General features: G+C 41.6%; 3 protein-coding genes and 1 long non-coding RNA gene across 7 annotated transcripts; 1 reads left to right on the top strand and 3 right to left on the bottom strand.

Annotated features, from left to right (window-relative positions):
• Positions 1-4,410: 4,410 nt before the first annotated feature.
• Positions 4,411-93,054, top strand: LOC123768643 (tubulin beta-1 chain). The gene is made up of 13 exons (XM_045759279.2): positions 4,411-6,281; positions 25,264-25,372; positions 25,569-25,679; positions 25,891-26,006; positions 26,931-27,059; positions 30,122-30,321; positions 32,152-32,355; positions 33,075-33,226; positions 33,890-34,001; positions 34,504-35,429; positions 86,230-86,396; positions 90,251-90,358; positions 93,024-93,054. The coding sequence occupies exons 1-10, from the start codon at positions 6,225-6,227 to the stop codon at positions 34,724-34,726; spliced, it is 1,413 nt and encodes a 470-aa protein (XP_045615235.1). The 5' UTR covers positions 4,411-6,224; the 3' UTR covers positions 34,727-35,429; positions 86,230-86,396; positions 90,251-90,358; positions 93,024-93,054.
• Positions 40,231-54,446, bottom strand: LOC123768644 (uncharacterized). Its single transcript, XM_045759280.2, has 9 exons — positions 54,143-54,446; positions 51,736-51,879; positions 51,389-51,442; positions 45,258-45,356; positions 44,371-44,532; positions 43,397-43,530; positions 42,677-42,815; positions 42,395-42,524; positions 40,231-40,878 (listed from the first exon to the last, which is right to left on the bottom strand). Exons 1-9 carry the CDS (start codon positions 54,437-54,439, stop codon positions 40,787-40,789), a joined length of 1,251 nt encoding a protein of 416 aa, XP_045615236.1. The 5' UTR covers positions 54,440-54,446; the 3' UTR covers positions 40,231-40,786.
• On the bottom strand, positions 58,680-72,920 carry Usp14 (ubiquitin specific protease 14). Its single transcript, XM_045759282.2, has 12 exons — positions 72,762-72,920; positions 70,384-70,562; positions 69,884-69,991; positions 69,093-69,210; positions 67,388-67,559; positions 65,976-66,104; positions 65,101-65,269; positions 62,490-62,593; positions 62,056-62,191; positions 61,339-61,447; positions 60,444-60,626; positions 58,680-59,263 (listed from the first exon to the last, which is right to left on the bottom strand). The coding sequence occupies exons 1-12, from the start codon at positions 72,775-72,777 to the stop codon at positions 59,115-59,117; spliced, it is 1,572 nt and encodes a 523-aa protein (XP_045615238.1). The 5' UTR covers positions 72,778-72,920; the 3' UTR covers positions 58,680-59,114.
• Positions 90,098-100,621, bottom strand: LOC123768647 (uncharacterized). 4 transcript variants are annotated; one of them, XR_011225386.1, is made up of 3 exons: positions 100,087-100,621; positions 93,018-93,143; positions 90,098-92,716 (listed from the first exon to the last, which is right to left on the bottom strand). It is a non-coding gene; the product is annotated as an uncharacterized lncRNA (long non-coding RNA). The 4 variants fall into 4 exon arrangements; XR_011225385.1 differs by lacking the exon at positions 100,087-100,621 and adding an exon at positions 99,719-100,068; XR_011225384.1 differs by lacking the exon at positions 100,087-100,621 and adding an exon at positions 97,225-97,243.
• Between the last annotated feature and the right edge of the window lie 11,937 nt (positions 100,622-112,558).

The raw sequence follows: 112,558 nt of genomic DNA, 5'->3' as shown, positions 1-112,558 counted from the left end.
CAAGATAACCTCAAGATAGCATTTGGTGGGACGGCTGTCGCGCCGCACCTATTTATTTTTTATTATCTCTCTGGAAAGTATATGCTACGAGGCCAGAGCTGTTTAATGACTTTCTCCTCGCTCCCAAACGTGATAAAGATTTGGAAACCTGATGCAGGTATAAGGGGTCGGGGTAGTCTGTTTGATCTGCAATAAGTTGACACAAATATTGACGAAATTAAAAGCATGTCGGAGATCAAAGTAAAAGTTGAATCTAGGCTTGATAATCGGTGTAGGACGGACCGAAACGTCGTCGTCTCTTCATCTTCTGGTGTGTGGTCTGGTCATCATATCTTCAGCCACGTTATTGTGACTCGTTGTCTGCAATTTGAATCTACTTAAAATATGCAGAAAACACGAGTTTAATATAATCCTAGCAAATTCTTCTGTACCTTTGTGAACAAACTGACTGTTAAAGAATATTTCAATCTACATTTTACTCAGTTCGAGTTGTATTAAATCTAGTAGAATATACAATACTCTTTTTGTTTACCAGCAGAGTGCCGGCAAGGCAGGGAGGATGCCTTTCTCATCTCTTTCTCATGAAGTGACTAAAGGTGTAATTTAAAGTGCTTCTGTCTAACATAAGCGTGCGAACCTAGACCGAAGCACTTAACTTGGTGAGTCTGATGCTCATTCGTCCGAGTTATATCGAGGGTACAAACTGATTGTAGTTGGGAAAGGTCGCGTCACAGACGTAGGTATCCCATAGTGACTAGAGGTGGTGCAATGATTAATGATCAGTGATGCTCCTCATCCAATTATTATCTCTCCATCTTGTCTTCTTTGATCCTCTTCCCCCCCCCCCATGCCATTAGCTGCACTTGACCGATACGGTATTTTACGCAGACATTGAAGTCTTGACCTAACGCAACACGTAATATGCTCAACTAATCTGGTTGTTAAACAACATGTCTTGCCTAAGCCATGCCGGGATGATCCTCAAATCGCTCAGTACATGGGTCTTGCCAAATATATGAGTGGTAATCATAAAATGTCGCAACACAACTGAATAAAATCGGGGCGTATTCAACATTGGGCAACTTTTAACCACAGTGATGTTGACCCGAGCTGGGATGCTAGCGACAGTGTCAATCTTTACCTCACTGCCTTCGCCCACCCAACCAAACCTCCCTACCCATAACCACCCGACCAAACCTCCCTACCCATAACCACCCGACCAAACCTCCCTACCCATAACCACCCGACCAAACCTCCCTACCCATAACCACCCGACCAAACCTCCCTACCCATAACCACCCGACCAAACCTCCCTACCCATAACCACCCGACCAAACCTCCCTACCCATAACCACCCGACCAAACCTCCCTACCCATAACCACCCGACCAAACCTCCCTACCCATAACCACCCGACCAAACCTCCCTACCCATAACCACCCGACCAAACCTCCCTACCCATAACCACCCGACCAAACCTCCCTACCCATAACCACCCGACCAAACCTCCCTACCCTTAACCACCCGACCAAACCTCCCTACCCTTAACCACCCGACCAAACCTCCCTACCCTTAACCACCCGACCAAACCTCCCTACCCTTAACCACCCGACCAAACCTCCCTACCCTTAACCACCCGACCAAACCTCCCTACCCTTAACCACCCGACCAAACCTCCCTACCCTTAACCACCCGACCAAACCTCCCTACCCATAACCACCCGACCAAACCTCCCTACCCTTAACCACCCGACCAAACCACCCTACCCTTAACTACCCGACCAAACCTCCCTACCCTTAACCACCCGACCAAACCTCCCTACCCTTAACCACCCGACCAAACCTCCCTACCCTTAACCACCCGACCAAACCTCCCTACCCTTAACCACCCGACCAAACCTCCCTACCATCAAACAGAATTCAGCTGCTGGACAACACGGAGAAGTAATACTTACATTTCAGCTATCAGACAGGGAGGAGAAACAATGATAACCTCACAGCTACCAAATGAGAAAAAAATGGGGCTCATGTTGTCAAAGATCATATAGTGAAATTTTGAGGAGTTTTATGGGTTAAACTTCAGGAGAGAAACCATGAATTTTTTTTTTAGGTCGGGGGGGGCGGAAGTAAAGAGAAGTGCACATAGAAATAAAAAATAAGTCAAACCTGGAGTGCCAGACCTCTTCTCCAGTCTTCAGAAGAGCGTGAGGTTATATGACTGCACGTGACTGCCTCAAGGAGGGGGAAGATGACAGTCTCCCATGTTGTGAAAGGTCCAGGCGCACGGTGTGAGCTGCCTCGCACGGTGTGAGCTGCCTCGCACGGTGTGAGCTGCCTCGCACGGTGTGAGCTGCCTCGCACGGTGTGAGCTGCCTCGCACGGTGTGTGAGAGGCAGTGCAGTTCATTTCAGCCAAATAGCATTGGAAATAATAATTTAATAATTGTCAATCCAGTTTCTAAGTATTAATCTGCTGTGGAGCAATAATGGTATAAGCTCATTATTATATTGAGATCAACCTCGCGAAAAAAGTCACTTGCTATTCTTTACTCTGTTCTTTATTGCCGTATTTCTTTAGTTTCTACATTTATTTATAAATTAATCAGCAGAAATAAAATATTCAAACATAACTTTTAAGATTGTGTTGCTATTTTGTAATAAAACGGTATACGAGTAATTAGTGTTAGTAAATTTTGTTAACAGCTCTGAGACTCGTAAACAACACCAAGATACACCCAGTATTCACCTATTTGTACTCGCCTATTTGTGCTTGCGGGGGTTGAGCTTTGGCTCATTGGTCCCGCCTCTCAACTGTCAATCAACTGGTGTACAGATTCCTGAGCCTACTGGGCTCTTATCATTGTATGGTCGGCCAGTATGGTCATTGTATGGTCGCGTGTCGTCATTCCGACTAATGAACCTGAAATTCGAAATAATGTTAACAAAACAGAACCAGCTATCGAGTAAATTTTGTTAATACTTTTATATTTTTCAATTGTATACTTTTTTGTCGTTCGATTAAAGAAGGAAAGTAGGAAAAAATTATTTAACAAAAACAGATTTGTTTAGTATACAGAAAGCTTCAACAACATCAGATTCCTTGGAAAAATAAAAGTTAAAGAGATACTTCTGTCCACTTTGAATAACCGGTATAGAAATTGCCTCACTTCTTACAGGACCCACGTTCGATTCCCGATTGTCCAAGTGTTTTTTTTTCCTTACTCAAGTTGGCTACCATTCCTTCACTTCATCCTCATATTCCAGCACCTTGTCCTCAATCAAATCCCTTTCCAGGAGCTATATGGTAATACCCGGATTTAATGTTATTTTCTTATGATTGTTTTGATGGTAATCATGTCTGGAGTCGAGAATAGCCTTGAATTATGTTATGCTGTGTAGATTTGGAGTGCGCATGCTACAGAATGGATATATATCTTAAGGACAGCATGCAGAGAATGATAACATTAATCTCCAGCATTAAAAAATAAATTGATCGCATTTAAAATATACTTCTGAAAATCACAGACTGCGGTGATGATGTTTTAAGCGAACAAGATATGATCATTACCACACGGGGGTTTATATCCCACTTTGATATGGGTTTTGAGCAAATTAAAATCAGAACTTGCAACAACTGATTCATATTGAACAAATTTAGATTTAGAAAGGCAATAAGAAAGAATAGGTCTCGAAATTGAGTTGTGGATGGATGGAATAATATGCCAAGTAGCTTCATCGAAGCGAACACTTTGGAAAGTTTTAAGAACAGGTTTGACAGATGCGCGAGTGACAATGATTGGATGAAGGGGAGTACCTGCCTCTCAGGGGCCAGTAGGCGTACTATAGTGTTGGTGTGTACATGGTGGTGATGGTTCAGTTGATCGGGTGTATATTGTTATGGTGGTTCAGTGGTAGGGAAAGTGGCACAAAAATTCTGGTGTATATCGTGGTGGAAGGGCTGGATCTGTAGTCCATGTGTTAATAGTGGTGGTAATATCGTTCCAATATATCAGGTGTAGGGTGTTTATGGTTCATTAGCTCACATGTATATGGTAGTGTCATGATGGTGGTTGTGCATACTTGTGGTAGCACTAGTGAAGGTAATTATAGGTGCAGCGGTGGTGGGATAACTGAAGCGATGGTACTTAACAGTATCTGTAGTCAGCAACCTTGACTTGGTGAAGGAGTTAGGAACGTAGTAATGGAATCGGGCCGCTCCAGTCCACCTTTGCTGTGTCACGGTCTCTAAAACTAGGCATCAACAATATCACTGAATGATTCCACAACCTGAGACCGAGTTATAAATAATATCTCTGACACGGTAACATTCACCCTCAAATGTCAGGCGAGCAATAAATGGTCTGGCTGTAGACGGCCAGACCTGAAGCCTATTTGTCTCTGGCGGCTCAACCAAGCGTAAACAAATATGTGGAAGTTTTGGGACTGGTAAACCGTAGGCCATTATAGGACCTGCTTCTGATCCTGTCCATTCCATGTACGGTGGTGGACGAATGTCGACGAGAAACATTCGCAGTTGTAGAGTCTGACAGGTTATCTTGAGATGATTTCGGGGTTTTCAGTGTCCCTGCGGCCCGGTCCTCGACCAGGCCTCCACCCCCAGGAAGCAGCCCGTGACAGCTGACTAACACCCAGGTACCTATTTTACTGCTAGGTAACAGGGGCATAGGGTGAAAGAAACTCTGCCCATTGTTTCTCGCCGGCGCCTGGGATCGAACCCAGGACCACAGGATCAAAAGTCCAGCGTGCTGTCCGCTCGGCCGACCGGCTCCCGACAGGTCGCTACAACTGCACAAGAAACACAAATAAAAGAAGACAGAGCTTTTGATTCGCGACTATTTATGTACTTGAAGTTCTTTCTGAATATCAATATTCAGGATATTGATATTTTGAATATCAATATCCATGTGTACAATCAATATTGTACACGTGGCTCGGAAAAGAATACAAACTAGACAAAGCTATCGCGTTTAGGTGAGCGTGGCAAGATGCCACGAAACAAAATAATATTGTCATCAGACTGTTACAGAATATAGCTATTGAATCAAAACAGTCATCGAAAAAGGCAGGAGCCAAGAGCTATCCATCATAAAAACAAAGGTCCGGTGGGTTCGTGCACATACATGACCAGCGAGGGAGTCAACCTCTCTGTATCATTACTTAATAAGAGCCGGTGTCACTCCCTTTTAGCGGACTACAGCTCAACACTCGTTATTGACTGGTTTTCCATAAGTCACTGGTCATTTACTTCTGCGGTCATGCAGTTTTCTAATGGAAATGTGTACTGGGAGAGACAATGTATATTTATCTGCTTATTTATCGATGACCAGTCACTTTGGCTGCAAATTATATTCTCATGTATTAGACCGGCACGTGGTTCCCAAAGCCAACAGTTGCTACATAGGATATATGAAGAATTTCGGTGTTCTGCTGACAGCTTTTTTTCCTGTACTTAAGCGTATCGAAACACATACATTTCATTAAATAACCGAATTTTTATATGAAGTGTTCAATTTCAGCCATTTTCTGGAACTTGATTGGTTAAGGGTGCAAAATAACAGGTGGCACCTGAATTGCGCGGAGAGTGGTGGAGAGAGTGCGCAGAGTACTGACATTCTTGTCCGGACCTTACACCGGCTCTGCTCCCCGCCACACCTCGCCTCGCCTCATCTACTGCCACAATTGTCCTCTTATCGTGGGTCGGTCTGTCAGGTGTGACCCCCACGACCACCTCAGACCCGGTGGAGCGACCTGACCAGAGGCGGTGTGGACAGGTGACTCGCTTAATCTATTACTGTCCTTGTATGTATATTTATATACTGTATATATCCCAAATGGTTTCCTTAGTAATTCTGGAAGAAGATAGTTGAAAATCTTTTGATTAGTGGAAATAAAACCCTTTCCCTCGTTATAGCTGAACGTGAGGTGAAGCATCAGTACACCTGATTTGTTACTCCGTCCTCCTGCGTGTAATGAGCACGATAATTCGCGCTTTTATCAGTGTCCTGTGGTAAACAACAGACGAGTGAACTAACCTCTGCAATTCAAAATATCAGTGCAGTGATAAGAGTAAATTGATCAATAATGATTCAAACGGCACTTGACGCACGGGTCGCCGGCCGTGGCTAGCAAGAGGGAAGGAACCTACCGAGTGCGTGTAGAGTTGAGGAGACACTTGTAGTGTGGTCAACGAGGCGCTGGTGGCCAGCATGCGGGAGATCATCCACGTCCAAGCTGGCCAGTGTGGCAACCAGGTCGGCACTAAGGTCAGCATCCTCACTGCTTCTTGTACGTTATACGTGTAAATATACACGGTGGTCAATAGTACTATTTTACAGTAGAACTATTTAATACACATGTACACTGTTGTATTTTAATTTAAAACTATTTAATACACACGTACACTGTTGTATTTTAATTATATACTAATTTAATTGTTTAAATTCATGTATTTTTTTTAAATTTTGTTGCTGTTTTTACGTATCTGGGTGTGTTTAGAAGCTTAAATAGTTCCCAAGCTACTTGGGTTAATGTGCTGGTTACCAACAGTATTTAAGCATTTGTTGACAATTAAATTAAGAAATTCGAATATATGCATTCTTAAATATCAATAAATTCTTATATCATATTATGTGGAACCAGGAGGGGTTAGAACCAGGAGGGATTAGAACCAGGAGGGATTAGAACCAGGAGGGATTAGAACCAGGAGGGATTAGAACCAGGAGGGATTAGAACCAGGAGGGATTAGAACCAGGAGGGATTAGAACCAGGAGGGGTTAAAACCGAAGGGTTATTATTATTAACACTAATATATCATCCACCGGAATTGTTCCTAACAAAAATTACATCAAAACTGATAGACTTATATTTATTAACACACACATTACTGAACATTTCAATTCACATGTTTATGCGACATCGATCTAACCAAAGACATGAAAACAGAAAACTTATTTATAAAATGGATTTGTTGCAAACTCGGGCATAGTTTATGGCGGGGTTTTCCAGGCCTTTTCCATTCCCTCTAATGCGTATATATTTGGTTTCCGCCAAGGCTAAGGGTCCCCTTCTTCCAGCATGAGGAGGTACTCCCATTATATTATATATAATATATATATATAATATATATATATAATATATATATGATATATATATAATATATATAATATATATAATATAATATATATATATATATATATATATATATATATATATAAATGGTAGTAGTTTTTCTTGTAAACATGACATTGATCTTGCCTTTTTTATAATTTTCAATGTTTCTAGTACGAATCTTCTCTATATTCAAAATATACAAATACATTAAAAAATACTAAAAAAACACCAAAACACTTAAAATAATCGAACACACTCATTTCAATGAAAATAATTAAAACAGTAAAAAATCCTATTTAACTCAAATACACGTAAAAGCACTAAAAATACACTCAAAAACCTTGAAAACAAACTAAAAAACATATGCAGGCACTCAAAAACACAAGAATACACACAAAATAAACTGAAAAACATAAAAACACTCAAAATACATGGAAAAACTAGAAAACAATCGAACACACTAATAGCTGAGTTTTGTGTTCTGTTCGTTTTTGTAATTTGTGTAATTGTTAATCTCTGATCTGCGTTTGTAATACTGTTAAATATAAGTTCTTTGTTTTTCTGGTTAAAATGCATTTTAGTAGAAGTAAAGATTTTAATTAAACAAGATGTTTGTCAGGTCAATCGTCGTCCTGTTTAGAATAACAGTTTAGAGTTTACAATTAGAGATGATAACTCAAGACATTAAATTTTTCAAAGAATAATGCAAAATTTAGTCAGAAAAAATATCTTAAGATGCCCAATTAAAACTAACACTCGCCAATGATTTTAAAATATAAAAAAGCTATTTAAACTCAATGAAATGAGTTACTTTCTTTGATACCCGTATGGAACAGCTTATTGAAAAGGGGTGCTTGAGAATAATACAGTTAGTGTTTAGAATAGATAGGCCACTTGCATCTCTGTAGACCCGAGCCTCACTTTGTTCCACCTCAAGCATTTCCCTACGAAACACACTTGTTTGGATCCAGTAGTTTGTTATTGTTAGACTTTCTAATCAATTGCCTACGACACCTAATTATCTGCCTCTTTACCTGTCACTTTCCTCTCAGCACCTATTACTAGCCCCCATTACCTGACCTCCGTCACCCACTATCTGCCCCCCCCCCCTCCCCTCCCCTCATTCATCACCTGCTCTCGTCATCAATCACCTCATAATGAGAACCCCCATCATCAGACAGCTATTGACCATAGAGAATAAAGGTGTCAACTATAGTGCGTCATTGTCATGAGGACAACAGGAGCAAACGATCAATAAATTATAGCTGCGAGCTCTTGTTTCCTACTAGCATATTCCCCACACTCGCTCACTGTTCTCGCTGAGTGGCTTAGCGAGACACGACCAAAGATCACATTCACTCCAAAATATCTACAACTTAAGGGCATAAATTGCCCGTGCTTCCTCTTAGGTGGCTTAATCTTCATCAATCAATCGGTTTAGCGAGACAGTCTTATCTGGTAGACGGGAAGTTAATCTGCGGAAAGTATAATTCTATGTCTAATCTCCCATTGGCCCATGGGACGGTTTCTATTTATACACAACCACTCTGCTCGCGTACTTATTCAAACTATGCTTCAAACTTTCCGGTTAGTTTTCTTCTGATATTACTTCCTGTTCTGTTCCACAGATCTGCAACTTTATTAACAAATTAATTTGTCATTTTCTTTTCAAAGTCTGTTTTTATTTATTTGAAACACATTGTTTCATATTTTAACTAGGGTTTATATTTTTAGAACTCTGTTTATATCCCTTCCTTGTTAAACTGTTAATCAGTGTCAACCATTTGTTAACTTCAGTCGTGTCTACACATATTAGATACAATAAATTGTTTAGATAGACACTGTAAAATATTAATACGAAAACAATAAATAATTAGTAGAATGCTAGATAAGTTATGGATGCAAGATATTTTTAGCTGTAAGAATATTTTATTATTACATTTTATGTAGTAACTTCCCACATTGGGAGGTGGATGAAGGTTATGTCCTCATAGTCTCAGGATTTCAGCTCTATATATCAGTTCTCAATACACGAGAAGACCAACTAGGCCTCGCTATTCCTTAATGAGACGACCAGGGTAGTGAAGAAGGACGTCTCCTCCTTCATTGTGCTAAGATGATGAGTCTTGAGCACATCTAAGCATTAGAACAGTGAAGTCATCAAGTTGGCTCGTCCAAAATAAAACTAGTTACGCTTGGTTGTTACTGTGATAGGTCCGGAGTTAAGAACATAGATCTTTATATAGACTACGGTGCAATAGCTTAATTAAACCTCTTAATATACCATTTATTTATAAACTGACAAATTATAAGACGAAGGAGTAACCTATAGCGTTCCTGAACACACAAAGTCATTACCATCGCATTCTTCATGGGCAGTGTGTACCATTTGCGTGAAGCAGCCAGCGTAACATTATTATATCATTACTAACCACAAATTGAAAGGGGTAAATGCATTAACCCTTCCATTAACTCCAAGCTATAAATCAAATGCTGCCATACACAGGTTTGTTACAACTCAGTATTTGATGAGTACAGGGGACAACAGACAGGATGAATCTTCCACACAGTATAATAATAAAACAATTATCATAAATTAACCTTACTTACAATTAATATGTGGGTTTGTGCATACTTTAGCTGGGGTAAAGTAAGATGTTTTGGTTACGATGATCTAGGGAGTGTTTACAGTACATTACTTCGAACATGACCAAATGGAGTTTGAACCCGACGGCCCTTTGTTTTATGATGGGCTGGAATGTATACATTTTCAGCCACATAAATTTGTCTTTCGCAAACCAGAAGCATAGGGAACAAGCACAATCATACGATGATTTCAGTATTAGATTAATTTACTACAAAGCCTTACACTAAGTGGTGACCGGTCCCCTTGCTAGTGCTCAAATGTCAGTGGGGATGAGTGTGTGTGTGTGTGTGTGCCAGTGGTGGTCGCTCCCCCTTGTGGCACTCAGAAGTTAGTGGCGGCGGATGTGTGTAAGTGGTAGTAGGTCACCCTTTCCACACCTCCCCCCCCCCCTCCCTCAAAACATCTGGATAGTTATCTAGAATCTAGATATTTGTGATGGTCTGAAAGCATATTACGGTTCCAGTAATAGTCTACATTTAAACTGAGAAATTAACCTTTATTCTAAACAGAGATTAGTCTCAAGTTATAGCTTTATTGTATTATAAATCGTTGATTAAAATATAAAAAAGTTCATGCTGAAAACTTTTTCTTTGAAAAATTTGATTTTCTATAAACGGAATTCTCGGGTATACTGAAATAGTTTTCGAATTCCATATTTCACTTTATCGTCAATAACTCACCATATTACCATAACTAAGCATAATGAAACAAACTTAATCAAACCTTAATGTAATGAAGTAACCTTAATATAACCTAAACTTAACCTGATAGAGTAGATAATAGCACTAATTATGTAGTCGATCTAAATCCATTCCCGTGAGCGTATTTCCTCCCTGCGGACAGGCTGGTGGCGGCACTCAAGAGTCAGTGGCGGCGGGCGGGTGTGTGCGAGTGGTGGCCGGTACCCCTGGCGACCAACTCCCGCACCACGGTCACTGTCCTGAGCAGTGTTCATATTTTATGTAGCCCTTATTGCCTCAGCTCGGCCAGTAATTAGGCGGAGGTGGCAACGATAAGGTATGCGGCAGTGGGGGATTTACCTGGAGTGTAGTGCGACAGTCACGACTCGTGTCTAATTAATACACGCATGACAAATGATAAACCCGTATTAGTATGACATTATACACAAGTACATATAAGGTTTCACCGATACTTTAATACTCGCTTAAATTATACATGAGCCTTTTACACACACACGCGCAGTAAATTCATTTATCATTTTATTCACACGAATATATACACGCACAGAAGCAAGCAGTTCATACACACTAGTGATAATCAATTACTGTACTGTGATTAATGCAGAAATTATCAATTTGTCTGACGACTGAGTCACTGGGAAGGTAAACACTTGAAAATCAAATAATAAAGTGAAACAGTGGACAAAGTACACTAGGCGTTCCCGACGTGGAGTCGCAACATAAGGAATGTCGCAGGAACAACAGTGGAAGCTCTCCAGAACTGGACGAGTTTCTAAAGTTACTGGATCAGCCTGGCTGCGATGGCCTTGGACTACGAAAACAAACAACCTCACAGATCAGGCAATCACTAGGGAGGGCTGGCCAGCAGAAGAACTCTTAATTTCAACAGATAAACAGGACGACGACTAAGTACAGGCATCACTCGCCCGTGGAACCTACACCGAAGGTAACCGGGACCCTTTACCTGATGTGTAACAACATCATATAGTAACGTTAACACATGGACCAGGAAAATTGCAAGGAATTTCCTCAAGGATAGAATGAACAGATGGAGGGAAGAACTAGGTACACAACAACACACATTCAACAGCAAATAATAGAATGCTATGGGTAATCAGAGGCAAAGACTCAAAGCTTATCTTAAAGATAAAATTATGATTATACACAGTATGTATATATAAATTTCTATGACTGGAAAGTTAAGTAAACAATATCAAGAGAACCAGATATGGAGGATGAAATCAGGAAGAGGATGAAACAAATTAATTTAATAAAAGTTTTATGTACAAAAATAGCATGCTTAACATTAAAGAAATGGAGAAGAAATTAGTGAACATAGCATTCAATATAGCTACTTGACGATGTGTAACACAAGACGCTCACAGGGAAGTGAAGAGGAAGCATACGGTGGTATTTCATGGCCTCCATCCCGTAAAGGTATTCCTTATTCCGACTTTTACCCAGTTATTCATTCCTCCATCCTTGCCTGTTGGCAGGATTGTTGGTCTTCTGGTCTTGGTAACAAACTGCGTGCTCTTAAGAGTAGTGTGTCCCCATGGTCTTCCCCTATCACCGTAACCGGCGGTGGGAAACGGCTTTGGCAAGGTTGCGTATTGGCCATACATGATTAACTCACGGACACTTAATGGAGCGCCGCCCTGCTCCTTATTGTCCACATTGCATTGTCCCTCTTATAGTCGTGCATATCCTTGTTGAATGTCCTGACTTCCTTGTGTGTCCTTTTTGTCGATACTCGGATACAAAAATATTATTGTATGCCAGTAGCCACTCCTTCCATGAGAAAAACGGTACACTCCCACCGTCAGATGGTACACTCACACCGTCAGATGGTACACTCACACCGTCAGATGGTACACTCACACCGTCAGATGGTACACACACACCGTCAGATGGTACACACACACCGTGAGATGGTACACTCCGTTATATGTAAATTTGGACGTAAATAACAAAATGTAATAAGCATGGTCGGGTCACCAACCCGAGGTCTAATGACCACTACGTGTCCTCAGGAATCTTGACTGTAACGGTTGATATTGATCTCTCGTGATGAGCAACACGCCACACTCCACTTAACGAACCACTTGCAGGGGAGATTCTTAACTGCCGCCTGCAGGTCCTCTCTCGGTAGCTCTTTTAGCAAATAACATTTTGGCCTATTATTTTGCCTTTTGTCTGAAATGTTACCAATAATATTTCTCTATTAAAGCGTTCTACCACTGAGGTGTCATTTCCTCTGGTGCTCGATATGTCAGACCTTGAGGCTGTATTGGTCTCTCGATGACCTGCTGAAAATACGCCTGTATTTGGTAAAGACAGGGGCGGCTAGAGGAAGGGCTGCACCAATAAGAGTTCCCAGAGCAGAATTAGAAACAGCGAAAAAAACAGTATGCAGCGCCTTCCCTTGAACGAACCCAAAATGCTTGTTCAATGTAAGAACGCACATCTTGAACCCATTGGTCACCCCAGATGCATTTTCAAATTTTTGAGGCAATGATTTTCACCATGGGACTATTCCAGTGAGTGTGTATGTGATTCCGAAGGGATGGTTTTCAGGGTGAAGGTATGACGTATCCCAAGGGCAGGGTTCTTTACTAAACTTCTGGTCGTCAGTCCCAATCGGATCTCGTGTGTTCAGGAAGGTGCGTCTGTCTCATTCACTGGTAGTAATGCACGCAAATAAAAGTTGTATTTCTTGAGCTGCCAGACCTATCGCTCAACGTCTGACCGGCTACGTTGATCAGTCCAACTCTCTTCTAAGTCAACGTTAACTACTTTCCTGAATATCGCCCTCAGATCTCGTCATATAGTTGCGGGCTTAAAAGGTGAAGGTGAATGCGCACCGTAGGGAGTACGAGAGCATGAATAAAGCTAAGCACCTTGAGGAAGGTACAAGGTATATATGCCTCCCAACCCAAGCTCTTACTAACCTAGGAAGGTACTGAATCTTCCAACCCTTCTCAAACCAGGAAGACGGCTTGAACCACGCGTCAGCCTGATTTATCAGTGGTAATAATTTCTAACTAGCAGGCAGTTTGTGTGTGTATTCACTTAGTTATGCTTGAGGGAGTTGAGTTCTGCTCTTTCGGCCCGTCTCTCAACTGTGTATGTATGTGTGTACTACTCACCTAGTTGTACTCACCTAGTTGAGCTTGCGGGGGTTGAGCCTTGTCTCTTTGGTCCCGCCTCTCAACCGTCAATCAACTGGTGTACAGATTCCTGACCCTACTGGGCTCTATCATATGTACATTTGAAACTGAGTATGGAGTCAGTCTCCACCACATCACTTCCTAGTGCATTCCAATTATTAACTACTCTGACACTGAAAAAATTCTTTTTAACGTCTCTGTGGCTCAGACTGTGTGTGTGTGTGTGTGTGTGTGTGTGTGTGTGTGTGTGTGTGCGTGTGTGTGTGTGTGTGTGTGTGTGTGTGTGTGTGTGCGTGTGCGTGTGCGTGTGCGTGTGCGTGTGCGTGTGCGTGTGCGTGTGCGTGTGCGTGTGCGTGTGCGTGTGCGTGTGCGTGTGTGTGTGTGTGTGGTAATAACACTGCAGGTTAGGTGGCGTGTCTCTCAACCACCAAGTTCTCGTAACTTGCTTCAAACACCCTTCCACCCCCCCCCCCCCCCCACCCCATGCTCCTGCCTACCACTTCGCCTTCCCTTGGGCCTATTATTAAAAGCGTCTGGGCTGTAGGGTCTTGACCTCGCTCCCTCCTGCCGAGTGTCATTAGCTCGCCAAGTTCAAGTGTATGTATGTGTGTGTTTTGTTTAACCAAATTATAAAGCTCTATTAGGTGCATTTCTGGTAAAAGTAACAATAGTAACGATAACCCCGCTTCATAAATAACATTTATCTATAGAGAAATTATTGAAAATAGTAATATAATATAACTACTCATCACCCAGTGGCGCATACCTTCCCTCACCACCCAGTGGCGCATACCTCCCCTCACCACCCAGTGGCGCATACCTCCCCTCACCACCCAGTGGCGCATACCTCCCCTCACCACCCAGTGGCGCATACCTCCCCTCACCACCCAGTGGCGCATACCTCCCCTCACCACCCAGTGGCGCATACCTCCCCTCACCACCCAGTGGCGCATACCTCCCCTCACCACCCAGTGGCGCATACCTCCCCTCACCACCCAGTGGCGCATACCTCCCCTCACCACCCAGTGGCGCATACCTCCCCTCACCACCCAGTGGCGCATACCTCCCCTCACCACCCAGTGGCGCATACCTCCCCTCACCACCCAGTGGCGCATACCTCCCCTCACCACCCAGTGGCGCATACCTCCCCTCACCACCCAGTGGCGCATACCTCCCCTCACCACCCAGTGGCGCATACCTCCCCTCACCACCCAGTGGCGCATACCTTCCCTCACCACCCAGTGGAGCATGCCTCCCCTCACCACCCAGTGGCGCATACCTCCCCTCACCACCCAGTGGAGCATACCTTCCCTCACCACCCAGTGGAGCATGCCTCCCCTCACCACCCAGTGGCGCATACCTCCCCTCACTACCCAGTGGCGCATACCTCCCCTCACCACCCAGTGGCGCATACCTCCCCTCACTACCCAGTGGCGCATACCTCCCCTCACCACCCAGTGGCGTATACCTCCCCTCTCCACCTAGTGGCGCATACCTCCCCTCACCACCCAGTGGCGCATACCTCCCCTCACCACCCAGTGGCGCATACCTCCCCTCACTACCCAGTGGCGCATACCTTCCCTCACCACCCAGTGGCGCATACCTCCATTCACCACCCAGTGGCGCATACCTCCCCTCACCACCCAGTGGCGCATACCTCCCCTCACCACCTAGTGGCGCATACCTCCCCTCACCACCCAGTGGCGCATACCTCCCCTCACCACCCAGTGGCGCATACCTCCCCTCACTACCCAGTGGCGCATACCTTCCCTCACCACCCAGTGGCGCATACCTCCCCTCACTACCCAGTGGTGCATACCTTCCCTCACCACCCAGTGGCGCATACCTCCCTTCACCACCCAGTGGCGCATACCTCCCCTCACCACCCAGTGGTGCATACCTCCCCTCACCACCCAGTGGCGCATACCTCCCCTCACCACCCAGTGGCGCATACCTCCCCTCACTACCCAGTGGCGCATACCTCCCCTCTCCACACTGTGGTGCTCGGGGACCGCCCCGCGACCCCTGCACGTTCCGCCTCAAAATTACAGGAAAACATTGCCACCATCAGTAGGGAGCACGTGGCAGGTCAGTAATTGTAGCGGGGTGTGGCGGACCTGTTGGTCGTATTGATCTGTAAGCTGGTCAGTTACTACTATGTGTATGTACCCAGTCGTTTTGGCAGGAACTGTATTCGAGCTCTTGGGTCTTAGTTTTTAATTGTCGGTTGCCTGGTGCAATGACTTTTACTTTGCTTTTCTTCCATTTGATGAGCGAGCCACCACTGCCTCCTCCTCCAGCATACTCCATTTCCTCACTACTCGTACTCAGAAGAAACATTTCCTTGTATCCTTAACACATACGTGTGTATACTCAGTTAAATATGCTTGCAAAGCCATATGTCCCCACACCACCACTCCTGAGCTCTTCCTTTCTAACATTGAGTTATGGAAAGTTAATTTTTCTTGTTCCTTTCTAAAAACAGTGTACAGACACGAATTAGTCTCCCTGTTGTCGTGCTGTACACGAATATCTCAGAAGTGTTCGATAACATTTTACGCTGTAAACCTCTAAGTGGTCGTAGCCGCTGAAGGCTACAGGGGGTAACTGGCGGGTTACAGAGGGTGACGGGACAGAGTGTAGTTACAGTAGAGGGCGTCACCGCCGCGCCATCTTTGCTGGTCTCTACCGACCCACTTATTCCACTCAATTGATTTTCTTTAGTTTTCGTCAATAACAAGCCCCAGTAACGCCAGCCGCTCCCGTCACGTGACCAGCCCCATCCCTGACAGAGAGAAGCTCAGACTCAATGTTGATCAGATGGAGAGTTGTCAAGGGACATCATTATCTTAAAAGAAAAAAACATTTGTAGGACTCCACGCGGACTCCAGACTCACGAGACTACATTCAAACGTTTGTCATTTTGTTCTGCTGAAAATCTAATTATACCTAGTGAGTATTATATATATTTCGACTTCATCGATTGAAATACAAAATCTTATGTGTTCCAGAGGAACATACTTATGCAGCAACTGCCAGAGCCACGAGGAAGGAAGGAGGAGGCATGAGAGAAACAGCTGCCGACTAGCAGTAAACAACAAACAACTTGCACACAAACAAATCCCACTGACGTGATACATCACTGAGAAAATCAGTTGGAACAATGAGGTGACTCAAACCAGCGGTCTGGGTACTCGCCGCCGCGCACCTTACCCTCTATACCACGACATGCTATAGGTTATACAACCTGGGATGCCACAGTCCCCAGGACGTCTGGAGGCCACTACTGAAGTTGTTATAGATTCAGCTACTCGGAACAAGTTCCAAGTAGCACGGGGACTATAGTGAGCCCGTAACTTACCTGGCACAGGAGCGGGGCAAGAAGCACGGGCTATGGTTAGCCTCCTATGCACACCTACTACTGAAGCCAGTTCAAGTTTTACATATAACGCCCCCCACCTCACCCCCGCCCACGCACTTTGGTATAGGTAAGGGAGCTCACCAATTTAAAGTGAGGATATGCCTCACTTCAAATACACAAAATAAATCCCACCAACGTGATATATGAATGTGGAAATCAATTGGATTGTGCGGTGGGCGAGGGTGGTTGATGGGGGTGGGCTTGAAAAATGGCGTGAGAACTGTATTATAAACTTTCCAAGAGTCTAAGAAGCTGCAGTTTATCCATTCTTCATCTTGGTGCATTGTGGCATTCTGGCGACTACGTTATGGAACTCGCTCATGTTTGTCGGGTGGAGATTTCCTTTCGGGAATCTGTGTTGTCCCACTGTTTCAAAATTCAGTGTCACGAGAAGTTCCATTACTTTTACAGATTATTTTTGTCCAGAAATTTGCATGTTAGCATAATGATGTAGAGACTAAGTGATCATAGTCCCCTTTGTCGTCAGGCACGGAACACTCTTCCGCCTCTTCCTCCTCCTCCTCCTCCTCCTCCTACTCCTCCTCCTCTTCCTCCTCCTCCTTCCCGTCTTCCATGTGTGCGTGTCTGGCCTATTACCTACACTACATTTTGGGTAAATGATGTTGCCGCTGAATGGAGGGTCAAGGTTCCTTAATACAGGCCCTGCTAGTAACACAGCCCCCCCTCTGGTAACACAGCCCCCTCCGGTAACACAGCCCCCTCTGGTAACACAGCCCCCTCCGGTAACGTTGCTCTGCATAGTAGATCAGAGGTGGGCGTGGTGTAGCAGTAGTGGGCATGGCATAGGAGTAGTGGGCGTGGCATAGCAGTGGTGGGTGTGGCATAGCACTCGTAGGCGTGGTAATGTCGTCACAGCATTCTTGGCGCCCTGGCCTCCCTGGGAGAGTCAATACACACAGTAAAGGTTACATGACTGGAATCCCGGTCACTCAGTTACTGGTAATCGACACAGTGCCAATAATCCGTCGTTATTCTCAACGATTCTAGAAAAGTGTAGATGATCTGCTCTTAATTTGTTTTTTTTTCTAGTATGATTACACGTTTAATGAGAGATGGAGAGCTGGCAGACATGGATAAGGAACAGTTTAAGAGGTGGAGAGTAAACCTCCCCGGCTATTTTAGCATCTCACTCTGCTTGGGTAATCTGTAATGAGTTTCTGTTTGAATATTAGTTTAGATTGTCGGTGGACTGCATCTCTTTTTTCGATTACCGGGTATCATTTGCGTACTGTGCTGAGTATTGAAGAGTATTCTCGTTGCCTGTCATCCACTTGTACTGGTTTGTCCAACTACAGCCTCGGTTCTTGCAGGGTCGGCGTTCGATTCCTAGTGGTACAAATGGTTGGGCACCGTTCCTTCCCTCCGTCCCAGCATCTTGTTCTCATATTCCTTCTAAATGTTATATGGTCATAATGACTGAACTTTTTCAAGATAATTACCTAAGCTTACAGACTAACACTAAATTAATTTACTTTACAAAATAGGTAAAATAATATAAGTTATGACTGTTGATCAAGGCGAATGTATTAACAAGATTATCTAAATAACACAAAAGATTTGGCGCATAAGTAAGTCTTGAAATACTCTCACAAAATGTCACTTTACTTCATGTTCTGAGTCGGTTATTAGCTTTCTTTACAGCCACCAAACCTGGATTTAAAAACATCTCTTCTCACCACACGTTATAACTATAAGCACATTACCTTTAGCAACATAGAAGTAAAGACCCAACATTATCATACAGATGTGTCATGGCCAGACGTTCATCCACACAGTTTTATTCTTAAGGTTTCAAAGTGCGTCAGAGTAGCCATGGTGTTACCATGAGGCGTGACGACACCATGTTACACTGAGCAGTTTATGACACATCATTCATATTTTATCTTCGGTAAAATGATGCATAAATTCCCTGTTTTTCAAAAAAACATTGTGCTATTACTGTCACATTTCGTACACAAAACCTCGTGGTGTCATCCCTCGTAGCTGCTGACAGTGTTGTAGAAAAAACACTAAACTGAAATGGGAATATTAACCTTAGATTATATAAACTACAAACAACAGTATCGTCTATGATAATATTTCATTCACTTGTATCACCGGGAATTAAAACTTTCAAATATTATTTGGTTGTAAACTTACTGTCAGTTCGACCCTCGTATGGGTGCCGCTAAACTTGACCTTCAGTACCTTCCAGCATCACTGACCTTGGAAGAAAGCGTCAAAATGTTGCACAGCTAAATTTCAACTTTCGCTGTTCTTGCATTGTTGATTACAAGTGTTCGTATTTCTCTTATTCGTCCCTGATAATTACAGAGCAAGAATTGATCTAACTTTTTAAAAAGAATTTTTTACGCTATTTAATATTCATGCTGGTCCTCGTGTTATCTCTTGAGTGTAAATCAACGAAGCTGTTAACACGAGCAATCAGACCATCTAGTTAGGGAATTATACATTGGGGGGAATAAGAAATGTATCATTACTTATTTCGTCGTAAACGCCTTAACAGGCTCCATGAAGAAATTGAATAGTCTTCCTGAGTATAGGACTTCCTGAGTATAGACTGAGGTGATCCCCAATACTTAGGTTTTTATGTTGACCAGACCACACACTAGAAAGTGAAGGGACGACGACGTTTCGGTCCGTCCTGGACCATTCTCAAGTCGATTGTGACTTGAGAATCGACTTGAGAATGGTCCAGGATGGACCGAAACGTCTTCGTCCCTTCACTTTCTAGTGTGTGGTCTGGTCAACATACTTCAGCCACGTTATTGTGACTCATCGCCTGCACTTAGGTTTTTATGTTAGGTCACGGGACAGCTGGTGTCACGCGGGAAGGTCACTTTCTTCCTGATCGATTGACACATCCAGACACTGTCAACACCTTGTCAATTATTGAGAACATCAGGATTGTAAAAGCTGATAACGGATTGTTACATACTGTTGCTTAATATGCTTCTTGTTTCCATTTAAAGCACATTGTTGAGAAAAGTGTTATTGAAAGATGAAACCAAAATTAAATGACACCCCTTTCTCTCCTCTCGCTCTCTCTCTCTCTCTCTCTCTCTCTCTCTCTCTCTCTCTCTCTCTCTCTCTCTCTCTCTCTCTCTCTCTCTCTCGTTCTCTCTCTCTCTCTCTCTCTCTCTCTCTCTCTCTCTCTCTCTCTCTCTCTCTCTCGTTCTCTCTCTCTCTCTCTCTCTCTCTCTCTCTCTCTCTCTCTCTCTCTCTCTCTCTCTCTCTCTCTCTCTCTCTCTCTCTCTCTCTCTCTCTCTCTCTCGTTCTCTCTCTCTCTCTCTCTCTCTCTCTCTCTCTCTCTCTCTCTCTCTCTCTCTCTCTCTCTCTCTCTCTCTCTCTCTCTCTCTCTCTCTCTCGTTCTCTCTCTCTCTCTCTCTCTCTCTCTCTCTCTCTCTCTCTCTCTCTCTCTCTCTCTCTCTCTCTCTCTCTCTCTCTCTCTCTCTCTCGTTCTCTCTCTCTCTCTCTCTCTCTCTCTCTCTCTCTCTCTCTCTCTCTCTCTCTCTCTCTCTCTCTCTCTCTCTCTCTCTCTCTCTCTCTCTCTCGCTCTCTCTCACAGTGCGTTGGAACACTGTGGCTAAACCTTTGAGAACTATCATCACGACCAATTACCTCATTACAGTTCCGTCCACCAGGGACCCTTCCATAAGCACTAGTTAGGGGGATCAATACTAATGTACCCCACCAACTTTTATCATCCAAGGTCAGAACAAGCGGTCTGTACTGTACTAGGTACAGTGTTCAGCTGTACTGTACCAGGTACAGAGTGTACAGCTGTACTGTACTCTGAAGATTGCAAACTGGGATAAGACATTCAGAACTGTTTTTATAGTGTTGTAGAAATGTGTCGTGAATGAAATACAAGAAAATGTCCAAAATATAAAGGTGAAAATCCGAGATAAAAGAACTTTGAAGATTAAGGTGGGAACTATTGGAACACACACGTTACTCACTACGGGGACGTAAGGTCTAGAATTTCCTGCTTACTGTACTTGGTTTATCTATTGTAAGTTAACTATCCTTACGTTTGAAATCTTCGTCGAATCTGGTCCTAAAGTTGTGTACGGAGGTGGCTTCCACAACTTCTTTTAGTGCATTCTATTTGTTGAACACCCGTACAGGGTGCGAGTATTTCCTTACATTTCTTCGACTCATTAACGTTTCCAGCTCTCTCCTGTGTGTACCTTGACAAGTAGGACACGCCTGGTACTCTTTACCAGGCTCTTTGTCTTTGTACTGCTGAGACAAAGTACAGGTAGTAGTGAGTGTGGTGGTGGTGATGATGGTAGTCGTAGTGGTGGTGGTGGTGGTGGTGATGAAAATGGTAGCCCAACTCGTAGCCCAAACACAGCAGGCGTCATTCATCGCGATAAAGATGTAAAAAAAAAGCCAAGCTAGTAGTTATTATATAAGTCGGGCCAGACTAATAGATATCTAGAAGCAGTGGTGATACAGACGCAAAATACCATTGAATATCATCAGGAAGTTATCAGCATCGTGCCGCGTCCTCAGAAACTTTCTCTCAAAATGTATGAATGAATACCTGCGTTAAAAACATTAATCTCTGGGCCCACCTTTTCCCTCCACCCCTCTCAACACCTCTCCTACCTCACCCAACCTCCGCTCTAACAATAAGCCTGAGGTGTGTACCATTGTGAGACTTAAGCGAAACCTCAGTAATCGCTCATCTTGTTAAGTGTCTTTGCTTTATCCAGCTGCCTTTATTTTCACACAGACAGATGCTGTTTATATGCTTTTTTTAGACGACACGGCAACAAGCCACTGTATAAAATCCAATCCACAATACCGTGGGTAATAACACTTTATTCACGTGCATGAACAGCCACTGTAGCAAGATGAAGGTTATTGGGTGCGGCGTCTCCAGCCGCCTGTACCACCGACGTCGCTAATGTCAGTATCCTACACAACCACTCTCATAGAACGTGTATCATCTAAGTGATATTGGGAACGAGAACACCATACTAGTTCCACCCACATTCATGAGACGTAGGTGGAGCCAGTTACATCACAAGTAGCAGCCAATGAGTGACTCCTGAGCTTCTGGAAGCATTGTGACTCCTAGTTTAAGTTACGCTCCACGTAAACTGATGTGTTGTTAAGTATGATGATACCCCTGGCTGGGGGTCGAAGAGGACCTTAAGATTCATCCTCAGTACCTAAATATTCTTACCAAAACATAAATATGATGAACGTGTTTAATAACACTGTACATGTGCCTATCGAACTGTACTTGAATAAAATTCTTGAACTCCACCTTTTCTGGCGTTGGCCACTAAGTCAACGACTCTTGGCTCTTCTGTGTTGCGTCTAATTTACACCTGATTTTAACTCAACTTATTCCCAACTCTCGCACTTCAATAAGAGCTTCCATCACGTGACTATGACTCATACTTCCTCATCCCTTCGTTTATCCTGACGAACCTCTCATCTATCTCTGCCATGTCATCCCTGTGATCATGCGTGCGTGTACCCTTAGTGTGTGTAACACTAAGGCGCCAGTCTTGCTTGCGAGGGAATGACCACTCGAGGAGTCCGTGTCTGAGTGAGCAATATGGAATGATGATTATTCCTCCAGAGGGACATGCTTGAGGCTGATCAATATCTTGACACTGCAACGTCCACTCCACACCTGCAGACGTACGATAACACATACCGAGGGGGGGCTATAGCTGCTATAACACACAGACAACTTGTCCTCCCACAAAAAACGTCGCTTTTCGCTCGTATGCCAAAGGCCAAAAACTTTTGTACTAAACAAATGGAAATGGCTCGCGAACGTGACGTACTGTCCCGTTTTCTGTTTTGGGTCCCTCTGGTAGGTTAGGAAAGGACACTTTAAATTTACAGTTTCCTTGACGTTCTGAAACGTTAGGATGATGGGCTGCACAGGAAGCTGCTACAACACACAAGCGTCTGCTTCAACACATGACACATGTTAGACCATTCACACAACACGCAGCTCCAGCAGGGAACACACACCTGGTAATGTAAAGGGAGACAGTTTAGAAGGTCCAGAGATGTGCCACGCGATAAGTACCAGACATATGATATATAAGTTATGATTACAGGCGACAGAAGAAGTAAACGAGGAGATATGATAACAACGTAAAATATGCAAAATTAATAGAGATAGTCGTTTTCCAAAATGATGGATAACAGAGTGAGGGGACACAGGCCCACTTGTAAACAGAGATGAGCCAACTAAATTTAGGGAAGAAGTCGTATGCAGTGAGTAACAAACGGACTAGACTGGAAAAATATGGGGTAACCACCATTCACCACCACCAAAATAGACCAACCACCAATCACAGTTTTAAGAACAAGTATGACTGTGCTGAAAGGTAGGAAAACATAGATGCATCACGTGCGTAGTTATAAGGCTGGGCTCGACAACTAGATCATATTTCCCCTAGAAACAGCAAGGTAAGCACACGCGCGCGCAAGAAATCCCGGCGCTAAAACTTACCGTTGCCATGCTGGGTGAATTATTTATCATAATTGATTTCGTGTTGGGGTCAGGAGGTGAGGGCGAGTCACGTATGGGCTTACACAGATGTTTCCTCAATTGTTGAAATGGCCGTCATACATTTCTCACAAGTGACGGCCATTTCATACACTTCGTTTGCATATAAATTCCGACTTTGATAAATACTATTGATTTCCAATTTGGTTGGTTTGATGGGGACTGCACCGGGCAGTTGTACGGACGAGGCACCAGTGTTGACATTTACACGGTGTGATGCTGGTGAGTGGGCCAGGCAGTCGTCACAGCCTCTGCAGGATTATGCAGGCGATGAGTCACAATAACGTGGCTGAAGTATGTTGACCAGACCACACACTAGAAAATGAAGGGACGATGACGTGAAGGCACAATCGACTTGAGAATGGTCCAGGACGGACCGAAACGTCGCCGGGTCTAAATGACTTTATGTGCGTAGAGAATATGTTAATAACTTAATTAAACCTTCTGCGTTGCATTATTTAGCTGCCTGTACAGTGTCGGGATGAGACTCTGTCCCAAACCAAGAGGCAGTTGACATGGGCGTTATGCAGCAGACGCCATCTTTGATATATCACAGTAACCTTCAATACACATCGTTGTCTCAGTAGACAGCATTCCTATTCCATTTTTTGACACTATCTTTATGATAGTGATCTTGATATCATGTCTTTACAGCTAATTGATTTTATGTTCACTCATCCTTATTGTTTAGGGTGGCCTTACGTCCGTATTTTCCAAAACATGTCCTGAATTCATGTGTCAACATTTTCGTCAGGGAAGAATTATAAAAATTCTCCAAAAGTCCGGAATTTTAGCTTCCATCACTTTATATATATATATATATATATATATATATATATATATATATATATATATATATATATATATATATATATATATATATATAATGACAAAAGACGAAATAAATTTAAAACATTCTCTGGCTGGCACTCCATAAACTGAATTTGTTTTTTAGTTGATCAAATAATAGGGTTTTCTTATAGTTTCCTATGTTCTTAGTTTATTCATCTAAACTTACTCTTTCTTTGTTCATCATCTGAGTTATCCCTTCTGTCATAGCAAACTCCTATAATTGTATTTCACTAAAGAAACTTGACTTAGTGCTCTGTAAGGTTAATGTTTATTGGAGTATGTGAGTGTTAACTTTACCAAATAAGCATCATCACCGGCTTGGTTATCAGCAGTTGGAGATGATAATAATGATGCCGTCGATATCTCATCAATGTCAAAAAACAGCGCAAGCGAACTTCCTTGCCTTCTTATCTTCCTTGCGAGCTTTCTGGGAGATAAGGTAAATGTTTCCAGTACAGGTTAATAACACTATATAGGGACTAGTCTTTTATTATTATTATTTTCTACCACAGACGTGGCCACACATTTACAATGCTAACCACAATATATACATTTTCTTCTGTCCTCCATGGACAGGATGAGAGATCTGTTAAACATATAGTTCAGGGATTTGTTGAACAATCAACCACAGAAGGTGATTGTAGTGCTTTTAAAATGCTAACCTAACCTACAGACATAAATACATAGATACACAGAGTTACGTCTGCCCTACATAAAGTGTTCGACGTGTGTATCGCCGCCTCGTGTTAACACCGTCGTATGATTGACAGTTCTGGGAGGTGATCAGCGATGAGCACGGGATAGAGCCCACGGGCCTCTACAACGGCACCCACGACATACAGCTGGAGCGAATCAATGTCTACCACAACGAGGCCTCAGGTCAGTCTGACTCATCACGTCTCCAGAAGGTATGTCTAACTCAGCCTCCCAAGAGTCAGTGAGAGACAATAACAACGACAAGGGGAAGCAAACTCAACATCCTCACATTAGAATTGCTTTGTATAATGTGACTTGTTTTGTATAATGTGCAGCACAGATATGAAATATTCACGGAGGTCTTGTGTTGGATCCGCAGGTGGTCGCTTCGTACCTCGGTCGGTGCTGGTGGACCTGGAGCCCGGCACCATGGATGCCGTCAGGTCCTCCCCTTATGGAGGACTCTTCAAGCCTGATAACTTCGTCTTCGGTAAGCAGCCGCTGCATTTGCATTCTTCCCTCTGTATTTGTGCACAGTTCCTTCATCAACGAGAGTTCGGAACCCGTAATTTAACATCACTTCATCCCAATCATTTGTGAACGGTTATAGTTTCGCGGTTTCTATAGGCTTTAATTGCTATATGAACTCTATGCGTGAGTATGGAATGGTAAACAAAAAACATTTGTGTGTTGGCGGGCAGGCCAGAGTGGCGCAGGCAATAACTGGGCCAAGGGTCACTACACGGAAGGCGCAGAGCTCGTTGACTCCGTCCTCGACAGCATCAGGAAGGAGTCTGAAAACTGCGACTGTCTTCAGGTACGTGCCCGAGGCAAACCATTTTTTGTGTTGTCCAGGTACAGTGTACTGTGAGGCACTATTCCCACAGATGGCCCATACGGTAGTGTCTCCAGGTTTGTATGTTTAGACATGTGGATGGATTGATGGTTTGATGGAGTTTATGTCTGAGGTCTAGCAATAGGGTACAAGTGCTCGATCAGCGCTTTTTGGGCACTGATATATATATGACGTGTCCCCGTGTGTGTGTGTGTGTCAGGGGATTGAAATTGAAATAAGTTTATTGAGGTAAAATACACACAAAAGGATGAGGTAGCTCAAGCTATTCTCACCCCGTTCAGTACATCGTGTTAATACATACATAGACACACATCACAAGCAATAAACGTATTACCGAACATTCTGAGAGATAAACATATACATTTCCTCCTTTACACAAGTATGTCAGGGGTTTATATATATGTGTAGGGAAGGGGAGGGTTGTATGTGTATGTGTATGTGTGTGTAGAAACAATGGCAACAGTAATTCCTTTAATTATTGTGATACAGTATACAAGTCTCACACCTCTAGAGTTTTTGTTTATGTTTTTTGCACTTCTCATTGTGAACTCTCCTTGTCTGCTGTCTTATCTTCCTTGCCTTCCTCACTCGCTAGATCTCTTGTCCTAGACGATGTTGATCATTGGACGCCACCACGCGCTAGCCTGAGCGACTGTTAGTGTTTATGTCTGTCTTTCCGAGAAGCAAAGTACTGTATATTTGTGCAATGCAAACATAATAACATGCGTTGATTACTGTATGTTCGTGCATGTAACGGATATATTAACCGTTTGCAGCCCAGGTGTATTAACGTGAGTTGCAGGTGTTCTAATATGCGTGTGCGTGTTTTATGTGAACTAATGTGAGCTTGGGTGTTGTAGGTGTCGTAATGTGTGTGTCTTGCAGGGATTCCAGCTGGTCCACTCGTTAGGTGGAGGGACAGGGTCCGGCATGGGCACTCTCCTCGTCTCCAAGGTCCGCGAGGAATTCCCCGACCGCATCATGAACACCTTCTCCGTCGTGCCCAGCCCCAAGGTACGTCTCCTGTCAGGCGAACTCCCTGCAGTCCCACGCCACCTGCCAAATACGTCCCCTGCCAGTTGTTGTTGTTGTTATAGATTCAGCTACTCGGAACAAGTTCCAAGTAGCACGGGCTATGGTGAGCCAATAACTCACCTGGAACAGGAGCGGGGCAAGTAGCACGGGCTCCTTATCTGAGGTGACTTCTCTGAGGTGAGCCCATAGTGGACTTACCTGGCACAGGAGCGGTGAGCCAAGCGCCCCTGCCAGGTATATTCTCTCTTATATTCAATCTCATTCCTGGCTTGTTCCGGCCCAGTTCCTTGCCAGGATTGCTCTCTTCCAGGTAAGTCCCTTGTCAGATTTGTCCAGTTCCAGGTACACCTACTGCCCAGTACGTCCCCCCTGTCAAGCTTGTTAAATACTGCAGCTTCTTATGCCAGGTTAGTTGGATGGTGGTTAGCATGCCTGCATTATCTCCAAGGACGTAAGGAACTGTTGCCATAATAATGCATTATTATAAAATACTCTCAACTCTGAAAAACATTATATTTAATTATAAATAAGTGTTGCTTAATAACATGCAGTAAGACATTAATCTTCCTGTGAGGTTAAATCGACAAAGAAACATTAATTTACACGAAACACGCATTATAATTACTGCTGTGACGGGGAGTTTCTTTTGGTATATTTGGGGGGGGGGAGAAGTGCTTGTGTATGGTGTATGAAGCGTTGTTCTGACTCCTGCATTTGCCTGCCGCGTATAGTATACATTCCTTTTGATCTTCTTCCATCCTTTGCCAGCTTCATTACCTTACCCTTGTCAGGACTGAAATCTAACTCATTTGTCATTTGAAATCTAACTCCTACTGTTTGTTACTGTCTTCCTGCAACACTTCACAGTCTTTCTCGGCTTTACATTCCCTCGGGAAGATCACTCACATAGACTAGGACAGTAAGCCAGCACCTCTTCTCTTGAGTTTGACCCTTTTATTTCCTGTTCATCAGATACTTTCATACTCAGTTCAGTTATCCCAGTTTTTTACGTCTTATTCACTAGCCTACTGTGGGGAGCGGTCTCAGGGACATTTTGAGTTTTTAAAATTCCTGTATGTTTCGTTTCTAAAACGTTTTAACTGCTTTTGTTTTGTTCTAGATTTCTGGGAGTTCTCCAGTCTCGAGTGGTTTATTGAAAATCTTAGTTAGCGTAGAACAAAGTACCCCATAGCCTCCTTCAGCAGCCATAGTGATACCTGATCTCACTCTACTATATATGTTAAGTCTATTTCCTCTAGGTGTTTATTTACCTTCTCTGAGGTGACTCAATTACAATACTGATGCCGTTTTCACTCTGGTTCTTTTTCATTCACCTTCTGAAACATTTTCTTGAGTGCCTAGACCAACACCTCGTCACTTTCGTAATTTGTTTGGGGTGCTCAGCTGTCCTCCGCCCTGCCACAAGACCAGGATACCCTTTGGTGGTGTTGGAGCCTTCCACAGTCTGTCATTGGTTAACTTGATGTCTAAAAGACCGCTCAATTATTCACACTTTTTCATCTACATTTCTATATATCTTATCGCTTTGTAACTGGTTAGGTTTCCACACTCTACTTATCTACCTTCTACTCCCTCTACCCGTATTCTTACTTTTTATTCTCTACCAAGGGACTCCAAAACTTTTACCAAAGCCAACTCCACGCCACGTGGTCCTAAGACGATTGACCGACTTAGGATTCTACACCCAGTATGGCGTGACCTAGGCTCTGAGCAAACCCTAGAGTCGCCTCTATGCTGCCACCACCAGACCAGTAACACAAGAGCAATGATCGAGGTCTGGATCGATCACGCTAATTAATCAACCTTGGGGCTTGATCCCCACTATAAACGATGACCTTGAGTGTGGAATAAATTACACGGTAATGATAATTCCGATTCGATGTTAGAATCGGCGCCCAATACAACTCTGCCTCGTGTGGACCACGTGACCAGGACAAGTATACACATAACCAAATGGAGACAATAAAAATGCAAATTATTAACAAATTTAATTTATTAAAAGAAAACTAAAACAAAATCTAAAAATGTTCACTCCCTATCACTTTAACACTCCCTACTTGACCTGAGTGGCAAATGAGACTATTTCTATACATAACCATAGCAACTATACCTTGGGCGACCAGCTCTAGATGTTGGCTGGTCTTGGGGAGAGGTAAGATGTTTGACCTCTCCCAGCTGCTCCCGTATTCACACTGATCTCTTCCTTGTCTGGTCTACCCCAGACTAGAACATTGTATTGGTCCGCATCGCTTACCCAGTTACTTTAGCAAGGTTAAGTTATAACAATTAAACTCTGTTGTACTTAATTGATCCAGACTGGTTGAATTATTTTACTGAATTAAATTACACAAACATCTAACGGCAGAGCTGTTCCCGATCACAAAAATGGTTATTAAAACTTTGAGAAATAGTAGACCTGTCAACCCTACTGACCTATGACCGCCGGTCACTCCGCCTTAAAAGTTAGATCTGATTCATGACGTCACTGATGGTGACTTAAACTCAATAATTAGAATACTCTTGATATTGTATCCAGTACTATTATACAATACAATTTTAATGCAAAATGAATAAAGGCTAATTTTCTCTAAATTACTGAATACTATAGGATGATTCATTATACGCAGCTATGAACAAAGCGTCGGTTATTTCCACCGCGAATTCCCCTGGGGGTCAGGTCACCATGCGGGCTCAGCTTCCCATTCTCTTTTGTCGATAAACCACTCTGGATAATTCTTACAACAGCCTAGTTTGTTACAGCTTTTATTATAGATTTTACAATATCTTCCACAAATTTCATAAATTCCCGTGTTGGTGTGATGTTGAGTATCGTGATACGTGGATAATTGGTTGATAAGAAGTAGTGGAGAATATATTGGAGTGACAAGTGTTGGTGTGTGGTGTGTAGGAGGAATGACTAGTGGAGGGGGGTGTAGGGAGGTGACAAGTGCGGAAGTTGTAAGGGTTGCAATAAGTGTTGAAGATACAAGATAATGGCAGTAACCAGTGTGGTGGTGCAGGTGTCAGACACTGTGGTGGAGCCGTACAACGCGACCCTCTCGCTGCACCAGCTGGTCGAGAACACGGACGAGACCTTCTGCATCGACAATGAGGCACTCTACGACATCTGCTTCCGCACGCTCAAGCTGGCTACCCCAACCTACGGTGACCTTAACCACCTCGTCTCCCTGACCATGTCCGGCGTCACCACCTGCTTAAGGTACCCCCTACTTGTGCCCTCCTTCTTGCACCCCCTAGCACCTCTACCCCCTCCTCAACACCCCCCACTCGAGCACATCCATTCCCGCCTCATGCGTATTAGCGGCTCCGCAAGAATGTACTTAACCTAACGACCTATCCTAATGTAACGCATACAAGAGGCAACAGCTGCAAGCTCAACAAGCTATAGTGTAGAATAAAAAACAGGAGCTGCGTTTTCACCCATAGGGTAATAAACCCCATGGAAACGCCTACCCGCCGATGCCGTAAGTGCCAAGACGGTTCAAAATCCGGTTGGAAAAAGTTCTTAGGAACAATGGGGGTGACCGTCTACTTCCTGTCCTCGTCGAGGCCACTAGAGAGATTATGACTCAGGTAAATTATGAGGTATCTTTGCGCACATAAAATGAATATCGCAGTTGTAGAGTTCCAGGTATCTCATGCCAGCAGGTCGACGAGGTCTAATGGTATAATGTTCAATACTCTCTCAAACAGTATTTATAAAGTATGACCCAGTTCTTGTTTCACAGAGTTTACACTAGAGAGTTCAGGATAGTGAGAGTCGTTACCTGCAGCTATTCCCCACAGGTAACAGCAGCCCAACCTGAGGATAGTCATTGCTATATAACTCGTTTTGTGCTGCCCGTATATACAGGTGTCAGATTAAAACAGACCCAGACTTGTTACATAAGAACAAAGGCAACTGCAGAAGGCCTATTGGCCCATACGAGGCAGCTCCTATCTATAACCCCCCAATCCCACTCATATACATGTCCAACCCGCGCTTGAAACAATCGAGGGACCCCACCTCGATTGTTAAAACAGGAAATTCCAGGCTATTGCGGTGGCTGTTGGTTTCTCACCTATTAGACCAAGTTATCTGGAGCAGAAGGGATTTGACAACAATGATGGGTTACCTAGGTCTCATTGGCACTGTGCCCTACCTGACCCCTACCTCTTGCCCTCACCCTGCTCCCTGCTAGTACTTGCTTAACTTGTTTTGTCCTTAATTTCTCTAATATGTCTCTCAAAACTCTGCCTTCATTTGTAGGAACAACCAATTCCAAGAAATATGTTCTTACCAGTATAGCGAATATTTTATATTATTATCTTTTAAAATTAATATTTATATATTGTTATACATTATTATTATAAATAAGCTGAAAGTTACTCTAAGTCAAAAATGCAGTTTGATTTAGACTGATGTACACCTGTTTAGTTCATCCATTATTGTAACGATTTCTATAAGATGTTATGGAAAGTTTCAGATTTTGAATTTGGCAACTGTAATGATTTTAAAATCCTTGATAAATGTAGCTTCTAAATCTAAATATAATTCTTGAGTATACAGTTTATAATTATAGATATTACATATGTTATTAGTATGCTTTCTCTTAGCTAAATAATTTACTGTAAATCTGTGTAAATGAACTAAACGATAAATGTACAAAACAAACATTTATGAATCAAGTATTTCAATATAATTAAATTCAATATCTGGACAGTCCTTTCTCAGGGCAACCCGTTCTCGCAAATTTAATCGTTCAAGCGTTCAATCTCTGAGATTTTCCAGTACGTACAGAAGTCTGATGACATCAGACGACTACCCTGATGACCTTACGAAACCGATTCCGTTAGTCCAGGAGAACGTTAATTTCTAACGATTATATTTCAAACACATAATACTTATTTTGTCCGCTTATGTAGTGTGAGAGGCTGGCTTGGAAGCACATCGGTGTCTCCATTTTTCATGTTTTTTGTTCAGTAGACTTCGACTGGACATGTAGTATCATTGGTGTATTATCATGAACATAAGGTGACATTCTCACAGATTTCCCGGCCAGTTGAACGCCGACCTGAGGAAGCTGGCTGTCAACATGGTTCCCTTCCCCCGCCTTCATTTCTTCATGCCAGGGTTCGCTCCCCTCACCTCCCGCAGCAACCAGTCCTTCCGCAACGTGTCCGTCCCAGACCTCACTCTCCAGATGTTTGATGCCAAGAACATGATGTGCGCCTGTGACCCCCGCAACGGCAGGTACCTTATGTCTCCCTCCGTGTGTGTGTGTGTGTGTGTGTGTGTGTGTGTGTGTGTGTGTGTGTGTGTGTGTGTGTGTGTGTGTGTGTGTGTGTGTGTGTGTGTGTGTGTCTACATACTGGCCCAAGTGCCTCACACTGTGGGTGTATGTTGGCTCAAGAGTCTAAACTATGGAAGCCTAAGATTACTGGCACTCGGGTTTTGAATATTAAACCACACCTTGAGCGATGGCTTGAAGAGATTTAAGCGCGTTTGCATTTATTATTGAGTTGCGAACTTTTTGTAGACGTATGTCAATTGAATGTGAAGTCATGAAAGCTGAATTCGAACATATATCAAATGTCTTCTTGAGAGTATCCTAAGAATGGGTTTAAATACGGGAAACCATTCATAAAATGTACCTAGAGTCACAGATACAGGAATAAATCGTATCAGTATTCAAAGATATATATATATATATATATATATATATATATATATATATATATATATATATATATATATATATATATATATATATAATGTAAATTCTACTTCGATTCCCAGATACAGGTATATATGGATATTAATAAGCATTAACAATATAGCATTACAAACGAGGCAAATAGGGGTGGGGAACCTTCGACAAGCCACCGGCTTCCTGTCATCCTCGAGGCCACTAGTGTTAGTAGCCCTTGGGTAAATTTGGGTAAACATCATTCGAGGCAGCCATTGTGCAGGTACCTGACCGTGGCGGCTGTGTTCCGGGGCCGTATGTCGATGAGAGAGGTGGACGAACAGATGCTCAACGTGAAGAACAAGAACAGTTCCTTCTTTGTGGAGTGGATCCCCAACAACGTGAAGACGGCAGTGTGTGATATACCTCCCCGGGGTAAGTTCTGCCTTTCACCAGAGACCACTTTAAGCTACGACCCACAGTTGTTCACTGACAAATAGAAACATTTAATTCATAATTATTCTGTCACTCCTAGGCCACCATGATATATAATACTCAAGACAATCTAAACGTCATGTGTAAGATCAATACTAAAATAATCAGCACCGGCTTATGGAAATCTTCACCTTATTGTGAAGCACAAAACTGAGCCTACAAAAGTACAAAGGTATGCTTAAGAGGGCATTGATCAGGTTGTTCTTGGGCTGTGGTTGTTGCCCCACTGTGCTGAGGGCATTGATCATGTTGCAATTGGGCAGTAATTATAATGATTTATGCCGCTAGCGGTAGCTAGTTTATTGTGCACCAGTACTATGCTCATTCTGTGATTAGTAGTTTGTTGTGAACCTCATACTGATCAAGTGAGCGTTAGTTTAGGTGTACGGCAGAATTCGTAACATTCATAGGAGCAAATTAATTATTTTCCATCTTTGTACTTGCAATTTGTGTTAATTATATCAGTTTCTCACCTTTCCTATTTGTTACTTTCATCATTTATATTAGATTTATATAATTAATATGAAGTCATACTTATGTTTATCTAACTCTGCCATGTTAAAAAGACATTATCATATATACATTGTGATTTACCAATCATAGGCTTCAAAATGTCGGGGACGTTCATAGGGAACACGACAGCCATCCAGGAGTTGTTTGTCCGTATCGGCGACCAGTTTTCGGCAATGTTCCGGCGGAAGGCCTTCCTTCACTGGTAAGATATTGAAGGAATTTGTTTATACATTGCTTCCTGCCATCTGCTAACAAATTATTTTATTATGAAGTTGTATTCAGAGAATATCTCGGCATTTTCGATGTTAAAATCAGATGCACTTTATAATTTTGTGCGTTTGAGAGAGGTCCTGATAACAGTAATAAATTGCAAATAAACTTCCGTGAAATATATATATTACACGCATGCATTTGATTATATTAAAAACATATTAAAGTATTGTTTGGCGCACTTTGTATTTATTGATGGTTATAAAATTATGACTAGTACCATTTCCGAAAATTCTCATATGTAATTTCAGTGTTTGCTCTTATAATTTGTATGAGATGTAGATGTACCCTTATGGGACGTGTCTATAATCCAGTGTCTACACGCAGTCTAACACACCTCTTATGTTGTTTATAATTCAATAACTCTGTCTCTGTACAGAACGGGTATACTTACTATGCAGTGCTTACAAAAATCTCTCCTGGTGGTTCTTCAGGTACACAGGAGAAGGAATGGATGAAATGGAGTTCACAGAGGCTGAGGCCAACATGAACGACTTGGTGTCAGAGTACCAGCAGTACCAGGAAGCCATTGCTGATGAGGATGAGAGGGAGGAAGACGACTACGAGGAGGAAGAAGAGCCAGAGCCAGAACAAGAACATGAACCAGAACAAGAACATGAGCACGAACCAGAACCAGAGGAAGAACAAGAACAATAGGACAATGTGAAATACTCCATATTAAAATATTAATAGAAATGACAAAAAATATAAGAAATACGAACTGCTTAAAGTTTCGTGTCTTTGTGTGTGGGTGCGTGCGTGCAGGCAAAGCCATCGACGCTTGACTTAATGAATGATAGCCTGCCATGGGTTTAGCAAAAGCAGTAAGTACTACAGATTGAGTATCCAGCTAATTAATCAGGCCAGGAGAGTGGTTTACCACTGTGCCATGGGGAAATCCACGGGGATTTCTAACCATCGGTTGTCTAGTTAAAAAAATGTACTGATTCCCAATCTGCTTTCCAATATTTCTCTAATACACACATTGTATGTGTGCGCGTTGTGGTGTGCATGTGTGCGTACGTATGTACACATAGAAGGCGGGACCAAGGAGCCAAAGCTCAACCCCCACAATCACAACTAGGTGAGTACATGCAACACATTTAACCTGTTCATTCAATTAAAGTCAATTGGACAACCAAATATAGAAAACGTAAACATTGCAACAAAAATATAAACGATCAGTTGATGCCTTCAACGCGACACGAATCCGTGCTGTAACTGCCTCTAACCCACCGACACCATCATTCACCCAGAGGATTCCCAGTTCAGCCTTGACGTTGTGCGACTGTCTAATCTCTGCGCTGCCTCGGGGGACGCCTCTGCCGTGTGTCTTCAGGAGTCGCCTCGTCGCTAGGCAGTTGAGTTTTTGCCGGTTTTACATTATTTTTTTTTTTATTTTATTTATATATACAAGAGTTCTTACATTCTTGTCAAGCTACTAGCCAGGTACCCATTCAGGTCCATGCAGGTCCTTAATTATATACAAGAGTTCTTACATTCTTTTACAGTCACTAGCACGCATAGCATTTCAGGCAAGTCCTAATCCTAATTTTCACACACACATTCCCAGGATGTGTGTGAGTGAGTTAAAATCATAATGTTAATCCTAATTTTTCCCCGAGTACGACCCGCCAAATCGTTTAACAACTCGCTTCTTGGTGAACAGAGGCTACAGTTAAGGATTGGCGCCCAGTCAATCCTCCCCGTCCAGGATAGGAACCCAGGGCAAAGCACTCTTGAAGCGTCAAGTGAGTGCTTTAACACTACACGGTTTAGCTATTGTGTTTTCGGGTCAGTCTCCCGTTTTGTTTCCAACCTGGAAACGGATAAGAATCCTCAGATCATACAATTAGTTCCGTCAAGTATAAGCAACATTTAAGCTTTGCCAAACCATCAATATTGATGATCCACTAGTCCCCGTGGTGTAGTGGTAAAGCATTCGCCCTGAGATTCGAGTGAGCTTTGACCTGGGTTCGTATCAGAACTGATTATTAATTTACTCAATTCATTTTCCATTGTTGGGAATAGCAAATCTATTACTTGCTGAGGACTCTCTTGGATACTAACTGACCTTCACAAAGATGCAACCCACAACATTTGCCTAACTCCTAAGTACAGTATCTATTTACTTCTATGAGAACTGAGCCATAGGTGTGTTTTACCTGTTTTTGATGGGTATTATCAATGAAGATTGAAATGCGCAACAGACATATGTATTTCAATGGATGTGATATAGTGGTGTCTCCAGAATTCCCGAGCGAAATTTCAACTCTAAATCTGGAATAATACATTTTATTGGTCTTATAGAATAAGATTTTTAGAAATCTTAAGATTTTAATAGATACAAAGTCATTGGAATGTACATATTGGCTATTTTAAATTTGTAAATATTATTCTGATAAAGTACAGTATATGGGACAACGTTTACATATAATTTAAGATTTGTAAACGTTTATTTCTTTTGCCTATGATGGTATGAATATTTTTCTCAGGTGCAAAAAATTCATAAGAAATTATAGTAAAAATGTTGATAAAATTTAATACAGAATTAAGAGTCGAATATAAATTTTAGAAATTGTTCTTAGTCAAGTATACATTATGGTAATTATTCACAGTTTTTAGATGTGCTTTTTATAGTCTTAACTTAATCTCGGTGAAGATTCTTTCGTGTGTTTAATGAGCACCAGAAAAATGTATAGCTATTTTTTTTACATTTACAAATATGAAACTTTAATTCAACCAGAAATTCTTATGCCACTGTTGAGTATGTCTCCCACCACCACCACCAGTCTGCCGCAGCTGTTGCTGCTCAACCATCCTACACTGCTCTCAATGTTTGTCCTGTGATGAAGAGTAATTTAGTGCTTCCAACATGAGCTATCATCAGTCATTCCATTTTCCACTGTCAAAAGCAGAACTAAACATAAGATATCCAACTATCTAGTTGAATAATGCATGCTATGTAAATGCTGCACCTCTTTTTAATTAAGATGAAAATACATACTAATATGAAGCTTATCTTTTTCAAGATTGCCATGCTACAAATAGTGTTTTCCTGAAAATTATTTGGGAGGTACATTACATACAGCATAAAATGATACATGGCACTTATTAAAAAAAAAAAAATTAAATTAAAAAGCATTTCAGTCCATTTATTAAGAATTAAACTTGTAATAATGGATACAAATGTCTCACTAGCATTACACCATGTTCGATATCATTCAGTACAGTATCTAATTTTATGTGATGCTAATTTACATATACAGTACAGTGTAGACTACTGTATGCTTGAGTTTAATACCAGGCTACAGTCATTATACAATATGCACATTATTCTGTGATGGATGGGAATATGAAAGTTATTGTGCCACTTGGAGGAACTGTCACTGTGTTAGTGCGACATAGTTTATGCACACTAAATGTTGACTGTGAACAGTTGTAATGGGATTATGATTTTTTTTTATTTATATATACAGTACAAGAGTGCTTAAATTCTTGTAAAGCCTCTAGTACGTATAGCATTTCGGGCAGGTCCTTAATCCTAATTTTCCCTGAAATAAGATGCGCCAAATCGTTTAACAACCAGGTACCCATTCACTGCTGGGGTTAACAGAGACTATAGTTAAGGATTGGCACCTAGTCAATCCTCCTTGGCCAGGATACTAATCCACGCCAAGTCGCTTGTGAAACACCGGGTGAGTGTGTTCCCACTATGCCACTGGTACTGAAGTTTAAGTTACAATTACTCTGAATTTCCACACTAGACTTTTTAACCGTGTACAAACGGTATAGTACTTGGTTTCCTATGGAATCCTTAACAAATATAGTACAGGAAACTTAGAAAGTTCATTTTATAAAGAGCAATCTAAACTTCGTTAATACATATTAATTAATGTGTTAATATTTCTTTCAAAAATAACAACTACAATATAGCAAACTGTATTAAAAAATGTTCAATGAAGCCATCTATCAAAGTTAAATATGTAAATTGAAGCCTTTTACAAAAAATATGGAAATTTTGATTATATACTTTAACATTCACATTTAGTATAAGGGGAAACAATGTTTCCTAATGATAGGTGACACGTTCTTTGTTACAGCTGTTCATAGGTAATCCCTGTTTATATCACCTGCTAAATCCAATATGTATTAGATCTGTCTTATAGCTTGAAATAAATTAAAATTTTATAAACTTTTTTTGTTTAGCCTTATTAAAAAAAATATCTACTTTTCAAATAACTTAGCTAACAACAATTAACAAAGTAAAAAGTAAATAAGAGTCAGCTTGTAGCTTTGCAGCTTGTATTAGCTGCAAAAACAATTTCTATAAGAATAATAGTGGTACAGATAAAGCAGCAGCATTGTGAAAGGAGAAAGCAACATGAGGCACTTGAGCATTGCGTTATTCTCCATTGCTCACTCGAAGACTTATTATTATTATTGGCATGTAATTTTTCAGCAGAGAAAATTTTCAGGATAATTTTTGTATCATCTGCAAATGATGATAAAGCTGTAACTGGTATCATTGTCTATATCTGATATAAGAATGAGAAAGAGAGTGGTGAAAGGACTGTCCCCTGGGATATAGAGCTTTTCACTACACTTGGATTTTATTTCATTTGAATGTATCTCTTTGCATTCTACGTGACAATTTAAACTGGTCGCCTTTTGGTTTGATGTCAGGAAGCTTACACCATAGAATGTTGCAATTTTGTAAGGAATTGGTTGCAGATGTGTGACATTGTTGATATATTTATTGAATATATTCATATTTTGGGTGCAAAACTATAGAATTTTGAATCAAATTTAATTGAAAAATTATCATCAAATGCTAGTATGGAAGTTACCCTGTATATAGCACATTACTGTACACTGGTGTTTTCACAAACCAGTTCAGAAATGGTTCACAAAAAGCTAAGAGACTTGGGATGAGATGATAGATTAAGACATCTGAATCCTTATCTAGAAAAATTATGATAAACCTGATCACAACATACAAAATTATTGGAGATAACAAAGTGAACAAGAATAGAATGTTTAACATGGGTCGTGAAATAAATGGATGGAAACTGGAAACACTGAGGAGTACGTGGGACATGAGTATTTTTTGGTAAACGAGAGAAATAAATTAGAGGAGGAGGTACTAGATTATATTATTCACAGCTTCAAATGTAGGTGTGAAAAAGTATGAAAAGTGTCAGGGAGCCACATGGCACCAAACAACAAATAGCTAAAAGTTTTATGGCCAAGAGCTGCAGCTCCTGGATCTTTGTGGATTCTGAAGGAAGTGGCTGAATCCTGAGTGTCACTACAGTATTGATAAAGAATGTAAATTAATACAATACAGCTGAAAAGTAGGAAATACAGCACAATGATACAAAAAACGTAGGATAGGCAGGTGAAAAAATAAATGTAGACCAGTTTTCCTGATATGCATATCCTTCAAAGTAGTGGAAATGGACACAAGGAGGATATTTAAGACAGAGTATAAGATTCAAAACATAGGTTAAGGAAGATTGTCATGCCTTAAGTCTGATGAGTTCAATGATATGATGACAGGCTCAAGAATTGGATAGGTGTACCAAATGCCTAGCAGACTACCGACATTTAAATGTGAAAGAATAACAAGAGAAATTTCAAGTTATAATAGAGAGGTAACACTTTAGTGTTCCCACTGGTTCTCAGACGCCTCCGACGACAGTGTTGTTGTTGTTTCGCAAGACAAGCGTTTCACATGACGAGCTCGGTGCCGGAACGGATTAAATTCATTATTTGAGGCACCACTGTACTATAAAAAAATTTAATGCACATTGAAGTCTCTCGATTTGCCCCTGTAGATAGGAGACATCCATCCCACACCCTCCCAGGTGGGGTATATAGTTAAATTGTACAAAATACAGTTCAACAAATCCTGTTTTTGGTTAAAACTTAACAATATATGTTAGTTTAGACTATAAGCTTAGGTTAGGCTTGGTGGGATCTGGTTAGGTTGGTTTGGGTTAGGTAAGGTAAGGTTACATAGGTTTTAAAGTTCATTGACAAACTGTCTTTTGTACAATGTGACTTGCATCCTCTCAGGCAGGCACTCTGTGTGTGAAATTCTACATACAGGCTTGATATGTACTGGATTAATATTGTAAATTAAAAAAAAAACACTGTACAGCTTTGCTTTTTATTTATAATTACAATATAATTCAAAACTATTACTGTATTTTTTATATAAACTTTGTCATGGATATACTGTACAGAATTTGGGTATTGCAAGACTTGAGTACAATAATGTTATTTGTAAATTCTTGACTTGAGATATTTAGGAATTATAATGAATATCTAATTAAATATACTTTTCCAAATGTATATGGCATTAACAACATCTTTGATGTAAGTTTATCTGCTGAAGCTGCTAATTCAGCAAAAGCAATTTGATATAATGCATAATTTGCTCCCTTTTCCTATATTATTTTCATATTTGAGACATTTGACTTGCCAATATACAGCACATAGTGAATAACAAGTGATATGTGGCTTTATCTGTTTACTAGCCTTTTTTTCTTTAACTGAATTTCTGTGCTCTGAAAGTCTTGCTCTAAATTTGTATGTAAAATTCTTTTTTCTTCTTCTTTACATGGTCCATAAACTGTTACAAAGATATACAGACCAGCAGCACTCTCACAGCTTCAATTCTGTTTACCATGACTGTCGTTATTAGGTACTTTATGTCCAGAAACCACCAACAGCAATAGCCAAGTTGTCTGTCAGCTCTCCGGGGATGTATTCAAATTTCCATAGTAAATTTGTAACCACAACTGAAAAAATAAAAATTATATCTTATTTAAAGATTAGGCCTTATTAAAGTTGTAACACTTATCATTATTAAATAATGTTGCTCAGGAAAATTTATCATACTGTTATGGAATAAAAAGAGCAAGAGTGATTTTTAATCTAAAATTGTGTACATATTGGTCGTAACCAGACTACAGTACTTTGAAATGTTTTTGTGCTATACAATATGTTACTACAAACTTAAAATTAACTGTCTAGTTTGGTTCCCCACCTAGCAACCATAGTATTACCTGTCATATTAGGTTTTGGGCCTAAACACCTCTACAAAACTTGATCAAGTTAATTGCACTCAACTTGTGTCTATGACAGTATAGTGAGCTGTACCTGCCATCTCAATTCGAGTGGATAGAGACTGATATATTTGCAGTTATCATAGCTAATTGTTGCACAACCAAAGCTCTTATCAATATAATCCACAATTATAATACAGTACAATTTTAAATATAAATGATACAATTTCTTGATATGTAGCTGGATATAGTATAGGCAGAACTACTGTGCAGTACGTATGTACTGTACTTACAAATATTTCAACCATAATATTTCTTCTCCAACAAAATCTTTACTAACTATAAAGCCATTCTATGTACAAATTTAACCAATTCTAACATCACTCTTGGTAGCCAATGGAACTCCGTAAAACAAAATAGTCAATATCTTTTCAATGTCCCTCAAGTCTGACTCGACCAAAGAAATATGCCAAGTAAATAAATGGTTCTAAATTGTGGAACAGCCTCCCTAATACAATAAAATGTTGCACAACCTTTTATCAAGTTGAAAATAGTCAAAGCCATACCTACCCTATGATATGTAGTGAATTTGCATGATATCATTTCCCACTGTCAAGATTTCCCAAGTCAACAACTGACCTTGCCCAGAATATAACCAACAACAGTTGCCTAACTCTCGGGTACCAATTTGGTGTATGGAACCATGTTTCCCAACTGTTTTCACTTCTCAAAGAACCCTAAATAACCAAACTACTGTATGTTTGCCGATATTGTAACAAAATAGTAATATTTCCCTCAAGTACTGTAGGTATAGAAACATTCTCACTTATTAAACCAATGCTCATCACCCATGAATTAAACCTGAATAGAATAAATCATTTTGCACTAATGTTTAGACTCTTGTTTAGCTTTAGATTTTGTATTAATTTACATCTAATATTAAGTACAGTACTGTAGTGAATTTACATAAATGAATTATTTAAATCTTTTGTTAATATGACATGTCAGGTCTCTTGCAAGGAGAGAGCGCTTTCCACAGCTCAATATAATCTTCTAAAATTCTGCTTCTGAATTTTCTGAATTTAGAGCATTCACCTCACAACAGCAATTTGCTGGCAAATTACATGGAATTCAAATGCAAAAAAAAAAATTAGGCAGAAATATCATCCCCTTCAAAATAAGCAGGTTTGCTAAATTTTAATGCTAACAATCTGATATGCATTACCACAAAACAAATTACAGAACTTACTCATTTGGCTTTCAGTAATAGTTTCAAGTAACTCGGGACAAAAGTGGTCGCATGGTTCCCGAGGCACTAGCCTTATACGACTCCAGCCCCGAACTTGAGCTACCCATAGTAACTCAGTTTGGAAGTCGATCTAATGGAGAAGAAGAGTGTTATTTGTTTTATAAAAAGTAAATTACTATGTTATGCATTAAAATTTTTATTGTTGGGAATAGTTCTTGTAGCATTCAAGAATAAGTTGCTGAAAGCTCAACAATGAAAAACATATACCGGTAGGTTACTCACTTCTTTATATACTTTGCCTCTAAAATCTGATGATATAATGACCCAGTTGGAGTCAGACAGATCAACCATGTGCGGAATGAAGTATGGACGGCGATATATCTGCCGCAGGGCCTTCGCAGCCTTTTTATTACAGTTTTCCCTATTAAAATTACAATAAAATAAAAGCCTTATAGAAATGCAAGATATTGTATAAATTGTTAAATTTGTACCATGCTTTATAGATGGAGACATGTAATTTTTATATAAAATAGATTGCCAATAAGCTTACACGAACACTGAATATTAAGAGACTTTTTGAAGTAGAAAAAATACCAAAGACAATATATACAAATAATATATAAGAAAGTAGGCATTATAGTAGGCAGAAAAAGATACAATGCAAACAGGAGGAGAATGTAAGGAACTTAATGTACTATACTTCCTAAAACATTAACAGAGCTGCTCAGAGATTATCTTGCTGTGGTAATGTTGTTCTGCATTAACTTGTCCATAAATTATGACATTCTGGACATGAACAGTTTGGAATTGAAGCTAGAAGTTGGCACCCTTCACATGGACATCTAATGCAATGTGCTCACTTAATTGTGTTTGTGAAGTGCAAGGTCCAGCTCAAGGTCCCTGAGCTGGGATTTTTTACTGTTTTTTATACTCTATTTCATATTTTAAGCACTACTTGCTGAGATATAATGTATATCAGTCTCTTAACAGGCAGAAACTTACCAGTGGCCATACCAGCGATGTATATCTGGATTATGAATTTTTTTCAAAAAACTTCTTAAGTCATCAGGACGAAGGCGAAGGTTTGATGTCAATTCACAAGGGTAAATAGTACGAAGCTCCTCACTCAAGTACATCTGCCACCATTTATGAAAGAGTCATTATTAGTGGTTATTACCAGCAAAACATCTGTAATGTACATTGAGGATATATTATTATTATAAAGAGAAATAAATATTAAAGATAAAATAAAACCATAAGACATCCCTTTTAAGAGAATGTATCACCATACATGAAGAGTAAACACCATTTACTTTCTTAAGAACATGTACAGTAGTGCCACCAAAATCCAGAACTCCTTATGAATTCCTCTAAACAACAAACTAAATTTAATCACTGGATCTCCCTCTAAATTTGTAATGTGTTGGAAAATGAACAGATTTCAGAGGGTTGGGAGGGGGGCAGGGGGCCACTTTAAAATCAGGATCATTAGTAACTTCCTGGCAGTCATATGTGCTTTTTTATCATTCAATGGAAGACTTGAGTTTAGGTCAGTGGAAATGCAAGAATCATTATTCAGAAAATTATTATGAAGCCATAACTTCTAAATTATTTATTGGAACAAGTCCCCAAGATGTCATAAAAAATGTTGAATCAAAATTTTGGACACAGGGAAATAGATCAGCCTGGATCATTTACACCATTGCAATAAAAAATTGGCTTTAAGGGGCTGGATCTGAGATGTTTGCAATTACTGTATTGTGAAATCTCTTTAGTCAGATTCTCTTTTAAGTTGTCCATCATAGGATATGCTGAAATTAAAGATGTTATCAATGAAGTTCAGCCAGAGTAGAAAAATTAAGGGTAACTCTTCTAATATGGCTTCAATCAGATTTTTAATAATTTTCATAGATAAATGCAATACTAGGAGACACAGTGCATTAAATGGCATAATCAACATTCAAGATGGCACTGACCTCTGTAATATTATCAAACCAGAACTGTTCAGTGTTCATTACTGGCCAGTCATCCATGGCATCTGTAACAATGAAGGGTATATCATTCTTTAGGTAATCTTCAGACACCACTTGTGAAGAGACATTTGTCAGACGGTCCACCTTATCCAATGATTCACACACCTGTAAAGGACAGTAAAGATAAGTACTGTATCTTTAATCACAAGATTAAAAATCTTCATATTTACTAAGGTACTGTATACAATATTGTAATGTTTCACCAATGTAGCAAATAAGAATTGATATTCATTTTTACACCTCTAATAGCAGAAATCTGCAACAATTTTACACAAAAAGCTCATAAGAAATACTGTACAGTACTACAGAATATACTGTAATTAACATACATCCATTTTAATCATGTAAAATACTTTTCACATTAATAATGTTACTATTACATTAAGATGCAATCAAGACTTACAAGTAAGGAAAGCTGCAGCCTGGTAGTGGTTGGGAGAGATGGGCACAGTTTTTTGCTAGTTGCCAACTATTTTTTGCCTAATTTTACTAATTTAATTTCTTTAAAGAGTCGTGGTTTGTTTTGTCTTGACAATGACTTTCTGGGATGGTCTTCTTGGTTTTGGGTCAATCTTTGATCCCTATGCTCTCCTTGCTGCTTTGAGAGAACCAAATTCTGATCCTGGTTTTTGGTAGGCTACATAAGTTTCAGGGACCTGGTATGACTGGAACAGTCTGTGGAACAAGTGCCTAAGCTCCAGTGAGCTTGGGGGGGGGGGCTAGCATAAAAATTTTCAAAGATTACAAAATACAGTATAGAGATTACAAATATCTCTACAGCTGAAGAAATAATAACAATAAATCCACAAACTCCTGAAACATTAGCTTACATTACAGTCATCCTCAGTCAAGGAGCGGCTAACGTAATATGGATTGGTGATGAAGCAGTCGGAATAGTAAATACGCGTCCAATCCCAGCGTGGCAGCAGCTGTGAAGAGAAGAATTGTGTTTGTATGAGGTACTCTAAGCTCTGTAATTACTTCATACACTCAGGAAAATTGGAAGATATCATTGTGCTGTACCCAGATTTTGCTAGCGGAGGCAAATAAAACCTTACATTTTAGCCTTACATTACAGCCTTACATTTCATGTATGACTAACCATCCTGTGAGATGAGAATATTAGATGAACTTACAGCTAGTTTTTTATCTACACTGTGTAATCTTTCATTCAGAATAGAGTAGCAGCACATTGCTGTGTATACCTAAGATAACTCAACCTAGTATACCTAGCCTCACTCAACTTTTCAAGATAATATATATGGGTGGTATGGGAGTATCATAAGTCAGTCAGGGTTTGCCTCAGTACCATCACTAAGAAATATTCATGAAGTCTGAAATTGTAGATTTGTTTCCTATTGAGTATTTTAGCAGTTTACCACCTATTAATAATACAGTATTACATTTTCTGGGAGAAAGCAAAAGATAGAAGGGGGGAGGGTAATGGTGTGGAAGAGGGAGGAAAGGATAAGAGAGGGGACAACAACAAGCTCTGCTGGTTGTTGGTTAGTGATTGACCTGACCACCAACCCATGAGGTCTGGTCTGCAACTAGGCAGCGATGATGTTGACCCCCCCAAAATAACACAAGGTAACAACATGGTAAGCCCCTCAGGTTAAGTGGCATTAAATGCCCCTTGACCTAGAGCATTGTTTAGTAGCTCCTTGAGGTTACCTTGAGGTGCTTCCGGGGCTTAGCGTCCCCGCGGCCCGGTCGTCGACCAGGCCTCCTGGTTGCTGGACTGATCAACCAGGCTGTTGGACGCGGCTGCTCACAGCCTGACGTATGAGTCACCGCCTGGTTGATCAGGTATCCTTTGGAGGTGCTTATCCAGTTCTCTCTTGAACACTGTGAGGGGTCGGCCAGTTATGCCTCTTATGTGTAGTGGAAGCGTGTTGAACAGTCTCGGGCCTCTGATGTTGATAGAATTCTCTCTGAGTACCTGTTGCACCTCTGCTTTTCAACGGGGGTATTCTGCACATCCTGCCATATCTTCTGGTCTCATGTGATGTTATTTCTGTGTGCAGGTTTGGGACCAGCCCCTCTAATATTTTCCACGTGTAAATTATTATGTACCTCTCCCGCCTGCGCTCAAGGGAGTACAGTTTTAGGCTCTTTAGTCGGTCCCAATAGTTTAGATGTTTTATTGAGTGGATTCTAGCAGTAAAGGATCTCTGCACGCTCTCCAGGTCAGCAATTTCTCCAGCTTTGAAAGGGGCTGTCATTGTGCAGTACTCCATTCTAGAGAGCACAAGCGTTTTGAAAAGTATCATCATCGGTATAGCATCTCTAGTGTGCAAAGTTCTTGTTATCCAACCTGTCATTTTTCTTGCAGTTGTTACGGCTACTTTATTGTGTTCTTTAAAGGTAAGGTCTTCCGACATGAGTACACCCAGATCCTTTACGTTGCCTTTTCGTTCTATGTTATGATTTGCCTGAGTTTTGTACGTGGTTTCCGTTTTTATATTTTCATTTTTTCCATAGGGCATGAGCTGGAACTTATCTTCGTTAAACGCCATATTATTTTCTGTAGCCCATAGAAAGACCTGATCTACATCTGACTGGAGGTTTGCTGTGTCTTCTATGTTGCCTACTCTCATGAAGATCCTAGTGTCATCTGCAAAGGATGATACAGTGCTATAGGTTGTGTTCTTGTCTATGTCTGATATGAGGATGAGAAAAAGTACTGGAGCAAGCACAGTACACTGGGGGACTGAGCTCTTCACGGTTGATGGGCTGGATTTTATTTTGTTGACTCTTACACATTGGGTTCTGTTGGTCAGGAAATTGTAGATCCATCTGCCTATTTTTCCGGTAATTCCTTTTGAACGCATTTTATGTGCAATAACACCATGGTCACATTTATCAAAAGCTTTTGCGAAATCTGTGTAAATTACATCGGCGTTTTGTTTGTCTTTCATAGCATCTAATGCCATATCATTAGAGCTGGACAGGCTCTTGCCTGTCCAGCAACTGCGACAGGCAAGAGCGCCCTGTTCTGAAACCATGTTGTCTGGGGTTATGGAGATGCTGTGATTCCATGTATTTTGTGATCTTACTTCTTAGCACTCTCTCAAAAATTTTTATGATGTGCGATGTTAGTGCTATCGGTCTGTAATTTTTTGCCTCTGCCTTATTTCCTCCTTTATGAAGTGGTGCTATCTCTGCTGTTTGCTCTGGGACAGTTTGCTCACATCTCCGAAATATGCTTTACCAATGCCTAAAGCACATTTCTTCTGGAATTATTAAGCCAGAAACAATGAGACTCGTATATTAATGTGAACATGTGAGTTTCTTAAAATATGATATGATCCCAAGGAATGGGTTGTATGGTATGAACTTTTTTTTTTTCAACACACTTTTAAATCTTATAAAGCTCAGTCTCACAATCCAGTTTTACAGCACAGTTTCAAAACACAACAATATCAACACTGCCAATGCTTGGCGCACATGGTCTCAAAACTGCATGGTCAATGAAATCAGACTTAAAATTCACATAATCTCACAACTCGCATAGCTTCAAAGCTCAAATAATAAATACAAAAATATTGCAACCAAAGTACGGTAATTGAATAGTGAACATCGGAAGATTAAGAGATTCTATATGGCATTGAGAGAGAAATTGTCTATTAGTACTGTATCTTCACAACTATATCAACCGTAATTGTAGATCGACCAAATAGGTAAATCTCTCGAAGCTTAAAGAATTTCACTTAATCATTTTTCAATTTCTTCACGGAAATAACAATGTCATCAGTCTTGAAAGAATTCAAATCTATCTCGTGCTCAGCTACATCGACTGACATTTAAAACAACTGGTGTTGATCAAGCATAAGGTAGATTAATCGTGTCAGCATAATTATATTTGAAAACTTATTTTTCTGTAAATAGGACGCCACATCATTCGCTGGCATCGTTTTCTAAATACAGTGAATTGATCCATCATTCACTCCTCTTTAAAATGAATATATTTATTGTACTGCAATAGTATTCCAGTTCAGAGCGTATCCTTGTTGAACTTATCCAAGCACTAAAAGGTTAACATGATAAGACTCGCACCACTCATTATCTACTTATATAAATGCTTGTAGTGCAGAATCTGGCCTATACGAACACCTATCTTTACCTACAGCACCGCACATAGGACGCGTATCCAAACATGTTATGTAACTAGCTCATCAGTGTAGTAACTTGCTTAGGGTTCAGCTCCTAGACCATTATGTACCTTTGTAACTTTTGCCACTACCACTCACAGGATGGGTATGGGATGCACAATAAATGAACTACACTAACCCTATACTGTACATCATTACAAATTTCGCAGAAATAAAGCCAAGATCGCTTTATTAATATTAATTCGTGCCTCTTGGTTTAATCAGTATTGTCACTACGCAAATACCACCTCCCCAAACTCTTAAGACATCCAGGTCGCCGTCCGCCCCCTCCTTGGACGATGCCTGCCCCCCTACCAGTGCCTCTTTGGCCACTGCCTGTCCCCTTACCAGTGCACCCTTTGGCCGCTGCCCGCCCCTTTACTGTACGCCTACCTTTCTGTTATTTGCCCCACCTTTATCAGCGTTTCATTGGCCACTGGTTACCCCCCATTACCACTAGCCGCTGCCCCCCCCCTTTCCCCTTCACCAACGCCCCCTTAGCAGTTTTCCACTTCACCAGTAACTCATGGCAACAGCCTCCATTTTTACCAGCACCCCCCTGGTCGTCCCCCCCCCCTACCCTCATGGAGCTCTCCCCACCCTCCAGGAGTTATACGCCCCCTCCTCCCTTCTGCCTGCACATACTAGATTGCACAGTAAGTCCCGTGGGAGGGGTAAGGAATAGCTCATCGTACCCTTACGGCCGACATTACTCCCAGACACGATACCATTCTCGCCTCTCGGTTCTCCACCGCCCAATACCAAGCCGCCAAGCAGAAAATAGGAAGAAGTTTCCTCTTTTAAAATCCCATAAAAGAACGTGAACGAAATACAGCTTTACTTTGGCCAGCTGGTGTATTTGTGTTGTTGTCACTTGGGACATGTAATCATGCTTACTATATAATAACTATCGCATTGTGGCAACCCTCACACATTATAATGAAGCACAATTGAGATGCACTGCAATGTTACGTTACAAAAAAATGACGCTGGCGGCCGTGTCATTGGTTGGGCTTGTTAATTTAAGCAGCCTTACTCTGGTCGAGTAAGGCTGCTTAAATTAAATTCGAGTAAGGCTGCTTAAATAAATTTGCCTTTCTATTGGACAATTTCAGCAACGTGGAGAGGGGGGACCTACTGCATGGGTAACAGCTCCTCCATATCTACCTACCCAGGCTTTGCGCCCTGTCAGGGCGCAACTCCAGTCTTTAGACTGAAGGATGCCTACTGTACTCTGGCCGATGCCTTGCGACAAATTTCGTTTCACTTATAATCGTATAACAAATCAAAATATTGCATCAACACACAGTGTACGGACTTATCACCACGACTCAAAATTTACGCATTAAACGTAAATTTTAGAGTCATGGTGTATTTTGTCTCAATACCCCTTGTATTGTACTGTATGACACATTACAACTCCTCTCATTGTAGTGACTCATATTGTAACGCCTTGTATTGTGGTGACTCGTATCACCTCCCACTCCAGTGACATAATGTAACCCACATTTCACAAACTCATATATTACACTAGCTCACGCATTAGAATCGTACACCACAGACTCACATTACATGCAAATTAGTACGTTACATATTACAGATTCACTCATAACACGGACTCATACTTACAGAGCAATGCATTACACACACACATTACAAATTCGCACATAACACAAACGCACGAAATTGACTGAAATATTTTACAACTCGTTAGATTCTTACATTAAACTGTAGACCCTCGAATTACAAACCCCGCCTCAGTGTAATTTACGCCCCCGGGACAGTCGAGGCGCCAGGTAAGTGTGGGACGGTCGAGGGAAATGAGGTTGAGTGAGGCGCCCCCCCCCCCCCCCCCACCCACACACACACACCCCCCTAACCTGTTTTCACAGCTTAGTTCTCTTATTGCGACGATAAATGAGGGCTGGTAATCCGTTTCTGTGTGACAAACGGAGGCTGGTTATCAGTGCCCGTTAATGTGACAGTGGGGGTAGTTATCTGGCCCCGTTAGTATGACAAACGGTGGGGGGATAGTTATCCGCCCCCCCCCCCCACCCTCTCGTAATATGACAAATACAGACTGATTAACTACCTCTGTTAGTGTGACAAACTGTGACGTAGTTATCAGTCGCCGTTAGTGTGACAAAAGTGGGGTAGTCATGCAATAAGAGATAGCAACAACAATGGGATCCAACAACCCGTCTCGCCCACGCCAAGAGAAGGGAGAAGAGACCTGAGGTGAATGTGTTGGTTCTGTGGGAGTGGTGAGCAGCCTCTAGGAACCAGTCTGGTGACTCAACCTGCCAGTGCCTGTGAAGGGGAAGGTGTGGGGGGGGGGGGGGTGTGTTTGTCACGGGCTCCCAACAGCGGCATCCAACCTTGCCGCTGGATGCGGAGCCAGACAGCTGAGTGGACAGTGATTCGGATTCGTAGTCCCGAGGTTTCGGGTTCGGAGGCGGAAATAAATGGGCAGTTGCTTTCAACCTGATGCCCCTGTTACCTAGCAGTATATAGATTCCTGGGAGTTAGACAGCTGCTACGGGCTTCTTCCTGGGAGGTGTAACAAAAAGGAGGCCTGGTCGAGGACCGGGCCGCGAGGACGCTAAGTCCCGAAATTATCTCAAGATTACCGTGCAGAATAATATGCTCTCTTCATGTTGAGAAAATCCCCCCCCCCCCTTTGTCCGTACTAGCCCATCGCGACAAGGGCAACGACCTAACAGCCTTCGTTATGAAGCCAAACAATTTATTTAAAAAGCTAGTATCGACTGACAGACTGAGAACTCATCATTGTTAGGAGTACTCACCAGTAGGAGACAGTGGCGGAACAACACCGTCATAATCTTCTGAACCCACGCTATCTGAAACCCACAATTAACACGTCTAATCATGAAGGTTTTGGCAGATATCGAATTTAACTAAATTATATGACATTTAGATTTTACGTTCAGAAGTTAAATATAGACCATTGCATTTTAGTTCATATGTTAGATGCATTTTTTGGCTTCTGGTTTATGAGTTGAATGCCTACGTTTATGTTCTTGTCTGTTTTAAATTAAGATTTTGATTTTATGTTGGATTAAAAGAGTTTTTGATCTAGTTCAAGTACAAGGGAAAAAAAGTTTCATTATTTAGCTATAAAAACTCAACTTACCTGGAGGAGGAGATAGACTACGATGAGGAGGGCAAAGATGAATGCCGCCCACCTGGCGAAGGACGCAGCCCTCTGGCGAAGCTGTGCCTTCCTCACAGCCTCCACCAGCGGCTGGGTTACCGCGTCCCATTCACTCTTGTTCAGCTGATAACACAAGTTTGCAAACATTAACAAAGCACCTGGGCAGAGCAGCAGTCACAGACCTGCTCAGGTTTATACTGCGTAACTCAGCTGGTGTAAACCGCGCTGATGAGCTCAGCGCGGTAAAGTTATTACAATATATGACAGCATTGTAACATTGCTCTGCAACATAGATATTTATTTTACTGTAGAAATTAACATGGAAGTTTGTGCTTTCGTTCCTGGGTTCCTTCATATAGTCTCAACAGCCCCCATTAATGTTCTTCCCCATCACGGCCTACTAACCGATCCTGAACTGAAATGAATAATGAAATTCAGGCCTATTATTGAAGTAACTTTACTAGTAAGCGCACTGATAATATTAATGTAAGTTACTTAATTCTGGTGTTCCTTGAAGTATGTTATATTCGTCCCCGTGGCGAAGTGGTAGCACACTCGCCTGGCATTTCTCTAGCGCTTTCGCCTGGTCAGGGAGGATTTACTTGGCGCCAATCTTTAACTTTGAAAATCTTTTTCATAACCTTAAACAACAACTTCATGCACACCATTATTTATACACGTAGGTCTAAGCTGTTCTTAATCCTAGATTCTTATTATTCTCGTCTAAAAATCCTGGATTTTTAGATGAGTTACAGTAAGGTGAGTACTTCTAAATTCTGCTTATCCTCATTCTCTATGCCGATTAAAATGTCTTCATTGAAGAACGTCGGTGAAAATTATGTTTTCGTTACAAGTATTTTAGGTTAAAAGCATTTTACAGTTAATATCTGTTTTTATTAATTATATGAAAAGTCAATTTTGTTCAAAACATAACCATTCTTCCAGCTATACCACTTCTCTTCCTTGTGAAGAACGGTATAAGAGAATGTATTACTTCACATGACTATCATATGGAACATGTCACAACCTTCGGCTGGTTTCCCACTCCCACTTTCCCTAAGCGTGACATGAACCAACTCTTCCGCGTCTCCACTGGCCACCTCCACTCATCACTCGCCTTAGATTATAATAGTTTGCTAGTTTTAATTATTTCTCAGGTCAAGCAGGTTGCGTTGTTTTGATAAGTACTCCACATACTTCGTCCTCTGTCTCTCTCTCTCTCTCCCCTTGTTAAATCCCCTTACTAAATCCCTCTCCATCCTCACCCTGCTTCTTTCTCCCTCTCTATTGCTCCTCGTTGCCTAACATTTACCCCACCTACAGTCCCCTTTTAAGGATTATGGTGAAGGGGCGCTGGCCTGGGTCACCACTGTGGTGAGGGAGACTGGCCGGGGTCACCACTGTGGTGAGAGAGAGGCTGGCCTGGGTCACCACTGTGGTGAGGGAGGCTGGCCGGGGTCACCACTGTGGTGAGAGAGGCTGGCCGGGGTCACCACTGTGGTGAGAGAGAGGCTGGCCGGGGTCACCACTGTGGTGAGAGAGAGGCTGGCCGGGGTCACCACTGTGGTGAGAGAGAGGCTGGCCGAGGTCACCACTGTGGTGAGAGAGAGGCTGGCCGGGGTCACCACTGTGGTGAGAGAGAGGCTGGCCTCCACAAACTGCACGTAGCATCAGGAGAACCTTTCGCCACCATTGTTCCGTTAATACTGTATCGTGGTATACCAGAGCTTAAACCAACTATGTAATCTCTGTAACTCTGTCCACTACCGCCCACAAGATGGGTATAGGGTGCATAATGAATTAACTAAACAAACTATTCTCGTTTAACTTGTTGTATTAGTCTATTATAACGATGATTGCCATCTCTAATTATATATTATCATTATTGTTACCTGAATTTACCTGTGAAGGGGGAGGGCATTATTTCTCTAGTGGCCTCGACGAGGACAGGAAACCGGCGACTTGTCAAATGTCCCCGTATTTTTTCCAGATTTATTATTATATTGAGTTTGTAATTAATACTTTTGTTAAACTACAGTATCAACTTTATGTATCCAGTTAATTGTTTATATTTAACAAATTATGCAGTAGCCTATAGGCATACTACTGCAGGAAAGATGTAATAACAATACAATGACGGAATTCTCCTAGATTTTTTTTTAATAAAATCCACAAATCAAGTTGGCATTTCTTAATTTATAATTCTTGAGACAAGTCTAAACAAGATTCACAATTTGATTTGATGTACGTCAAGAGACATCTCAAGAGACATCTTGTGACGCATAACGGTACACTTAAAACGAAAAAAAAACGGGAAACCCTGCGAAGGGTCACTGAGGTGGACGTGAGAGGGTCGACGAGGAACATTTAGCTAATATAAACTCACCCCTTGCCTCTCCAGCAGCTCGTACAGCGTCATTATCTCCTCGTTCACCAGTTCCATCGTCAGCTCCTCCGTCGCCCCTGCTTCCTTGGCCTTAGAGCGAGAGTCCCGTGAAGACGAGGGCTGTGGATCACCCCCCATTATGCTTTCAGAGAGAAGTTTCCCCTGAGCTCTGCTCCCGTGTTTCTGACGTGAAGGTCGGCTGCCTACTACTGCTGTTGCCAGTTTGTCACCGCTCAGAAACCTCCGCCAGCTGAGGGGCCAGCGCTGCCAAGCATCTCCGGCGATCTCTCTAGCCATTTTGTAGCTTTTCAGGACAAGTGATTGGAAAATATATTATTTAGGGGTAAAAATAAATTCCTTGTACTGAATATCTGTCTGGGAAATAAAATATTTATCTTAGAAAATGGTCATATACTATCAATAATCAATTATTAGTACAGTATTGAATTTACCCGAATACTGTACTGTAACTAATATTTTATTTCAGCCAAAAATAATGCGAAACTTGAAACTTGTTTTGCTGTAACGCTAATAAACATTAAATAAAATCCAGGTCCACCATACTTTTTGAAAGTGTAGGAACGTGTTGTACGTTTGGCACCGCAGTAGACCAGTTGCATGTAGGCAGTGGGGAAGACAGATTAACGCGTAGGTGCCCGATATACAAGTTGCCAAAATTATAATACATATTCTTCTGTATGTATTACCCAAACTTACCAGAGGACCGTCATCTATCTAATGGTCACGACGGGGACAAGAAGCCGGCGGCATTGTCAGCAATTAATTAAAATATTTGTCTTTATTCTTTTTCCCGTATAACAGTTGTCGATCGCTAGTGTGTATTTTATTTGTTATTATTATATCAAACCATCATTCAAAAGTGATATAACCTTTATATAGTGAATAAATTTATACAAAATATGGACTGTGGTACCTAAAAACAGTTCAAGTTCTGTACTACTATACAGTACTATAAAAGGCACGCCTTTAAACTGTCAAAAAAACTTTATCAAAAGTTCCTCACAAAAGACCGTCAGTAGTTTCCAAGCGTCAAATGACACTACTGGGAAGACGGGACACCACGAGCGTGGCCGTCATCCTGTAACTACACTTAGGTAATTACAAGATGGAGAGATGAGAAGGGATAACAAGAAAAGGGCATTGGAGTAGCCCTTCTCCTGAGTAGGGAAGTACTTGACAGACAGGAAACAAAGCCAGAAACATGGCAGGCTGGAGAGGAGCGGATAATGGTGTTTCACAGGGCTCTGTCTTAGGACCATTGCAGTAAGAAAACCTTAAACCTCAGGAAGGGAAGGGAATTAATTATCAGAGGAAAGCGCCAAGCCATTACGACTATATAGCACTTGGAAGGGGGTCAGGATAAGGAAAGAAATGGTGCCCAACCACTTGGAGGGTCGAGGATTGAACGCCGACCTGCATGAAGCGAGACCGTCGCTCTACCATCCAGCCCAAGTGATTGGGCTCGTCTTGGAAGTCAGGACATTCAACAAGGATATGCACAACTGTAAGAGGGACAATGCAATGTGGACAATAAGGAGCAGGGCGGTGCTCCATTAAGTGACCGTGAGTTAAGGGTGTATGGCCAATACACATCCTCGCCAGAGCCGTTTCCCATCGCCAGTTACGGTGGTAGGAGGACGGCCATGAGGACACACTACTCTTAAGAGTACGCAGTTTGTTACCAGTAACAGAAGACCAACAATCGCACCAACGGGTAAGGATGGAGGAATAAATAATTGGGTAAGTCAGAATAAGGAATACCTTAACGGGAGATGGGACAAGAGCGGACAGCTTCCCTAGCAGCAGCATCCACACGCTCATTTAAAGAGACACCAATATGGCTGGGAACCCAACAAAACTCAACCGACTAAATTTACTGGAAATAAGAAACAACCAATGCCGAATCTCGACAACCACTGGATGGACCGGATTAAAAGACCCGAGAGCCACGAGGGCCACTAAGAGAGTCAACGACAACTACAAAGGAAGATTGACAACGAGAAAACAGGAGATGAAGAGCATAGAGAATAGCATAAAGTTCCGCTGTGAAGATGCTAGTCTCCGGAGGTAGGCGACACATATAAGTGCTGTCAGGAAAAACAACAGAGTAGCCTACACTGTCTGCGGACTTAGACCCATCGGTAAAGATGGAAACTGAGTGGGAGTGCGAAGAAAAGTTCTCAAGGAAAAGGCGTTTCAGAACCGTAGGAGGGTAAAAGCTTTAGTGATGCGGGTTAAGGATGTACAAAACTTCGGAAGGGGGACTCTCCACGGGGGCAAGGAAGGAACACCACGAGGAGATACATTAGAAATACAAATTGAAAGAGAATCCAGTAAGCGAGATAACTGGACAGAAAGAGGGTGGTGGTGAAGAGGAACAGGAACCACAGGAGGGGTAAAAGTTAAAGCACGACAGAGACGAGAGGAAAGATGTTGCAAGCACTGCGCAAGATAGCAAAGACAGTAGCAATCACAGAGGTCCTGGAGAGATAGGAAGCCAGTGTCAACATACAAGCTGAGGACGGGAGTTGAACGAAAGGCACCTGAGCTGAGGTGCAACCCAGTATGGTGCAAAGCCCCAAGACGGCGAAGAGTAGGAAGAGAAGCAGACACGTAAGCGGGCAACCATAGAGTTTAGACAAGACAAGAGAGGAATGTAAAGCGAGGAGAGTGCGTCTATCCACTCTCCAAGAAGTATGGGACAAAACCTTAAGGAGGGTAAGGGCTTTAAAGCATTCAACTCGCAGGTAAGAGATATGGGGCAACCAAGACAAACGAGTGTGAAAGATTAACCCCAAGAGCTTAGCAGAATCCTTGTACACAAGGGGATGACCATAAAGCGACAAAGAGGGACGAAGAATGACACGCTTCCGAGTAAAAGTCATCGCACAAGTCTTAAACATAGAGAACCGGAAGCCATGATCGGTGGCCCAAGACGACACAGCAATAATCGCAAGTTGAAGCCACTGTCGAAGGAGAGGCGAATCATCACCCCGACAGCAAAGGGTATGATCGTTGACGTAGAGTGTGTAGAAGACACCAGAAGGAAGAGAGGAAAGAAAACCATTGAGGGCAACCAGAAAGAGTAGCACTCAGAACACTACCTTGATATAGATCCTAAAGCTACTAGGTGCCTACTAGTAGTAAAACTATTATATATCATCAGATATTTACTAGGAGATAGATATCTATATCTTATATATATATATATACATACATACACACACACACACACACCACCTCACAGTTTACCTGAATTTACTAGAGCCACCAGCTCTGGTAGCCTTGATGGAGACAGGCGGTAGTCAGCTGGTCAAAAAACAAGTCCCCCCCACCCCATTTGATTTTTTTTTCAAAATGAACATTGAAATGGCATACTACTGTCTTGACATTCACAGATCCTGGTAATAACAGGCCAATACTGTAATTAGTCTATCACACACATGTAAGCTACTTGACAAGATCATCCTAAACAGCATGTCAAAAGAATTGGTAGACTAGGGGTTAACAGATTTGTTACAGGATGGAGCACAGCCAACTGCAATTAATTATATAACTAACACAATTACACACTTATTATTAAGGGAAGTTGAAGCTCCTCTGAACGATGAATTTCTATCATTGTTTCATCCCATTGGTCCATCACCATGCACCATCAGTACAACCTCTTGATGGGCACCCAATATTTCACGCCTCCTAGTCCACTACTATGGAAATAGTTCTGCATAAGGAGAGGATGGTAACCCATTGCTTTCTTCTCGACCCACGTATCACCTGCTGGTCAGAAATATAGCAGTTAACAAAGATCCTTGCCATCCATCACTTCTGACATCGCCTCATGACGTATGTTAAGGCAGCTTCGTCTCTACACATCACACCATGTACTACATGTGTCGGTATGTACATGTATCGTCGTGGCTACAAGATGGATGGTGACCCCTCGAGTAAATTCAGACAAGTACACCACATACATCCACATCAGGTTAAGCAAACATACTCACTGATGTTCTCTAAAACTCCAGATTGGACACATTTCTTGTAAATCTGCCTCTGTTCACTAGGCATTGGTCACTATGGCCCATCACAACAATCTTTAACACCAGCAGTTGTAGAAGGCTTCTTCAGTACTCTAGTTAAATCCTTTGATACATAGCTTTTGGCCCTACATACCCAACTCCATTTATATAAAATCATAATACATTAACAGGATGAACATGGAACCTGAAATTTAGAATAGTGTCAACAACAACAAAGCAGCATCAGCCATCTCAATAGACAATTTTTGTTATACTATCATTTATTTAATTGTATACTGTACTCTTATATACGTCTTTCAATTGAGAGAAAGCTGGAAAAACGAGTTTGTTAGTTAATAAAATCTGCTAGTCAAATAGGTAGACCTTTAAAAAACTGTGGTCCATGGGAAATTTAAATACAAAATCCTTTATGGTGAAACAGTTGGGAACACTGCTCTGTACTGTAATTTCTAACATTACTTTGTATAATAAAACAAATATTTAGCATTAATAAAATTTATTGTAACCACTTTGACGGGAGACAAACAATTAGTACAAAACAAGGCAATAACCCACCTCTTGACAGCACAACATGCCTCCTAAATAGTAAATTAATATTATATTTTGCTTAAAAAAATCTTCTTTGAAGATAATTCATATGGAATCAAGTCTTCACAGGGACAACAAAAAGGCATTTTTAACTACCTTTCTGGAAACAAATCAGAGGGCAAGTTTAAAGCTTAGAATTCTTGAGATGGACAATCCATTGCCATCAGTTGACTCTAGGGCAAAACTTAAGAATTCATTAAAACAAAACCCATAAGATGACCTCGTATATCACAATGCATTGGTCAAAACAATACAAAGTGACCCGATATTGTTTACAGCCTCAACAATCTCACCGATATGATCAGAAACTAGTTAATGTAACTATCTCACTCTGTCTCCATCTTAGCTTCCTCCGCTGCTTTCTTGTCTCCCTCCACTGGTTTCTCGTCTCCCTCCACTGGTTTCTTGTCTTCCTCAATTGGCACTTCCAATATTCGTGGCCCATACAATAAAATGTACGCACAGTGCCAGTCCCCTAGAATCACAAAACAAGAACATCATTAATAAAGTACTGTATTATAAATTCCTGGGTAACAAATATGCCAACTATAGTTTTATACAGTACAGTATAAGCAAACACAAATGCTAAGGTAGCAGCGTGATAAGGAATGAAAGTTTATGGGGCCCATATTATTACAGATGAGCAATATCGAAGATATATGACACAAGCAATAAAACACAAGTGACAGTAGCACAAACTTGTTTTTAAATCTTTCATATGATGGTTATTAAATTTAAGCAAATATCTAACATTATTTCTATGCCATATCTTTTGTGCAAACCCATAGGCTAAGTGGACAGACTGCAGCTCACTTGAATGCATGCATTGTTTTGTTCCTATACCAAGATGGACATGAGGTGAGCCAAGAATGATTATAACTGACTTAACAATGGAAAACAACAGCTTAAAAGCATCAGGGCAGGCAGATTCACAGATAAGGAAGATTGACTTAGAAAATATATTGAAGGAAAATCTGGAAAAGCATATGCACGTGATAAAGACTAAGAATAAGATCTTTAAAGCTTTGGCAAATGATTTGAAGCTTTTTGCTAAAGAGCATAAATTTTAGTAGTGACAAAAACAAAACAAATAAAACATTAAGAATAACATTTGCATGGAAATTATAAGTGACCATTTAGAACCTTAAACTATTGGAAGAATATAAAGGAAAATAAACCATTACAAGCTGATACAGTTGGAATAATAATAAAAAAAGTTAGAAAAGACTAGTTTAAAACATTTAACATTTTACCGCGATTCATGTGATGCTCATAGTGCTAAAAATACTAAAGTTAACCTAATGTATTCACTAATATTAGAAATCCCCATTCTGTACCATATTGAATTACTATTTACAAAGATAATAAACATGGGTTTACATAATGACAATTCACAATTATTTTTACATGTAACAAATTATCCAATATATGCAGTTACATTCAAACCCAAGAAAACTTAAATTTTACTTCAGCAATAATAAGCTAACATGGGCTCAAGAGTCATCTATTGACAACAGAGGTAACAATTACTCATAACCTGACTACTATAAGCTGCCTCCCATGTGGTAAAACAATATAACCTAACAGCTTAACGTTAAATAATTTATATCATTAAATGTTTACCTTACTGACAAGTTTTGTTCATTAGGTCTTACCTCCCCCAGACAACTTTAAGATTTCCTCCTCTGTAACTGATGTAACATCATCATCGTCACATTTGAGCCACTCGTCACCCTTCCACCGCACCCAGGCTACATAGTGACCAGATGAAGAAGATCGACCCTGATGAGTCAATACAGCCTGCAACTTGTAAAACCCACTATTGTTGCTCCCATAATCTGGAAAATACACAAAATTTAGTTACAGTAGATACTATTGGATTACATAATGGGAGACATTAAGATTTGATAACATGGAGTAAACACAACTGTAACCCTACAAATGTTAATGGTTTAAACCATTAAACAGCTACAATGCCCTTATGTACATTTAACTCCCAACACTATATGGGGAATACATTTATGGAGATATCTTAACTTCAAACCCCATAGTCTTTTCTTAAAAAAAAACACCTTATAGTAAACTATACTCTCAAGCTAAATTTTAAATAGAAGAAAACCAATATTAAATGCCATTCCGAGCCAATAATGAATAAAATAAAAATTGATGACTTTAAATAAGATAGTCTAATTTGAAATTGTATAATTTGTTAAATATTTTTTTAAATTAATTTTTGTTTTTCTGTTCATGTTATGATGTTGATCCATTAGGAAAAGTTGGAGCATTTACCATGTAGATTATGTACAAAAATTTTGAGTGTTTGAGGAAGGTTGATAACTTGTACACCTGGCCCCTTAACAACTGTCCACCTTTAAATCAAGATTGTACTGAAAAACAACAGCCTTTATAAACTACTATTCATAGACTCACTTTAGCCACTAAAATGTTTACTCAATTTACATTTTGAAACATTTCATTAATACTTTTCATAGCTATTTTTATTCCTTTTACTTTGTACATTATTACAAATTCAAAACTACAAAGACTAACCATCTTCGAAGGAAAAGGGCAGCGCACGCGTGCGTGGTTTCTCTTCTAGAGCAAGAGGCTTGCCTCTCTTTTTGGCCCGCTCCTCTTCTATCTGACGTTCATCCATATCCTGAAAAAAATTTTGTTTAAAGAAAAACTCCATACACATTTCCTTCATCCTATTGTGTCATTTACTGTAACTTTATAATAATGTTTAAATTGTAATCCTAACATTTTCACACCTATTGAGCATCAAGTGATTAGCATCAATTTTAAAACTGACAGCAAAGTTATCATGTAATACTATACCATTATTTACCTTAAGTGGGCATGGCAACATAATGAGACTGCCTCAGTTTATACAGCTCCTGCCATATTAATTAATATAGGCAACTCTCCCATACATGTTAATGATACAGGCCAGTAGTACATAATAGAAACAATGACTGGAGTCGGATGCTTTCCTTGAATTTAACCAGAATTAAAACCAAGATTTCAAACATAAATGAACAATCCAAAAGGTTCCAACTAAAAAGTCCCCAAGAAGTATAGTAAAATAAGCATCACAAAAACAATATTGTTAATGACATACCAGTTTAAGGAACTTATCTTTAGTTATTTAATCCCTGATATAAGGCTTTTATTCAAATAGGACGTGAAACACACTTTCAAGAAATGTGGGAATTTAAATATACTTCCAACAAATGTAGGACATGAAATGTACCTCACATTGCTTACCTTGTATTTCTCTCTAATAGGGGTTAGCTTCTTCTGCAATTCTGGAGTACACAAATCAAATACATCCAAAATTATTGGAAATTTTACATCTTTAAGAATTTTGGCATTTACAGCTCCCTTCTCTTTATAAAAGAACCTGAAAAAATAAAAGATTAAAAATTAATACTGTGCAATATTTTCAAAATGTAGTGAGTCTCCACAAGGAAAGTTCAAGCACATACACAGGCACCTAGACAGGAGACAAATCAGCTCAATATCAATGATCAATAACATTAAAAGTTTAATATATTCCTTCAATTATTAGCTTACAACTACAGTACTGAAGACTTAAATCCAACTTTTATAGATAAATTATTATTACCATATTTTTTAAATAAAATTTAACTACAAAGTTATGATGAAATCATTAATGAACAAAAATTGTAAAACCATACCTGACCATTTGTACAACTAAGTAGGCTGGCAATCTGGATATTTTAGATTTTTTAGTGTACATTGCATCACGATCTAAAAGTTCTGATCTTTTGGTGATTTGTTCCTGATGATAAAGAAATGAGGCTGTAAATTATTATGAAAAGCTTTGAGGAGACATTCAGTTGCTCCCAAGATAAGAATCTGTCAAAACAGGATTCATGAAGTCAAATCATCATTTAAGTACTGACACTGAAGAGATAATTTTGAATGTGTGTAAATAAGATGCTAGGGATGCACTGTAATAAATTCTAAATCAAGCCCAGAACATCCATCAGACCGATTTCTAGGACAATGCCCAACTGTAGTTGGTACAGTATCACAAGTGACTGAGCTTTTATCACTAAAGGGAAGACAGGACTGCACCTGAAGAGAATGAAAGGTACAAAGAACATTGTCTATGGTTTGTTCAAGGCCAACCAAATTCCTAGAGAGCCACAATGACCCAGCCAAAACAAGTTAAAAATTATATGACAAGCCCAGGAATTCCAACCCTTAAGCAAAGATGCAATTGCTAGGATGGCAAAAACCTAATTCTGTTCACCTTGAGGTTATCTTGAGATGATTTCGGGGCTTTAGTGTCCCCGCGGCCCGGTCCTCGACCAGGCCTCCACCCCCAGGAAGCAGCCTGTGACAGCTGACTAACACCCAGGTACCTATTTTACTGCTAGGTAACAGGGGCATAGGGTGAAAGAAACTCTGCCCATTGTTTCTCGTCGGCGCCTGGGATCGAACCCAGGACCACAGGATCACAAGTCCAGTGTGCTGTCCGCTCGGCCGACCGGCTCCCCTAGGACCTTGCTGGAAAGAAAAAGCTAGAGATGCCAACAATCACTAAAATCACCTCACACTGCCAATGTAAGACCTAGGGGGGTTCAGTTAATCTTTCAACAAATGCCAGGTGGGTAAAAATCATCCCAAGAGTAAGTCTACAAACCATGAATAAAGTGGACAAACTCAAAGGGGAACCAATAGCTAAAGCTAGACTTGCAAAGCCTAAAAGCTAGTGCTTAAAAGATCATATAGGAAAACTAATTATTTCAATGCATGAAAATAATCATTTTACTTAAAAGACAGCCCCACCTGCCAACCACTTATGGAAACTAAGAGAATGAGACAAGATGGGACTGAGAAATTGTTGTTTTAGATTCAGCTACTGGAACAAAATTTCCATGTAGCATGGGCTATGGTGAGCCCTTAAGTGGAGGCTCTTTGGAGCCATTATCTATATCAATAGCCGATACTGGAGATCTGGGAAGGTTGAGAACACTGGGTAAGTATCTGTGTGAAACTGGTTTCACAAGGCATGCAATGAGCCATTTTGAAGCCTCATTTGGCAGTTACTTGTGATACAAAGTTTGGTTTTGGGAGAGCTTAAAATATTTAAGAAAGTATTCACTCTGGGCTAGATTGAGCTTTCCTCCAATGCCTCCCTAGCACTTTTCACAAACCAGCCAGAATGTCTTGAATACAGCCCTGTATACCAAAACAAGATTCTTTCCTTACGAAAGCAACTAATTAGACTGCTTAAAAAATTTCAAAACCACAAATTTGCATGTAGTCTATATATAGTTTATTTGTACTACCAAAATTAAAAGAGCACCAGGGGTAATTCACATCTACACAATTTGGCACGGTCATTTAAATGCGAGGCAAGTAATACTCTAATTTAAAAGGAGTGCAAAGACTGAGAAACAAGTGGTGCCCTGAGTCAGACAATATAGAGCATGACAGGTTATGAAATATTTCCCAGGCCATCAATAAATGGTGCTGAATCTTAAATAAACTGAAAAAATTCAATTTTTCTTTAGAAAGAATAGATATTGAATAACTTTTAAAAATAAAAATGGTTTAAACCTTATCAATTAAATATGTCAGCCAGCATTCTTTTTTAAATAAGAAAAGTAATGAAATATTAGGGTGATGTATATTAAAGAGAACATATCAGCCACCACCACCAAGAGGCTTAACATGGCTTTTTATAAGAAAAATCTTTGGAGCATTATGGTGGGATCAAACCAGCATTCTTGTTGACTGGCAGACTACAGGTTGGGCAGCTTTTTAGCAGTGTTACCATAGTGTGATCCTCCTGGATCACCTCGGTCTTGGGTCAAGGCCGAGGTGATCCAGGAGGCGCTGTCAATCACACCAGCTTGCTCTTAACATTTTCTCATAGATAGTAAGTTATTGTGGTTTCATCGTGTATGGTTTTATTGTTATGAATGTTAAAAAAGCACATGTTTTTAGAAATAGTAAAGTCTGTGCTGACATTGAAGCTGGGACAAAATGGAAATGAATGTTAGTCCATTCGAGCAGTTCACAGAATGTAAATGGTTTATAATAATTTCCAGTTTGTGAAACTGTGTACTTAGAAGTGATTTTGGTATGAACGTGTTCAGAAGAGACCTCATTATAGGTCAGAAAAAAAAAAGTCAAATGTGAGGTACAACAGAATTAAAGTTCCAATATTTCAACACTGCAGCTAATAGTAGTGATAAATACTTTTTTTTTTTACATATGAATGAGAAGAGCATTAATACCGTAGTGCACAAAAAATGCAATAGTTATACATACCTGCATTCTGGCTACAAGTCCTGTATGCAAGTATTTAACATCTTGATTAATATGGCACATGAGCTGCTGAAAGTTATCCGTTTTGTAAGTAACTTCCTCCTCTTCGCTCTCTATACACTTCCACTCACAGGAATGCTCTCCACAAAAAAACTGGTCGATAAGAGAAGATCTGAAACAATAAGTGAATCTTAGACCAATTCTAAACAAAAAATATTCCATATTAAATTAAAATCTTATGCTAATGATTCACATAAAGCCTAAAATTTGTCAGAGGTTGACAATAGACAGGTTGAAAGAGATGAATACTGTACATTTTAAAAAATCAACACCAGCTCCTACATACACTAACACCTATGCACCCTACACATTTTAAAGACTAGATAATATTTTTAGTTTAGTTTTAATCTTATCTAAAAGTCTAAACCTTTTTAGAAGTTTAATTGGGACTAAACCAAGTTAGTCCCAATTAGTTCAGGGTATCAAGTATCCATAGTCCTCAAGTTACCAAAAATCAATGACCTTTAATGTGATTTAATTCCCAGAAGATAGCATGGAAATCCTTGCTTTATCCTTCCATTTTTTGGTGATAAGTACGTAGTACAACAAATAATTTCAGACCTTTTGGCATTTTTAATAATAAAATTAAATTGTTTACAACAATCCTATAAACAGCATTTTTTGTTTAAACATTTATTTAAAACAGATTAAGGCCTGACAAAACTCACTATGGTCTTGGTAATACCACCTGCAAGGAGACGTATAGTATTCAACCTAACAAAAATACACACAAATTTACATACCAAACAGTGATTGTGAAAATTCACTGTTAATATTTTACTGGAAATGTGCCAGTATTAAAATCAATTTATACATACGTGAAATTTTTAGAAGTCTTTGAAGAGTCTTTGGCAGGTACCTCTTGCATCAAGAGACGCATTAATTGTATCCAGCATTCAGAAGCATCTTGTTGCATATACATTCCCTGCTCCCCTTGTTCAGCAAATCTGGAATATAAATAAACAATTTTATAAGTAATGCCGTTTAAAATTACACAGAGATTACTGCCCCTTATTCCTTCTGTAGGTGTATCAAGATATACAGTATTGACAAAAAACATTCATATATAAAGTTTTTTACAATATAATGTATAATATATATAATAATGCGATTTCTTAAGATTACCAAAGGAGGCTATAAGGCCACGGCATATAATGCACCTTATCAAGAGACCCGGCAGGCTCCTCTGGTAATAGAAAACCAGTTATTGAAAAAAGCCTTACCAAGCTCAAGAAATGAACGAACAGAATGAGACTAAAATTGACAATGTGCAAGAAATCATTGGAAAGATACAAGCTGTTGTACTGTATCATCCTTTGCAGATGACACTAGGATTTTCATGGATGATGACACTATAGAGGACACAGCAAACCTCCAATCTGATTTTAATTAGGTTTTCAGTGGGCCATAGATAATATGATATTTAATGAAGACAAGTTCCAGTGCCTGCGCTATGGTAAAAATTAAAATATAAAAATGGAACCACACACAAAATGCAATCCAATGGCACTATAGAACGAAAAAGCAACGTAAAGGCTCTAGCAGTAATTATGCCAGAAGACCTTACCATTACATAAAACTGTCACAACTGCAAGAAAAATGACAAGATTGATAACATGAATCTTTCAAACAAGGGATGCCATATCAATGATGTTTTTCAGGACACTAGTGCTTTACTAGAGTGGAATATTGTTGAACAATAACAGAGGGCCTGACGGCTGAGAGGTCAGCGCTCAGGATTCGTAGTCATAAGGTTCCGGTTCGATCCCTGGCAGAGGCGGAAAAAAATGAGCAATTTCTCTCACCCTGATGCCACTGCTCACCTAGCAGTAAATAGGTACCTGGGAGTTAGACAGCTGCTACAGGCTGCTTCCTGAGGATGTGCAACAAAAAGGAGGACTGGTCAAGGACCGGGCCACGGGGACGCCAAGCCTCGAAATCAAGATAACCTCAAGATAAGCCCCATTCAAAGCGGAAGAAATTGCTGACCTAGACCACATGCAAAGGTACTTTACCATTAGAATCCACTCTATAAAACGCCTAAATTATTGAGACATTAACATTTTTAAATCTGTATTCCTTAGAGCATAGGTGAGAGATACATAATAATATACACCTGGAAAATATTAAAGGGACTGGTTCCAAATCTGCACACAGTAATATCATCACACATTAAAAAGTTTTAATGATATGAAAAGGAAAATTGTGGTACTGTACTGTATTTACTTACCTGGGAAAGGTCGAGCGGAAAAGATTAACAAGAACAAGAGGAACAGCAGTCTTGCCAGCATCCATGGTGCGGTAACAATCTTGTATAGCTAGGGTGAGTAAAGACCCAGACTCTACCTCCACTAATGATAAGAGAGAAGATGAAGCAGAGGAATCTGCATCTCCACTTGACCCTGGAAATAAAAAATGTTAATATTTTTTTAAATACATACAACAAATGAACAAACTATTAGCGTGTTCATATTTTCAGTATTTTCAATCCTGTCCTTATTCTCCTTTACTGGCTCTGAATTATCAGCTTAGACTGATACCCAAATAGTTGAACCCAAATAGTAACCTCCTCATTACAATTCCTCAACACAACCGCGTTGTATATTCAATATTCTCATAACGAGTTTTGTACTCTGCCAGATGCCCGAGCTTATTTGAGCATCTTGATTGTGTTTTGAGTAGAAAAGTATTAAAGGCTTTTTGGAACTCTAAATGTATACAGTTAACCCATACTTTCCCCTTTTCTTGTCTTAGAATTCTAAAATAGGATGAGTATTAGATTAAACAGGTTTTCCCAAATCTATGCTGAACATTTTCTCCTACCACCTTGCCATTTATATTGGCCAGTATTTTACCACCACCACCCTGCCTCCTTTCTTGAATAATGGCATTACAACATTCGCCAACTTCCAGCTGTGATAGCTCTCCTGATTCAAGAATGGAATCATAGACCTTTACTAAAAGATTGCATTGGATCCCTCTCTCAGCTGCATTTAATATCCACGAAGAAACGTTTCACTGCCTTTGAAGTATCCATTTCAGATGCTTTGGTTACCCCTCTTTATGATTAGTGTCCTCTCCTTATATCTGGTATCTGTTCTGGTTCAACTCTGAAGATCTTTTGGAATATCAAGAGCTCCACTCAGGTCAGTTAAACAATTGAAATTTGCACACGTTTCAGTAAAACAAAGTTTGCCCATCAAAGCTATCTTAATTTATTTAATTTGCAAAATAGGGGGAACTAGATTGTTTATTAATGAAAGAATATTAACAAATTTGACATTTAGATTTTTGGCCATTTTTTCCCCAAGTGAGAAATCCTTATCCTGATCCCTTCCAGGAGTTATATAGTCATAAAGGCTTCATGCTTTCTCCTGATGGTTCCCTTCCCAAGTGAGAGGTGTGTGTGCCGAGTGGCCCAGTAACGGCATGAATATGCCACCTCCCTCCCTTGGTTATTTACACATTAATTTATTTTAAGTGTAGACTGTTGATTTAAGAAATATTACACAGTTTTGTAATGCCAGGAACAATAAATAACGAACAAATTTGCATCATATTAACAAATGAGGGAGTGTGTTGGACATGAAATATTGGAGAATGTTTATTACTTTCGAGAATAAACATAAAAAATAAAAATTGGGGAGATGTGTGTGTTTTAATTTATTGCATTTCTGTATACAATACTGTAATGCATAAAGAAATTAACCAGAGTATATAGATCTGATTAATAAGCATTGTACTATGCTGAATGACATTACAAACTCCACCCATCTTGCACCATAAACACAAATACAGCATCTTAAAAATAAGGATTAAAGAATAACATATAGAAGTTTAGCAAATTTTGTTGGAATATACAACTCTTTCTTTCTGGATGAAAATTAAAATATCCAAATGCCAGATCAAAAACCATCAGCTGAAATTTTACTTACGTTTTGGTTTGAATTCTTTAATTGACGTATGAAGTTCAGGAACTGTTTTGAGGCACTGTACAACAGCATTAAGGTAACAGGTGTTGCCTAGATTTTTAATACCCACTGGTAGTTGCAACTGAAATAATAAAGCAACTTGTGTTAATAATAATGAAATAATAATCATAAGTTGAATATATCAGCTTTACATTTTTTAATATTATTGGATAAGGTGGCACTGTTTGTGACATTTCCAACTGACAAGACTGATTTGGACGGCCCTAACCATGGCCAAGAACCGGAATCGGCCGTCCCCATGTTTAATGACCATTTCTTGGGAGCTACTGTAAATTAAAATTATAATACTGTATTAATATGCATGACCAGCCTATGTTTTGGAGTTAATTTTGGAAGATTTGGAGACACTGTTTTATTGCCCAAGAACTGGCTTGTTTTTGGTTTCTCTATAATGTACAAGTGCATTATTAAAATCTTTCATCTACTTAAAAACAAAATAAAGCAAATTAAATATAACACCTTTTATTTCAATATAAAATATTTGTGGGGTTTATTTTTAATTTTATCAAATCCTCTAGGCATTAGAGTATTTATACAGGACTTTACCCTTTGTTTTTCTATTGAACCATGAGAACACACATATGTTTAAAAATTATCTTCAGCAATGGAAATATATTCAACACAAAAAATATCTATGAAATTTAAGAACAGAGTAGTGTTATTGTTCTCCGATATGACACTGCATTAAACAAGTCGTGAGGCTTCTATAATGAGCAGTACTATAAAGTACTTACCATAGTATTACGTTCGGCTTCTGACATATCTTCAATAAAAGCAGTTTTCTCCGTTGGTTCAACAGGAACATCCTCCTCTTTGCTTCCCATCATTAAAATGGTCACTCCCTAAAGATATAGAGAAGTTTACTTGGATGTACAGAAGACTAACTATATTGATGAGACATCTTAATACTGTATAACAAAATTGAAGTTAAATAATGTACACTACAGGCAAACCTGTAGTGTACAACATACCTATGTTCAACATATGAACAACAAATGAACAAATCAAAAATCATTCTTAAAAAAAAAGATCAACAAAAACAATATTTTAATAATTAATTTATATATATTTCTTAAGACTGCAAAAGTGAGCTTGTCTATACTGTATGCAAATTGAAGTAAGAAATTCAAGCAGCAAAAATTGCACTTTGAAGCATGCATCTAAATGCCACAGCGATAATGAATGAAGTCTACAATACATCAACTTGAATTACATTATTGAATACTGTACTTACATTCTTAATCTTGAGTCCATCCCAAGTATCTTCTTTGATGGTGGCACCCTTGAGCATAATCTTTTGGCGCTGTGGCTGAACACCAGTTAAGGCAAACAATTGAGCCCTGAAAACCATAGGGGGTTCACCTGTATCCAATTCAATATCTGGATACAACTCCTTTCCCCATTTTACTTTTACTGTAAGGAACAGAAAAAGGATTCTTAAATTACAAATGCATTTCACATGGACATTATAAATTTTCACATCTAAAGTCAGTTCTTTAAATGTCACTACACATATGCTCATTGGTTTCAGTTACATGTACTGTATTTTCTACTGAAAACAGTCGTTCATTTGAATGGCAAAGAAACTGATTATGGTTAAATCCTACTGTGACGACGTCAGTGGCATCTGTTGAGTGAACCCGACCCCATTTTCTGTTCCCCGATAGAAGGCTGTGATCTTACTGACACCCGTGTAGTTTCCTTCTTACTACTGTACATAATTTTTACTCCACAGAAGTGATGTGGAGGGTGCCTTGGTTGACAACAATCAGTTCACCCAGGGCAGTCCTGAACTCAGGACTTGCTGCAGTGGGAATAAGTGAGCCGAGTCGGTGGAGTCTGATTTGTCTGATAACCAGTGAAGTATTGGTCATTGGACCAACATAACACAGGATGGAATTTATCGAGTTACGAGGTGGAATCAACACCCGTCTGTCCTCTATGATCAGGCTTGTTATAGTTAAAGCCTTTAGGGGAAACCAGCCATCATGTTGCTGGAGAGTAGAAGGGGTGTTTTGAATCTGACGATACTGTGGAGGACTATCCCATGATTTACCGAGAAAGGTGGACTCACCAACGTGAATAACGTAGAAGAAAAGCTCAGGAAAGGAACCTTGAATGTTATACAACAGAAGATAGAAGTGGAAAATCTTTATTTTCTTTGGGTTCGGTTTGTTTAAAGAACACTGATGATATTACACAACTAATCTTGGGACCCAAATAAAATCATACTCCCTCATCCTGTTCGTAAGCTTCAACACTAATTTAGATTGTAAAATCTATCGCACTGCATGAGCATTATAGGCCTAATAATTCAGTGTTATTTCAATTAGATTAAGGACTATTGACTAATTCTCACATTTTCTCTTCAAAATGCTTTAAAGAAATTTGTCTAACAACAAAATATAAGCAAGTACTGCAAACCCATCACAAGTTGCATGAACTGTGTGTGGATACAAGATCATGGGACATTGTACTATGTCCCATGACTGTAACATGTCCTCACAATGGGTATGGTCGCTTTGGACACGCAATGATTAAATAACGCTAATTTTCCGTTTGTTAAAACTGTATGCTGTATATTTTTATGCTAGGATGTCTTAGTTTGGGTTAAACTGCATTGGGCTTGGTTGGGTTAGGTTAGGCTGGTTTGGGTTGTTAGGTTGGGTTGAGGTAGGTTTCAAAATTCATTGGCGAATCGTCTTGTGTACGATGTGACTTGTATCATACTGTATGCAGTACTTGGCCCCAAGACATGTATCTGTATCCGATCAAGCTAACCAAATACCGTAAAACCTGACCTAACACTGCATTTGCGCCCCAACACCCTCCAAAAACAGGAAGACAATGTAAAAAAATACTTATTTATACCACTTAATTGAATGATAAGTGTGTACTTTTAACATTTAATTGAATGGTACAAAACATGTACTTTTCAACATTTCTAATTGCACCGATGAATGGTCCTATTTGCCAAACGCTGTGTTCAACATAACTATGTACATACTCTTATGTATATAGTATATTATGTAATGTACATACATTGGTATGCTGAACTTATTGTTTGGCAAATAAGACCGCTGATCTAAAAGTACATGTTTACCATTCGATTAAATGTTAAAAGTACAGGTATACATGTTTCCATCATTCAGTTAAGTGCCATAAATATATAGCATGTATTTTTTCACTTGATATTGCCTTGTTGGCTTTATGAAGAGACCAGCAATCAGATAATTTTATCAAAACAGACAGATCAGATTTAAGAACTTTAATTATACTTTTCTCAAATTCATGCTAAATTTCGTTAGTTTCCACAAACTTTGTTTTAAAGCAACCTAACAAATATGAATGGAAACATGTAGTTGACCGGTAAAAACCATGAGGCTCACGTCTGTCAAAACACCCCACCACAGTGCCATTCCCTGATCTCTTCCCCACAGTATTAAAACAGATTGATGCCAAGCGGCTTTATTATGTCAGAACTGAACAATTCTACCACTAAACCACTCTTGAGTCTAAAGGGCCATGCCCAACAGGGCGGGTGTGTGCCCCTATAGGCTGGGGAGGGGCAGCAGGCCTGCACCTTGTCAGGGAGGTCCTCCTCACACTCACCCTGAAAAGCCGGCATCACTACTATAGGAGCACCTCGAGGAGGAGGTGTGAGGCGTGAGGGTGTGGTGTGAGGCTATAGTGGTGAGAGTAACACAAGGTGCTGGAGGTGGTGACTCGCCAGCCTCGACCACAACACTGGTTAACCCTCGACTTCCTCCACCACCTTCCCACTCATTTTTTTTAATTCTGTACATAAAGTAATTTTTCATATATATATACTGATTATATATATTATCAGTTAAATATATTATATATGATATGTAATATATGATGTATATATTATATAATATAATATATATGTATGAACAGATGCATTAGGTCAAAGGAAGCGTGCCCAACCATTTTGGTCCCGGCCGGGAATTGAGCCCGGGATCCCCGATTGTGACTCAAAATAAAAGTCGCTGCACTTTTCTACATTATGACTCCGGTGTTAATCAAACATGACAGGGCGGATCTCGGTGAAACTTTTAAAATACTGAACAATTTGGAGGATGTTGATCTGGACAATTTCTTCAAAAAGGTCAGATGTAACAAACGAAAAGCTACGGTTTCACACTCAATAAACCACAATGTAAGACTTCTGTTCCACTTTTCCTGTCCGAAACGCTTTGCGTAATAGTGGCTTGAATTGTGGGGTTCAGTCCCTGAGCCCATTCTGTGCCGCTGTAACCCTTTCCACTACCGCCCACAAGATGGGTATGGGGTGCATAATAAATGAACTAAACTAAACATCGTCACATCAACAATGGGCTCGAGACCTATCACAAGTACAGTGTCTAAATTAAGCAACTGACATATGTGGAGAGCTTGTGTCACAAATACAATTATTTTATTCCCATTGAGAAATAAAGCTCAAAAAAAGCTCCTCACAGCTCAAAAAGTGTTATTTACTATTTAAATGTCAGAGGTGGGCCAGAGCGGCATCAGCTGGGGAGTGCTTGTCATTTAAGTTTATCATGCCCGAAACGCTTTGCGTAATAGTGGCTTTAGGCATTGCATGTACTAGCTCTACCTATAAGTCAACCATTCTTTGTAAAAATTTATTGTATGTATGTACCTTACCTAAATAAACATTTTATTTTATTTTATTTTTTTATTTTTTATTTTAAGATATAGTTTCACCGAAGAAAGTTCAACACCGGCCGATATAAATATCCCAGAACTAAGTCAACTCTCATACCAAGAATGGTTAAGGGCCACAGAGCTAACCTTATTTGCTTATTTATTTATATACAAGATGGTATAACCACACTGCAAACCACGCATGACAGAGCGGATTTCACCGAAACGTTTAAAACACTGAATAATTTGGAGGATGTTGAACCAGACAACTTCTTCAAGATGTCAGATGCAACACAAACAAGGAACAACGGTTTCAAGCTTAACAAACCTCAATGTAGGTCTGAAAACAGGAGCTGCTTTTTAACCCACAGGGTTATAAACCCATGGAACTACCTACCCGCCGAAGCCGTAAATGTCAAAACACTGTTGAATTTTAAGATCTAGCGTGAAAAAAATCATCAAAATAAATGGGGGGACCTTTGACAGGCCGCCGGCTTCTAACAAGAAGCGGCTTCCTGTCTTCGTCGAGGCCACTAGTGTTAGTGAATCATAAGAACATAAGAACAAGGTAACTGCAGAAGACCTATTGGCCCATACGAGGCAGCTCCTATCTATAACCACCCAATCCCACTCATATACATGTCCAACCCGCGCTTGAAACAATCGAGGGACCCCACCTCCACCACGTTACGCGGTAATTGGTTCCACAAATCAACAACCCTGTTACCGAACCAGTATTTACCCAAGTCTTTCCTAAATCTAAACTTATCCAATTTATACCCATTGTTTCGTGTTCTGTCTTGTGTTGATACTTTTTTAGTTAGTTAGTTTAGTTCATTTATTATGCACCCCATACCCATCTTGTGGGTGGTAGTGGAAAGGGCATGTAATGGCTGTTATCCCCTTTGTTATGTCCATTCATCCACTTGTAAACCTCTATCATGTCACCCCTAACTCTTCGCCTTTCCAGTGAATGCAACTTAAGCTTTGTTAATCTTTCTTCATATGAAAGATTTCTAATTTGGGGAATTAACTTAGTCATCCTACGCTGGACACGTTCAAGTGAATTTATATCCATTCTATAATACGGCGACCAAAACTGAACTGCATAATCTAAATTTGACCTAACCAGAGCAAGATATAACTGAAGAACAACACCAGGTGTCTTGTTACTAACGCTTCGATTAATAAATCCCAGTGTTCTATTTGCCTTATTACGAACATTCAGGCATTGATCATTTTGTTTTAAATTCTTACTAATCATATCTCCCAGATCCCTTTCGCAATCCGACTTCGCAATCTCAACACCATCAAGCTCGTATCTTGTAACTCTATCATCATTACCTAGCCTCAGAACTTTACATTTATCAGCATTAAACTACAGACGCGGGTAAATTCAGGTAAAATATAAAAGTATATCTAACTCGTTTTCTTTGAAACAGTCTGAATAATTTGATTTCTGCAAATGAAATTTATCTGAGGGGTCACTGACATATATTGGTCTCGCATAAAGAAAGGATTAGTAGAAATTCTAAGAGAGAATCAAATAGTTTCCGACTTTCATATTATTTCACCTGTCAGCTAATGATATTAGGTGAACATGCTTGTGCTTTAATTTTATTTAGTAGTCCCTCATATATAATATGGTATTAGTAGTAGAAGTAGTACATTGTACTACCTAAGCTTTTAATCAAAACAAAATGCATAAATTCACTACACAATTGAAGTTCTTATTTGCGTCTTATTTCATTGTAAAAGGAGTTAATTTCCAAACAGGGTTGTATAAATAAATCTTATCTTATATTTGCATTCAATTTTGTACGGTAATTTTTCAAACTTAAAATGTAAATAGCTATATATATATACCCCCTCTAAATGAAAAATGGCCTAATTTAACATATGTGCTAAAAATATTAACATAAATAATTCGTTTGTTAGATAACAAGATATTCATAGCAATAAGGTTTCTTGGAATGGCCTATAATGCACGCAAATACTAGTTACGCACTTTTCGGGTAGTACGCCTGGAATTTCAAAATGGCGTTCAAACGGCGGTTGGTCGTTGAAGGCTCACCTGGTCAGTATTGTCGCTGCCGCCAACGCGACAACATGTACTGCTGATTTCCGACATCAGCAACATTGCTCCAGGTAAGAGTGATAATTCTTTTTGACATATTTATATCTTATATATACACAGTATATAGAATTATATAATATAATGGAGTTTCGCGTATGGAATTTGCTTCGAACAATGCCTATCAATACCTGGTTGATGGGGTTCTGGGAGTTCTACTCCCCAAGCCCGGCCCGAGGCCAGGCTCGACTTGTGAGAGTTTGGTCCACCAGGCTGTTGCTTGGAGCGGCCCGCAGGCCCACATACCCACCACAGCCCGGTTGGTCCGGCACTTCTTTGAGGAATAAATCTAGTTTCCTCTTGAAAATGTCCACGGTTGTTCCGGCAATATTTCTTATGCTTGCTGGGAGGACGTTGAACAACCGCGGACCTCTGATGTTTATACAGTGTTCTCTGATTGTGCCTATGGCACCTCTGCTCTTCACTGGTTCTATTCTACATTTTCTTCCATGTCGTTCACTCCAGTACGTTGTTATTTTACTGTGTAGATTTGGTACTTGGCCCTCCAGTATCTTCCAGGTGTATATTATTTGATATCTCTCTCGTCTTCTTTCTAGTGAGTACATTTGGAGGGCTTTGAGACGATCCCAATAATTTAGGTGCTTTATTGCGTCTATGCGTGCCGTATATGTTCTCTGTATTCCCTCTATTTCAGCAATCTCTCCTGCTCTGAAGGGGGAAGTGAGTACTGAGCAGTACTCAAGACGGGACAACACAAGTGACTTGAAGAGTACAACCATTGTGATGGATGGTCCTGGTTGCTGGACTGATCAACCAGGCTGTTGGACGCGGCTGCTCGCAGCCTGACGTATGCGTCACAGCCTGGTTGATCAGGTATCCTTTGGAGGTGCTTATCCAGTTCTCTCTTGAACACTGTGAGGGGTCGGCCAGTTATGCCCCTTATGTATAGTGGAAGCGTGTTGAACAGTCTCGGGCCTCTGATGTTGATAGTTCTCTCTGAGTACCTGTTGTACCTCTGCTGGGCGGTAGTGGAAAGGGTTACAGAGGCACATAATGGGCTCAGGGACTGAACCCCACAATTCATTTAGCTAAGCAAGTTACAATCTTGATGTGCTAGTTACAAAATTCAATATAAGTCGTCACATCAACAATGGGTTCGAGATCGACCTCAAGTACAGGTTCTAAATTAAGCACCTGACATATGTGGAGAGCTAGTGTCACAATTTATGTTTGTCCTGCACACCGCCCCCATCCAGTGGGCAGCGGTGGATAGGTTACAATCACTCGGTTACTACCTACAGTTAGCAGACTGGGGATATTTGGCTAAAATTTCTGGTAGCAGATCAGGTCCCCCATTTGTTCCGATTTTTTTTCAAATTGGATTTTACAATTCAAGTATTATGTTATTTACTGCTTTAGCAGATAGGCGGTTCCATGGGTTTATAACCCTGTGGGTGAAAATATAGCTTATGTTTTCAGTCCTACACTGCGGCTTGTTGAACTTGAAACCGTTGTTCCTTGTTTGTGTTCCATCTGACCTTTTGAAGTTGTTCTCTGGATCCATATCTTCGAAACTGTTCAATATTTTAATAGGCAGGCGATGAGTCACAATAACGTGGCTGAAGTATGTTGACCAGACCACACACTAGAAGTTGAAGGGACGACGAGTTTCGGTCCGTCCTGGACTATTCTCAAGTCGATTCAAGTCGATATTTTAATAGTTTCGGTGAGATCCATCCTGGCATGCCTAGTTTGCAGTGTTGTTAGCCCTGTGACCCTCAACCGTTCATAGTATGAAACTAGACCTCATTCTGCAATTATTTTTGTCGCCTGGTGTTCAATTTTCTCCATGAAAGGTTGGGCGCGGGGTGGGTTCTCTGTCGGGCTCCAAGTGGGTTCTCTGTCAGGCTCCAAGTGGGTTCTCTGTCGGGCCCCAAGTGGGTTCTCTGTCGGGCCCCAAGTGGGTTCTCTGTCGGGCCCCAAGTGGGTTCTCTGTCGGGCCCCAAGTGGGTTCTCTGTCGGGCCCCAAGTGGGTTCTCTGTCGGGCCCCAAGTGGGTTGTCGGTCGGGGCTCCGGGGTGGGTTGTCGGTCGGGGCTCCGGGGTGGGTTGTCGGTCGGGGCTCCGGGGTGGGTTGTCGGTCGGGGCTCCGGGGTGGGTTGTCGGTCGGGGCTCCGGGGTGGGTTGTCGGTCGGGGCTCCGGGGTGGGTTGTCGGTCGGGGCTCCGGGGTGGGTTGTCGGTCGGGGCTCCGGGGTGGGTTGTCGGTCGGGGCTCCGGGGTGGGTTGTCGGTCGGGGCTCCGGGGTGGGTTGTCGGTCGGGGCTCCGGGGTGGGTTGTCGGTCGGGGCTCCGGGCAGGCTTTAGGTACTCAACTGGCGGGCTCTGGGTGGGTGACTGTTCGGGCTCCAGGTGGGTGTCTGTCCGGCTTCGGGTGGGTTCTTGGTAGGGCTTGGGGGGTGTGGGTTCTTGGTAGGGCTTGGGGGGGTGTGGGTACTTGGTAGGGCTTGGGGGGGGTGTGGGTACTTGGTAGGGCTTGGGGGGGGTGTGGGTACTTGGTAGGGCTTGGGGGGGTGTGGGTTCTTGGTAGGACTTGGAGGGGTGTGGGTTCTTGGTAGGGCTTGGGGGGGGGTGTGGGTTCTTGGTAGGGCTTGGGGGGGTGTGGGTTCTTGGTAGGGCTTGGGGGGGTGTGGGTTCTTGGTAGACCTTGGGGGGGTGTGGGTATTTGGTAGGGCTTGGGGAGGTGTGGGTACTTGGTAGGGCTTGGGGGGGTGTGGGTTCTTGGTAGGGCTTGGGGGGGTGTGGGTTCTTGGTAGGGCTTGGGGGGTGTGGGTTCTTGGTAGAGCAGGGGGGGGGTCTTGGTAGGGCACTGGGGGGGTGTGGGTTCTTGGTAGGGCTCGGGGGGTGTGGGTTCTTGGTAGGCCTCGGGGAGGTGTGGGTTCTTGGTAGGGCTCGGGGGGGTGTGGGTTCTTGGTAGGGCTCGGGGGGGTGTGGGTTCTTGGTAGGGCTCGGGGGGTGTGGGTTCTTGGTAGGGCTCGGGGGGGGGGGGTTCTTGGTAGGGCTCGGGGGGGGTGTGGGTTCTTGGTAGGGCTCGGGGGGGTTGGGTTCTCGGTAGGGCTCGGGGCGGGCTCCAGGTACTCAACTGACGGGTTCCAGTTCACTCAACTGGCGGGCTCCGGTTCACTCAACTGGCGGGCTCCGGTTTATTAAACTGGCGGGCTCCGGGTGTTTGACTGGTCGGGCTCCGGGTGGGTGACTGTTCGGGCTCCAGGTGGGTGTCTGTCCGGCTTCGGGTATGTTCTTGGTAGAGCTTCGGTGTGGGTTCTTGGTAGGACTTAGGGTTGGCTCCCGGTCAGGCTCAGGGTGGGGTCTTTCGGGTTCGGGATGGGCTCTCGGGCTTGGGGTACCTCTGTAGGGCTCGGGGTAGGTTCTTGGTCGGGCCCAGGGTAGGTTCTCTGTAGGGCTCAGGGTGTTTTCATGGTAGGACTAGGGGTGGGTTCTCTGTAGGGATCAGGGTGGGTTCTCGGTAGGGCTCTGGGTGGGTTCTCGGTCGGGCTCGGGGCGGGCTCCAGGTACTCAACTGACGGGTTCCAGTTCACACAACTGGCGGGCTCCGGTTCACTCAACTGGCGGGCTCCGGTTTACTAAACTGGCGGGCTCCGGGTGTTTGACTGGTCGGGCTCCGGGTGGGTGACTGTTCGGGCTCCAGGTGGGTGTCTGTCCGGCTTCGGGTGGGTTCTCGGTAGGGCTTGGGGGTGGGTTCTCGGTAGGCCTTGGGGTGGGTTCTCGGTAGGGCTTGGGGGTGGGTTCTCGGTAGGGCTTGGGGCTGAGTTCTCGGTAGGGCTTGGGGCTGAGTTCTCGGTAGGGCTTGGGGCTGAGTTCTCGGTAGGGCTTGGGGCTGAGTTCTCGGTAGGGCTTGGGGCTGAGTTCTCGGTAGGGCTTGGGGCTGAGTTCTCGGTAGGGCTTGGGGCTGAGTTCTCGGTAGGGCTTGGGGCTGGGTTCTCGGTAGGGCTTGGGGCTGGGTTCTCGGTAGGGCTTGGGGCTGGGTTCTCGGTAGGGCTTGGGGCTGGGTTCTCGGTAGGGCTTGGGGGGTGGGTTCTCGGTAGGGCTTCGGGGGTGGGTTCTTGGTAGGGCTTGGGGGGTGGGTTCTCGGTAGGGCTCGGGGTGGGCTCTTTCGGGATCGGGATAGGCTCTCAGGCTTGGGGAACCTCTGTAGGGCTCGGGGTAGGTTCTTGGTCGGGCTCGGGGCGGGTTCTCTGTAGGGATCGGGATGGGTTCTCGGTAAGGCTCGGGGAAGGCTCCAGGTACTCAACTGACGGGTTCCAGTTCACTCAACTGGCGGGCTCCGGTTCACTCAACTGGCGGGCTCCGGTTTACTAAACTGGCGGGCTCCGGGTGTTTGACTGGTCGGGCTCCGGGTGGGTGACTGTTCGGGCTCCAGGTGGGTGTCTGTCCGGCTTCGGGTGGGTTCTTGGTAGGGCTTGGGGTGGGTTCTTGGTAGGTATTGGGGCTGGGTTCTCGGTAGGGCTTTGGGCTGGGTTTTCGGTAGGGCTTTGGGCTGGGTTCTCGGTAGGGATTGGGGGGTGGGTTCTCGGTAAGGCTTGGGGGGTGGGTTCTCGGTAGGGTTTGGGGGGTGGGTTCTCGGTAGGGCTTGGGGGGTGGGTTCTCGGTAGGGCTTGGGGGAGTGGGTTCTCGGTAGGGCTTGGGGGGGTGGGTTCTCGGTAGGGCTTGGGGGGTGGGTTCTCGGTAGGGCTTGGGGGGGGGGGGTTCTCGGTAGGGCTTGGGGGGGGTGGGTTCTCGGTAGGGCTTGGGGGGGTGGGTTCTCGGTAGGGCTTGGGGGGGTGGGTTCTCGGTAGGGCTTGGGGGGTGGGTTCTTGGTAGGGGTCGGGGTGGGCTCTTTCAGGATCGGGATAGGCTCTCGGGCTTGGGGAACCTCTGTAGGGCTCGGGGTAGGTTCTTGGTCGGGCTCAGGGTGGGTTCTCGGTAGGGCTCGAGGCGGGCTCCAGGTACTCAACTGACGGGTTCCAGTTCACTCAACTGGCGGGCTCCGGTTCACTCAACTGGCGGGCTCCGGTTTACTAAACTGGCGGGCTCCGGGTGTTTGACTGGTCGGGCTCCGGGTGGGTGACTGTTCGGGCTCCAGGTGGGTGTCTGTCCGGCTTCGGGTGGGTTCTTGGTAGGGCTTGGGGGTGGGTTCTTGGTAGGGCTTGGGGGTGGGTTCTTGGTAGGGCTTGGGGGTGGGTTTTGGTAGGGCTTGGGGGGTGGGTTCTCGGTAGGGCTTGTGGGGTGGGTTCTCGGTAGGGCTTGGGGGGTGGGTTCTCGGTAGGGCTTGGGGGGGTGGGTTCTCGGTAGGGCTTGGGGGGGTGGGTTCTCGGTAGGGCTTGGAGGGGTGGGTTCTCGGTAGGGTTCGGGGCGGGCTCCAGGTACTCAACTGATGGGTTCCGGTTCACTCAACTGGCGGGCTCCGGTTCACTAAACTGGCGGGCTCCGGGTGTTTGACTGGTCGGGCTCCGGGTGGGTGACTGGTCGGGCTCCGGGTGGGTGACTGTTCGGGCTCCAGATGGGTGTCTGTCCGGCTTCGGGTGGGTTCTTGGTAGGGCTTGGGGGTGGGTTCCTGGTAGGGCTTGGGGGTGGGTTCTTGGTAGGGCTTAGGGTTGGCTCTCGGTCAGGCTCGGGGTGGGCTCTTTCGGGTTCAGGATGGGCTCTCGGGCTTGGGTTACCTCTGTAGGGCTCGGGGTAGGTTCTTGGTCAGGCTCAGGGTGGGCTCTCTGTAGGGCTCAGTGGGTTCTTGATAGGACTCGGGGTGGGTTCTCTGTAGGGATCAGGGTAGGTTCTCGTTAGGGCTCTGGGTGGGTTCTCGGTCGGGCTCGGGGCAGGCTCCAGGTACTCAACTGACGGGTTCCAGTTCACTCAACTGGCGGGCTCCGGTTCACTCAACTGGCGGGCTCCGGTTTACTAAACTGGCGGGCTCCGGGTGTTTGACTGGTCGGGCTCCGGGTGGGTGACTGTTCGGGCTCCAGGTGGGTGTCTGTCCGGCTTCGGGTGGGTTCTTGGTAGGGCTTGGGGTGGGTTCTTGGTAGGGCTTGGGGGTGGGTTCTTGATAGGGCTTGGGGGTGGGTTCTTGGTAGGGCTTGGGGGTGGGTTCTTGGTAGGGCTTGGGGGTGGGTTCTTGGTAGGGTTTGGGGTTGGCTCCCGGTCAGGCTCGGGGTGGGCTCTTTTGGGATCGGGATAGGCTCTCGGGCTTGGGGCACCTCTGTAGGGCTCGGGGTAGGTTCTTGGTCGGGCTCAGGGTGGGTTCTCTGTAGGGCTCGGGGTGGGTTCTTGGTAGGGCTCGGGGCGCGTTCTCTGTAGGGATCGGGATGGGTTCTCGGTAAGGCTCGGGGCAGGCTCCAGGTACTCAACTGACGGGTTCCAGTTCACTCAACTGGCGGGCTCCGGTTCACTCAACTGGCGGGCTCCGGTTTACTAAACTGGCGGGCTCCAGGTGTTTGACTGGTCGGGCTCCGGGTGGGTGACTGTTCGGGCTCCAGGTGGGTGTCTGTCCGGCGTCGGGTGGGTTCTTGGTAGGGCTTGGGGTGGGTTCTTGGTAGGTATTGGGGCTGGGTTCTTGGGGGGGCTTGGGGTGGGTTCTTGGTAGGGCTTGTGGGTGGGTTCTTGGTAGGGCTTGGGGGTGGGGTCTTGGTAGGGTTTGGGGTTGGCTCCCGGTCAGGCTCGGGGTGGGCTCTTTCGGGATCGGGATAGGCTCTCGGGCTTGGGGAACTTGTGTACGGCTCGGGGTAGGTTCTTGGTCGGGCTCAGGGTACGTGGGTTCTCTGTAGGGCTCGGGGTGGGTTCTTGGTCGGGCTCAGGGCAGGTTCTCTGTAGGGATCGGGATGAGTTCTCGGTAGGGCTCGGGGCGGGCTCCAGGTACTCAACTGACGGGTTCCAGTTCACTCAACTGGCGGGCTCCGGTTCACTCAACTGGCGGGCTCCGGTTTACTAAACTGGCGGGCTCCGGGTGTTTGACTGGTCGGGCTCCGGGTGGGTGACTGTTCGGGCTCCAGGTGGGTGTCTGTCCGGCTTCGGGTGGGTTCTTGGTAGGGCTTGGGGGTGGGTTCTTGGTAGGGCTTTGGGGTGGGTTCTTGGTAGGGCTTGGGGGTGGGTTCTTAATAGGGCTTAGGGTTGGCTCTCGGTCAGGCTCGGGGTGGGCTCTTTCGGGTTCGGGATGGACTCTCGGGCTTGGGTTACCTCTGTAGGGCTCGGGGTAGGTTCTTGGTCAGGCTCAGGGTGGGCTCTCTGTAGGGCTCAGAGTGGGTTCTTGATAGGACTGGGGGTGGGTTCTCTGTAGGGATCAGGGTGGGTTCTCGGTAGGGCTCTGGGTGGGTTCTCGGTCGGGCTCAGGGCAGGCTCCAGGTACTCAACTGACGGGTTCCAGTTCACACAACTGGCGGGCTCCGGTTCACTCAACTGGCGGGCTCCGGTTTACTAAACTGGCGGGCTCCGGGTGTTTGACTGGTCGGGCTCCGGGTGGGTGACTGTTCGGGCTCCAGGAGGGTGTCTGTCCGGCTTCGGGTGGGTTCTTGGTAGGGCTTGGGGGTGGGTTCTTGGTAAGGCTTGGGGGTGGGTTCTTGGTAGGGCTTGGGGGTGGGTTCTTGGTAGGGCTTGGGGGTGGGTTCTTGGTAGGGCTTGGGGGTGGGTTCTTGGTAGGGCTTGGGGGTGGGGTCTTGGTAGGGCTTGGGGGTGGGGTCTTGGTAGGGCTTGGGGGTGGGTTCTTGGTAGGGCTTGGGGGTGGGTTCTTGGTAGGGCTTGGGGGTGGGGTCTTGGTAGGGCTTGGGGGTGGGGTCTTGGTAGGGCTTGGGGGTGGGGTCTTGGTAGGGCTTGGGGGTGGGGTCTTGGTAGGGCTTGGGGGTGGGGTCTTGGTAGGGCTTGGGGGTGGGGTCTTGGTAGGGCTTGGGGGTGGGGTCTTGGTAGGGCTTGGGGGTGGGGGCTTGGGGGTGGGGTCTTGGTAGGGCTTGGGGTGGGGTCTTGGTAGGGCTTGGGGGTGGGTTCTTGGTAGGGCTTGGGGGTGGGTTCTTGGTAGAGCTTGGGGGTGGGGTCTTGGTAGGGCTTGGGGGTAGGGTCTTGGTAGGGCTTGGGGGTGGGTTCTTGGTAGGGCTTGGGGGTGGGTTCTTGGTAGGGCTTGGGGATGGGGTCTTGGTAGGGCTTGGGGGTGGGGTCTTGGTAGGGCTTGGGGGTGGGGTCTTGGTAGGGCTTGGGGGTGGGGTCTTGGTAGGGCTTGGGGGTGGGGTCTTGGTAGGGCTTGGGGTGGGGTCTTGGTAGGGCTTGGGGGTGGGGTCTTGGTAGGGCTTGGGGGTGGGGTCTTGGTAGGGCTTAGGGTTGACTCCCGGTCAGGCTCGGGGTAGGCTCCTTCGGGTTTGGGACGGGCTCTCGGGCTTGGGGAACCTTTGTAGGGCTCGGGGTAGGTTCTTGGTCGGGCTCGGGGTGGGTTCTCTGTAGGGATCGGGATGGGTTCTCGGTAGGGCTCGGGGCGGGCTCCAGGTACTCAACTGACGGGTTCCAGTTCACTCAACTGGCGGCCTCCGGTTCACTCAACTGGCGGGCTCCGGTTTACTAAACTGGCGGGCTCTGGGTGTTTGACTGTTCGGGCTCCAGGTGGGTGTCTGTCCGGCTTCGGGTGGGTTCTTGGTAGGTCTTGGGGCTGGGTTCTTGATAGGTCTTGGGGCTGGGTTCTTGGTAGGGCTTGGGGGTGGGTTCTTGGTAGGGCTTAGGGTTGGCTCTCGGTTGTCAAGCTCGGGGTGGGCTCTCGGGCTTGGGGTACCTCTGTAGGGCTCGGGGTACCTCTGTAGGGCTCGGGGTAGGTTCTTGGTCGGGCTCAGGGTGGGTTCTCTGTAGGGATCGGGGTGGGTTCTCGGTCGGGCTCAGGGTGGGTTCTCTGTAGGGATCGGGGCAGGCTCCAGGTACTCAACTGATGGGTTCCAGTTCATTCAACTGGCGGGCCCCGGTTCACTCATCTGGCCGGCTCCGGGTGGGTGACTGTTCGGGCTCCAGGTGGGTGTCTGTCCGGCTTCGGGTGGGTTCTTGGTAGGGCATAGGGTTGGCTGCCCAGACAAGTACAAGGGAATGTTGTCTACGCTTATGTCGACCGTGCTCTAAGCCACAGCTCAGGATGGAAGCAAGTCGATGAAGAACTCTGTAGGGTAAGGCAGGTCCTAGTCAACAACGGCTTCTCCAATGGTTTCGTTGAAGACATCATAAAAAGGAAGGTGAAACACCATATGCAACCTCTGAAGAGTCAACTAACACAACACCTGTACCCCCTATTAGACTATTTTACAGGAACTTCTTTTCCACAGCTCATAAAACGGAGGAAAGGGTCCTGAAAGATATTGTTAATAGGAACGTTATCCCTACAGACAAAAATCAGAAGATACAATTGACAATTTACTATAAAACCAAAAAAACAGCCAACCTACTCATGAAAAACTCTCCTGACACAAAGCAGAACGCCTTAAAGGAGACTAACATCGTCTATACCTTCGAATGCCCACTTGGGGACTGTAATTTAGCCTCAAAGAACTCAGTATATAGGCAAGACAACAACATCTCTTTCCAGGCGATTAACAATGCATAAGCAACAGGGCTCCATTAAGAAACATATCTCTTCCCACAACCAGGCCATCACCAGAGAAGTCTTAACAAACAACACAGAAATCATCGATAGATACAGCGATAGCAGGCAGCTTGACATCTGTGAGGCACTACACATCAAGAAGTCAACACCAGCAATCAACAGCCAATTGATGTACAACTATATTCTACCCACTTCAAGACTCCGTACCAATATAGAAGCATCAAGAGGAAGTATGGGTCAATATAGGCCCTTTGCAGTTACTTCCATTCTTCCCTCTCATTTATCCAATTTATACCCATTGTTCCGTGTTCTGCGTTGGTCAAAAGTTTGTTCACCTCTTCCAAAACTGTTGCAACACATCACCTCACCCAAATGCGAGTATATAAGACAAGCTGTTTAATGTTAGCATAAGTAAAACTCTGTTTAGTGTTCTCAGGTTACAGTTGTGTGTGTATAAACTAAAGTCTCTGAAAATGTAACAAGTTATTACGAAACGCGTTCAAGCCTCGCGTCAGACTAGAAATAAAAATGAATTTTGGAGAATTGATTTTTCAATTACCATCCACAGTAAAAAAGAAACATAAGAAATATTGAGAAAATTCGTGGTAGAATTATTAATCTTACCTTTTCGGTCATATTTAACAATATATACATTATATATAATATATATATATTACTCTTATTTCAAATTCGGTACTTACCGCAGTTTGGATCTGGCAACCGAGGTCCCCGTGGCCCGGAACCCTCGGCCACCACCAGCACTGTTGTGGACCAGCAGACGACATACAGGAGCAGCTCACCAGCAACATTCCCACTCAAAATGCAGACGTCAAACAACAGCTCTGACCCACGGAGAGTGGATAAGATTGTTAGGTAAGTGAATGGAATGTAGGGGGGATATTGTAGTGCAAGATGTTATTATTGTGTAATGATGAGGATCTGTGTGTGTGGGGGGGAGGAAGTTAGTAGGTCATCATATGGACAATTCGTTCTTATATAGGCATGGGTTTTCTTGTCTCTGTACAATGCTTTGGTGTGATGTTTAAAGAATTACTTGTCTGTACACCTATATGGGTGGGATTTAGGGTATTATAGTTCGGTATTTTTGCTGTAGGGGGTATAGGTCATTACGTATACAAGATGCTTAGTTAGCAGACTTAAAACGATAATGATTAATAATAAAACAACCTAATCCATATAACATAACCAAGTCTAACTTAGTAGTACATTTTTATCAGAAAACTAGCCTTGTTGAAATGATTTTTTACTCCCATTTTGTTTGGAGTTTGAAAAGAAATGGCGAGGGTTAAACAAAGCAAATTTATTTATTTATATACAAGAAGGTATATAAGATTTTTACTTAATTTTTAGTTTTGACAGATAAGACCATATTAAATCAGATACAAGTCATACCACATACACGATGACTCGCAAACAAATGTTAAAACCTATCTAACCTAGGGTTTCCGGGTTCGATCCCCGGTGAAGGCAGAGACAAATGAGCAAAATGTTTTTCATCCTGATGCCCCTGTTACCTAGCAGTAAATAGGTACCTGGGAGTTAGACAGATGCTACGGGCTGCTTCCTGGTGGGGGTGTAACAAAAAAGGAGGCCTGATCGAGGACCGGGCCGCGGGGACGCTAAGCCCCGAAATCATCTCAAGATAACCTAGCTCAACCCAACCTAAACTAACCAAACCAAGAATCAACCTAACCCAAACCAATGGAGTCCAGTACAGCTTAACCTAAGCTAATACATCCTACCATAACAGTATAGTGTATACGGTTTTAACAAACGGGAAAACGAGCATCGTCGAATTATTTCATGTCCAAAAAGTACCATCCATAAAGTTTGATACGTTAGGATGTATTAGCCAAGATTATGCTGTGTTAGGCTTGGTTGGTTTGAGTTAGCCTGGGTAAGGTTAGGTAAATTTTCCAATCCATTGGTGAACAGTCATGTGTACAGGGTGACACATTATTACAGACCGTTTTACTAGTGATAAAAAAGCAATGTAGGACTAACACAACTATTGGAAAACAACAGTTGTGTGTTATCAGTGTATAGTAGTAATTAATAATTTTGTACAAAGTTTGCATAAAAATGTTAGGTGTTTCAAGTAACTCACTAGGTTCTGGTAGACCTTTCATGACCCGTATAAAGGCCAGGCTGTGTGTGAAGAACTGTTAAAACCATCAACAGGTAATATACAGAAATGTTTATTGAACTAAATGCAGCTGGCCGAAGCAGCCATTGACATGAAACTGTTAGCGGCCAGTTTCATGTTAGTTACGTATTTATGGAAACTCTCCATCAGCGACCACATAACCAGATTTTAAAATGCACTATAATCTTAATTTAAATATATTTTGTTATTACAGTACTGTATCTGGTTTTCTTTACAAAGTACAGTATTTATATCATCCTATCCACAACAGTTGTTTAATTTCCGAGTACCTGTTTACTGCTAGGTGAACAGAAGAATTAGGTGAAAGGAAATGTGCCCAGCCATATCTGTCCTGACTGGGAATTGAACCCAGGATCCCCAATTGGGAGTCAAGGGGGAAGGCAACCGATTTTTACCTGACTTTACCTGAGGGCCACTAACGTATTAGTGGCCTCGACGAGAACAGAAAAGCTTGTCCAAAGTCCCCTCATTTGCCTTGATTATTTTTTTCCAGTTGGATTTTAAAATGTAAGAGTTTGGGCAATTATGTTTGGCAGGTAGGCAGTTCCATGGGTTTATAACCGTATGGGGGTAAAAGGCATCTCTTGTTTTCAGTCCTATGTTGTGGTTTGTTGAGCTTTTATAAGACATTATCTGGATCAACATCCTCCAAATTGTTCAGTATTTTAAAATTTCAATGAGGTCTGCTAAGTCATGTCTGGTTTGAAGTGTTGTTAGTGCTGTGGCCCTCAACTGTTCCTGGTATGAGAGTTGATTACACTGTGATACCCTCAACTATAATAAATTCTGTTTTCAGACAACATACAGCCTCTTTGCTCAAACCCCTGGACATACTAAACATTTAATCCGTACTCTTCATTCTCTTCACATTATAAACACTTGCAAAGCTCTGTTCCTTAATACTAACTCAGATTTTAAACTTCCGAATTGTATGAAATAAGAATGTTTGTGATGTTCTGCATGAACATCACTGCTGAAATATCTCTAAGATTCTCTATGCAGGTCTCTATATAGAGAGACCAAATGTGTGGAATTTCCTAACCCAATGTCTTCACTTTAGTATCCCACATTGTGCTATTTACTCATCTAGTGCTGTACTATCTACAAATGTACTCTATCAACATAATTTCTCATCACCCTTATTACTACCTTACCTCTCGCTTAACAATTAGCTTAGCTTAGATGTCACGCTATTGTGATTTCTGTGTATAATGAAGTAAGGGCGAAGAGGTAGAACGGCCTATTGACATAGCTCGAGTGCATGGGGGGAGTTGTGTAAAATCCTGGTTTGTCTCTCGGAGAGGCTGCAGGATCCAAGTAAATTCAGAAGAATTTCTGGTTGCAATTCTTATACCATGTCGTAGCTCAGTCGATTAAGGCAGCGTCTGGGATGCTCTTGGACGCAAGTTCGAATCCTCGTCACGGCCCCTTGTAGATTTGTTCTCTTAAGATTAACTGTTTCCCTTGTACAATAATTTAAAATTCACTGCAAATTTTGCGTTAGCTTTAAGATTTGCCTAAAATGCTATGCATGTTAGTGGCTTTACAAGAATGTACAGATAATGGCGATTCATTTGTACAAATAACCCATTGTAGTGAATAATATTGTAGTGTCAGGGGGGGGGGCCTAACGGCTGAGTGGACAGCGCTCCGGATTTGTATTCCGAAGGTTCCGGGTTTGATCCCCAGTGGAGGTGGAAACAAATGGGCAGAGTTTCTTTCACCCTGATGCCCCTGTTACCTAGCAGTAAATAAGTACCTGAGAGTTAGACAGCTGCTACTGGCTGCTTCCTGGGGGGGTGTAACAAAAAGGAGGCCTGGTCGAGGATTGGGCCACGGGGACGCTAAGCCCCGAAATCGTCTCAAGATAACCTCAAAATACTGTAGTGTAGTGGTCAACACAGTCAGCTCGCAATTGAAACGTTCAGGATTGATTTCTGCCGCAGGACAGGGACGTTTGGCACGTTTGCTTTTGCCCGATGCCTGTGTTCACCTAGCGGTAAATAAGTACCTAGGAGTTGGGCAACTATTGTTGGTTGCATCTTGGGAAAGACTAGTAGTTGGCCTAGAGGGGACCTTGATAAACCTAACTGGCTTTGTCCCAATGGGAAATCATACTTAAGTACGATACAAGTAAAAAACTTTTCAAAATCTTTTCTGTGGAGAGCCTTGTAGGCTCCAGGGAGCCTCTGGGCTCACCCAGAAAATGGTGTTTCATTACATTCAGTGCTGTATTTTTTTTTTCAAATAATGTTACTTTTGTGAGGGTTTGTGTACAGTAATTATTGAACTTCATTGTTGTTTGTATTTGTAATATGTTCTCTCATCTTCCCTCCTGATTTTCCATAACTAATCACTTCTTGCAAAGAGAATTATAAAACCTGTGTTTATTGAATTCATTTTATTTGCCTTCTCACTCATGCTTTAATGTTACTTATTTGATCAATAACACCTTACTGATACAGTAATAATAATAATACATTAATATTACATTTTTATACATACCAACTGCAATATAATGTAATTTGACCATTGACAGGTACAAACCATCAGCACAAGGGACTCAGGGGCCCCTGGTGAAGATCCAACTACTGACTACATGAATGTACTAGGCATGATCTTCAGCATGTGTGGTCTAATGATGAGAGTAAGTTTTGGGTTTCTGGCATTATAGGGTCTGTTCTGAAGCCCACGGTATCATCCCTATTGTCTACCACTATCATCCCTATTCATCCTGGCACTAGCTTGCTCAGTTTTTTTTGTTTTCAACTCATATTTTATGAACTACTGTATATTGTATGTAAGTGATGTTGGCATTCATGGGAACATTTTCTGTGGGAGCCATGCTTTTTGTATTGTTTATATTCATGCTTCACTTGTCAGTTTAAGGCACCCATCTTGTGTGCCCTTAGCTGTTCATTCATTCTGATTTAGTTTCTCAACTCTCTGCCTTGTAGCTAGTTTGTATTACCCATTCCCACCAGTAATATTTTTCAAGATTCTGGGTGTTGTCCTAGTCAGGGCTTCTCCTTTTGAGTTGCCATTACATCAGTACTGCTTGGGACTCGGTCCACGTGGCCAGGCCTGTTGCTGGGTATTTTAGTGTGTGTTATGTCTGATTCTGACTCGTGTGCCATGTTGGTGCCTTGCATCATCTTCTGTGTGTACAGTTGGAGTCACACTAATAATACTTCAATACCTGTCACATAGGTCTGATCTTTCTAGTTTTTTAATTGATAGGAGGTTGGAGAACCGTCAACTCAACCCTTGTGACTAACATGGATGTCCATTATTCGGTAATTATTGTGCCGAAGATTGTAATTAAGTCAAAATACATTTTCACTTTACTGACAAATTTATGGCATGAGCGTGAAGTGAGCCAAAAGTGTGACAAAGCAACAGCAGTCGGCTGAATGCTGGGCATGGGGGAAGAGGGAGGGAGGGTGTGAGACTATCCCTTCCTCATTTCCTCTCTCAAGCTTGGTGAAAAAGTTCTCTCCTTTTGAATGTTTGGTTTCAATAAAGTTGTGTGTGTGTACATATATAATTTTAATACCAAATTATCCGTGATCAGTATCATATGCCATAATCAAGACGCATCATAAAAGAATTTTTTGCGAATAATTTATTAATAATAATAATTCATTGTGTTGGAGGACTGGCAGCCAGCTTATACATACAGTACATGTTAGGTTTGTATCCAGGTTCCCCCCCCCTTTCCCCCCTATCCCTAGGGTCTAATTACTGACCCTCCCCAGTATGCAACCCCACAATAAGCTGACTGACTTTTGGGTACCTATTTCCTGCTAGGTGAACAGGTACATTAGGTGATAGGATACACACCCGCCATTTCTATCTTGCCTGGGATTTGAACCCAGAATTCTAGATTGCGAGTCAAGAACGAACTCGACTATACTACCGGTACCCTCAATTTACTGGGATTTATGTCAAGAATGGTTGAGTTTGTGTAAATCCTGGTCATTATGTTATGTTGGGACCACCAATAATTGTCATATACTGTAATTATGATTTTTAAATGGAATTGTTTGCCAATGATTGCTCTATCATATGCCATTGTCAAAATGATAAGTACATACTGTAATAGATCATGTTGGACCACAAATTTTAGATCCATTTGGCATAGGGTCTCCATTTTTGTGCAACTCTGGAGCTCTTCTCAGTGTTACCTTGAGGTGCTTCCGGGGCTTAGCGTCCCCGCGGCCCGGTCGTCGACCAGGCCTCCTGGTTGCCGGACTGATCAACCAGGCTGTTGGATGCGGCTGCTCGCAGCCTGACGTATGAGTCTCAGCCTGGTTGATCAGGTGTAATTATGTTTAGAGCAGGGTTCTTCCCAGCTGGTTTCACCATTTGTGTTGTCTTCAAAGATTGCCTTGATAGCATTGCTCTAGTTGTTTGAGCTGCTGCTGTGGGATGTGGTTGCATATTTACACTATATGCGGCCTGTCGTGCTTTCCAGCGTGCAGTTCTAGATCATCAGGAATCTTCTTAGTTGTATTCCTTGCGGTTTGCCTCTCTTTTTACACCCTTTCTACTTTCTGGAGGGAAAGGGAAGGGAAGGGAATTATTAGGAGAAATCACTAAATTATTATAACTATATAGCATTTGGAAGGGATCAATATAAGGATTTTTGATGGGACATGGGGACGAAATTGTGCCCAACCACTTGGACAGTCGGGGATTGAAAACCGGCTTGCAAAAAAATGGGCCTTCGCTCTACTGTCTAGCCCAAGTGGTTGGGCGGGAAGGGAAGGTAGATCAATCTTTGATAGCTGGCAGTGCAGTATTTTAGCCTCAGTCTGCTTCAGTTGAGTTCTTCGGATCCAGCTTTGGGCCATGTGTAGATCCATATCTCCTGGTTCCTGGCTGGGGTAGGGGTTCTAGTGCATCGTTCGCTCTGGACAGTGCTCCTGTTCACCCTTCGTTTTTGAAGTGTTGACCTTTTAGGCAAGTTGATTGAAACCTCAGGTAACCTCAGGGCTGTCATCTGGTGGAAGATGGGTAAATCAAGGGCCTACCAGAAAAAGATGTTTAATTATACAGTATTCAATGCTTAATTTTCACATATATAGTACAGTACATGTTTTAAGTAAATAATATCAGACTTTATCTTGGATCATTTTCTTATTTAGGGTTTTAATCTTATAATACTTATATTGAGGAATGTGATTTCTACTCACTTTATGAATTTTAATCCTCCAAATACTGTATTATTAAAACTATGATTATAGAAATTTTAGACATTGTTGTTATAAATGATACTCTATAGTGAACTCATTATTTCTTACTTGCAGTTGAAGTGGTGTGCTTGGGTTGCGCTATACTGCTCCTGCATCAGCTTTGCCAACTCGAGAGTCAATGACGATACGAAACAAATGCTCAGCAGCTTCATGTAAGGTTTATCTTGTTTTCTTCTGAAATTTGTATATTACTAAACCCATAAAGGTACAACCTGTCCTCATAGCATGTCACATTTTAACATATACTTTACTTTACACAAGGCCAAAACCTGGTGTACTAAGGCAAATAAACATTGCGACGGGGTAAATACCCTAACTGTGCAACCTGTCCTCTTACAAATTACATCTGAATTTGGTCGTTTGCCCATATGGCTGAAAATGGACGTAATTTAAAAATAAAAAAATTAAAATAAATTTTGGATTTTGTTTCAAAACAGTAAGTTAAGGGTCCTCTCGTAGGTTAGGAGGGCAGGAAATTGTCCTCAAGTTTCAAAAGCTATGAAAAACGTTAAATGAAAGTTTCCTCTCCTAACCTTTCCAAGTAAACCAGAGGACTTAGAGAAAACGCGACAGTATGTCACTTTCGTGAGCCAATTTCATTTCAAATTACGTTCATTTTTGGATATAGCATGCATTCGAACGAAAAGCGACGTTATTTTCAAGAGGACAGGTTGAACCATGATGTGCCTGACCACCATCATATGGTGGGTCAGGTCACCTAAAGTCCCAGCTAGCCTGCCATCCCCGCTCGTTGAGCCAAATGGAACCCCCAAATATTCTATAAGGAAGAGAACAGGACTGGGAGGTGAGCGATTGACTACATGCCTGAAAAGGGCATTTCATTACCTGGATCTGGATTTGTACCTGGATAAGGGGGTTCTGGGATTTTTCTCCAAGCCTGGCCTGGGCCAGGCATGACATGCAAGATCTTGGTCCAGTAGACTGTTGCTTGGAGTGGCCTGCAGGGCCATATTCCCACTTACAATCTAGTTAGTCCAGCACTTCTTGCAGGAAACTCTAATTTTTTTCTTGAAGAAATACTTTTGTTCCAGCCATACTTATTTTATTTGCTGTGAGGATATTAAGGAGCCATGGTCCTTTGATATTCATACAGTGTTCTATGATTGTTCCTGTGGCACCTTTATTCTTCACTTGCGCTATTCTGCATTTCCTACCATATTGTTCGCTCCACTACCTTACCTTACCTTGAGGTTACCTTGAGGTGCTTCCGGGGCTTAGCGTCCCCGCGGCCCGGTCGTCGACCAGGCCTCTTGGTTGCTGAACTGATCAACCAGGCTGTTGGACGCGGCTGCTCGCAGCCTGACGTATGAGTCACAGCCTGGTTGATCAGGTATCCTTTGGAGGTGCTTATCCAGTTCTCTCTTGAACACTGTGAGGGGTCGGCCAGTTATGCCCCTTATGTGTAGCGGAAGCGTGTTGAACAGTCTCGGGCCTCTGATGTTGATAGAGTTCTCTCTCGGAGTACTTGTTGCACCTCCGCTTTTCAACGGGGGTATTCTGCACATCCTTCCATGTCTTCTGGTCTCATGTGATGTTATTTCTGTGTGCAGGTTTGGGACCAGCCCCTCTAATATTTTCCACGTGTAAATTATTATGTATCTCTCCCGCCTGCGCTCAAGGGAGTACAGATTTAGGCTCTTTAGTCGGTCCCAATAGTTTAGATGTTTTACTGAGTGGATTCTAGCAGTAAAGGATCTCTGCACACTCTCCAGGTCAGCAATTTCTCCAGCTTTGAAAGGGGCTGTCATTGTGCAGCAGTACTCCACTCTAGAGAGCACAAGCGTTTTGAAAAGTATCATCATCGGTATAGCATCTGTTATAATATTGTGCAAATTTTGGACCTGGATATTCATACAGTGTTCTATGACTGTTTCTGTGGCACATTTTTTCTTCACTTGCGCTATTCTGCATTTCCTACCATATTGTTCGCTCCACTATGTTATAATACTGTGCAAATTTTGGACCTGGAGTTCAGTCCATGTATACAGTACATGATACCTCTCTTGTCTCCTTTCCAGAGTACATTTTGGGAGCTTCAAATGGTCCCAATAATTTATGTACTTTATTGTGTTTGTGTGCTGAGTATGTCCTCTGTATTCCGTGTTTCAACAATCTCTCTTGCTCTGATTTGTTATTTTTGGGATAGCCCTGTCAGTGGTTTTCTGAGCTTACTTGTCAGTCACTATAGCATTGACTTCATGATTTTCCTAAGGGTGACAACACTTGCATAATTGTCTTTTGTTATTGAATGTAATTTAAATTACATTAATCCAACCCATTGTTACTGGCTAATAGTTCTGATTTTCAAAGTAAATTATCATAATTAAACAAATATACTTTTATTTGCTTGTCACAAATAATTTACTAATTATATTAACATTTCAGGTTGTCCATTTCTGCAGTTGTGATGTCCTACCTTCAAAACCCACAGCCAATGACACCTCCATGGTCCAATATATAAACAGTTCTATATTATCGATTGTTTTTGGTTGAATGGAAATGTATAATTGCCTCACCATACTTGTATTAAAATTGTACTGCTGAATGACAATTTTAGTTTTAATAAACTAGCTAATGGTGCCAGGTTTGTATTATGATGTGCAATATGGAACAGTGCCAACATTTGATGATGTGCATGAGTTACAAAATGGCTTGGTTTGTTAATCTTTTAATTTGTGTAGCCTGCACTATATAATTTTTGTGTTATACTTCCCATCCAAAAGTTTCTTGTAAGCAGCTTGTCTTTTTTTTTCTTTAACAAATGGACAAATTTGTATTGTCCCATAACATTATCATGTCATTCATGCCAGTGTAAAAGGCAATAGCATGAAGGTCAAAGCTTGAAATATCCTGGAATATGAAGTACCATACGAGTTGATCCTCGAGTGACAACCACATTAGTACAGTAGATAGCCTCCATATTAGACATAAAAGGAAGACTTGATCACCACGTTAGAAATAGAAGAGTGAAAGGGAATTGGGAGTGGAATGGTAGGCAGTCAGTATGGGGGAAGGGAGACTTTTGGAGTACAGTACTGTCCATTCAGTAGAGCCAGGCTGTCACCTGATCGGATGACAGGCAAAGTTATCAGTCACTAGCACTGATTTTATAGTTTTCTTCGAGGTGACATCAACTGCATAATATCTTTTTGATCATGAAATTACATTAACTCCAAGCAGTTACTGCTGGCCAATAATTCTTAGACATAAAGGAAAGAGGACAAATCAGAAGAGCATGTTAAGATAGGGCTACCTGAATAGGTTTCAGTTGTGGTTACTCCATCAGAGGGGCGTTCATGGGGATAAAGACAGATTCTACAGTAAATTGTTAATTCCTCTTTTAGGACTGCCTCCTCTTCCATTTTGCTTAGTTATGCAAAGTTGTTGTTTTATGGTTACAAAGGAAACATATCATTCCTTAATTTCTTATTTTGACTGTATCAGAATTTAGAATTTCTAAAATATAGTTACAGGTTGTAAGTACAGTATGTATAACAGTTTATACAGTACTATACTTAGTGTATAAAATATATATTAATGCAGGCCATATGTATTATTGTTAAATATGTACTTTTGTATTTCATAGTAAACCTTTTACCATAATATATAATTATCTTCTCCTTTCAATAGTGCATTTGTCATGTTGAATTATATGGTATATCAGGATTTTATCGGTACTACCTTGTTGACTGCGTGTTCCTCCCGTTACTATACTGTATACAGTATCTCTCCTTCCCATTATAGTATTACGCTGAGATGTATCAGTAAGGTGGTTGGGCTCACTGGCTCAAGCAAAGAATATTCACTATACAATACTATATTGAATATAAATTCAGTGGATTTTGTACTACATGGGAACCTGGTCCAAGATAGGCATTTTAATCTAGCCAGTGACCTGTACAATGAATTTGGCATCTAGATAATGCAGAATTCCTCCAAGACTGATAATTTTAAATTAATATTACTAAAAAATTCAAACAGTGCTTTTCCATGGGATTTCTGCATCAAATTATGCACAAATGTATGTCCTATCATGTGCACAAATAAAGGGTGAATGCTGTGGATCTTGTTGTCCATTAAAATCTGTACAATAAAGCTTTTCAGTCACATGCCATCCCTAAGGTGTGGCGTTGTTTACAATTTCCCATTTAGAATCCTTTCATTAGAAAGTATTTACACCACAGGTATTGTATGTCGAAACATAAAAAATATTAAATGTATAAAGATATTGTACACAATGTGATAAATCAATGATATAATCTTTAGAGCAGGACAGCACGATCGAACCAATGTTGTGGATAACCACAGATGTGCACCTTAACCCATGGACTAGGATGTACAAAAAGTTACACGACCTGGGGCCGGATTCAGGAAGGTACTTACGAAGGTTTTTCCTCTTGGCTAAGAGCGTTTTCCGTCTTAGCGCCTTCGTGGCGGCTAAGTCCGTATTCAATTAACTACCCTAAGTGAAAAAACCTTCGTAAGTTCATTCCTGGATTTTAAGTGTGGTTTCGACCACTCGTAGCTTTACGTAAACTGGATATAAGTAATTTTTTCTCTACTACATAACACTGGGATCGATTTATGATATTGGAACATGACCAAAATATTATAGCTGGTGAATCTAGTGAAGAGGAATCCTTCGTGTTAGTTATATATGCATTCTCTGCTTGAAACTTGAAGTAAATATGTGTTTGATGATAGTAGAATTAGTTTTATAATAGCAAGATATTATACCAGTAGTTATTAAGTAAATAAACACTGGTGAACATGAAATATGAGAAGAAGGTGATGAGCCCTGCCTGATGGGATCATTTACTATCACCAAATGCGCCTGTTCACTAGTAGTAAGGGTGTACCTTAGCTATACATACCCATTTCTAATTTATTTAGTTTGGTTTTATTTTGAAATTAAATCTGGGTGAGACATAAAATAAAAATATGCTGCACAAATGATGTTAGGTAAGGAAAAGGGTAAAAATGTCAAAAACTTTATTCATTGAATACTTAAAGCTATAATTATGACTATAGATTATTAAAAAAGAGAGAGGGAAGTAGGGATCCAAGACCTCTTCCTGTTATACAATTTGGGTGTGGAACAAGTAATTATCAAAAGAAGGCACCATGCCGGGAAGGCTATGTAGCAGTAAGGCAGTGAGGTGAGGCAGCTACTTATTTGAGAAATGCTTATTTTATTTACCTTATAAGCTGAGGCAACTTATTTTATTTGAGGAATACTCAGCTGATTCCTCTACATTTAGCATGGAACAAATTTGTGTCCAAGACCTCTTCCTGTTACTCAATTTGGCTGTGTGTAACCAAACTAGAAGTGCTCTACAAATCAAGGGACCCAGAATGTGAAATGACCTCCCGAATCATGTCAAAGGCTGTACCTCGCTCAACCAGTTTAAGAGTTAAACCAAGTACTGCCAAATTGACTCCATGTAACCTAACTTACCTCCTAAATGTCAACCCATGTCTTGCTATTTTTTAAACAACGCTGTTCACCAACATGTGCAATTGCTGATTTATGCTATGTTAACCCCCTTTTTGTATTTTTTATTCCTTCTTTCAACACAATTTATACCTAATCCCGATTACTATTAAGTTTGTCTGTGTTTTTTTTCCCCCCACACCTTGCCCGAAATGCTATGAGTATTAGTGGCTTTAGGTATTGTATGTACTAGCTCTGCCTATAAATCCATCATTATGTTTGTAAATCAACTGTATGTACTTTTCCTGAATAAAATGTATTTATTATTTATTTTTTAATCAGTAAGTATTAAAAGAAGGCACCAAGCTGGGAAGGCTATGTAGCACCATTGTGTGTAACAATAAACCAATTTTTTTTTAACAAATAATGCACCTGTATGGGAAAACAAATCCTGTCAGCTGTAAAAATATTGATGCAGTTATTTAAATGAAAAATATAATGAAAGAAATATTACTGGTTTATTTTTATCCTATTTTTTTGTACTGTACAGTATATCCAAGGAAGTGAAAAATTGACAATGCACAATTTAATGAATGATTAGCAGTTCAAAAGAAATATGACTTGTATTACATATCAACATGAGATCTTAATGATCCATGGTCAACATGATTTAATAAGGATAATATAGTACTGTATTTGTAATACAAACTATAATTTAAAATCTTTATTACTGATTTTTTTTATTAAGAAGATTAGGTATACACAGCAATGCGCTGCTACCCTAGTCTATATGGAATATTAGTGTAGATAAAAAACTAGCTATAAATTTATCTAATACTCCCATCTCACAGGATGGTTAGACATAATGTACATGGAATCAATTTAGAAAATACCAGCCTCAATACAAAAAACAAATCAACTCTAACTAAACAACTCTAAGCAATTTTCACAAGAGGTAAGCACTGAATCATGGAAACATTATATTATAATTACTTACCAGTTTCTACAAAACTCCTCTCAAACAATGTATTTTTAAACATGTTTAGGTATACACAGCAATGTGCTGCTTCCCTATTCTGTATAAAGGACCACACAGTGTAGATCAAAAACCAGCTACAAGCTCACCCAACATCCTCACCTCACAGGATGGCCAGTCATACATGGAATTAGGAGAGAACAAAATACTTAATGCTGATCTATTAGCCTCCACTGGCAAAATCTGGGTGCAGCACAAGAATATCTTCCAATATTCATGAGTGTATGAAGTAATTACAGAGCTCAAAATACCTCATACCATTTGGTATGAAGTCACTGATAACAGGACAATCACAGATATAGTGTTGGAGAGTATGTTCTCTCAAGTAGGACTGAAAACAGATGTTTTTTTTCCACCAAGAGGACTATAAACCCATGGAACCGCCTACCCGCTGAAGCCGTAAATGCCAAATTCCAGCTAAAAAATATCATTAAGACAATTGGCGGGCCCTTTAACAAGCCGCCGGCTTTCTGTCCTCTTCGAGGTCACTAGATAGTTAGTGGCCCTTGGGTAAATTCAGTAAATATATACAATAATTGTCAGCGCATCTTCCGAGCAACAAGGACAGCTACACAGTATCTCTTAGAATTACGTAGGTAAACAACAAATGTAACATATTTGTTTACTACAATGTCGGTGCTGGCTGTAGAAGTTGTAAAAACATTGTTTTACTTCGAAATATACTAATTTTATAAGAAAATTCGACGTAAATAGGAGGCAGTAGAGCTCCGATAAGCCAGCGCTAAATCTTTAATATGAAGAATGTTGCTGCTCTCTGATTGGCCAAACGAAACACAGTAGTGACCTCTATCGGCACGCAGGTGAACCAACAATTTTCTTCCTAAGTATACCTTATTGTATCGCACCTAAGCATCTTCTTAGGGCGCACTTAGGAACCTTCGTAGCAAACCCACTTACGAAGAAATACACAGAGCTTCCTGAATCTAGGTCTAGGTCACTAGAGGCTGAATTTTAGGGGGATTGATTAGAGATATTTAGGAAATGCTTTGACTACTTGATATTTTATATGTAGTGAGAGGTCTCCTTCTTGTATTAATATGTGTTCAATGTTAAAAGACACTGTGAGAGTGGTAAGCAGCTACTATTCAACATTTTTGCCCGAAACGCTATGCGTGTTAGTGACTTTACAAGAATGTAAAATCAACTTCATTTCTATGTTCTCTCTTAGACCCCCTATGTACCTTCTTGTATATAAATAAATAAATAAATAAATAATAAATATATAAATAAATATATAAATAATAAATAAATAAATAAATAAATAAATAAATCTCTAGTGACATTCCCTGATATCCTTAAAATCCACGAGTAACACCAGCTCATACAGAAGGCGATACGGCAGACATAGACTACAGGCTCACCATAGCCTGTGCTACTTGCACCGCTCCTGTTCCAGGTAAGTTACGGGCTCATCATAGCCCGTGCTACGTGGAACTTATTCCGAGTAGCTGAATCTATAAAACAGGCAGACATAACACGGGCTCACCATAGCCCGTGCTACTTGGAACTTTTTGTTCCCAGTAGCTGAATCTAAACAACAACAACAACAGACATAAACAATTACAGACCAATATCAAATCAACCAATATTACCAAAAATATTTGAAAAAATTATTTATAAACAGCTCTACGTTGACCAGACCACACACTAGAAGGTGAAGGGACGACGACGTTTTGGTCCGTCCTGGACCATTCTCAAGTCGTTTCGGTCTAGGACGGACCGAAACGTCGTCGTCCCTTCAACTTCTAGTGTGTGGTCTGGTCAACATACTTTACCCACGTTATTGTGACTCATCGCCTGCAAACAATTCTACTCCTACCTCGTAAAATTTAACATACTAAGTCCGTGTCAGTTTGGCTTCCGCTCCCAAAAAGAGTACCAATGATGCAATCATTAGTCTGCTTGATATCATTTACACAGCTCTTGACAAAAATGAGTTCCCAATTGAACTCTTTATTGACCTGAGAAAGGCATTTGATACTGTTAACCATAACTACCTCTTCCTTAAACTTCACCATTATGGAATCCGAGGCCTTGCCCTGAACTATTTTAGATCTTATCTTAGTGACAGACACCAATATGTAGCCATCAGTGATATAACTTCACCCCCCTCTACCATTAACCGTAGGAGTGCCGCCGAGCAGCATCATAGGACCTCTCCTATTTCTTATATACATCAATGATCTGCCTAATGTCTCTATAACATTCTTAAACCTATACTATTTTCTGACGATACTACCTTTTTTTTGCAGGGATATTCCTGCGCGGGCCCTAAGCCTCTGGCTGGCCCACTAAGTGTTGCTTGTTTCTGTTTTACTTGGGCGGACTATGAGTATTTATGACTCGTATGGTCGCGTCAGTAAGATTTTGCCATATGTGTTTAACAACTTCTTCTGCTCTGTTGAATCTAAGTTGAAATCTTAATGGGTTTGTAACTGTGCACTGTGTTAGATAATGTTCCAGTGGTCTGTCAGGCATTTCTCCACAGTGCTGACACACTGACGATACTACCGTCCTCTACTCAGACACCAACCCACACGCACTAAATAATGTTGTAAATAAAGAATGAAGAAAAGTCCACTCATGGATGTCAACCAATAACCTCGCACTAAACAGAAAAAACTTACTACGTATTATTTGGAAGCAAATCAACCAATGCAATTCAGCTTCAGATAGACAGTGAACACTCTCTCGTACCATTTACACGTACAAAACCTTGTTCCTAGATGCAAACCCTGATCTGAAACTCTTCTTGGACAGATGTAATGGAACCCATAATCACCACACCAGAAATAAATATCTCTTTGATATCCCAAGTGAAACTAAATCTGTGTAAACACTCTATGCAAATGAAGGGACCTAGTCTACGGAACTCACTCCCTAACGAATTAAAAAGCTGTCCAACCTTCCCCTTATTCAAAAGTAACACCAAAAGGTACCTAATTTCACTCCTCATAGTTTTCTACCTAGTGCTTCACACTCGCACTGTACCATGTGCTACCCCAAAAAAAGTGCCTAAGCCATACCAGTCTCCGAGGTGTAATGGTAAGATACTCGCCTGGCGTTCCGCGAGCGCTTTGTCATGGGTTCGTATCCTGGCAGAGGAGGATTTACTGGGCGCAAGTCCTTAACTGTAGCTACTGTTTAACGCAACAGTAAAATGTGTACTTGGTTGTAAAAACGATTATTCGCGGCGGGGATCGTATTCCAGGGACCTGCCCGAAACGCTACGCGTACTAGTGGCTGTACAAGAATGTAACAACTCTTGTATATATCTCAAAAATATATATATATATAATTTCACCGTTGTAATCACTGTCATCACCTTATATCACGGTTGTTATGTTGAACGCAAATTTGACTACAATGTACCTAGTAATAATCCTCAAATTATGCTACAGTGTACCTGTCGCTAATCCTCAAATTATGCTACAGTGTACCTGTCGATAATCCTCAAATTATGCTACAGTGTACCTGTCGATAATCCTCAAATTATGCTACAGTGTACCTGTCAATAATCCTCAAATTATGCTACAGTGTACCTGTCGATAATCCTCAAATTATGCTACAGTGTACCTGTCGATAATCCTCAAATTTTGCTAAAATGTACCTACTAATTTTGTTTACAATATACTTGTTAACTTTCTCAATTTTGCTATAAATTACCTACTTAAAGTTATCAGTTAGATTAAGGACCTGCCCGAAACGCTATGCGTGTTAGTGGCTTTACAAGAATGTATAAACATCAATGCTATGTACTTTCATAAATGCATTGTAGGAAGCCGGCGGCTTGTCAAAGGTGTCCCCATTTGTCTTAAAGCAGACGTTCAATTGGAAAATGGCAGTGAATGCAAAGTTCATTTGTTGTTATAGATTCAGCTACTTGGAACAAGTTCCAAGCAGCACAGACTATGGTGAGCCCGTAACTTACCTGGCACAGGAGCGGGGCAAGTAGCACAGGCTATGGTGAGCCCGCAGTGGACTTACCTGGCACAGGAGCGGTGCTGTGCGAAGTTCATTTATATCTGTCCTGTGTTCTCTATACTTGTGTGAGCAACCCGTCCTCCTAATAGAGCGTCGCGCTTTGACATATATTTTACCTAAGGCCAAAAATTGTCGTACTAGAAAATGGTAACGGATCGCGAAAGTGACATATACTGTTCCGTTTTCTGCCTTGGGTCCACTGGTAGGTTAGGATAAGGGCACTTTAGTATGGGAGTTTTTTAATGTTGGGAAACCTTAGAAGGCAGGACTGGTGTGTGTGTGTGTGTGTGTGTGTGTGTGTGTGTGTGTGTGTGTGTGTGTGTGTGTGTGTGTGTGTGTGTTGTTAGCTCAGCATGACGCGGCCCTAGTCTGGCCGTTATATCTATTTCTCTGTTTTTCCGTTGTATGTTCTTCATTTCGCTACACTATGGGGGGAACTGGATGATGTGTGGTGCGGGTTGTATTACGTCCATCGCTTTTGCTATAGTTGAGCTACAGGTTCAACTTTTTTGGAGTTTAACTTTTTTTTACAAGTTTTTTACAAGTTCAACGAGACGGCAACCAATTCAGACAAAGTAGAGCTAATATACATGGACTTCTCTAGAGTATTTGACACCGTATCACATGAAAGTCTGGCATGAAAATTACAAGCACATGGGATAAATGATAAAGCACTAGAACGGCTGAAACAAAGAAAGCAAAGGGTCGACTTCATATCGAATTCCATCCACACCTGGAGCCAGATTCACGAAGCAGTTACGCAAGCACTTACGAACCTGTACGTCTTTTCTCAATATTTGGCGGCTTTGTTTACAATTATTAAACAGTTAATGAGCTCCGAAGCACCAGGAAGCTGTTTATAACAATGACAACAGTTGATTGGGTAGTTTTCATGCTTGTAAACTGTTTAATAAATGTAAACCAAGCCGTCAAAGATTGAGGGAAGATGTACACGTTCGTAAGTACTTGCGTAATTGCTTCGTGAATCTGGTCCCTGGTGCCTTACCAATGGGCAGGAGGGTTAAGGATAAGTGCAGTTCCCTTAAAGTGTAATTGTTGACTGTGCCGGTCATGGGCAGCTGGACTTCGTGTTCGATTTTTTCTTGTTTGAGGGAGAGTTCTTAGGTGATGATGAAAGGAGTCGAGAGAGTCAATTTTAAGTAATCAGCAAAGACATTTGTACGCTCTTGAGGTATAAATATAGCGGCTTGAGGTATATAGTGGCTTAATGTTCCACTTAAAGTTAGTAAATATTATAATGAATGGTTTGTGGTCATGTCCGGTCCAGTGGGATGTCTCTTCCACTGATCATGAAGTGGAGACGAGGAGAAGGTCAGGCAGTCTTTGATTGCCTAAGCATTCTAAACATGGTATGCCATTCTAAACATGGTATGCCATTCTAAACATGGTATGCCATTCTAAACATGGTATGCCATTCTAAACATGGTATGCCATTCTAAACATGGTATGCCATTCTAAACATGGTATGCCATTCTAAACATAGTGTCATTCTAAACATGGTATGCCATTCTAAACATAGTGTCATTCTAAACATGGTATGCCATTCTAAACATGGTAGGCCATTCTAAACATGGTATGCCATTCTAAACATGGTATGCCATTCTAAACATGGTATGCCATTCTAAACATAGTGTCATTCTAAACATGGTATGCCATTCTAAACATAGTGTCATTCTAAACATGGTATGCCATTCTAAACATAGTGTCATTCTAAACATGGTATGCCATTCTAAACATGGTATGCCATTCTAAACATGGTATGCCATTCTAAACATGGTATGCCATTCTAAACATGGTATGCCATTCTAAACATAGTGTCATTCTAAACATGGTATGCCATTCTAAACATAGTGTCATTCTAAACATGGTATGCCATTCTAAACATGGTAGGCCATTCTAAACATGGTATGCCATTCTAAACATGGTATGCCATTCTAAACATGGTATGCCATTCTAAACATGGTATGCCATTCTAAACATGGTATGCCATTCTAAACATGGTATGCCATTCTAAATATCGTATGCCATTCTAAACATGGTATGGCATTCTAAATATCGTATGCCATTCTAAACATGGTATGGCATTCTAAATATCGTATGCCATTCTAAACATGGTATGCCATTCTAAACATGGTATGCCACACATTGGTCAATATCCAATGACACTTCACTCTCAGTCAGGCCTAATTTACATACAAAGCTTACCACATACACAGTAGATACATAAGGTAATAGTTTTATGAAGGGCAAATTTTAGGAAGACTTTGCATCATCTAGTTTTCCTTTATTAAAAAATCATTGGCTGTTAATATAAGATAACAGCAGAAACTTGCAACTACAATAATAATAATAATAATAATAATAATAATAATAATAATAATAATAATAATAATAATAATAATAATAATAATAATAATAATAATAATAATGGTACCAATAAATTAATCTATTTATTTACATCTTGAATAAGTGCAAAGAATCACACAGTAATAATATTTGGTAGTCACAGCAGCAACCACTAATTAACAACAATAATACAAATATTGTTGCAGAATTTCAAAGTTTACGTGCAAGGTATATATATCCTCGCCTAGTCTCCGTACTCCATACACTCAACACTGCCACTGTGACGCACGTATTCATTTCCCATTTTCTCAGCAACTGTGTGCAAATATCTATATATCGACCTATAGAGGAACGAATTGTATGTAAACACCCGTATAAACTGCATATGTCCAAACAAACTCATACATGTTTTGATATATATGCGAACAAGTCTGAATGGTCCCCAGGCATATATGCAACTGAAAACTCACACCCCAGAAGTGACTCGAACCCATACTGCCAGGAGCACTCCGCAACTGGTGTACAGGACCCCTTAACCACTCGACCACTACCACTAAAGATGATGGTAGCCGAGGCTAATTCCTCATCATCCCGCCGGCATTCTGATGGTAATCTTTGGCATGGTATTTTATCAAATCACCTCATTCTTTGGGGCACACGTGAGGAACAGAAATGCGAACAAGCCTGAATGGTCCCCAGGTTATATATATATATATATATATATATATATATATAATATATATATATATATATATATATATATATACATATATATATGCATATTCCTGTGTATGAAATGATAATATTAAACAAAGACACTTGCAAAATTATCCCATTCTGGAGGAAGCTTCTGCAATAAGATGCAATCTCGCAAATCCATTTCTTAGATTGTTTTCTCCACTTGTGGCGAGCTATAGCAACCTTCTGTACCCAGCAAACTCTCCAGATTGATCAAGTCTTATGTTCATAAGTTAGTAAAATTAATACGATATGCATCTAAAACTATGCTGATCATTGAAAGCTGTAGCATAATGTCAAGGTATGATAGACGCCTTACAAAACACAATACCTTATTATTAACCTTATCTCAAAGGAACAGAGCATGGTAATATAAGGAAATATACTGCTCAGTGGGAATAAAATTCAAAGAGCAGTTCCAATTCAACGCCGCTTCAACGTCAAGAGCGTTGATAACTTTGATATTCGACGTCGAATCAGCGCCACTCTTGGATATTACGCTCACTGGCTGGTAATGCTTTTATAAATAATTACACGTGATATGTGGCGTGTCTGACTCGGGCTGCATCAGTCTGACCTGAGAGTACAGCCCGGTCCCACCAATTGACATTTCGTAGAAAAATGCACTTTTTTTTGTCCTATCAAGAAACACAAAATATGCAATTGTTTCTTCAATCCAGATACATAAAAAAAATACAATTTTTTTTCCTACCCAGAACCATATAGAACAACAGAAGTACAACAGTTTTTCCTTTCAGAAACGTAAAAAATGCAATTGTTTTCCTACCCAGAACCATAAAAAGTACAAAAGTTTTTCCTACCCAGAAACGTAAAAATGCAATTGTTTAGCCTATCCCAGTATCCGAAACCGACAAAGAAGCAACTGTTTGGCCTTGTCAGAAACGCTCGAACTGGAACAAGACACCAAACTTTCCGAGATCGATGCTCAGAAAACGTCAATATTATAGTACTTTAATTTGCACTATAACCTCACTATTGTCACCAATTGGTCGATTCTATTTAAAAAAACGGACGTATTACATAAAAGAAAAGCTTAAGCCCCCCATCTAATCTTGCATGGGTAGACTTCAATACCTGAGTCTTTAACTCTATATACCACATAATATTAAACACTCCCAGCAACCTCAAAATTAATAATTTAATACATTTTTGGTTACACTGAAACCTAAACGATTCAAATCGTCGTTACAACGTTGCTAAACGTTATTGCAAGGGTTTTTAAACGTTATATGAAAGTTTCTAAATGATGTCGCAAAGTTTTTAAAAATATGTTAGAACTAACGTTGTGATTAATGTGTGTGTGTTTGCTGGTAGCAGGGATCCAACTCCATAACTACCACAACCAAAACATATATGTTCTTCCTTAACAAAGTCATTTTCATTAACCACTTATAATTCCTCTCCTTAATGCAAATGGTTTTGGCTTTACAAATACCACGGGCAGTGGTACATGGTTTTGGATTCGTCAGAGGGAAGTGGTACCTGCTCTTGGTTTCATCAACGGGTAATGGTACCTGATCTTGGATTCATGAAGGGCAATGGTACCTGTTTTGAATTCATTATGTGGTGGGGGTGGAGGTGGGGGTGGGGGTGGGGGTGGGGGTGGGGGTGGGGGGTGATGGAATCCATTATTGGATTCATCAAAGGGGTGGCGGTACCTGATTTTGTATTCATCAAAGTGCAGAGGTACCCAGTTTGGATTCATCATCAGGGTAGTGTTACCTGATTTACATGACCTGACATATATAAACATTATGACTACCTTTATAGTGATAATATATATGATATATATATATATATATATATATATATATATAAATATATATATATATATATATATATATATATATATATATATATATATATATATATAATTTATATATATGCCATATAGTTACCTGACAAATATGAACATTATCACTACCTCTACCACCTTTTTTTCTTGGGGGGGGGGGGGGGGGAGAGAAATGAGCACTTGAGACCTGCAAATAATGACTGCGAAAAGAATAATTTTCCTACCACAGCTTTTGTGCATTAATTTTGTATAAAAAACATCAAGAAGCTTAAATGTGAGAATAGATTCAGCAAACTAGCATGACAATATAACCCTGATGTGTTTATGTATTGTTTAAGCACTGACTACATCTTATTCGTTATATATCTTCACATACAAGAAGGAAGGGGGAGAAGAAGCGGAAAGGGAGGCTCGAAGTCTCGTAACTTAGAAGTATTAGTAACTTAGATCGAAGTCTCGTAACTTAGAAGTCTTAGTAACTTAGATCGAAGTCTCGTAATTTAGAAGTCTTAGTAACTTAGATCGAAGTCTCGTAACTTAGAAGTGAATGTATTGTTTTTCTGCAACATTTGCAGGGGGGTTTTACAAGCGAATTTCATACAGATGCTGCGACTGAAGATAATATAAGCTGTGAATGAAGATGACAGATGCTGTGAATGAAGATGACAGATGCTGTGAATGAAGATGACAGATGCTGTGAATGAAGGTGACAGATGCTGTGAATGAAGGTGATAGATGGTGTGAATGAAGGTGATAGATGCTGTGAATGAAGGTGACAGATGCTGTGAATGAAGGTGATAGATGCTGTGAATGAAGGTGATAGATGCTGTGAATGAAGATGACAGATGCTGTGAATGAAGGTGACAGATGCTGTGAATGAAGGTGACAGATGCTGTGAATGAAGGTGAAATATGCAATGACGTGCTTAATTGTTGTCCATGGCAGATACTACCCCAAGAATGTGATAGGCAATGAATCATATTTATCTCACTATTGCAGGCTTCGTATGTTCACTTTCAATTTGTCTCCTAAATGTATTAGATAAATTTATATTAGAGAATCTCACTGACTTTCACTTCAATGGTCAAAGCAAGTAGCAAGTGCATACATAAATATCAATTAATATACTAATTAATAGACTTGTATTCTTTCAGACGTAAACTGTGCATGCCAGATGCTGTGATTGAACAAAAAAACATTTGAACAAAAACATTTGTTCAGTGTTCTGTGTTCATGTATTCTCGAGTTCTGGTTAATTCCAGTGCTAATTCTGGTTAAATAACCAGAATTAGCACTGGAACTGTTTACACACCATTCTGTTTACATTCTGAATCTTACTTTAGCTCAGGAATCTGAATTTACTCCAGTCAGTTACAGATTCAGAGCCGAGACGCCCAGTCGCAGAGGGAGAGCTGAGAAGCGAAGAAAATTGACCAAGACAGGAATCAAAACATATCCAGATGACAGTCGAATTTCCTTCCCCGAAATTCCCTACACCGCTCGCGAGATCCTGGTTGGAGATATTTGCAGGAAATAACAACAACGTATTTCTTTTATGCAACTGGTGTGATGCAGTGACATTGTCATATAATACAAAGAAAAATATACAATAACAAATTCGATTTGTGTATGATTATCTAAATTTAAATTTCAGTGTCTGGAAACACACACACACACACACACACCACACACACACACACACACACACCACACACACACACACACACACACACATACACACACACACACACCACACCACACACACCACACACACACACACACACACACACACACACACACACACACACACACACGATGCTAAAATTATGAGAAGGATTAAAACAGAAGAGGACTGTTTGAGGCTTCAAGAAGACCTAGATAAGCTGAAGGAATGGTCGAACAAAAGGTTGTTAGAGTTTAACCCAACCAAATGTAATGTAATGAAGATAGGTGTAGGGAGCAGGAGGCCAGATACAAGGTATAATCTGGGAGAGGAAATTCTTCAGGAGTCAGAGAAAGAAAAAGATTTGGGGGTTGATATCACGCCAGACCTGTCTCCTGCAGCACATATCAAGAGGATAACATCAGCGGCATATGTCAGGCTGGCCAACATACGAACGGCATTCAGAAACTTGTGTAAAGAATCATTCAGAACTTTGTATACCACATATGTCAGGCCAATCCTGGAGTATGCAGCCCCAGCATGGAGTCCATATCTAGTCAAGGATAAAACTAAACTGGAAAAGGTTCAAAGGTTTGCCACCAGACTAGTACCCGAGCTGAGAGGTATGAGCTACGAGGAGAGACTACGGGAATTAAACCTCACTTCGCTGGAAGACAGAAGAGTTAGGGGGGACATGATCACCACATTCAAGATTCTGAAGGGAATTGATAGGGTAGATAAAGACAGGCGATTTAACACAAGGGGCACACGCACAAGGGGACACAGGTGGAAACTGAGTGCCCAAATGAGCCATAGAGATATTAGAAAGAACTTTTTTAGTGTCAGAGTGGTTGACAAATGGAATGCATTAGGAAGTGATGTGGTGGAGGCTGACTCCATACACAGTTTCAAGTGTAGATATGATAGAGCCCAATAGGCTCAGGAATCTGTACACCTGTTGATTGACGGTTGAGAGGCGGGACCAAAGAGCCAGAGCTCAACCCCCGCAAACACAACTAGGTGAGTACACACACACACACACACACACACACACACACACACACACACACACACACACTTACGCACACATACACACTCACACACACACACACACAGTTCCTCTGCATAGGAGCTTCAACTCCATTCTGTATTATGATATGTATTATGATATGTATTATGTATCTGTATTATGAGAGTATTATGATACTCTCAGACACGTCACAGACACGTCTACTATGCAGCAGGTGTACTCACAACTTAATTTATATAACTGTGCTGTACATGAAATACAGCCTCAATCTGAGTTAATCCTTTAAATCATTCCATAAAAACACACATACACTTCAATGTTTGTTCCCTTGATATGAATATCAATTCCAAAAATTATTGTACTATTGTACTTCCTGAACACAGATTTTGTTTTATGTCTTGAAATAGCTCTTGACGTTTGACCTGAATTGGTTTGAACTGCGTTTGCTACAGACACACATGAGGTACACTATCATCCGCCAGCACAGGTTCATCCCTGAGGCGCTGTGGGAAGCGCTGTGGGAAGCGCTGTGGAAGGCGCTGTGGGAGGTGCTACAGTACATATCCACTATCACAGATTCTTCCTTAAGGCCATATGTAGTACCCAGTACTACAGTACCCAGCGAGTGCACTCTCACACACCGCCATCGGCTCCTTCCTCAGGCCCTGTAGGAGGCTGTGGTGTCCAGGTTCCGGAGGGAGGGAGGGCCCAGGCGAAGGCGGACCGTCTGCCAGAACTGCTGCTCTCGGTCTCCCACACACACCACCTGCATGCACCTACACAAGGACTGACACACCTGTCAGGGGAAAGGAATGGGTATTGTCATAATAAGTTCACTGTAGGCTACGTCAAATATAATGTAATTATCTTGAAGTAAAGTTGTCTAGAAAATATTGTGCCAATACAGTGATTACATATTGGCACAAATAGAATGAATTATATATTTACGAGAAATCAAATTATTCCAAAATGTAGATATCTATGTTTGTTTCAAATGCTGTGCGCTTTATAATATTTATATTCTCCTTTTGAAGAGATACGTAATTATCAACAGACAACACCATTATTAAGCTGAAGGTGGAGAACGATGAAGCAGTGGTTAGTGATTGTTACTTACGGTGAAGGAGGCGGCGCGGGTCCTCCTGCAAGGGGCCAAAATAAAGGGAGTGACGGAGCAAGGAGAACCCGGGTCCTGCAGCCCAAAATCCCCCTCAGTATAGATGACGGTCCCTCCGACCTCCGTCTTTTTGTCTTTGTCGGCCTCAAGGTCCTCCCTGGAGGCGGCGTTGCTCCCGGTGATCATATTGGACAGTCGCTGACTCTTCGGGGAGTTGGACCAGGTGACCTCGACTTTATTCTCCGGGATATCGAGCTTCAGTTCCCGGTGCGGGTCCTTGCCCTCCAGTCTGATGGCTACGGCGTCGTCCAGGCGGCTCTCCTCTCCGTCTGCCGGCTGCCAACCACACACAACTGGCACTC

The sequence above is a fragment of the Procambarus clarkii genome, chromosome 83 (genome assembly GCF_040958095.1).
Source record: "Procambarus clarkii isolate CNS0578487 chromosome 83, FALCON_Pclarkii_2.0, whole genome shotgun sequence".
Lineage (NCBI taxonomy): Eukaryota > Metazoa > Arthropoda > Malacostraca > Decapoda > Cambaridae > Procambarus > Procambarus clarkii.
This window is presented reverse-complemented; position numbering and strand designations above follow the sequence as displayed.

Bases quoted from the DNA above. Each gene is read 5' to 3' on its own strand.
- LOC123768643 (XM_045759279.2), top strand. From the start codon at position 6,225: ATGCGGGAGATCATCCACGTCCAAGCTGGCCAGTGTGGCAACCAGGTC. The intron at 25,373-25,568 runs GTCAGTCTGACT...TTGGATCCGCAG, and splicing joins CTACCACAACGAGGCCTCAG to GTGGTCGCTTCGTACCTCGG. The intron at 33,227-33,889 runs GTAAGTTCTGCC...TACCAATCATAG, and splicing joins GTGTGATATACCTCCCCGGG to GCTTCAAAATGTCGGGGACG.
- LOC123768644 (XM_045759280.2), bottom strand. From the start codon at position 54,439: ATGGCTAGAGAGATCGCCGGAGATGCTTGGCAGCGCTGGCCCCTCAGC. The intron at 45,357-51,388 runs GTGAGTACTCCT...TTCTCTTCACAG, and splicing joins TCCGCCACTGTCTCCTACTG to CTGCTGCCACGCTGGGATTG. The intron at 42,816-43,396 runs GTAAGTTTCTGC...TAATTTTAATAG, and splicing joins CATCGCTGGTATGGCCACTG to GGAAAACTGTAATAAAAAGG.
- Usp14 (XM_045759282.2), bottom strand. The intron at 65,270-65,975 runs GTATGTATAAAT...TTATTGTTTCAG, and splicing joins AAGACTTCTAAAAATTTCAC to ATCTTCTCTTATCGACCAGT. The intron at 61,448-62,055 runs GTAAGCAATGTG...AATTTTTTTCAG, and splicing joins CTATTAGAGAGAAATACAAG to GATATGGATGAACGTCAGAT.